Here is a 105,921-nt window from a genome sequence, read left to right on the forward strand (position 1 = left end):
CATCTTATGTGTTAGTGAATTTTTTTTTATTTTATGCAGAAAATGGCAGGAAATTCGTTTTCAAATTTAGATTTTTTTTTTTTTTGGGGGGCTACGGCCTTGGTTGATGACAAAGTAATTTTACATCCATTTCAAATGCACCACAGGAATATAACGAAGACGACAGGATTGGGCTCGCTATAAACGTGAGCCAAATTCAGGGCGTGCACAAACACGGGTTGGGCGAGGTTTTGGGCGGTGGTGGATTTTGTGGATGGGGGTGGGGTGGGTTACAGCCGTGGTGGGTGGCGAGAGTCGGGGGGCAGAAATGGGAAGTAGATCCCAGAAGAACTGATCGCCGACTCGGGTTACGACAGGATTCTGATTCTATTCTGGGTTTTTGACGAAGTGGCGTCAACTCCAGCCCCCCAAACGATTTGAATCTTTGAAGCGAAATGACACAATTGGTTGTTATCCGTGTAAACTATACTGATTTATATAAAAAGCAGTCATTATTTCCCCCCTTGTTATCATCTGCGGTATGAATTGTTACTTGTCACAGAATGTTTCGAATCTACTGTGCACTCGATCATAGGCGCCGTCCAGTTTGGCGTCAATCGTTTGTGTGATTTGGGGGGGGGGAGCAACAGCATCAGCGGCAGGCAAAATGTGGACAATGTCAGCAAGTGTGGAGTGACTTTTAGTTTGTTGATGAAACGCACGAGGCGAAATATGGCACTGGTAGACACAAATAAGTATAACCCGTAAAAACAAAGTTTTTCACTCTAAATCCTTTATATGCGTGGCGGCTAGAGTCCTCTCGTCCTCTGGCTTGAGATGGCTGCCACCTATGGGTCAGATGATTGTCTGCCAGTATTAAGCAATTGGTAATTAAATATTTAATTTGTTTTCCCTAAACAGTGTAAAATTTTGGAAAAAAATGTCACGAACATTAATTGTCTCGCACAACGAGTCTGTGTGCAAAATGTCAGCTCGACTGGATCACGGGAAGTGGGTTAAAAAACGACCGAAAGATTTGCACGGTCCTAAGCAAGCAAGCAAGCACGCAAGCAAGCAAGCGAACTTAATATAAACGATTTAAAAAAACACTTGCGCACACCGAAACAACGACACGTGGAGACACTTTGGAGTTGGCAAGGTGTGAGCGTTCCCTCCATCGGAAGAAAGTGGCGTGAGATATCTCTACGCATGGCTGAAGAAGACCAAGCAGGTCAACATTACTCACTCTTCTTGCTGCTCCCGTAACTACAATATGGAGTTGAAGGAAGAAGCACCATTGGTGTGAGGTGTCTTCTTGGTTCTTTCGGTAAAGTCACGTAGAAGGGAAGTAATAAAATAATACAAATAAAATAATTCTCACGACGTTTCGGCCACAACGCAAGCAGCCGTCCTCAGGTGAAGACCAGGTCTGTGACTTACCGAAAGAACCAAGAAGATGAATCCCTGCAGTCACGAAAGCTTTAAATCTAAAAATGGTGTGAGGTGGTTAGTACGAAAATAGTTCGTGCTGTGTGGTTCATGATTGGTGGTTAGGTTTGAACGAAATAGTTATCGGTGTGAATAGCTATTATTAATCGTTTTGCGTTTAAGAATGTGTCTGAATTGTTGCGTATTTATTGGTTAGTTTAAGACCTTTATTGTTATATGCAATACGTTTATATGTTGGTATCCTGAAGTTTTTTATTCACATTTGGTCAGTGACGGTTCGTGACATTTCCACTAGGCGGGGCTGTTGTGATTGACCTCTGTGAAAATTTGGTGTTGTAATTAAGAAAAACCTCGTCAAGTGACATAACCGTCGTATCTACCAACGGTAGGCATTTATAAACAATACAACAAAACATCAAAGCACTCAAATGCTGTCCCCATGACCCTCAAGTCCACACTACACAGCCCCTTTGACACTGCCAAAAGCCGTGAGCTGCTCTACAGTTGCACGGTGCGACCTCGCGTCGTGACATCGTCTCTCATTACAGCCATGGGTGCCCTATTCACAGCTCTCAATGGGTCTCAAGCGGCGTGGCGAAAATGCGAAGCTCATCGCAATGAATGAAGGGAAATCTCTCACTCGGACGCCTTCACAGCCGCCTCGATGCCTCCCCGAGGCACACATTAGACTGTGTTGCAGGGGTTTCTATTATGAACAATTTTAAATGTTATCTTCATTAGGCAAGTCACGTTGAAAGAATCATATGAAAAATAAACACAACAAAACAATTGATCGACAAGTATTTTTTTATTAGAAAAACGATTTCTCTTCTCCAGCTGCTTTGTGGGGCATTCAGTAGCACAATATTCAGAATCTACAGTTCATGTTTATTCTGTTTCTGTATATCGTTTGTTGTTTCATCACGTACTTCTTGGATTGTTCATGCTGTATCAATCTAGCAATAATACACTCTATAACAAAATATATGGTTTGTAAGAACAGTTTTTTTTTATTTTGGTGGGGTTATTAAAAACCAGATTCCATCACTTCCTAGCAGATGATGATTCTGAAATGAAATATTTACACGGCCATCGCTATCAGGGTAGGTGAAGACAGTGGCGGGGCTGCATCACGATGCCCGCAATCGCGCTTGGAGCAGAACAATCATAGATAGCGTTACAATTGCTACTCGTGTGCAAACAGACGATTGGAAAAAATATCTCAAATTAAATTGTCGTAAAATAATCGCCAGCTTAGAATCTAATTGTGATGTATGTTGAATGACATTTTTGAGGTGCCGGCATTCCATGAGTTTGGGTATGAAGATAGAAACGAGCGCGAACCATGGATTTTTTTCTTACGGAAAATGGAACACGTCGGAGAGTATGTGTGTTGAACTTCTTTCGCACCCTACGTGGCGAACCGTGCTAATCGGAGAAAACGTTCACCGAGGAGATGTAGTGATGCTATGTGATTTATTGTACACGGCATGATCGTAAGAGGTTTAGGCTTCTTGGGGAGACAGACCTTCATTCAGCAGTGGAATGACCGTGGCTGATAATGAAAACACAATTTATTTTATTACGCTTGTTTACACAAAGAGTCTCAAGACGTTTTCAGGAGGGCCCTGCTAAGTTTTAACAGGAGAGGCCGATGTTGCTATTTGTGATTCCAATTGAGCGATTTTTCAGCATATCCATGTTTGACCAATACCAGTTACTCTCCATTGTATGTTCTTTGTTGTTTCTTATGGCAGAAACCCGGAGAACCCATAGGAAATCCATGCAGAACAAGAGTAGAACATAAAAACTCCGCACATAAGTCGTTCGAGTCGGGAATTAAACCTATATCCTTCTTGCTGTGAGAACAAGTGTTACGACTGCGTTGCCCTTGACTCATTCACGCTCTAATGCCACTGCGACATTTTTATTTTGCAAATGCTGCCATCTGCTGTTTGAAAAAAAAAGAAATTCTGCATTTCCTGCAGAGTTACAGTATCTTATTTATTCATGTATATACTGTAGGTTCATCTGCTTATTAACTGAATTGTTCTTCTAGATTACACAATATGTGATGATTCACTAATTCAAAATTTTCTCATGTTAAATACACACCTCAATTATTATTGTAGGAATAGATGTTACTCTGTGTTGCAGGGTGCACAGTTGTGGAATGATGGATGGTAGCTACACATCGCTACGTGGATAGGTTGGCGTGGGCCACCATACCCTCTCAGGCCACACACACATCCATACAATTGATGTGATTCCCACTGGCAGAAAGTTATACTGTTTGTGGAGGGTTTCGGCAGTTACTAGGCACTGCTCTAGATCGAGCTCATCTCCAATTTGAACGATTCCTCAAGTATGGATTGAGCCTGTGTGCAATTAATTCCTCTTATAGTAGAATAGCCCCTGAAAAATGAAATACGGAATGGGTAAAAATAATGTGCAAGAAAACTGCCATAATTCCTCCAAAATTAGTAAGAATGAAAATAAGAAAACTGCCCATTGTCTTATATTCCTTCAAAAGGCACTGTGGCAAAGCCTGACTCAAAATCAGGTTGTGAATTCAAAATACTTATTGGACTTAACTCAAACAACCTTTCCAAATGAATCAAATACGTTTTAATACATTGTGGGAAATAGGTTGTTATTATGATATAACTGATTCTCACCATATCTATTTATAATTTCCATTTATGGCTCAGAATTGCCAATATAAATGAGCATGGGTGAGTTAGCACATGTAACTACTCTACTGCAATTGCCTATCGTTAACATGTATATGTGCTTTACCAATAATGTACAGAACACCTCTTATCTGCGGTAATGTGGGGGGCCCATACCTCGTGACGCCTCTTATCCGCGAAAGCATCGTGAATATAAGTCCCGTTTCAGTAGATGTTGGGGGTCGGTCTTTGAAGCGCAGTGGGTGTGTGTATCTGTATCTTCATGTGTACCTGTGTAGTTATATGTCTCCGTCTCTGTCTGTGTGTTTTTCTGTGCGTATGTGGGTATCTCCGTGTGTGTGTGTGGCTTTGTTTTGTCTGTCGCTCACGGCCAACACCAGTAACGATTATCTGGACTGCCCGGTCGCATTTGGGAGACAAATGCGACCGGGCGTGGTGCTGGCCACCCAACCCCTCGTGTGCCGTGCCGGCCTTGATAGGTGCTCGCTAACAGCACTTGCCCCAACAGTCTGTTCAGGCTATAATACGGGGGATCTTTGTATTTTGTCTGTCTCCGTGCATCTCCATGTCTGTGTGAATGGCTCTGTGTTTTCGTGTCTTGTTGTCTCTGTCTGTGAGTGTTGTCTTGTAGAGCGAATGATCACCAGAAGTACCGTTTGTGCTAAAGCGTTTTTTAAATTAACAAATAACCCGCGGACACTCGGATGTATCATTCGTGTGACTCCCGTTATCTGTGAAAAATCATGGGTAATGGGATGCCATTTCGCAAACACTTATGGAAAAAGTCACGACTAATCACGAATAATAGGAAGAAAATGGTCACGGTGGTGGTGGTGGCGCATTTTTCTTGTGGGCTCGTGAGTCAGACGTCTCAACATTCACTGCCGGACATCTGTGGTGAAAGATGTTGGCCACATTTTCGCCAAAGATCGCACAGCTTTCAACAGCTACTTGGCATCATATGGTCTTCCTGCCATCAATGATATCATCTGCCCAAGGCTTCTCTGTCTGTGGGCCACGTTGTATAACTTGAGGACAACACTTTTTAACAATGCCCTACTTTCATCCATCCAGGGCGAACAGTGAAACTCAACCGTCGCCATCTGCTGCGTGTATTTTACCTGCTCAGACATGGATAAGAAATATGGACAATGACAAAGAAAATAAAAAAGCTCAAAAGTATCCAAATTATGGACAGATGAATACTTATTGGGCAGGAATTATTGCGAGCTGGGATGGCGAATGTTCGACAATAGCAAGTGTGAGCCTAAACGGAGAACAACCCCCAAGAGGACATGCACCATTGAGATGGAGCAATGGAATCAGCTCATGTGCAGATGCTAAATTGTTTGTTACATTGCAAGGCAGTGCGATGTGGCGACTTTGGGAGGCTTTGATCCAGCAGTAGATATATCGTGACTGATGATGAAATGTACGTATGTTCTGCCTTCAATAGTATTTGTATTCAATATTCATCCGTTTTGTTTTTGCTCAAAGATGACAATGGTTTGGGGAGGCCTTCATCTGCCTATAGACTTACCGTGACAAATGGTAATTCAAACGACATTTGTCAAGATGACAACGGACTTTTGTCTTCATTATATTTGCGTGGGCCTACACCTGATTTGTTTACGAACAGCACTGAACCTGTGCAGGTCGGCTTGCAATAACTGTGGTCTCAAGGGAAATATGCGGTCACGAAAAACATCGTTGAGAACCCCAAAACATTCTAGATTTGAAGCTTTCGTGACTGCAAGGGTTCATATTCTTAGGTTTTTTCGGTAAAGTCACGTAGGTAAAACATCAAAATTAATAAAAAATAAAATAAAAACAAAAATCACGACGTTTCGGAGGCAACACAAGTCTCCGTCATCAGGTGGGACCGTCACAGCCGGATTAGCTGCATCAAGATGCAGCTAATCTGATGACGGAGACTTGTGTTGCCTCCGAAACGTCGTGATTTTTGTTTTATTTTATTTTTATTAATTTTGATGTTTTACCTACGTGACTTTACCGAAAAAACCTAAGAATATGAACCCCAAAACAGGTTTGACATTAGCTCTCCTTGATTTTTTTTTTACAACCTAAAATAAATGTTGCCGCATTGCACATACGTCGGATAACTAAGCCAGACGTGTGACACCTGCAGGCATTTCGGCAGGTGCAACGCAAACTGTTTCTAGACCTTATCGCCCGTTTTCTCACGACTTTGGTAACATTCTCACCGGCCACAGGTGTTTGCGTGGCCACGCACGCTTCTCCCTGCGTGGGCACCGCGGCCGCACGCCCTGTGACCCAGCCGACCCACCACCACCGCCACCACCGCCGAGGGGGTCATGGCAAGACTCGCCACGTCCTCGTCATCCTGATCAGCGCGACCACCCCCCTCCCGCGCCATGCCCGTGGTGCTCGTGCGCACCACCAACCGCACGCGTCGCTTCGACTCCACAGGTGGCGCTGCCACCACCACCACCGCCACCACCACCGCTACCAGCAGCGGCAGTGGTGGTGGTGGTGGCGGCCACCACCGCCGCCGCTGCCGCCGCTCCGGGCCGCACCGGCACGGGGCGGAGCCTGCGGGGGCCCGCCTCGTGGGGGCGGAGGCAGCCGAGCGGAGCGCTGGAGCCGACGCCGAGGAGGAGGCAGCAGCAGCAGCGGCATTAGCAGCAGGAGCAGGAGGTGGTGGTGGAGGAGAGCGGGTGGCGGCCAGCATGGAAGAGCCGCTGCTGCTCTACGACTTCAGCGAGTCGGGGCAGGACGTTCGCGTCCGCTATGAATGCGGCGGTGGTGGCGGTGGTGTCACTGCGGGAGGTTCTGGTCGCGCCGCGTCTCCTTCGCCCGCCGCCTCCAGGCACGGGAGCCAGCTGAACGTGGGCACCGATGCGGGGTTCGGACAGACGCCCTGCACCACCAGACAACAACAACAGCAACAGCAGCAGCAGCAGCGGCGTGACAGTAACCCATTCACGGAGATCGCCATGAGCAGCTGTCGCTTCAACGGCGGCGTCATGAAGCCGCTGAGCCACCTGAGCGCATCGCGACGGAGCCTCCACGACGCAGACTCGGACTGCGCTTCGGCGTCGGGGACCAGCGCGGGCTCCCTGGCTGCGGGAACCACCGCAGCAGGAGGAGCAGCAGCAGCAGGGTCGGTGTCTGCAAGAGGAACCGAGGCTGCTGCTGCTGCTGCTGCTACTGCTGCTGCTACCACGGTGGCTTCCCGTGCCGAGCTCAGCTGTTCGGTGGTGCAACCGTGCGCGGTGTCGTCGGCTGCTACCGGTGGTGGTGGAGGAGGAGGTTCGCAGGCAGGAGCAGCAGCAGGAGGAGGTTCACAGGCAGCAGGAGGAGGAGGGCACAAGTCCAGCAAGAAGAAGCATCAGAACGTCGGCTACAAGCTGGGACACCGGCGTGCGCTCTTCGAGAAGCGCAAGCGGCTGAGCGACTACGCGCTCATCTTCGGCATGTTCGGCATCGTGGTGATGGTGATCGAGACGGAGTTGTCGTGGGCCGTCTACACCAAGGTGCTGGGGTGGCGGTCTCGTCCTCATCTCATCTCCATCTCTCCTCTCTCTGTGTTCACTGAGCGGCTCTTGTCGTCGTCGTCATCCCACACCACCAGCACCAGGGGCGCATGGCGCGGTGTGCGCGCATGCTGCTGCTGCTGATGATGATGTGCGCGTATGGAGGTCGTTATGTTGTGCGTGTGTTGTGTTGTGTGTGGTACTTCTTGTGTTGTGTGTGGTGGTGCTTCTTGTGTTGTGTGTCTTGTGTTGTGTGTGTTGCGTGTTGTGTTGTGTGGTGGTGCGTCTTGTGCTGTGTGTGTTGTGTGTGTTACGTCTTGTGTTGTGTGTGTTGCGTCTTGTGCTGTGTGTTGTGTTGTGTGTGTGTTGTGTGTGTGTTGTGTGTGTTGTGTGTGTGTTGTGTGTTCGTGTTGTGTGTGTGTTGTGTGTGTTGTGTGTTCGTGTTGTGTATGTGTTGTGTGTGTTGTGTTGTATGTTGCGTGTTGTGTGTGTTGTGTGTGTGTTGTGTGTGTTGTGTGTTCGTGTTGTGTATGTGTTGTGTGTGTTGTGTTGTATGTTGCGTGTTGTGTGTGTTGTGTTGTATGTTGCGTGTTGTGTGTGGTGCGTCTTGTGTTGTGTGTGTGGTGCGTCTTGTGTTGTGTGTGTGTTGCGTCTCGTGTGTTGTGTTTTGTGTTGTGTGTATGTTGTGTGTGTTGCGTGTTCGTGTGTTGCGTGTTGTGTTGTGTGTGTTGTGTTGTGCGTGTTGTGCGTGTTGTGTGTGTTGTGTGTGTTTGTGTGTGTTGTGTGTGTTGTGTTGTGTGTGTATTGTGTGTGTTGTGTTGTGTGTGTTGTGTGTGTGTGTTGTGTGTTGTGTGTTGTGCGTGTTGTGTGTGTGTTGTGTGTGTTGTGTGTGTTGTGTGTGTGTGTTGTGTGTGTGTGTTGTGTGTGTGTTGTGTGGTGTGTGTGGTTTGTGTGTGTGTATTGTGTGTGTTGTGTTGTGTGTGTATTGTGTGTGTTGTGTGTGTATTGTGTGTGTTGTGTGTGTATTGTGTGTGTTGTGTGTGTATTGTGTGTGTGTGTTGTGTGTGTGTTGTGTGTGTGTTGTGTGTGTTGTGTGTGTGTTATGCGTGTTATGCGTGTTGTGTGTGTTGTGTGTGTTGTGTGTGTGTTGTGTGTGTGTTGTGTTGTATGTTGTGTGTGTGTATTGTGTGTTGTGTGTGTATTGTGTGTTGTGTTGCGTGTTGTGTGTGTTGTGCGTGTTGTGCGTGTTGTGTGTGTGTGTTGTGTGTGTTGTGCGTGTTGTGTATGTGTTGTGTGTGTATTGTGTGTTGTGTGTGTATTGTGTGTTGTGTGTGTTGTGCGTGTTCGCACAGGCGGCCTCCGAGCGCGTGGCGTGAACGTCCCACCCCCCGGGTGATGAATTGCCATGACGCCTCTCACCGTGGTGGTGTCTGCGTGTGTGCATTGCCTCACTCACACAGCCTCACCGTGGTGGTGTTTGTGTGTGTGCATTGCCTCACTCTCACGGCCTCACCGTGGTGGTGTCTGTGTGTGTGCAATGCCTCACTCACACAGCCTCACCGTGGTGGTGTCTGTGTGTGTGTGCATTGCCTCACTCACACAGCCTCACCGTGGTGGTGTCTGTGTGTGTGCATTGCCTCACTCACACGGCCTCACCGTGGTGGTGTCTGTGTGTGTGTGCATTGCCTCACTCACACGGCCTCACCGTGGTGGTGTCTTCTGTGTGTGTGCATTGCCTCACTCGCACTGCCTCACCGTGGTGGTGTCTGTGTGTGTGCATTGCCTCACTCACACTGCCTCACCGTGGTGGTGTCTGTGTGTGTGTGCATTGCCTCACTCGCACGGCCTCACCGTGGTGGTGTCTGTGTGTGTGTGCATTGCCTCACTCGCACGGCCTCACCGTGGTGGTGTCTTCTGTGTGTGTGCATTGCCTCACTCGCACGGCCTCACCGTGGTGGTGTCTGTGTGTGTGCATTGCCTCACTCACACAGCCTCACCGTGGTGGTGTCTGTGTGTGTGTGCATTGCCTCACTCACACTGCCTCACCGTGGTGGTGTCTGTGTGTGTGTGCATTGCCTCACTCGCACGGCCTCACCGTGGTGGTGTCTGTGTGTGTGTGCATTGCCTCACATTAGAGAATTGGTGCAGTGGCGTTTCGCTGATCCCTTGCGTCTGTTCATACAGATATCCACCCGTGCAGGAATGCGCATTCACGGCGAGCGCAATCGTCTGCGTGCGCTACGACACCTGGCCACCGATCACGGCCAACACCGATCATTTGTAACCGGTCCCGGACCTCCCCTAGGTCGACTCCGCCTCAAATGTGCACCCCGGTGCGGTGCGTAGTAAAACATCGCCACGAGGGAGACAAAGGCGGCCGGGCGTGGTGTTGGCCACCCATCCTACTCGTGTGCCATGTGCCGGCCTTTATAGGTGCTCGCCCAACAGCACTTGCCCCTACAGTCTGTGAAGGCTACACGGTGGGGGGGGGGGGGTCTTTGTCTTTGTCGCCTCGCTGTGTGTGCCGGGTTGCGCTAAGAGCAGTGATGAGATGTGTCCCCGTGGTCCACGTTGTGTGCGCTTGCAGGAGTCGCATTATTCTTTAGCTCTGAAATGCCTTATCACGTTATCGACCATCATTCTGCTCGGATTGGTCGTCGCGTACCACGCCAGGGAGATCCAGGTACTCGCGGTTCTCCTCGCTCATCACCTCGCCCACTCCACGATCTCAGTGTCCTGTGTTACGTGCGCTCAAAATAACACGCCTTCACAAAGGTCACATTTCACCATTTATCAATTATCAAAGATACACGATGTACAATCTACGCATTGAATATTGTGAATGCATGACCTCTGTACCCGAACAAATTGAACTGCAGTACATTGCATATAAAGCTGAATTAGCAGTACCAAATGGACGCAACTCCATCTGTCCGTCTGTCATAGCCCTTGATTGAGCAATATGCATCGTACATCATCCAGGCAGGGTTCATTCCCGTTGTAAGAACCTGGCAATACTCTGGATTGAATCTGGACCTTGTACGGCGAGGATCTTTTAATAAGATGCAAAAAGCCGCGACCGTCCGCTTCCGAAGTATTTGCACAGCGCGTTTCACGCAGCAGGCCACGTAAGTGCTCGTTGAATGTGAATGTGTCTGGTAAGCGGTGAGTTTGCCCTTGTCATTGGTGAGGATCGAGTCTTTGCGATGATGAGTGGTGTCATCATCTGGATAGTGAGGATCAGCCGGGTGGTGAGTGTAGCCAACAGGGGAAAGGTAGGGACGTCAGTTTGAGGTGCAGGGCCCGAATGTGTAATAGCCAACAGGGAGTGAGCAGGGTGGAGACGATTCATCCTGGCCATTGGATGCGCTGACTTGCAGTGCACATACCTGTCAACCTCTTATCAGTGCCTACCTTATTGCAGACCAATTCAGACCTTGTTGGTCATCCCGTGCCCCTTATGAATCTCTACGTTCATCCTACAAAGTCCCACAACAAGGGAGAAACACAAAACAAATAACATACATGTCAACCCCTTATCAGTGCCTACCTTATTACGGACCAATTCAGACCTTATTGGTCATCTTGTGCCCCTTATGAATCTCTACGTTCATCCTACAAAGTCCCATCACAAGGGAGAAACACAAAACAAATAGACAAAAAATGTTGCCCGTATTGAAACGGCTGTATGCCGTATGGACCTGAAAACTCAATTTCCCTGTACAACAATATGGGTAAACCGTGTGGGTGTATTTAGAACTTCATGTGTTTGTCAGGCCATCAGTGATTTACCACGTTTATTTGGGTAATTGACATCACATATGGCCCAGTGAGGCCGTAAAAAAAACAATCCTGAATAAATCCCGGAGCCTATGCAATTGATTCTGACCTTCAGACCAGTTGTGGAGTTGTGTTGCTGGATGAAGCACACGGTTATATTCTGTGTACTTAATGCCACCTATACCGTCTCAGTTAGTACTCGTAGGTTCGTGGTGTGTGTGGTGGGTTTTGAGTGTCAGTTGAGGTGGAGAGTGTCAGGTGACCGGTGATAATCGAGTGAGTGTCAATTGAAGGTCAGATGAGGGTCACGTGAGTGTTGACATCACTCCATCCGAAAGACGGGATAGCCAATAGTTAAGCTGTACGTATCTCTAAGCAGTTCATTTGTGTAATGAAAATATTAGCAATAATACGTTTGTCTACATTATAAAGTATACGTCGGAATACAGTACTGTTATTGCAAGCTCTGTATTATTTAGCACTTCCAAGTTTGTTGCAATTGCACAAAAATGGCAGTGCTATTTTAAGCACATTCCATACGTACAATTTCAAATATATGCAAATTTCCCTGTGCATTTGATTGTACAAAACTTAAAGGTTGGAATACTGTGCAGTCCTATATTCTGGAATACACACACACACGAGCAAAACAACAACTGCACAGAATTACATATCGTTTAGGTGCCTTAGATTTTTGCAATGTGATATCCAACAGCTGGTTTCGGGGAGTTCCATCAAGGACATCCATTTGCCGTGGGCCTCTGAAATGTAGAATACCGTACTGTATTTGAGACTCGGTGCTGAAATATAAATTCAGGTTAATGTTGCAGTTTAATTTCAAATTGGGCTTTTTTTTCTAAATCATTCAATGAAATGTTCATATCCATGCATTTTTATTAACATTCGAGTGTTATAGATTCACTTTGATTGTTTTAGAGTGGTAATTATTTCTCGCTTTTTCATGTTCCAAGAAATATACAATTGGACACTCCCAGTTGGAAACAGTACACCAAAATGAATCATTTTCAGAACGAACCGCAAAAATATGCATAATTAAAGGTTTATTTTTTTTATAATTAATTGTACCAAGTTCAAGTTTATTTTGTTAAACCAGATGAGAACTCAAGAAACCAGGATAGTCTCATTTGCAAAGATACCTGGAGCATTCGTCTGCCATTAAGGGGCTATGATTGCTATGATTCTAATCGAATAATGATCGAATTTGGCAAATTTAAACCCTCACACCAGCACACAATGGCCTAATCTTGCGTGTGTCGTCAAGGGAGCTTGAACGTCTGCCGTCAAACAGACAGAGCGTCGTATTATTACGGTTATGACACCTGCAGTAATAATCAGGGTGGCCACTGGATTCTGACCATGAACCTTGGAAACAACCAGTGCACCCTCTACTGCTAGGCCATTTCCACGGCCATGCCAAAAGTATATCACCATTCATCGTCCGTAATACCATCGCAGACTGATATACATTATAATGATGGTTTGAAAAGGCTGGAAAGTCAAAATTTCAGTACTCTAGCATGCTTATTACTCTATTTACAATTAACTTTAGATTGACAGTAGTAAATGAAAGTTAATTGAAAGATCTATAGGAAAGGCCCATGTATACTTATTTCAAAAACGTGCTTACTTGCGAACAGGGTAGAAATGTGTTTGTCATTTATACAGGGTGGGTTAAATGCTGTATTTGCCCTGCATGATAATATATTCTGTCTACTGGAAATAGTAACTTATTTATAATGTGAATATATTTTAAGAACAAAAATAAGCTGCACATGATGGGATACCATCTCATTACAGATGCACTTTGATTCTAAAATCTGAAAACCAACATTAAATTTAGGCCCCCCACAATTGTCAGAAGTGTTGTATGATTACATCGTCCTACGTATGTTTGTATCTCGAGGTGATCAGCAAGTAGTATGCATTGATGAAAAGCTTTCTTCTTTTTCAGCCACGTCGCTATCCTTACTTTTCATTACCTACTTAGCTTCCCTGAAGCACTCCAACCCGCTCTTGTTTGCCTATTTATTTAAAAGTTTTAATTTTGGTCACTTTCCACAGCTGTCCCAGGTGCACATGTTCAACTGTGTTTCCCAGTTTTGTCCCTCTGACCTCTATCTCCATTTGTTTTGCGAACTTGTTGCACGTGACCGCTGTTTTGCGGAGGCCCAACGTTGCATCCGCCTCCACTAATTTCTTCAAACATTTTCTGCAGATCGTTCTCAAAAGGACGTCCTCGTGACTGTGTCATGAGAAATCTGACACGGTTAATGTTTTCTCCATTAATGTGTCGGCATTTATTTCTCTAATTTAATTCACAAATTATCTTCTAATGCCACTGAATAGCTTTGGAGAAAGGGACTCCCCTTTTAGTTAGTATTTTTTGGTACTTTATGTAATCTCAGTGCAGCTATTCCATTTTGATAAACGGTTATGATTTGTTTTATGTCATACACAGTACTAAGCATCATACAATCATCAAATGTGTCTAGCTGCAATACCTTTATTCTTCCAAATAATTCATAGCCTGAATCAAGTTCCTCGGAAACATTTCTACATCACCTGCCTCGTTCTTCTCTCTCTGTAACAAAATAAAAAGCAGACATTACTCCACATATCTGACCCTCCATGTAAAAACAAGTGATATTGTTTTTAAATATACTTACATATTTTACACATTACATAAGTCACACGGCCTTCTGGGAGTGCATCATTTCAGCAGCATTGGTTCAAACACAAGCAAACTCTGGACTGATCTTGACACTCGGTATCTCCAGCAGTCAGGCTTGCTTCAAGTAATGCTGGTGAATTGGCAGACATGGCTGCTTTTAAGCACGCTTTTGTTTAAAAAATAATTGCGGTGTCCTGAAAAATAATTCGTTTGGGGTGTCTTGCGGATTGTCGGAGGAATTAGCTGCTAATAATCCATGGCCTTTCGGTGGATTATTGGAGTTTTTTTCCGTTCCCGGAAGAGGATCGGAAAATCCGCACAAAACTCGTGGATTTTCTGATCTTCGCCTTTGTGGATTATGGGAGTTGCTGTGAACCGCAGGAGCGCTGTGAATGCTGTGAATCGTGGATTACTGGAGTGCGGGTATTTGGAGTTGTACTGCACTTGCATCAGCTCAGCAACCTCATGCAGATGCATGTAATCGCTCTGGTAGTCTTGGGCAGCTTGAAGTCAACTCCCTCAGTGCTCGTGTTTTCTATGAGCTACAGTCTACCTTTTATTTAGTTATAAGAGTAGGTGGAGCAAGCACCTACTTAACCTACCCGTTAGGGTGGCATGTGCACTAACGGCCAATCAAGGCCAAGCACAAGAAGCACACGTGACATGAATCTGTAAATCAGGCTATTAAACTGATTAGCCCAGTTCTTGACTCATGTGCATGCCAGTTTTCCCACATTTGTTAAGCCTCGCCAGAAACAATTCCCAGCTGTGTCCAAGCTCAAGAGCTCATTCCACTTTACTGGTGACATGCGGGCAATGTTTCTTACTCTGTTACAATAACATACATTACATTAAACATGCAGCGTGTAACACAATATATAACTTAGAATAATTGTGGAATCTATGCTTTTTCTGAGAAACAGAACTCCAATGTTTTTTTTTTACCATAGGCGCTGCCTCTGCTAAAATCAATGGGGAAAACACAAGTACTGTATGCAACACCACCATTGGTAACAGAGCGGCGAGTGTTTCCATATCTCCGTGTTTCTCTCTGCGTATCTCCACGTATTTTTGCATATCTGCCTATGTCTCTCTCCGTGTCTCTGTCTCTCACCGTGTCTCTGTCTCTGCCACCATATCTGTGCCCTTTTATCTTTGTGTTTGTTTCCTCGTCTCCATGAGTCTTAGTGTTTAGTATCATGCCATATGTCTCCATCTCCGTCTTCTGTTCCTCCAGGTGTCTGTGCTTCATGAGAGCCGTCTCCTCCCCTTGTCCCTCGCTCACTGCCCGCCTCTTTCTCTGCCAACTACTGCTGGGCTAACGTCCCTCACATGAAAGAATGTAATCACTCAACCTCCAGTATTTCAATACATTATTATGGCTCAGGATACACATTTTGACCATGCAATAATTTATTATATCATTCTACGGTATTTTTTGCAATGTGCCTATGGCGAGGAAGTAGTTTTGCCGAAAGTTTTTGAGCCTTAATTCAGATAAGAGAAGTGACCTGGAGGTAAATAGTTTTACTGTTTGCATGTTTTACTGTTTGGATAAAAGGAGTGAAATGCGTGGATAAACTCATTGCTCATAAGCCCATAGTGCCTTCCATATCAAACTTCATAGCGCCTGTGGAGAAATGTACGCTCTACAAGGCCCTCTGAAGTCGGATGGAATGAGGCCAATCTTGCACACTAGGCATGAACCATAAGTTCCAAAGGCAATTCCACTCTGCCGTTCAGGCCCCGTGGGCCATCCTTTCTTGCCCGAGTGCCATGATGGCTCTCTGCAGCACCCACTCCACACCAATTCCATTGATTGCAAGATCATGCCAGGAATGGAATTGTGATTAAAATACATATTCCGTACATAAATTACCATACTAATGATATAAAACATTAAAAAAATAGACAATCCAGAAACAGTACATAATAACGACTTGACCTAATCGCTTCATAATGCACAAATAACAATACATACTTCATCTCGGTACCACAATGCAAAAGATAGAAATGACGTATAGATGCAATGTACATGCAACGGTGCGCTCACAAACACAGGAAGTCGCTACTCGCATGAAGCCTTGCATGCACATGCAAACACCGCGTTGCACGCCTTGTCTGAATCACTCAAGATGAGTTGGAAATGTGGCTGTTATACCTGCAACAAGCGGTAGCGCATTCGCTGATTGTTGCCGACATCCGCAATTTGAATCCGGTAGGCCGCCATGTTAACACTAAACTGCATGTCATCTGCTTCACAATGGACGTTAAAGATCCCCTGATATCGTTTGAAATAAGAAGGCTATTGCATGCCGGCACCATGGTCAAAATTTCTCAGATGTGATGGTAAGCACTTTTGACATCCTGGCATAAAAAGCACCTTAGTTATGATATAGTATTCCACCGTCAGACAGATTTGTGCCTTGTGTTGTATTAGCAGTTGTTCAGAGTTAAAGATGGCTTGGGCATGAAAAATAAAACCAAGGTTTCTTGATACATCCTTAACTAGATTGGTAACACAGTAGAACTCGAATAATCTACACTCAAATGATCCGCAAATCCTAACATTGGCAGCACCTCTACGGTTCATGGAACATCTGTTTGGGTGGATATTTTGATCTCTAATGGAAATGTCTTAATTCCTCCTGTAAGCTGTGGCATGGTACATGCCAGATTTTCTGCACACTTCTAAGCCGCCTGGCCTGCATTGACATTTGTCCCTAATTATATATCTGTATTTGTCTCTCTGCCTCTCAGTTTGTATCCCCGTCTGTATTAGTCTATCTGCATCCATGTTTGTTTCTCTGCAACTCTGTTGTTGATCACTCTTTTTACACGCTTTCTTTTAACTCACTCTGTCTGTTGTTGTCGTTGTTGTATCCTCAAATCTTGTAACTCAATTTTAACCCACTTCTCAATGTGGTATCGACTGCAAACGTGGTATACTTATGTCATACTGATGACAATACTATATTCTATCATTAAAAATATATATTTATCAACATTCTTTTTTACATGTTATGTTTCGGCTTGGGTCTTAACTGTCCACGCTCAACTGACGTTGACTGTAATTGGCCACGGTCCCTTACGTTATGGCAAGCTTCGGGGCCACTTCATGGAGTCGTGGAGTTCTGCCATTACTAGTACATTTCATTTCATAAAAGCGTGTTTTTAAAATTTTTTTTTAAATATTACTTATTGTCTCTGCATCTCCACTTGCCTTTCTGCATCTCTGTTGTCTCTGCATCCATTTGCCTCTCCATTTATTTCCGCAACTTTGTCCATCCTTAACTGTTTGTCTGTCTGCATCTCCGTTCGTTTCTGGCACTCAAGTTTTTTTTCTTTCCATCTCCGCATGTAGGCTGGTAACATTAAGGGCCGTAGTCTTAGTCAAGACTTGGCTCTGGCTAGGCTGCGCCATAGCCAAGCCGTGGCCTTCGATTTCCTTTCATAGAGGTGGGCAGTGAGCGTCTCGCGTAAGCTGCTTAACTCTGATGTGGCACCCTTCATGACATCAATACACTTTATGATGATGGATCTAACAATGATGATGGAACTCATAATCATGATGGGCTCATTTTTAAAACATAAAATGTATATGATGGGCAAAAAAGTTCCAGTTTATTTTGTTTAACCAAGTTAAAATTCAAGAGACCAGGACTATTGTACAACTGTAATATGTAAACAGACGAGCATATATATAAAATGCAATTGCGGGTGAAGTTATCTCCAATTGGCACGGTTGGTCACGTAGGGTGCGAAAGAAGTTCCAACCTACATAAAGAATTGACAGCTCGGCAACACATTGTGACTTAGATGGCAGAATTACCAAGGAATGTTTTGAAGCGATGGAATTCCAGGCGTTGGAGGACATCAGAACAGAACACACCGGTGTTTTGAGACACCTCTGATGGATATTATGCTCAGTACATTTCTTTTAGCCCGACACAGGATGAATCTCAAGTTATAGCGAGTTATGTTTAATGCACCCAATAATGTCAAGTAGATGCTTTGTTGCTAGTGGTGCACAAGCACAATTAAAAAAGACTCAACACATTCGTGAATAATGCTGTGGCCTTAAAATATAATCAAGAATAGGCAACGTATCAGGCAATTCCCCCTTTTCATAGCACACAAAAGCATATTCACTGGTATATGCAACACAAACGCATCTCATATGCAATTTTAAAAAGGGCCATTTTGCAAAAAGTCACCGATGAAATATTTAAATTTTAAGGCTGCGTGCAATTTTATGTCTTGTAGAATGACTTGATAAAACTCGTTGAGAAGTATAGAAGCACTACCTCTTCAAACTAAATTTTAAAAATACGTAAAATAAAATTTAGAAAAATTAAAACTTGGTTAAGAAATCAAGATTCGTACAAAAAACATGTTTAAAATAATAAAGCTGGTGCTCGTGGAGGATGTTTTTTCCCCAGGCCCTAATCTCTGGGATGGAGATGTTTATCTGAATTGGAAGCCATTCTGTTATTACCCACAATCAACAACTCTGATGTTGACTCTGAATCAGAACTGTGAAGCACACAGCGCTGATTCACGATTCACGGCACGGTCTGTGCCTCCTGCTGCTGCTGCTGCCTTACAAATCGCACTGTGGTACAGTAGCCAATGAGCTCAACTGCAGCTAAAAACAACTCATAATTAACATTACACCTCAAGTAGCAATATCATTGAATTATGTATTGTATTTAGCAGTGATTGAAATGCGGTTAACATAACAAATCTTGCACGCATAATAATGCCCGGTAATTTGTCATTCGGTAATACTATGATAAAATCCAGTTAAGGAATTTCCCTCTGCAAATTAACCATTCTACCCACCGTGTCACAGCCAGCCTCGTCGCAATCTAGATGTCACCAGATATGTGCAAGTGTCACTGGACATCTATGACTGTAGTAAGCATACGCCAGCTGTGGGTATTTTTTTAATTTAGGATGGTTTTACTAAAAATCAATATGGCTGGCAGAGGACAGCGAAACGATTAAAAGGGTAGTAACACATTTATCTGCAGTCCGCAGTCACGATATACAAAGACAAAGGAGGAGCTTACACAGCTGAGCAAGTGCAGGGAAGCGGGGGGGGGGTAGCACAGAAGGGAACAGGAGAAGAGAATGGAGGTGGACTTCGAGTGAGGAGTGAATATTAAAGAGGGGATCGGGCTGCAGGCAAGTTAGTACAATTTTCCGCACCTCATGAGTCACGGTCTTGTATGTCTGTGAAATATTGTGTGAGTTATGGATTGCGTTATCACTACTTTCGTTATTATACAGAAGGACGGTTGTTTGTTACACACCATCAACAATCCCTGCAATAGCCCCTTGGTGCCCCGCCGTGGAACTTTTCCTCCATGTAGTTTTCACCAGTGGGAAGTTGACGTGCTGTGGGTATTTTCACGGCAAATCGCTCGGGCTTGACATCTGACCACCTGCAATCTTGATGAAATCATGGCATAGTCATAGGTACAATAGAGACATGATACAATTCCGAATTGGAATCAGTGGGTCACACTGCTTCTAAGTTGTAGGACATTACAGATTTTGCCTTTTTGGGGGTTCCAAGAGGTCAAGTTCAACAAATATGTTTGGCGCTAAGAAATAAAACTAAGATATCATTAGAAATTTCTCATTCAGGCTTTTCAAACTCTATAAAATATAAGACTCGTTTAAAAAGTTGAGTTATTTGCAGCAAATTTGGTAGCCTTGACCCTGACCAAAGTCCCAACTCTGATTTTATATAATTGTGAGAACATGTCTAGCGAAAAATCAAGGCTAGGAACTTCATTGCCTCCAAAGATATTAACCATACCATTAATTCTTAATTTGTTGTTTAAACAATGTTTATGTATAACTATTGGCATGAATTTTTGTATAGAAATAATGCAGCTCAATATGGGCTACCTTGATAATCAAAACATGGTACTGACCATACTCTTTGGTTCTTTCGGTGAAGTCACGTAGCTGAAAAGAAAAGAAAATAATAAAAAGGAATAAAATAAAAATGAAAATAACTCAATTAAATCACGACGTTTCGGAAACAACACAAGCCACAGCAAGAAATAATTTGCTGATTATTTCTTGCTGTAGCTGTCCTACCTGATGACGGAGGCTTGTGTTGCTTCCGAAACTTCGTGATTTAATTCGTTATTTTAATTTTATTTTATTATTTTCACCTACGTGACTTTACCGAAAGAACCAAAGAGCGGATCATTTGAGTCAAGAAAACTTCAAATCTAGAATGGTACTGACCCTTGATCTGTCGCAGAAGTTATAGAGTATGATAACTAGATGGCTTCCCCAGTACCACTGGACACAACTCCCTTGGGTGGCAGAAGATTCAATGACCCATAACCCCCAAGCAATTTGACCCCAGTGCCCTTCATAATGTCTCTATGGAACCTACGACTGTCAATTTCATCAAGATTGGAGGTGGTAAAATTTCGTTCTGTTTGAGTGATCTGACGGGAAGTCACCTTTTACCATTGTCTTTATTGAAGCAGCCTAGGGAGAACATTCACAATTCTCTACAGGGCACTTGGTGAAGCCCAGACTGTTGAGGTCTGAAAGCCTAGTGAGCATGTATAGATTGAAGGATTTGATCAATTCCATTTTCGATTCAGAAGCTCAGCTGAATTTCGGATTCTCTTCAATTAATTTTCGCCAAAATTGTCACGAAAAGGTAAAATTCTGCAGTACGTGAACTGGATCATTTATATTCACATTTGTGAAAGTGTTGCAGTGACCGGCGCACTCCACTATGAACCCGGTGACCCGAGTTTAATTCTTTGCAATGGCTAACATTTAGCGGTGAGTGTCATCTGAAATGGCCATGTGCCTCTCCCTTCACTAACCTGCACTGACCGATAGGGTCAAGTATAGTAAAAAAAAACGGCAGAGTGGAACGATTTTCAGCTCTGGGTGTGTGAGGGTCTGAATGTGCAAGAAGGGTGGACACAAGACCAAGAGCCTTTTATATCATACATATTTAAAACAACAGGAATCAAGACCGCCATGAGATCAATTAACATAAGGCCTATTTATACGAGACACACTCCACTCAGAATCATAATTGTTATGCATCCTGGGGATATCCGATGAGCTATGAAGCTATTTTTCATAGACGCCCAGTAGGAGCAGATCATAAAGTTACAACAACATTTAAACAATAAACGATAGGAGTGAAAAGTGTAGGAAAATCAAGCAGGTCACTGAAAATAAATAAAGTATGTAAGTACAAATTGCATAAGTACATCAATTCATGGCAATTTTTCAATACAAATGCTATCTTGGGCAAGGCAGCAAAACAACAAAAACAGTCCCAGACCACACCGACGCAACAAACTATCCCTCAATAAAATTGCACAATAAAATGTAACGATCGATACACGGGTGAGGATCAAAGTTACAAATCACATTCGCACACGTGGCTGTATCCAGCACCAATCTTCTGCTTCGGTACATTTATGGAGGAAGATTTACAATGTGAAGAGATGAAACAAGGTTGTTTCAAAACGCTGGTGCTGCAATGGCAAAGGCATTGTCACATAATCTTGACTTAAAGCTTTCGTGACTGCAGGAATTCATACTCTTTGGGTCTTTCGGTAAAGTCACGTAGAAAAAAAAATCACGACGTTTCGATTGCAACACAAGCAATCGTCTTCAGGCGAAAAAATACAGCAGGCGGACTGCTGAGGCAGGAAAAAATATAGCCGCTATATTTCTACTGCCTCAGCAGTCCGCCTGCTGTATTTTTGTCACGTTCCAATTCTTGCTTTTGGAATGGTTAAAAGGCAATTAGATGGACATCTTCGGTATCTTGGATTTGACGATGGGATTCATAAATTAGCCAAGCATAGCACAGATTTGCAAAGAAGGATTTTATGGATGAACAGGGCCCACAAGTCATCTTGCATCAAGTTATGTAAGATTGTATATTAAGTTGAGGTCAGAATGTTGGGTCCTGGATGGTACATCCACTGCAAATCAAAGAGCAGAATCATAAAGCGGGTTTAGTCTGTTTAGTGTTTTATTCCTAGCTGATATGTAAACAGCTTCAGAGTAATCACACAGTGGAAGAATTATAGCTTCAACAATTTGCAGGTGCAATTAAATGGGAAAACAATGTTTGGTTCTGTACAAAACCCCTTATTTTATTTTATTTGGATGTCATCAATATGGGGTTGGAATGGAAGTGTTGAATCAAGCAGTAAACCCAAGTATTTTAAGCGCTGGTCAATGATGTTGTTTCTGATATCCATAATAGGTGAAGGGAATGAAACAATTTTTATTTGAGTCCACACAGAAGGACAGCGATACAACTTTCTTGGAGCTTAAATTATTGGAGCGCTGTTTCTGTAATGAGGACGCAGTTGCTTTGTTATCAGCCATATTAGCAGGATTAAGATGGGTCTTTGGGAGCCCCGAATACGAGCAGAGCCTGGCCCTCTCCATGTCAATCAGTGAAGAACTTTTAAAATCCTGTTGCATGGCCTGATGGCCCATTGATGCCATGCTCAGAAGTCATCACCTCATCCACCTCCTTTTCAGCCTCTCATTGGGTTTTGCTCCACATACCGCGGCAGCGACAATTAGTACACCCCAATGTCACTTACTGATAGTTTACCAGAACAAAAATCATTGCACATCTACCAATATTCCTCTACACAATTATAGCTTAGCCTACTGCTCTCTCCAATTACACCCTCATAATATCTGATGGGAATCACTTCCAGATATAATCAACATCTTAACGAATGAACTAAGTTATGATAGTCACCCAAAATGAACATCTTTTTCATTGTTCACGTAGAAGGGAAATAATAAAATAATTAAAATAATTCTTATTTCCCTTCTACGTGACTTTACCGAAAGAACCAAGAAGATGAATCCCTGCAGTCACGAAAGCTTTAAATCGAAATTTATCTTTTTCATTGGTTTCATGTCTTAAACTAGTCAACATTGTATTGCTTTATACATTACAAAGATCTAGCACATATCTATACTGCTACAGTAAATATACAGTATGAATAATTATCTGTAGTTGTGTTCATTTTAACATTGTTTAAAAACATTTCCCCCCACTTCTATGCATTCTTTATACGGTAATACTTTTATTATTACAAGATACTGTTTTACATTAAACTACTTTCGCCTGTCCTTCGGCCCAATTATAAAAAGGATTTTTTTCCTTGAGAAAAGACCTCGTGTCTCTCCTCCACATGGTAACTTGAGTTTCTCTGAACACATGAGTGAGAGCACGCATGGATTTCACAATTCGCCACTGGCTCCACAGCCTGGCTATTGCATTTGCGCTTATCGGTGGTTCCTCCTCGTGCCTCTGTGTCATGTTCTCTCTCCGAGAGTGAGCGAAGACCGTGCAGTTTGTTACACGTCGAAAATATTACTGTTACTAAAAATACCAATGTGCCATACAATGCACCAGTGGTGGCTCCTGCAAAATCTCTCAGGGGGGGCAAATGTCTGGATGATTGATAAGGATAAGGTCCACCCTTGCAAAGGATAAATTAACAGCTTAAGCATGTAAAGGCAACTTCACTTCTTTAATATTAATGAAAAATAAAGTGACTCTTACAATACATCTTGTTTGTTTCTATACTCACTATTAATACAATCCACTCAAGTTTATTTTGTTAAAGATTCCACTAGGTGGCGACAAATTATATTGTTGGATGAAACGTGCTTACGTATGATGACGTAAGCACGTTAGGGCGAGCCCTCCCGGAAGCCATAGAGAATGCATTGCAGCGCCCCCCGGTCGAAAAAAAACATCTTTGAATGTAAGTCTATGGGGCCACTCGAGGCGATTCTCAGCCGGAGTGAAATCACCCAAAAAGAGGCGGTACTCCACAGAACGTGACATGACGCTGATTGGACTATATCCAGAGGCACAGTGACGGCTAGCGTGACTGTGGTTGAATGACATTGGTGGTGCGTCGCCCAATCGCCCTAATGAAGAAACCGCCCCTGCAATGCACGAATATACGCCTCCTACAGGAGGCACAGTAGACCTATAATTCGACAAATTCACATTCTGCCTTGTTTCAGGCTCCAGATACCATCCGTGCACACTCCATTCTGTACATCGTGGCATGCCTCTCCACACACACATCCTTTAGGAAGACATCACAACGTTGCACAGTGCAGCAGTGTGGGCCTGGGTGAAATCTGGAGCCAAACCTGACCATGTAAGCTCTGGCTCTGGGTTCCACTTGTGCACACTCTGCGCTCTGTCTGGTGACACGCTTCACTTAATGCGTGCTTCTGTGTATTGCTTTTGTAAATTAACTAAATGCAGCAGCTGGCCATTTCCAGCACGTTTGAGTGGCACCTATGTGAATACGTTTCCACTGTTTATCCTGTAATTGAAATTTGTTACCATCTATAAAGCATATTTTTCTGAACAAAGAGCTGGTCTGAAAAATCTGCAAAATACTAAGCTATTATTTTTGATATTCTTAGGTTTTTTCGGTAAAGTCACGTAGGAAAAAACCTAAGAATATGAATCCTTGCAGTCACGAAAGCTTCACATCTAGAATTATTATTTTTGAATCGACAGTTGTGTTTAAAGCAATCGATATTTACCTGGGAGCTTGCAATAATGGGAATGTGTAAATAGTTTGATAGAAGTTGAATGGTATATTTAAAAACCTACAATTACTGTCATAGTATTGACTATATCTCTCTGCATCTATAGGCCCCGACAATGACAGTGCCCTTGTGTTCCTTCCTGCAGCTCTTTATTGTGGACAATGGTGCAGACGACTGGAGAATTGCGATGACCTACCAGAGGATCTTCAACATTGGCCTGGAGCTCCTCATATGTGCCATCCATCCTATCCCGGGAAACTACACGTTCATGTGGACAGCCCGCTTGGCTTTCACCTACGTCTCGTCGGTGAAGGAGGCTGACGTGGACATTGTGCTCTCCATCCCCATGTTCCTGCGCCTTTACCTGATCGCACGCGTCATGCTGCTGCACAGCAAGCTCTTCACCGATGCGTCATCGCGCAGCATCGGAGCGTTAAACAAGATCACCTTCAACACGCGTTTCGTGATGAAGACGCTCATGACAATCTGCCCGGGCACTGTGTTGCTCGTCTTCAGCATTTCCCTGTGGATCATTGCCGCTTGGACCGTGCGCGCATGTGAAAGGTAAGTGCACAGAACACTTAAGATGCCCCAGCGTCAGACAGTTAATGAGCTATGAAATATCCCGTTAACATGTTTAACCACTTCGTGCTGATGAACTAACATGCGCTTTGTTTCGGGGCTTGCCGGGGCGGCTAGAATTTGGGTAATCAAGCGAGTGTGTTATGTTTGTGTATTTCAACCAAAGATGAAAGTATGTGTGTGCATAAGTTCAGTCCATGTCTTGGTTGCACCTTTGTGAAGTGGGTGGGGGGGGGTTGTAAGGGGTTAGGGCAGCAGAGTACTCTGGTAAAGATGATCTGATATGAATGAAACTCTAATTTAAAGATGTGTTGCCATTAGAGAATTACCCTGTTGAAATCCAGCCAACTGATCAATCGGTTACCCAAAACTTGGAGACAAAAAAAGTGGACAAAAGACCCCCCCCCCCGGCTCCGCATCACGGAGTTGCTGGCTGCAGTGCACACCGCCCGCCCCAACGGAGTGCCTCTCCGAGCCCCGTGTCTCACCGCAGCCTCGTTAACGTGATCCAGTATGATCGAAAGTTAAGTATGAAGTTGTGTTGCGATTAGGGACTTCCTCTGTTGAAATCTGGCCAAATTGATTAAAGGGATTGCCTACGGCGTCTCCAAAAGAGCCGTATCTGAGCTCTGCTTCCCGCAGGCCTGGCATGAGCGCCTCTGTTATTGTTATTATCACTGATTAAGTACTTCAGGGGACAAAGGAATAATAGAGAGCATTACAGGAGCCATGCATATGCATGGTGTTTTTCCTCATTCATTAGGGCATTGGAACTTAAAACTGGCAAAGGATGCCTTATGCTACATTTGGGATTAAGGAAAATAATTTTTCATTAACTGATTATCCACATGCTATGCTATTTAAAGTATGCAGTGCCTGTATTTTGGAGTTTGCTTTATACTATTACGGTGGTTTTATCATTAATGCATTACTTATGTCAATATATCTGTCTGCGTGTAAACTTAGCGATAAGTAACCAGTGCAGAATTTCAAAATATTTCAGCCAAGGAAATTACATCACGTACATGTCAACCCCTTATCAGTGCCTACCTTATTACAGACCAATTCACACCTTATTGGTCACCCCGTGCCTTTATAAATCTCAACGTTTATTCTACAAAATGCCATCACAAGGGAGAAACACAAACACATTTTTGTTTGCCTGTATTGAAACGGCCTGAAAACTACATTTCCTTATACAATAATATGGGTAAACCGTATGGGTTGACAGGTATGACATTGCGTTCCAATTTCTGGCCCATGACGTAATTATACGTGACGCCATGTCATGTGCTGTGTAATTTCATGTAATTTAGATAGAAATTCATCAACTGCCATGATCAATCCACAGCTGAATGAAAGCTTCCCCAAACCGCTGCCATCCCCAATAGTTCTGCGAACACAGACATAATTTTTTTATTTTATCTTTAGACGTGACTTAACCGAAAGAACCAAATAATAATTCCTGCAGTCACGAAAGTTCTAAAATTAAGATAATTTCAACCGTGATGATGGTTACAAACTGAGTAATCAGTGGAAAGATGTGATTAAGCATGCAAAAAAGATTTAACTACACTTATTTGGACCATCTTATTTGACAGACAACTATTACAAGTTATTGATAGACAGCCAGGCTTGTTTTACCATGTTTAGTTGTTTCTTTATTCACACTATTGTTACGTAGGCCAGGCTTAGTCACAAACCGTACCTCTCCATAACAAAGGCTCAGCCTTTTGTTATGCAGTCTATTCTTAATCTTAAGCCTCACCTTAACATATTAATAAAAAGTGTGCCATACTTGGCCCTTCCCCTCTCCACCCATTACATATACGGAGTGGTAGCTCTTGTAATCTCTCATTTACTTGATACAGCTGTCGTGGCTGTGACGGTTCCGCCTGAAGACGGAAGCTTGTGTTGCCTCCGAAACGTCGTGATTTTTATTTTATTTTACTTTTATTAATTTTAATGTTTTACCTACGTGACTTTACCGAAAAAAACCTAAGAATATAGTTCTGCGATGTTCTAATCTACCTAGCACTTGCACACCGCATAATTCTCATCTTCTCGCTTGGCTCCCCACTCGGTCATTATGTGTGCTATATATGAGCCTAAAAAGAGATGAGGTTGATCTAGCGCTCAGGAATTAAGATATGTTCTTTCGGTAAAGTCACGAAGAAGGGAAATAATAGAATAATAATTAAAAAACTATAAAATTATCACGAAGTTTCGATTGCAACACAAGCAATCATCACCAGGTGTGAAAACCACAGCAAGAAATTTTGAATAAAAACGCCACTTTTTTCCAACTTTTTTCCAATTTTCTTGCTTGTGTTGCCATCGAAACGTCGTGAGAATTTTATTGTTTTATTTTTATTATTTTATCATTCACCTTCTACGTGACTTTACCGAAAGATCTAGGATTGAAGCTTTCGTGAATCTAGGATTGAAGCTTTCGTGACTGCAGAAATTATACTCATTGGTTTTTTTCGATACTGAAAGAACCAAGAATATGAATCCCTGCAGTCACGAAAGCTTTAAATAAAAAAAAATTAACGTGAGGTGTTCATTCTTGCTAGCTATACAGTATTCAGTTGGAATATTAGGTGACTTTGTCCTTTTTCTGATCTCAATCCCAACAGAAATCAAGATAAGGTCACATAAACTAAACACATGGCCACAAATCATAGCTCAATGAAGTGGCTTATCATGTGGAAATTTATAGCAGCCAAATACTCTAAACGCGTGCTTCTTAATGTGGAGGGAAAAACCGGAGGACTCGGAGAAAAATCCACGCGACTACAGAGAGAACGTGCAAATCCAAATTATAAGGTCGGAATCGAACCACGCCTCCTATATACAAGGCGTCGCTTACACATTCAGATACGTGGCCTTGTATTGAGTGCTAATTGACCATATTTGAGTGCTAGACTGACCCCTTTTATTTTTACATTCAAACATAATATACCTGCCATTGGAACACGCATTTGTTTACCTAATAAGTGATTTCTCAGTAACATTGGACAGCAAGGGCTAAAAAGACACTTAAATAAAACTTGCTTCCTCCCACTGCTTGCAAGGTTCAGGAATTTAAAACAGTTGTAATGCCCTTTGATCCCATCGACCATCTGGTTATCCTATTTCTTGAGAGCTTCTCTAATCCTACTGAAATTATAATTGTGCCCAAGGAAATGGATGAAATATGACTCCATTATTTAGATTTGGCAACCAACTCTCAGAGTATTCAATGGCAAAATCATGGGCCAGTGCTGACAACAGTGAAGGCATCAGGTTTTTTAGGATGCAGATCAAGTTATCCTGATGGATTATATATTATTTATGTATTAAAAGGCGGTACAATCACAAGGCAGTATTATGCAAATACAATTTTGACTTTAAGCAAGCTTATATGTCTGGAGAGAAAAGACATGTGGGTGTCGATATTGTGATTACATTCCAGACAATATAGAGCATATATAATTGGCCTGTTTGAGCATTTGAGTGATAGAAAAGTATATTTTAAAGAAAATTTATTACAAAAATTGTAGACCTATTTTTTTACTTTAATAATGAGCTTTCCAAACACGAAGTTGATAACTGCTTTTGAGAAAGTTTCCGCTTATTATTATTTTTTGCAGGTGGAATAAAGTAAGAATGTTATGGTAGCAGAAGTCTTTGTCCTTCAATAGCAATATGCATAATGAAGTGGATTGTGAGGTCAATAAACACGCGTGGCCTTGTATTGAGTGCTAATTGACCATATTTTAGTGCTAGACTGGCCCCTTCCATTTTTAAATCCTTTATATAAAGTTCGCTTGCTTGCTTGCTTGCGTGCTTGCTTGCTTGCTTAGGACCGTGCAAATCTTTCGCTCGTTTTTTAACCCACTTACCCGTGATCCAATCGAGCTGACATTTTCCACACAGACTCGTTGTCTGTGACAAATAATTTTCGTGAAAAAAAATTCCAAACTTTTACACTGTTTAGGGAAAACAAATTAAATATTTAATTACCAATTGCTTAATACTGGCAGACAATCATCTGACCCATAGGTAGCAGCCATCTCAAGCGAGAGGACGAGAAGACTCTAGCCGCCACGCATATAAAGGATTTATAGTGAAAAACTTTGTTTTTACGGGTTTACTTGTTACATTCAAACATAATATACCTGCAATTGGAACACGCATTTGTTTACCTAATAAGTGATTTCTCAGTAACATTGGACAGCAAGGGCTAAAAAGACACTTAAATAAAACTTGCTTCCTCACACCCTGCTTGCAAGGTTCAGGAATTTAAAACAGTTGTAATGCCCTTTGATCCCATCGACCATCTGGTTATTCTATTTCTTGAGAGCTTTTCTAATCCTACTGAAATTATAATTGTGCCCAAGAATGCATCACTAAATAGATTATACGCATGATGGTTTTATTGACATCAATCCAACAGTTCTACCCATAATGCAATGTGCATTTATTTTGTAATAATTTTTTAATTATTGAAGAGCTTGTCTGTTACTCAATAGCTACTATTAAGTCACTATTCATGTTCACATTTTCAAAACTGGTTATCAGAAAACTTTTTAAAACCTATTGTTCATTAGGCCCCATGGTGTAAAGTGCATTCTCCAACTCTCATGTTTTCTGAAGATTCATTTGGGGAAACAAAGGGTAGCTATATTAGGCATGAAAATATCAATCACAGTCATCGTAACATGGGGATGAACTGCCAATGGGAATGAGCTGCAGGAAATGTCAGAAGAACTTAATAGAGAAAGCTTCATGGTTGGGCTCAGGATAAATATGAGTATGTCAAGGTCACGTACAACAAGTTGGCTAAATAAATAAAGACATGTCGGAGGGGCAAAACTGGAAACACTGCAGAATGTGTTCCTAGGACAGCTAGTGAAGGTCGGTTTTAGGCGACTATTTAATACATTCTAGACTTGAAGCTTTCGTGACTGCAAGGAATCATATTCTTAGGTGTTTTCGGTAAAGTCACGTAGGTAAAACATCAAAATTAATAAAATAATATTTAATAATTTTTTTCTGGTTTTCAATAGGGTGAGTAGCTGATAGCAACACATCTTTATCCTAAAATTGTATTCATATTGGATCGTGTTTGTGAGATTTATGAGCCCCGCACTACAGACAGATGGACAGAGCTGATGAAATGAAGTGGACGGTGTTCAGGATATTGGTATACCCAATTCTGTGCTATATATTGGGACGCCTATACATATTAAACAGTGTTAGGTGTGGATCAAGCAATTTAAGGAACGTAATTGATTCATCACGTTGCTGAATTACTTCACTGGATCTTTTAACGGCCACTATGAAGCGGAGGGTGTATATTTTTGGATTAATACACCCTCACTAATACCAAGGGCTGCTGCTGGACACTAACCATGAACATCTACAACAAGCGGTGAACGTGCTATCGAGAGGCTGTGTCACCAACCGCCCATTGTGCACAGGGGTTGCACACGTGATGACGGAGTCAGAATGTGGCTTCACCCTAAAAGTGGATGATGCCTACTCCAGGTCTCTCTTGTGCCTGGGTTTCTGGATTCTAGATATTTTTTTTGTATGCACGGATCCCAGGCACAAGAATTTTACATTAATTCGAAGTGTCGGCACAATGTTCACATGGGTAATGCTGTAGGGGGGTGGCATCATAGGCAAGACGCAGAGGAAGACATATATCCTCAAAGAAGTCACTGCCTCAGCAGGACACAAATCCTTTATAATTCCCCTGCGAAATCTCTGTTTAAGCAGAATGTTCACTGGGGATAATCTCACCGGTTTCCTAGAAAAGTGGAAAACTCCAATTTTGTACAATGGACCAAAAAACTCGCTATGTCTGTCGTCAATAACACTGCGGCATTTAAATAATAAAATATAGAATAGGTGACGTTTTGGGCAGGGGCCTTTCTTCATTGCACAAGAAGAAGGATGCTTTGAAGAAGGGAAATTGCCCAAAACGTCACCTATTATGTGTCCTGTAAGGCAGTGTTATTGATGAATGTGTTGAGTGTTTTTGTTAAATGTGATTGTGCACCAATTTGTACCTTGGGTTGTACCATGTCAACAGCGAGGGGTTGACTCAAAATCTAAGAATATTCTCCAGCTCTTGAGACTTTTTATTGGAACCTCACAACTTGCTCTGGATCACATGAGATGATAGGGATTTGGAAATGGAAATGCAACCACTGACACATAGGAGTCGCGACAGAAAGTGAAGTTACGTAAGGATTTCCATAGTGCCACATGCAGAAGAATATTTTCTCGTGATTTTATCAGCCTCGCATATTAACACGTTTCTCATATATTGAAGGTTCAAAACATTACGGTGTCCTTAATAAGGTCGGTGCAAGGGGGAATTGCTTATCATCTTTAGGAGCTAATCATAGAAGAAATTCAAAGCTAGCTTCACTTTGCTCTTGAAATTCACTTAAGAGCTCATGATTTTATCATTGTGGCTCTTTGGTCTCACTAAGCGCTTCATAATAGCACTGCAATGTGATTGTAGTGGCCCTATGTGTAGTGCCGTAGATGGACCACGCTTATCGGCAGTGGTAGACGATGTCCATCTGCAAGGGTGCCCCGTACCGCCAAGGGGGGGGGGGGTGCGGGGGATCTACGATCCCACGCAACGCCACCCCTCGATGGGCAAAGGGGCATAAATGGGGACCTCCCCAGCCGATCAGGACCAGTCGCAGCTCAAGACCCAAGACCAGCCAGCTTAGGACCCTGGACCCCCTCGCCCCGCTTGTCCTTGTAAGGGCCGGGACGCTGTGCGGGCCAGTGGTGGGACTCTGGGACTCCCGGCTCTACGTCCTTGTAAGAGCGAGTTCCGAGGAAGCCAGAGTCTAGACCCGCACCTTGGCTGGGTCGGATCAGGTAGCCTCCCCTAGGGTAATTGTAGCCGGAGGACCCGGGAGCGTAGCCAGAGTAGGCTGTGTCCCTAGGCTGTGTCCCTAGGCTGTGTCCCTAGGCTGTAACAGAGTATCAGGACTGTTGGAGTGTTGTATCGGAATAAAGAAGTTACCTCTACAAGTGTCTCCGGAACCCATTACATATGTAAAACAGATGTCCATGTATATCTCTTACTGATTGGCCTTTTTGTCATCAGAGTCCAGTCATCAGATCAAAAGTTATTTTAGATCTGGTAAGCATCACTTGCCTCAATCTCAGAATCCATTACGCTGATGTGTAGTCTTTTATTGAAGCTTTTCTTCCAGACAAAAAAACTACTTTGAAATTCAGGAAAAGCCCAAACATCTGCATGAGAGCGACTGCCCCTGTCAGAATTCTTCTCATTTTCATAGCCACATGGTAGCATTGGGAGAAATGTTTACATTGGCTTGATTCAAGATGGAGTCCCTTTAGTAAACTCTCCAGCATCAGTGGGAGCCACTAGAGGGGAAAATAGAGGATTTATAAAGCTGTTTGAATTCTTTTAGTTTTTTGGAACTGCACAATATAGAGATTTGAGCTGAGGTAAAGGAATTAAATATCTTCAAAAGAAGAACATGATCCAGCAAGACATAGAATGCACATTATGAGAACCTGCCGAATGATATTTCATGGTTAAGAAGTTATGGACTAAATTGAAATGTGGATGAGAGACTTGTGAAATAGATGTGCAGTCTAAATGTCCTCAAATATCAGTTACAAACTTAAACGTCAGTTAAACTCACAAATGTCGCTTGCCCATAAAGTAGAGATTTATGAGATTGTTGGCCTATCAATATGTATAATGCATGCGTGTTGACCAATACTTTGGGGATAAAAAAAGGTGTTTGCAAGAAGCGTGGTAAAAATGTTGATTCAGATCAGTACCAATTAAACAAACAAAAAACACATTTACACCAAATTTGTGGAAATGGATGAAATATGACTCCATTATTTAGATTTGGCAACCAACTCTCAGAGTATTCAATGGCAAAATCATGGGCCAGTGCTGACAACAGTGAAGGCATCCGATTTTTTAGGATGCAGATCAAGTTATCCTGATCGATTATATATTATTTATGTATTAAAAGGCGGTACAATCACAAGGCAGTATTATGCAAATACAATTTTTACTTTAAGCAAGCTTATATGTCTGGAGAGAAAAGACATGTGGATGTCGATATTGTGATTACATTCCAGACAATATAGAGCATATATAATTGGCCTGTTTGAGCATTTGAGTGATTTTAAAGTATATTTTAAAGAAAATTTCTTACAAAAATTGTAGACCTATTTTTTTACTTTAATAATGAGCTTTCCAAACACGAAGTTGATAACTGCTTCTGAGAAAGTTTCCGCTTATTATTATTTTTGCTGGTGGAATAAAGTAAGAATGTTATGGTAGCAGAAGTCTTTGTCCTTCAATAGCAATATGCATAGTGAAGTGGATTGTGAGGTCAATAAACACGCGGGGCCCAGTTCATGGATGGGTTTTTAGCTCTTAATCCACCTCATTTTGGCAGTACTGCAGTATTTTTTGTGGTAAATTGTCCCTATTCAACCTTCTATATTGGTTGCTGATTCCGCACTGACAGGAGGAGCCTATTGTCATTGCTCCTCATCTTGCGATGGCAGAATGGCTCAAAGTGGGGGTGGGATTAGGGCCGAGCTGGGGCATGGCGAGAGTGATACAATCTTTCTTACCCATTGACAGGTTCATATGCCACTTGCCTCTGCTATGGTGACTGAAAATCGAACTCAGGCTGCTGACCACTGGTTCACTGCTCTGAAAGTATCTATCATGCACAAACAGCCTATAAGCTTCTGCAGAATGCTCTGCATGTATATGTGTGCGCATGTCAAATGTGGGTGTCGCTGTGGTGATGTTAACTACCTCACCTGGTATACAGGAGATCGTGAGTTCGATCCCGACCCTGACGCCTGCATATTTGGAGTTTGCATGCTCTCCCCGTGGTCGCATGGATTTTTCTCTGGGTCCTCCAGTTTTTCCCTCCTCATTTAGAAACATTCGTTCACAGAATGTGGCTGTTATAAATTTCCACGTGACAAGCCACTTCTTTGAGCTATCATTTGTGGCCATATCGCTTCTGAAAAGTAGCGATATCGCTCAGCCGGCCTTACCTGGTAAAATAAAAATACAGTTCGTTTAGTATAACAGCTACAGTATCGGGCATATGTGAGATTGGGAGGTGTGGCATTGACTAAGTAGTCCTCTTCGTTGTGTTGACCTCTTAACCTTGACTTTATAGATGCACACAGAAACACAGGTGTGCAGTTGCCCTTTACTGCTGCGGCTGCGGCTCTGAACCACCTTCACGAGTTGCAGTGGGAGTTGAGCAGTCTGTGAGCCTATCAGAGCACTTTATAGAATGACCTCCACCACATTGGAGACAACTCCAATGTGGTGGAGCCATTGAACCACGCACGTACCCATATCTTTGCATGTTTTATGTCAGGCAAATCGGGCCCTGGATCTCTCGTGCCCTTTATATGGGCAGGGATTATGTCGTTGCATTATAATTCTGTGGTAGAATGTGCTCTGTTCTCATTTGGGATTGCTTAGCTGCCATTTGTGGAGTGGATTTGTGTCGACCATTCATTTTTCCAGCAAAAATGGCACCAGGATGTGCTCGTAAATCAGTGTGGGTTTTTTTAAATAAAATAACCACTGGTAAAACTTTCTGCAAAACCAGAAACTCGAACCCTGCCGTTGTTTGAAGCAATAATCAGCACTGTGGCTATTTTTTCAAAATATCCTTGTGAAATGTCTGTTATATCACCTAATAAGCGTTACTGGTAATACGTTCAAATGTAAATGAACATTCAATTCGTTATTTTTATTATTGTTGTGTTGTGCCACAGCTGAACAACCAAATGTGCAATCTTGACATGTAAATCTTATTTAATAACAATCCCTCTAATGAGATGTGTATCTGTATGTGTTTGTGGTTTTAAGGCCAAGTATAACAGCAAGGCTTGTAACATTTAAAATCCTTGGTAACATTATAGTATTCATCGTTTTCCACTTCCTCTTAAACTCAAGCCGAAAGGCTTCTACTTCCGCGAACAGCTGGGTGATGAATATTTACGATATTTTCTTGCAGGTATCATGACCCCCAAGACATAACGAGCAATTTCCTGGCGGCCATGTGGCTCATCTCGATTACGTTCCTCACCATCGGCTATGGAGACATGGTGCCGCACACCTACTGCGGACGGGGCGTCTGTCTGCTCACGGGCATTATGGTAAACGCGCAAACGGAACGCACCCACGGAAGTGCCCATTGAAGTGAGGTAGCTCAATGGGATCAGAATCTTTCTTTAGACTGGAGCAATCTGATGCGCTACTAAGGTCTGTTTCACAGATGATCAGTATGGGGCGGGCCAGCACGTTACGACAAGAAACAATACAAATAGAGAAAAAGGTAAGAAAGTCATTAAGTAGAAATAAGTAATACATTTATGAAGCTTGGGCAGAGGAGCAAAAACAGCAACAAAACAGTCCAAGACCACGCCAAGATAACGCCGTACATTAGTAGTCCCTCAATAAAATGGCACATTCACATTGAACTATCTATACACAACCTCCGATTAACACGGTTAAGTTACGTACAGTGCGAAATAAGTTCAACGCGCATACATACATTCACAGGTGAGGATAAAAGTTACAAATCACATTTCAAAACGTGGATGTATCCAGCGCGAGTATTCTGCTTCAGGATATTTTTTGACGGAAGATATACAATGTTAAGGGAGGAAACAAGGTTCCAAAATGTTGGTTCTGCAACAGCAAAGGCTTTGTTACCTCATTAGACCTCCTTTGCCAGTACCAAAATACAATAATAGGGTTTTTCCCCTTTTGGCATCCTCTGGTCTAGCGCCAATTGAGACTAGGCTCAAAAGAAAGCCGTCTCTGGTGCGGACCAATCAGTTTCAAGGACAATGCATATATTATCAGAGTGTGTTTTTTGCTTGCATTTTGACCACAAGTATTGTGGTTAATGCAGACATGATTCCTTGTAAAAAGGTTTCAGTGTTGTTGATTTGTTACCTATTAAAACAAACACATTTGGTTTTTTGGCTTTGACAATGGGGATAATGAATTAGCTAAGTACGGTGCAGATTTTTTTTTATATTTCTATATAAGGATTGTATCGATGAACAGGGCCCAATGTAGATTTCTTCTTGCACCAAGTGATGTGAGATTGGATTCTAAGTCCATGGGAGCTCGGCACAATATTTGTGCAAAGAACAGGGTGGAGAGCTGCATTTATGTTTTACTCTCAATGGTTGTTCACCAATTATGTTCACACGAACCTAACACTGGTAGGGACCTCCTGGTTACACCAGCCCACAGGGGATTATTGTGTCCGTCCGTCGTGCAGGGAGGGGCTGGGTGGGGAGGGTGGAGCTGGGTGGGGAGGGAGGGGCTGGGTGGGGTGAGGCTGGGTTGGGAGGGTGGGGCTGGGTGGGGAGGGTGGAGCTGGGTGGGGAGGGTGGGGAGGGGCTGGGTGGGGAGGGAGGGGCTGGGTTGGAAGGGTGGGGCTGGGTGGGGGGTAGGGCTGGGTGGGGAGGGGAGGGGTTGGTCACCCCGTGGTGCCCTTATAAAACTCAACGTTTAACCTACTCACGCCGGCTTGTGCCCGCCCTCACAGTCGGGCATATTTGCGGAATACACCACGCCGCCGTTGACCCTGGCCATTGACCGAGCAACCCAACGTTCCTACCAGCTCCCTCCGCAGGAATGTGTTTGAGAGCTGAGCTTTTGTTAATGCCTCATGATGCATGTAATTGCCAACAAAACTTCGTATAAAAAATGTCCAAGATTTTGCTTGCTTTTTAGCATTTCACTTTTGCTGATGAACCAAATCAATTGGCCTATTTGCCCACATTTGATCGTCTTCGTCAGGTGGTGGAGGGTTTTCGTTTGAAATAAATGTCATCACAGGCAGACCCTGGAGAACACTGACCTACAGACAATGTACCCGCCCTCATCATTTGCTCAGCCAATGAGAGCGACTTACACTGAGCCAATCAGAGCCCACCTCGTGCAATTTGATTAATTATCACGAATAGTAGTCACAAATAAATAAATCGATTTGCTTTGCTCGGTGACAACTCACAAGACGAGGATATAGTCTCAGGCTCCACCTATAAGAAACTGGAGCTCTTGTACGTATGCATGTTGAACTTCTTTTGCACTGTATGTAGCCGACCATGCTCATTGGAGGTGTGGATGGTATGAAACTAAACGCAAAAAAAGATCCGGATTGGGAGCACAGTAGCTCCCCCACCACTGCCTTGTAGGAGTACAGTAGAAGTCACTCTGTGGTACTTTCGGTAAAGTCACGTAGAGTATAAAATAAACCACGACGTTTCGGGTGCAACACAAGCGTCCGTCATCAGGTGGGACAACCACAGCAAGAAACAATTGCTGAAGTGAGCGAGAGGGCTGCCGTGACAAGAGGCCATATAGGTAAGAGAAGGGGGAGCCCTCTCGCTCACTTCAGCAATTGTTTCTTGCTGTGGTTGTTCCACCTGATGACGGACGCTTGTGTTGCGACCGAAACGTCGTGATTTATTTTATTTTTCTACCTGTGACTTTACCGAAAGAAGCAAAGAGTATGGATCCCTGCAGTCACGAAAACTTCAAATCTAGATAGAATTCACTCGTTAGTACGGTACATAAAACAGGCATATACCTACAGCGGTAAATGGAGCACAATATAAACGGCATTATAGTCGCTAATTATAACATGGTTCTAATGGATTTGCGTTCCCGACCGCTTTGTTTTCTACCAATGAGCGATATATGAGGGCTTTGTTGGAGTATAGGTAATAGCCTTAATAATGATACTGTACACATGATAAATGTGTTAAAGCATTTTATAAATAAAAAAACAAATACATTTTAATGGTGACATACAAAGCACAATAAGTTATGTACTCACCAGTGCATTCGGTCAGAGCTTGTGTAAGATTAACTGCCTTCTGCCGTTAACACACATTCCGCGATAATGGGATTGCTCGATCCGTGGATTGCCAGTGAATCGATGCAGTGATTAACCCTCGATGCATCGGTACTCTTGACGTGGTTGTCGGATCAACTATGAAAGAGAGTCGATGCAATAGCTGTTGCCCAGTATCCCATCATCTATCTTTGGCATTTCCCTTAGTTGCTGACCTCTAGGTGCCCATTTTATTGCCCGATAAAGAAATGTGCTGTCCTCTCGTATGATAAATCTTCCAAACCTCATCACAACCTCCGCTTCCTGATTACAGGTGACATCCCGCACCAACGACCTAACTTGGTTCCTTGACAGACAGACGGTCGCAAGTGGAGCCGTCGTAATTCGAAGCCTTGTTTCCCATTGGCGCAATGTTATACATTGGGGTTCCGTTCCTGGAAACCCATTACATACCATTAAAATACCAAAATTGACCACGAAAATAAATGAAAATAACCCTAACGAACATTTATTGTAACTTAGCATACCTTTTGCAAACATTTATTAAGTAAATATAAAACGCTTACGTTTGAAAATTCGTAAGTACTTTTCTGCATGGGGCTGCACTGGCTGAGGCTTCTTAAAATACGAGTCCAATGATGTTTGAACTGAAGACGCCTCCTTCCTTTCATAGTAAAGCTCCCTGTAGCAAGCATAGGCATTCTTCATTGCTCCAAGGACCTTCGAACTGCGTTCGCTCTAGGCGCAGCTGCAGATTGACGGGCTATACTGTACATACGCATACGGTGGAAGAGCAAAGCAGCGCTATCAGGCGACTCGGTGTTGGCAGCAGCCGTTAGGCGGTCGTAGATACGAGTTTTGGTCGTTACTGTGGGGGTTTTACTGTAAGAAAGGTTGCAAGTCAGAGCTCACCTATATATTTACAATGTTTTCTTGCCACGGTCAATTTTGAACTTCAAGTCACCGTACACGGGCACAAGATCCTACCGTGCATGCACCAGCATTCAGATGTTAGAAGCGTATTTCCTCCCTACTTTAATTCCAGCTTTCTGACCTGTGTATCAACGCATGCGAGAGCCCCGCCTCAAACACCCATACCTCAATACTAGGGGTACACTAAATATAACTTTTGACTGTTCAGCCCAATTGCAAATGCATTATGTATGTATGTTTAACTCCTTTCACATCGTATGTAGCTAGCCGTGATAATCAGTTTACTGCAAATCCTAATTCGAAGAATAAAAAAAAATCCTTTTTCCAGTGAAATGGCAAGGCTCTCCATCTCACTGCCTTTGTATTTTTTTCATATCCCCATCTGTCTGTCTGTCTCTTTGTGTCTCTGTCAGGTGGTTACATTTTTGGTAAGGTGGTCCTGGTGCCACAGATACCAATAGGAAAAGGAATGGTTGGAGTGTATAATGCATTAATTGCATTGTAGTATCTTACAGTAGTGTGCGTATAATTAATCAGCAGTACAGGAGTGTGCATTACTTCGTTATTGCCATTTTACCATCAATAATATCCCCACCACCACAGTATTACCACTAACTAACATCATCACCATAACTACTATCCTCACCACTATCCTCACTATAACCACTATAATTATCACACATTTTACACTTGATAAAAAGTAACCAAATAAATGAGTGTGTGGTGTAAGAAATAATATAATCAACAACGGGAGGTCACAATACCTGCTCGTGCTTTGTAAGACACATACCTGGCTTATTTGTCAACCTTCTTGGTCAGGTGACGTGCCTCTGAAGTTGAAAACCAAGGATGGGCCCCGATTAGCAGCTTGAGTTTTCAGAGTTGGCCAGACCTACATACATTCGAGGCCACACCCAGGGGCCAGTTAAACTTAGAGGTCACCAGAATAGACTCCACGAGGCAGAGCTGGCCGAGGATTGCCTAGACGGGGGGGGACCTCTTGGGACAGACGGCAGAGTTTATGATGATGATGACGATGATGAAGGCCGCATCCCCAGAGCCGCAGTTAAAAAGGAACATGAGGCTTAAGCTGAAGATGAGGTTTTTCCAGTGATTAAAGAGGCAAAGAAGAGAAGCAGTGGATGATGTGGCGAGCCAGAGTGTGCTAATCATGCCTGCAGCTGGTGTTTTCCCCTCGTATATTGCTCGCTATTTGTGTTAAGCTTCGCAGCCCTCGGCTTATAATAAATAACCTTTAATACGCTTATGAACCCATACCCAGTCAGGTCCACAGAGAGCACGTGAGAAGGTTAGTTACAGTGTACAGCACTGCAGTCAATACATGTACACAGTACAGTCAAGAGACAACATCACATACGTGTCAAGAGAATGGTAAAGGATACTCAACGATGACCTAATAAATAATATAAAGATGCTAATCAGAGTTAACGAGATGATGTAATGGTTGTCCAGTTACGTCCACCAGCTCAGTTTTTACTTCAGAGCACAAATACGTATCGATATAGACTTGTGAAAATAAATGTTTGGCATGTTATTGAGTTAATACTAATGTTGAGAAAACATTAGATTTGTTGACATTTCATTGAAATGGAAATGGTACTACTTTGTGGAGTTTTCTTACACAGTTGCTGAGCACAGGCCAAAACGTTAAGCGGCCAGCAACAAACGGCACTGTCAAAGTTGCAATGGATAAGAGTTCACACGTTTCTTGAATTTCGGCGAGGTTATTAGATCGGCGGAAAGAGAAGATGGGAGGGAATCCCAAAGTCAAGCAGCGCGAGGGGAGAAGCAGACAGAGAAGTTTGGTGACCTCCAAATATGGTGGTTGAATACAGTACGGCTAAGACAAAAGTGTGCGTCTGATAGACCAGGTCCTGTAATACACACGGGCAGAGGAACGAACGAATGAAGTTCACACGAGCACTGACTATAGTAGTAGTGATAGAAGAGTGAGAAGGAGGGGACTGGCCGCTTGTGAGAAAGTGATTGGAGTAAATTAGCGAGTGCTGCTGGATCATTAATCACTCTGACTGCGTTTAATCCAATCAAGTGCAGTGGGGCAGGAACTGGGTGCTCCAGTGCCGAAATAACAACAGTATTCCAAATTTGGCCGAATTTGATCCTCGTTGGGCAGTTGGGAAATGTGTTCTCATACATTTGGCCTGCTTCATCATCACCGTGGCTTGTTGTTGAGGTATAGCATTTTGAGAGCGTGAGTGTTTCAGTTTCATTTATTTGGTATAGCTCTGTGAGCCATTCGGCTCTTGAATCGGGTGCAACCGCAACAAACAAAAAACTAAAACATGAACAAGAAAACATCTTAAAGTGACTACGCGCAAACATAAAAATCCAGGTAAAAACAGCAAAATCTTCCAGAAAAAAGCACCGTACACCAACGCTGTGCAAAAATCCTAGTGGGATGCAAGTCAAACAACAACAACCACAAGACAACTTAGATTAAAGCCATCAGTTTAACTCCATACTACAACAAACAAACATGGCCAAACCAAAAAACTTTTCGAAATCACCAAAATAAAGCCATAAAAGCAATGAGCTGGGCAACTCTGATAGCGAAGCAACTCTTGTCACAAGTCTTGGAGCTGTGTTTGATTCCAAGAGAGATGAGGTTATCCCACTTCTCAATGATTCCCACCAACTGTTCCTCTGTAATATAAATGGTTACCATTCTTGTAGAAGTATGGAGTTTTCTCATTTCCTTCTGTGTAACAGCACAGATTACAATTTCTATTTGGTTAATTAGATGATAAATATAAGAATTAAAACACGTGATAATTGCAGGTGTTTGCAGTGCGGGGAGTGGAGTTCTCTTAACAAACACACCTGAGCAGTAGCATGTCAGTCACATGCTCTAATATTGGGACATTTGTATAAACACATGCAGTATACAATTGTCAAAACCCTTTCCCAAAATGAACCATTACCTTGAGATTACGTGCAGTGATCAGTGTACAAATCAGCACTCGTCAAACAACAAACTGCTTTCACCATGACAGTTTGCAGCAACAGTGGAAGACGTTTTCTGTGGGTCATCTCCATATATATGTACAAGGCAAAGTTGTGATTATGTGTGGCTGTTCAAAATGTTTAGCGTACTTCCCGACATGCAACAAACTTGAAATTTGCCATGTAGGTACTTTCCAGACTGTACACCATGCAAAAATTATAAAAAATACACTTACATTTTTTTTGGGGGGGGGGGGTGCTCAATAATGCATATATTTTTTGCACGGCCAGTGAGCTGTGATGTCAAATCTGTCATGTGACCCGCGCATGTGGAAGCGTAACGCATTGTCGTGTAGTGCTTAGCGCACCGCGCTACGAACCCGGCGACCCGAGTTCGATTCCCGCTCACGGCCACCACCAGTGACGATTATTTGAACCGCTCCTGGGTCTCCCCTAGGTCGACTCAGCCTCAAATGAGTAACTGCTGTGGTGTGTGAACATCGCCACTGGGGAGAAAAAGGCGGCCGGGCGTGGTGAATCCAAGTCCCGGGCGAAGCCGGGTAGTAAAGCGAGTATTGGATAAAATAAAGTCATAAACGTAAATGGGGAAAATATTCATCATCAGATTTTCTGACGAGAGTCATAATAACGCGCACAGATTGGCCTTCCAGACTTAGGTGAACCAGTTTTCCCGCCCTCCCTCCTTCGTATTACTCGTAAATACGCAAAGGGGTTATCCTGCCTTGTGCATGCATGTGTTGTTCTCTCCAGTTTGTGTGCGTGTGCTGCTACATGTTCACTCTTTGCTTGCAGGGTGCAGGATGCACCGCTCTGGTGGTGGCTGTGGTTGCCCGCAAGCTGGAGCTGACCAAGGCTGAGAAACATGTTCACAATTTCATGATGGACACGCAACTTACAAAGAGGGTACATTTTTTTGTAATCGCAAGAGTCGTGAAATCAATTTCATTTTTGATGTATACCGCATGTATAAATATTGATGTTGACCATATTGGTTTTGCCTATGGTTAACTTTTCCCTCTCTCTGTTAAAGTGCAAATCGCATCAGACCAGTCCGTGATCGTTTCCTCTGCTGAATTTCTGTTCTTGTGTTGAACTTGATGTTGAATCATGGCCAATGTCAAACATCGAGCCCATTAGATAGCTGACTTCAGACAAACTCTTAACCAGAAGACTGCAGCTGATGTGGGTTGTGATGTTTTTAAATCCTTTATATTAAGTTCGCTTGCTTGCTTGCGTGCTTGCGTGCTTGCTTGCTTGCTTACGACCGTGCAAACCTTTCGGTCGTTTTTTAACCCACTTCCAGTGATCCAATCGAGCTGACATTTTGCACACAGACTCGTTGTGCGAGACAATTAATGTTCGTGAAAATTTTTTTCCTAAATTTTACACTGTTTAGGGAAAACAAATTAAATATTGAATTACCAATTGTTTAATACTGCAGACAATCATCTGACCCATAGGTGGCAGCCATCTCAAGCCAGAGGACGAGAGGACTCTAGCCGCCACGCATATAAAGGATTTAGAGTGAAAAACTTTGTTTTTACGGGTTATACTTATTTTAATGTGGAGACGGATATGGGAAGAAGACATTGACTGCTTATTAGTTTATAATTTATATTAACCACTACGATGGTCGTGATTAGTTTGAGCTATTTAGGCAGTCTAATGAATTTCACATACCATTGTGCCCAGCCTAACATCAGTGATAATTATGCAAACTGGCCCTGGGTCTCACCTAGGTTGACTCGGCCTTAAGTTATTTACCCGGTGCTGTGAGTAAACATCAGCACTGGGGGGATTTAGGTAGCCCGGTGCGGTGCTGGCCACCCACCCACTCGGTTTGATGCATGAGGACATTAAAGAAGGAAAAGTGGAAGGGAAACGAACATGAGGAAGGCCAAGGATCAGGATGTGTGGAGGAGCCAAATGAAGGGGGCCTTTGTGGAAATGAAGAGGAGGGCAGAGAACAGAGGAGGATGGAGATGGCAACACTAAAGCAAAATAAATATTTTCCACAATATAATTAATAGCATATGCTTGGTGCTTTCGGCAAAGTCACGTAGATAGAAAACAAAAATCTCAATTAAAAGCAAAAAAACCCACGACGTTTCGATCGCAACACAAGCGGTCTTCATCCTTGTTTCTCTCACCTAATGAAGACCTGGTAATCTGCCATGGTCTCTGTACAGACTGATTTTGTGCATGTGGTCAATCACCTCTCTTCTTGGATTTTCTGTTTGCACATAGTCACTTTAAGATGTTTTCTTGTTCATGTTTTTATTTTTTTGTTTGTTGCGGTTGCACCCGATTCAAGAGCCGAATGGCTCACAGGGCTATACCTAATAAATGAACTTGAACTTGAACTTCAGATCATGGATAGACATCATTGTTTCTTTTGACACAAAGTCCATAACCATCCTCCTTGAGCACCTTAAAACCGACACAGGTACCTCCAGAACACTTCTCTCATTATTCTGCTCTGTCCTATCATTCCACTCCTATTATATTTTCAAACTTTCAATATCTCCCACTCAAAAATAGCTTTGCTATGGTTTACCACAAGGTTGCATCTTCAGCATCTAGATTGTATCCATTGACCACCACTTGCCAATTTCATCTACGCCTGTAACGATGACCACCATTTCCATGACAAGGACTGCATTCTTATCTTACTTATCCAGTTCAACTCACCGTCCTGCTCTCGCAATCCAACCTTGATGCATTCCAATCTTGGATTGCTTGAAACTTTCTTCATTCTCAGTGTTTTGAAAACTGATGTTGCCATCATTGACAAGAAGTCTGCCAGTAAAGACTCCAAGATCAAGCTTTGCAAGAAGTTGCCAAAACCTTGGAGTTACTTTTGATACCAAGCTCTGAGAGTTCAATCTAGATTTTAAGTTTTCATAGTTCTCCCACATAAACTTGCAAGACTTCCATACACACAAGTTATCCCACATAATTTCGCTGCTGAGACCCTTAACCATGTCTTCATCACATATTCGTCAACTACTGCCACCCTTGCTTTCATGATCTCCCCAACTCCTTCCAACTTCAAATCACAGATGATCCAAAAATGCATCCAGAAATAAATAACGTCATCCCCAATCCTCGCATTCTTCCACTGGCTCCTACTTGGACTTTGCTGATTTTCACGTCTCATCTCAGCCTGCTCTGACTTGCTCAAGAAACCAAAGCCTATAAAAAAAAAAGCACTCAGTCAAACCCTGCACAGTGGAAGATTGTCACTTCCGGTTCTGAACACCCTCGCTCCAGAGGTCTGCTCTGAGAAATCATTTTAGTCTAAACGCTCTCCCGTCTACCTCTTAACATTGAGGCATTACTAACTGTATGTCACCAATAATGCCTCTCTCTGCTGTATAGTTTCCTACTCTTTATACATACAGCGCCTTGATATATTCACGTTTAGATGCTCTATATATCCTCACTTTTCTACTTGATGTGACATGACAAACGCAGATGCCGTTTGCTTTATAATCTTCTATTAACATTCCTGGAATCCAATGGGTAAATTTTTTCAGGAACTCAACGCATCATGTATTATTGCATTGATTGTTCCTATACTTATCTGTATAATTGCTGACACGTGCTTAATTCCTACTGACCTGGCATTCGAAAATCAATCTTTCATCGTAAGTGACTTTGGCTGGAGTTGAAGCATCGACTCTCATCATCACAAAGACCTCCTGATTTCAGACATCCCACCCATTTGAAAACATTGCCTTGATTCAAAGGTGACACTCTATCCCGCTTCTTCCCACGGAGAAAAACAGCAGCTTTGTGCCTCTTCTAATGTGTGTGCATTTGTGCGAGTGCTTTGCCACCTTTGATCGTGACACATCTGCCATCTAGTGGCAAAATCTAGAGAGAGGGATAGAAATCCCGCACGATTTCAGGGTCATGTGCCATTCACTTGGTTTTTTTTTTTTACAAAATACACAAATATAAGGCACATGTAATCATTTAAAGCCTCTTTATTTATTGAAACACAATCGTATTTGTAAACAGTTGATAGTTCATCCATTGGCCAAGTATTAACTTAATTGCCTAGCCTCATATTTTGTAAAAACTCTATTTATTTTGAGTGAAACCCATTGAGCTAAGAAGCCCTTTTTTTGAATGGCGACCCAGCGGAGTGAGGATACTGGAAAAAAAAGGAACGTAAACATTGGGCCTACAAGGGAGTGAAACAATGAAAGAGTGAGAGAATACGAGAGTCAATTATATATTACAGAGCCGGGTTTATTTCAAAAAACAAATCGAATTCCACAATCCCTGGTAATTATTATTATTACTTATTTTAACTCTCCATAACACGTCATTAAATACTAAAATTAACTTAGCAAATCCACTGTATTTTTACATGGGCTTACTTTGCTATTTCTTCCGTACCCTTTAATATTTTTTCTTTCGTCACGTTATACTCTTAATAGCATACAATCATTATTGCTCATAAGAGCTCAGGATACGAATTTACATAGTTTAAAGCAATATATTTTTCACTTTCGACATTGCACTGTTTAATACAATAAATGTGGGTAGTTATAAAGCGTATGAGGAAATTATTTAAATTATGAATAGCTGATTATGGAGTAATGAATAGCAGATGTGATGACCGGTGATAAGGGTGTCTAAGAAGGCCATTATCGTCTTTAAAAAACAAGAACAATCCTGATCGATATTTGTTTTTCTTAACTTAAACCATTTTTGGTTTTGCATGAGGCCAATTGTATGCCAACCTTCTTGTCATTGGCATGAAAGCTACTTTGTGGCCAAACTAAAAAACAAATATTGATCATTGCATTGGCTTCGATAATTACCTACGTTTTAAGATGAGAGCAATCGTGCATAAGCATGAATTCTGTAACTCTTTCTAACATGGAAGTACAATTTAATGCGCGATCATAATTCTTAATCTGCACAACGAGACGCTATCACACGGCTACGCACTGCATTATGTGAGATGACATCACATGTAATGAAGTCATTGCCTTGGCTAGTAAGGTGAATTATTTTAGTGCTGATTTTATCGCCATACTTTTGGGTAACCCTTTAATAAATGTGGTCGGTTTTCTGTAGGGAAAGTCCCTAATAGCAACACAAGCTTATACTAATATTTCATAAATATTGAATTATTTTTACTACAATTAATGTGGACCCCCCATTACAGAAAGGCAGAGCTAATTCTGGAGATTTTGTTTCCAACGGTATCATTCATTTTTCGAGTTAAAGCTTTCGTGACTGCAGGGATTCATATTCTTGGTTCTTTCGGTAAAGTCACGTAGAAGGGAATAATAAAAATAATAAAAATTCAACATTATAAAATTCTCACGACGTTTCGGCCACAACGCAAGCAGCCGTCCTCAGGTGAAGAACAGAGCCTGTCAGAAAGACAGCGCTTGGCAGCGTATTTTAAGCTGGGTGGGAGGAGCAGAGAGCCTTGACAAAGGAGGTTGATAGGTATCATTCATCGTGAGCATAGTGATAATGATGCTCTTTCTTCTGTTTTTTTTTACAGGTGAAAAATGCAGCAGCAAATGTGCTCAGGGAGACTTGGCTTATTTACAAGCACACCAAACTCGTCCGGAAGATTGACCACTCCCGGGTCCGCAAGCATCAGCGCAAATTCCTTCAGGCCATTTATCAGTAAGTAACTAACCAGAACTGCATATCATCAACGAGTAGCCGGTCCAGGGAGAAGTAATGGGATCTGTGTTAACCGTTAGTGTGCCACGACAAAGATCCCAGCTATCCACAAAGTCCACAGTCGTTATTTGTAAGCCTCTTCTGTCTCTGATGAATCCAACACCTAACGAGCTTCATTTTTCATTATGATGCGTTGCCAGAATTCGCTTTGGTTATTTTCATAGTAAAGCACCAATGAATTGACAGGAATTACCCGGGTCACTTTTAAAATGAGACTCTCCTGGTGTCGTTGAGTTCTCACCTGGTTATGAACTAAATAAGCTTGACTTGGATGTATACAGCATTAACAATTAGAGATTGTACCACGGCACTAATAATTATTAGAGATAAAGAACTTAGGACCTTGTTTGACCTAATTTAAACCTTAATGCGCTAAAAGCATGTAGTGTGATGAAACAAAGCACCAATACATTGGATAGTTTTTTTTTCAATAAACTAATGAAAGAGGTAGTAACTCAGAGATATTATTTTTAAAAATTGGATGTTCTTTTTTTATTTCCAAATGTGCCTCTTTCTTTTCCAGTAGCCCATGTTTGTAGAATGTCACGCGGGATTTTCCGCTTCAGAGACTGATGTTCCCAGCACCGTCCGATGGCGTTCCTTGAGTACCCGTCTCAAAAGTCATCAGGAAAAAAATAGCTTGCATGAAATCGTTTTTGCTACATTTTAATAAAGACCATTATATACCAAAGTACATTTTTTTTAACTAAATTAATTGACTGAACTAGTTTCATTTTTCTTTCGGTAAAGTCACGTAGAAGGGAAAAACAATAAAATAATAATAATAATACATTTCTCACGACGTTTCATCATCAGTTGTGAAAACCACATGATCATGATTGCTTGTGTTGCAATCGAAACGTCGTGAGAATTTAATTGTTTTATTTTTATTATTTTATTCTATTGTTTTTCCCTTCTACGTGACTTTACCGAAATAACCAAGAATATGAATCCCTGCAGTCACAAAAGCTTTAAATCGAAATTTAGTTTCATTTTGTAATTAAAAAAATAAACTACAGTAGACTTTCTTGTTAAAAAACACACACACACACACCACTAAATTAGGTTTCTGCAAGTCTTGGATTCAAGGCCGGGACTCATGAGGCCAAGACAGTTCCTATGATCACTGTTACATTGCTTCTATGGCTTTATTTTGGTGATTTCGAAAACTTTTTTGGTTCGGCCATGTTTGTTTGCTGTAGTACGAGTTAGACTGATGGCCTTAATCCAAGTTGTCTTGTGGTTGTTGTTGTTGTTTGACTTGCATCCCACTGTGGATTTTTACACACAGCGTTGGTGTACGGTGCTTTTTCTGGAATATTTTGCTTTTTTCCTGGATTTTCAGTTTGCACATAGTCACTTTAAGATGTTTTCTTGTTCATGTTTTTGTCTTTTGTTTGTTGCGGTTGCACCCGATTCAAGAGCCAAATGGCTCAAAGGGCTATACCAAATACATGAAACTGAGATCGAGGCCAAAAGCCACAAAGGAGAAGCCGAGGTCAGAGCCTGGAGCCTTTAGGGTGAAATCAGTCAGGGCTGGATCCTCTAGGCTGAGGTCAGTGTCCAGGTTCGGTGTCTCTAAGCCAAGGTCAATAGCAATACCTTGTAAGGCAAGGCCACAGACAAATGGGCAGTTTTACGAATGAGGATAAATATAAATAAGAAATATAATACATCTTCTTGGTTCTTTCGGTAAAGTCACGTAGAAGGGAAGTAATAAAATAATAAAAATAAAACATAATAATAAATTGTTTTATTATGTTTTATTTTTATTATTTTATTACTTCCCTTCTACGTGACTTTACCGAAAGAACCAAGAAGATGAATCCCTGCAGTCACGAAAGCTTTAAATCGAAATATAATACAGTGAAATATGATCAGATCTGAGGGAACTCTGTGTTTTCATACTTTTAAATTTAAATATGTTGTTCTAAAATGACAAGATGAGGTCGAAAGACAGTGACAGAAAATATCATGTGTTACCTGTCGCAGTGTTTGTCACCTGTGTTTTAATGTCATCTGTTTTTTAATGTTATTGCTGGATGAGGGCCTCCGTACACTGCGGATTGTGGGGGTTATTTCAACCATACATCGCCCCGCTGGTCAGTGCGGGTTGGTTAAGGTTGGGAGCATATGCTATGACAGCTGTACTGACAGCAGTGGATTTGACTGCACTACTACCCACAACATAACACTGCGGTGCAGCAGCCTATGCCAAACTGTCATGAATTTTATTATTACCCCTCCAATATGAAATGCAGATCAAGAACAGGATGTATGGTACGATAGTTCCGCTGCTGCCAGCGTCTCCTTAGTGTTGTGTGCCTTACAGTCCTTGCGGGACAACTCAAGGCACATGCTTTTGACAAGGTGGGGCTGAAACCCGAAGCTCCAGTGTCAAGTTCCACTCTTAGGAATCCTGTCCAAAGTCACAGAAAACAATGACGTGGTTTAACTTGCAGGGCAGCAGTAGCAGGATCACAGCGGCAATGGCGAGGTCGCATTCGTAGAACTTGGTCGCAGATGAAGTTACAATGTCCCAATTGCTTTAGGTATCGAGACACTGACCAGGTGATGCTTTCTAAAAAATTTCAGGGATTACCAGGTTCTGATGTGATGATGCTCAGCAGGCCTCTCCAGGTGCTAACGAGGTAGCGTCCAGGGCACGTGACGATGTAGCGACTGCTGTGCTTGATGAGGTGATGCACGATGCCTTGCTGAATCACCTCCAAAGTATATTTTCTATTGCGAATGCTGACCGCAGGCCCCAAAGTCTTCACGCGTTGACGTTGGCAGCAGCAATCTCTAAGTTGTTCGCAGGCAAACTCCTGACAGTCACAGTTGCTCCAGGCAGACCTCGGGGTGATCTGCAGCTCGCTCTCCAGGTGGACGCTGGGAAAATGTTTCCAAAGTTGGGGTCAGCACGCTGGAGCCCCGTTCAAGCCACCCGTGTCTCTCCATCTAGACGGCATGTCTTCAAGATAGATGCTCCCTCGTGACCTCTTCCTGAAGTTCTCTTTCTTCCGGATGATGCCATTCTCATTTCTTTGGTTGGAAGAGTCTCTTCTAGAAATGTGTATGCTATGAAGAAGGCGAAACTTCATATATTAGAGATATTCGTTTCCTCACGAATGTGAGTTTTTCTTCTAAAAAGGGCTTACCAGTGCATTAACTTTAACCTGCCCAGGTATTCTGAGATGTATTTTAGAAACTCTAGAATAATTGCAAAACTCGCAAAGATCCTGGAACAAAAACTGGAAAGGAGACATTAAACCACGGAGTGAAAAATTATCGGAATCAGATTGCTTCACAGAAAAAATATCAGAAATATTGATCATCAAACAAATGCAAAGCAGAGATAACTTGTTTTCTGTCATGGTAAATGCATATTTTTCTGCTGTCATAAACAACCTTGGTTTAAGTGCACCTCCTCACCTGTTACCATTTAAAGGGGGTTGTTAAAGGCTGTTCAATAAGACAAGTGATGAAAATACGACTAAAAGTGATAATCTTCTTGGTTCTTTCGGTAAAGTCACGTAGAAGGGAAATAATAAAATAATAAAAATCAAACATAATAAAATACAATTCTCACGACGTTTCGGCCACAATGCAAGCAGCCGTCCTCAGGTGAAGAACAGGTCTGTCGGAAAGACAGCGTCTGAAAAGTGATAACATGTATGATATGATTACTATCTAGATTTGATGTTTTCGTGACTGCAGGGATCCATACTCTTTGGTTCTTTCGGTAAAGTCACGTAGGTATAAAATAAAATCAATCACGACGTTTTGGCGCAACACAAGCGTCCGTCATCACGTGGGACAACCACAGCAAGACAGGCTATGTCTGTAAGAGAGGGGGGGGAGCAAGGGAAGAGAGATAGAGAGGGGGGTATGGGGTAGGGGAAGTGGAGCGCTGCCTTGCTCGTCTTCTAATACCTACGTGACTTTACCGATATGATTACTGCCAGAGAGATGGAGCAATTCGTTTAAGTAATTTACATGAGATGGACAAATCAAAGCAGGGCTGTGGAGAATCGACAGAGTGGGAAGGCTTTCATGTAGCAGTGAATAAATAATGGCCGATGATGGTAATTTGACTTTTAACCCGCGTGTAATATATCACATTGCGTCTTGCTACTTTATTTTCATAACATTGAATATGAATGTTCACATGAGCAGTGGCACAGTGGTCAGTGCTCTGCACAATGAACTAGGAAACTTGAGTTCAACTTATGGCCACAGCTAACATCATTAGTGAGTAATATCTGAAATGATCCTGGCCCCTGGATGTCAACCCCTACTAACCAGGATGGTAAAGTATGGTCAAGAAATTCCCATGACCGACATGGGTGTCTTTCGTCCGGCTATGGATTGACAAAGAGTTGTAAAGTATCTGTTAATGTTATATCATTGTAAAAACATTGTTACATGGTTTAGGACATTATTTCTACTTTTAAGTTATAATAATATCAGTTCTAATATTGCTTCTAATGCCTTCTTTCCTGATGGTATGAGATGAGTAGTGATTATGTTCAGACTATAGAAAGTAAAGGTGGATGTGTATTTTTCTTTAGGCTGCGGAGTGTAAAGATGGAGCAGAGGAAACTCACAGATCAAGCGAACACACTTGTGGACTTGGCGAAGGTATTCCGCACGAGGCAGTCTATTACTAACCAACTTAATAGTATGTTATATCAGGAATTTTCAAGTCAACAGAGCCATGCCATTGTGACTGAAAGTTTGGAGAAAAGGAGAGGATATGGCAAAGTGGGTGCCATATTGTCAGTAAGGAGCAGACGGTGAGAAGGAATGTCCGCGACCTGGTGGAGTTCTGGAATGCGAGGGGTTTTCCTCCTGCACAATATTCACCAGATTTAAGTCCATGGGACTTCCAAAAGATGTTCTCTACAATAGCGAGAGAGATTAACCTTTTCCCGATCCGATGACGTCCGTGTACCCACGTGTATGTCATCAAAACGAAACCAGATGAAAAAAAATGTAATAACTTTGATCAGTTCTGAGGCTCTCACAAGGCCAGGGCGTGTGGCACAGTTTTGGCGCCAGCTGTCATAGAGTGCGGTCGTGTCGCTACAGTTCTCTGCGGTGAGTGCAATGTCTTTAAAAACAACGGCGCTATGCCTCTCTAAGTTAAATTCACGCTGAGCCACTTGCAGACGTCTCGGAATGGGAAAAGGTTAATGCCGCATTCTCGGTGTTAAAGACATTTTAGGAGGTTTATTCTTAGGTTTTTTCGGTAAAGTCACGTAGGTAAAACATCAAAATTAATAAAATCTAGAATTTTAGGAGGTGTCTGTCCGATGTCCATCTATGAACGTTCATAAATTATATTTTGTCTCAATTTAGTGACTTTTCAAATCTTTAAATGTCATCTGAAAATGAGGAAGAAAATGTTTAATTACTAATGATAATAGATAAAATAGTGTTAACATAAATATAATAGCGCTATGCATCCAGAGCACCACGGTGGCGAGATGCTAAATACGTTGCCAGGTATACCGGAGGTCGTGGGTTTGATCCCGACCTTGATGCCTGTTGTATTCTCCCAAAGTCGCGTGGGTCTTTCCCTCCACATTTAGAAACATGCCTTTAGAGTAATAATTGGCTACAATAAATGTGCACATAAGCACGATCATTTGTGGCCAGGTCATTTCTGAAAAAGAGCTAAAGAGCTCTGGGCCTTACCTACTAAAATAAAAAATAGTTTATAGTTTAGCATTTGGGTCGCCCTGTATATAGCAGATGCCATGGCACCACTAAAAACTAATCATATTTTTCTTTACTCTATTTTTCTTCCAAATTTGTTGTCACGGTTCAACTAGAAGGGAATTAATTACGTAACAAGTGACGTCATCACATGTATGGAACGATACAGGCGGATTTTTCTACTAATATAGCTGTCCGCCTGATGATGCTAGTTGTAATTACTACTAGAATTGCATAGGCATGTGACTAGCAGCCACAGCCATTCTGATAGGTATACTAGATGTGGTGTGCCGGATGTGCAAATAGTTTATCTTAAATCTGGACAGACCTGGCTGAAATTTAGCCCTGGTGATGAATTTCCACCAAATTAGAAGTTCATTTCCTGCAGCTGCCTGGTATTTATATGAATGATTAAAGACACTACGGACTTTGTTATAAAATAGATGTTAACATTTACAAATATGCAAGTGGAATTTTTTAATTCAGACCTTACGGCATCATTCACAAGAGTAATTAATTGTTTTATTTTGACGTAACTTATATTCAAGGTTTTGCAAACAACTCCAATCAATTTGCAAAACGTAAACATAACTTTGGTTGTATGTTCTCTCTTAGAGAAAATATAAATCTCCCTGGAATGTGACTGAAATTAAAACACATTGAATCACACCAAATAGACATTGGCATGCATCTGTAGCCCATCTTTTAATCAGGCAAACTACATTTGCATTTCAAAAGAAGTCCCTTAGTGTTTCCTGGCTTAATTGAGTGCTCATTTCAAAGGCAGCGTTCATTTATTTTGGTGCCCCAAATTCCTGTGCATCCTGCCAGTAACCACAACAACATTTAGTTATCTTCCTGTATGTGCACCGTACCAGACAGGGAAGTCATATTCCTGTGGCCTCACACCCCTCTCAAGTACCTGTAAGAAGGGGGAAGGCTTCAGACAGGGGATAACTCTGTCATGTACACGTCTGTGCAGAGAACACTTTTGTTCAATGTTTTTAAATCTCTTTTTTAAATGAAAAATAATTTCGGTCTGCTAGTGTGGTTACTCCTCTGTACTTTGCTCAGCAATCCAGAAAACACCAGATATATTTAACAAGAGAGTACTTCAACAGTGACATGACTCTACAGTACTAGCAACACGGATAGGTGTCTGCTCTGATTCCAAAGAACACAGGATGAGATGTTACTATCCTTTGTGCAAGCACTTCCAAGAGTTCATGAACAGTGAGCCTGGTGAAATTTGGGGAGCGCATCGTCAGTAGTGAACCTTTGGTTCCTAGGGTGTTTCGGCTTTCATACTATACACCCTCCCCAAAGGCGGCCAGCGACAGGGTGATCAATCCTACGCTTGCGTCCCATTCCCAATTAGTCATAGGAGTTGCCTTGTTGTTGATAGACTACAAAGTTTACATTGGCATTGCTGGAAGCAATGAAGTATGGGTGCTTGGAAGGTCGTGATGAATTGACCCAAGCTGCTAGACTTATCGCCGATGCCGGATTGGATAAGTTAACGAAGGTGGGCTCCGCTCCTGCCACCAATGAGGTGGCCACCAATGAGGTGGCAGGAAGAGTTCTCTAGCAATGGAAAGCTGACCTACTTTCTTCCCTCAGCCCCCCAACACAGCCAGATTACCATTTTGATGTGGCATTTTTGTTTGCAAAGGACCTCCCGGATCAATTTAACTTCTCTCCCATTCTGATGACATATGTGTATGTCATCTGAACGGAACCACAAGATAAACTAAAATAACTTTGTCGGTACCGAGGCTCCCACAAGGCCACGTTGGGAGGGCGTGTGGCACAATTTGGCGCCAGCTATCATAGAGTGCGGTCGTGTCGCTACAGTTCTCTGCGTTGAGTACAGTTTCTTTAAAAACAACGGCGCTATGCCTCTCTAAATGAAATTTATGCTGAACCGCTTGTGCATCCCGAGATTCAGTGGTGAACGGGACACCCACCTTGCAACTTGCAGGGCTAAGAAGACTGAAGGACAAGCCATGAAACAGTGGCGGTTATTGGCGATGATATAATGTAAGGCTTAGCTCACATTTCAGCTTCCAGCAAGGCTGGCTTTAGAGCAAAACTGCATCAAGTTTGCTTGGCAGTTTCGACAGTGGAAACCACTCGAAGAACTCACAGCCACCACAGAGCCGCGGGATAGAGTTTTGGGTGTCCTGCCTTCCACGCCCCAATATTCGATTGATTGGGCATGTGTCTTAGTCTGGAGAGGTGTGAACTCGGTTATTCACCGATTAAAATCCGAAGGGCCCAGGCATCGGTGACCTAACCGAGTTATCCAAGAGGACTGCGCGTCTCTCCATAGGGGCAATTGTTGTTGACGCCCCACCAAATTGGTTATTTTGTTGACCCTTGGGATGATTGGCTAAGTTAATGGACGACTGGGTTTCAAACAACTTTCCAAGCTTGGTTTTTTTTCTTAAATCATCCCCACCTAACAGAGTTATCTGCATGAAGTTTAGAGAGATGATATTATTTATAGTGATGTCTTGACAATCGTATGAAGCAGAATTAATTTGAAATATTATTGTGTTAAGTATTAACATTGGTGCTTAATTACTTTGACCGTATGAACGCTGTGCCTTAATAATACAGCATTGACTCCATTCCAGACGCAGAATGTGATGTACGATCTCGTATCGGATCTCAACGAGAGGAACGAGGAGTTCGAGAAGCGTCTGGCTACCATGGAGAGCAAGCTCGAAGTCATGGCAGACTGCATCACCTCGCTGCCCGCGCGTATTGCACAGACGATGATCCAACACATGGCTACGGGCCAAGATGCGCCCCTGGCTTTGCAGCAGTGCGAAATCGCCCCGGGACAGCTCGGTTTGGACGGAACATCGCAGTACGTCAGGGAACCCCACTTCAGCCTGGAAAGGCAGATGCACTTGCCCAGCCCATCGCAGCACAGTTTTGACTGCGGTCTATTGCACGTGAGCAGCTCGATGTCTCTCCACAGCACATCCGGCGGCCCGCTCACCAGCAGTACATCGCTACATCATAGCACAGAGGCAGGTGGCCTCATACAAAACGGAGTTGGACGGCCCCAGCGGTCGCTGAGCCCCACCCTGAGCAGCACTTCTCGGAACCAATCCACTTCTCCAGCCCGACACCGCCGATCAGCCACGAGTGGACTTCATGCGCACCAAAGCATGTGACGTGGCAGGGATGCGAACGGCTTCCCATTCAGTTGCCTTAGCAAAGTATTTTATAGAGCGCCGTCTTAATTTGTTTTCTTTATTGCTTCCTCAATCTGGCTTTGCTCGTAATTGGATTGATGTAGGAGCGCGTATGTGTTTGCTGGGCTTTCTCAAACAGTGTAGAGTGGGTGCTGGCTGGGATTTAACTCAGGTGTATGCCTCCCGCAGCTCTAATTGAAACAAAAACAAACCCTTATCACGGCAAATATCTAGCGGCTAAAACATTATTTAGTATTTTGCACATTATGATAAAATACAGTGAAAGCACAAATTTGTTCATTGCTTCCGTTTGCCCTAATCCAAAGATGTCTATCAATATTGTATTGCGCTACTATTTATTTTACTGCAGTAATGTTTGTCTTCGTGTGGGGTTCTCCAACCAATGCTATATCCTAAGCACCCCCTCCAAAAAAGGATCACAGTCCGTGACACAGGGTTGGCAAATAATCAACCTTTTTATTTTTCGATTTAAAGCTTTCGTGACTGCAGGGATTCATATTCTTGGTTCATATTTTATTATTTCCCTTCTACGTGACTTTACCGAAAGAACCAAGAATATGAATCAACCTTTTGGCATAGGAAGGAATGGGTTTAGTAGTGGGAGGGTATCCTCTTGCTATACAAGCTGGAAAAGTATGCGTCGTGTACCCATGACTCTAACGATCTTTGCCAACTCTATGCCAATGAATGTGCAGCCTTGAAAGTTGAGCGTGGAGCTGGAGAAAGAAATACGTGTTCATCGTGCATTCACTGGCATTGTTCATATTTGTTTACATTGCGACTGACGATTTCTTACTTTAGGATGATGATTATTTAACATTTTCAAGCATTCCACATCTGATGTTAATGGGGTTTTGCTTTCTTAGAAAAAACCATAAAACAATAAGTGTTGTTTTAATTGTGTTAAGAGAGTGCCTCACATTTTAATTCGCCTTTTCTCATGCCCTTCCTATGCAAGTCCAACAGCTCCAACTCGAGTGTATACTAATCAAATTGGAAAGAGATGTTTTTGAGAACCCACAATATGTAGTCATACCTGAGAAAAATGGGTGATCGAAAGTGTCCCAGTGCTGTGAAAACAAATACATTGGTTAGCTTCCAGTGAAATCAATGGTTTACAGTATATTTACATTGGCTATTAAATGTAATATTTACGATGTATTGTTTGCTAATGTAATTTTGTTAATTATATAAATCATGCATATATCTATATATAATGTAAGATGGAATTAAACATTTATATAATTTTATATTGCCTCTTTTTTTTAAAATAAGCACCTAATAGATGATGTTACTTGCATTAATCAATTAAAATTATATCAATTCATTGCATTGCGTGTCATTCTGTTATGCATTATTTGTTACGTATGTGCAGTAAAATGTATTTATTTTCTTTAAAGGCATCTTAAATATGTTTGCAGTTGCCTTCGTGGTATGTAAAGAGCCTTATATCTAAAATTGATACTGAATATCACATGATGACAATGCACTCTGGGTTTGTAAGTGATGGTTGTTGCAGCCCTGAAGGTGATTAAGGAAAATGAAGCAGTTATATCGTCCAAAGGCATCGTTGGCTCCAGCAGAAAAATGAAAGAGAAACACCTTGAGGAGCGAATGAGGTTGTTGATCACGCAAAGGAGGGTTGGGAGGAGGGGGGGTCTTTTTGGAATGGCCTCGACTGAAATTGCATTGACCCAGGTTATGAGCACGGAAAGTGAAGTCTATAGAAGCGAGAGGAGTGTTTTATTCAAAATACATGTACATGACACGTATAGTCTTTCTGTGGGAGATGGAACAGAAAGGGATGAGATGTAGGCTTTAATGAGGCCTTGTCTGGGAGCCACGTGTGTGTAAGTAGGGAGGTTTGAATGCAGACGTGGTGACTGCCAGTGGAGGTGGCAGAAATGTAGGAACACGGGAAACAGGAGAACAAGAAAAATGCATCACATTTTACAAAAAGACAAAATTATTCAAGCCCATCGCTATGAAAATAATTCCACTATACAAAAAGACTAAATTATTCAAGCCCATCGCTATCAAAAGAATTCCACATCTAGTGAACCTCAACCGCCCTTCTGTTACATGGTGATGGTGACTCGGCTTAAACTGTTGTGATTTATTTAATTTTGTTTTATTTAGTTAGTTTTATTAACTACTAGCTTTACTACCCGGCTTCGCCCGGGACTTGGATTCACCACGCCTGGCCGCTTTCGTCTCCCCAGTGGCGATGTTCACACACCACACCAGTTACTCGTTTGAGGCTGAGTCGACCTAGGGGAGGCCCAGGACCGGTTCAAATAATCGTCACCGGTGGTGGCCGTGAGCGGAAATCGAACTCGGGTCGCATGCGCGGGTCACATGGCAGAGATGTGACGTCACAGCTCACTTGCCGTGCAAAACTAGATGCATTATTGAGCCCCCCCCCCCCCCAAAAATAAACAAAAGTCTATTTTTATATTTTTTGCATGGTGTATAGTCTGGAAAGTACCCACATGGCAAATTTAAAGTTTGTTGCATGTCGGGAAGTACGCTAAACATTTTGAACAGACACACAATCACAAATTGCCCTTCTATATATATAGAGAGGATAAATATATCGTACCATTTAAGTGTGAATGTAATTAAAGTGTGATTAATAATTTACTTAATTAAATGTAACGTCTATATGTTGTAGTTAGGGCTAAATAAGCAAATTATTAGGAGCCGCCACTGCACGCGAGGAAGAGGTGGGGAAATTAATTGTTATTGAAGAGGTAACTTTTGAATCGAATGCAGAGGATAAAAGCAGAGTCTTACAACTGTACTAAAATAAGGGAATGGACAATGCAGGAAAGGGAAACCATATTCTTAGGTTTTTTCGGTAAAGTCACGTAGGTAAAAAATTAAAATTAATAAAAGTAAAATAAAAATCACGACGTTTCGGAGGCAACATGTCGTGATTTTTATTTTATTTTACTTTTATTAATTTAAATTTTTTACCTACGTGACTTTACTGAAAAAACCTAAGAATATGAATCCTTGCAGTCACGAAAGCTTCAAATCTAGGGAAACCATATTTTAGGGATAGCAAGGAACGGCCTGCTATACTTTAGAGCTTTACTGCGGGATTCACCATTAAGATATTAGCTGTAACAAGACCATTTAGGATGCTAAAAACCAATCCTTCCTGATTTAGCCAAGAGCCACCGGAGAAAAGTGAGGACCAGTATTGTGGGATGTGATTCACGAACACTTAATGCTACATGCGCGTCTCGCTTTACAAGCATTCTTTCTATGAGCAATTTGAATTCAGACCCATTTGTTCGCACAGAGCCGGCCCAGCCACTAAGCGACCCTTGCAATTGCAAAGGGCCCCGTGGCCAGCAGAGGGCCCCCTAGAGTCACTGCTAGCTAGTGGGTGAAAAAAAATCATACATCAAAGGGGCCTCCAACCAAATTTTGCTTAGGGCCCCCAAAGGTCTAGGGCCAGTTCTGTCCGCACAACGAGCAGAACGTTTGCTTATCGGGTCCAGACCAATCGATGAATATGCGTCCTCGTGGTGGCAGGGGGCGCACGGTGGCCTGCAGATGTTCAGCAGCTGTGCTGAGTGCGCACGAGTTTGGCCGTGTGGAGTGAAAGGTGCCACGTGGTGACACTAATGGAGTGCGTGTGGGGAGCGGTGGTGGAAGGGCTCGTTCGCAGCACTGCGAACCCAGCCACCCGAGATCGATTCCCGCTCATGGCCAATACCAGTGATGATTCTCTGAACCATTCCTGGGCCTCCCCCGAGGTAAACTCAGCCTCAAATGAGTACCTGGTACGGGGTGTAAACCTCGCCAACTCGTGCGTGCTGGCCTTCATAGGTGCCTGCGAACAGCACTTGCCCCAACAGTCTGTTCTGGTTATATGGGGGGGATCTTGAACTGGAGTTCTTCATGTGTGTTGTTACATTTTATGTATTACTTTATTTTTAAATTATTATTATTATTGGCAGTTTTCGCATTCAAAAGTTGTTCAAGAGTTGAATTTTTTGGGGGGGCTGACACGTAGGTGAGCTTTGAACATGGGGAGGAGTCATTTGGAAAACGATCGTTGAACCAGTTTTCACTTTTCACTTGCCGAGAAATTTTCGCCGAACGTATCTCGCTCGTTAAGCGAGACACGCCTGTACTTACCGAGTGTGACTTTGTGTAGGAAAGTCTGTATGCGAATGTGGCAGTGTCTGTGTGCATTGTATGTGTCTGTGTGTATTTATAAGAGCGCATTATTGTAGAGGGGAGAGTAATTGAATCCGATTGTGTACACGTGACACTACGAGGCAGTTGTAGGCAGTCCCATTACAACAATGGACGGCAGTGATGCTCACAACAATCAACAGAGTGCTGGGTGGCTAAACTTCAGCAAGTTGATGCATCTCCCAGCATTTGACACTTCATCATCACGATCCATGGGCAGAGAGTACGTATGTGTCGACTGCACATTTCGTCATTTGACACGTCACGTGGCCTCAAAGTGCACCTATCCTGGCACAATCGCAGTTGTACCTTCTATGACATGCTGCCCCAGGTGCTGGATAAATTGACCCGTAGGGATAGAGCCATCTTGGTGGGTGATTTTAATGCCTTGAGTGGGTCATAACGCAGGCACCTGGGCCAAAGTTATTGGAAGGCATGGGTCAGATCAGCAGGGGCTGATAAACTTCTGTGCAGCCCATCAGCCTGTCATCGCTAATACACTATTCTAGCATCGGCGTATTATGGATGCATGCTGGGTCCAAGGAAGAGCATCTGCGGGACGATATCGTGACAGAACAGCGAAAAACGGGCTCATGCTCTTGACACCAGGACCAAACGTGGAGCTAATCTGCTCACTGACCATCCGCTTGTCATATGTATACTAGCTTTACTTTAGGGCTGGTCACCCCGTGGTGCCCTTATCAATGTTTAACCTACTCACGCCGGCTTGTGCCCGCCCTCACAGTCGGCCATATTTGCGGAATACACCACGCCGCCGTTGTCCATGGCCATTGACGAGCAACTCAACGTTCCTACCAGCTCCCTCCGCAGGAATGTGTTATTTAAAGGCAGTGTTTTTCACAATTGTGTTTTGTTATTTGTGCTTGAGCCCTACTGCCAATGCAGCAGAGCTACCAAACAATTGTGTTTACACGCAGCATTTCCATTCTGCGAGTAGACGTCACCACTATGACCTAAGGTCAGAAGTGGCCAATGAGGGATCAACACATTTCACAGCTACCCAATTAGTAAGTTCATGCGTGGGTGGCGTGTTGAACGCGTGGGTGTCGCATTGAATGCGTCGGCATCGTGTTGGATGCCTGAGCGTCGTGTTAAATTCGTGGGCATCCTGTATGTGAATATTAAACTTCTTTCGCACTGTACGTAAACAACCGTGTCAATCAGAGGTGCGGGGGAAGGACAACAAAAACACAAAAAGCAGTTCTAAAGAAATATTTTCAACCTAGATTTAAAAGTGCATAGCTGCAGTAGCTTCCTAGTATCGGAAGAGCGTTCCAAACAGCCACAGAAACTCATCCGAGTGTGATGCAGTAGCCATCTTTGTTCGATGGCGAGCCAAAAGCCGCTGCGAGGATGACCGGAGTTCACGTGATGCTTTATGCTCCTTGCCGAGATCAGCAAGGTATTGTGGGTTCATTTGTGGCACGGACTGTGCGTGTAATGAGTGCATGGGTGTCATGTTGAACATGGGTGGGGGGTGGCGGCGCTAATTAGTTAATGTGTGGCGAGCGGTACATTTGATATTTGATTTTTAAATATAATTTGGATTTCTCAAACTAATAAAATTAAAGGGTGGAAAATTTGGGGGCTGAAAAGTAACTCAGCTTTGAACATGGGAGTCAATGTAAAAACGATGACCGTTTAACAAATGTTTGATTAACGAGAAATTGTCACCGCTCGTTTGTCACTCATTAAGCATTATATAACTTTTATAACACGAATATTAAAATTGAAATTATTTTGATAATTACCATAAATAAAACAGAGGCAATTTACAAAGAAATGTTTACTTCATAGTAAATGGCAAAAAGGGTACCTCTGCTTTATATATATATTAACTTTATTAGGTAATGCAGGAAAATACATTTTTGTTAATACGTTCAAATGGGCCCAAATTAAGAAACAGAAAAAATAAAAATGGCCATGTCACTGAAACCCAAAAAGAAAAATATCAGTTCCCACAAAATGCAATTCTGAGTAATCTCATCATTTAATAGATATATTGGTGCATATGCTTAGACTCAGGTGACATAAGAATGTGTCTTGTATAACAGTACACTTCATGTTTGTAAGTTATGCAGAAGTTTAATGTATGACTTTGGCTCTTGCCACAAGTCTAAGCAGCATGTGCTGGATGTGGTGATCCATTTCAGTCCTCTCTTTTTATCTTCAGCAACCACCAAGTAATGGTGCGTGCATTTCTCTCAATCTGGACCGCCTCGCTGTGGAACGGGTAGAAAATGGTTATTGAGAAAAACAAGCAAAATTATACTGAACATTGAAAATAACACTTAAAATAATGCTGAAATATCACGTTGCACTGTTTACAACTGGGAACAATGAAACGGCAAAATAATAACCTCAAAATGCTTTGCTGTTGATAGGTTTAATGTGTTACACAAACCTGAATGTATTCCATTTCAATCGTGTCGAGGGGCTTGCGCCGGAAACGTGGAGGCAGCGGTTCGAGTGTTTCCATTGGCAGACTCTTCACCGCCATGGGTCTGGCTGCGCCTACCAGATCGATGGCAGTCTTTCCCAATTCCTGAGCTGTAAAAACAAACCAAGCTTATACATAATGCATTTACATTCAAGTGCACGCATAGAAATAGACAAGAAACACCACTGAATGAGCAGTAATAAAGAAAGTTAATTCTAGATTTGAAGTTTTCGTGACTACAAGGATTCATACTCTTTGGTCTTTTCGGTAAAGTCACGTAGGTAAAAAAATAAATGAAAAAACAACTAAATTAAATCACGAAGTTTCGGAGGCAACACAAGATTCCGTCTTTAGGTTAATTTGCTGTGACGGTTCCACGTCGTGATTTAATTCAGTTGTTTTTTCATATATTTTTTACCTACGTGACTTTACCGAATAAGGAAAGTCTTAGCTGCATCATGTTTATCTCTAAAATAGTCATTGGTAGTGGAGTAAAATGACCAAGAGTTTTGATCATCATGGGGAAAACATTTTGTTGCCATAAACAAAATGTACATCGTCACTATCACGATTGGCAATGTCATTTTTAATGTTTCCTCAAGAGGGGTGGCCGAGCTTCAAAGTTTGAAAATAAGATTGCCAAGTCTTTAAATTTGGAACGCGCGTAAAAGGAGAATTTAATCCAATAAACGGTACAGAAAAGCAAGGTAACAGTATTCTTAGGTTTTTTCGGTATTCATTGGCTACCACATTCTGATGAGCCCCCCCCTCTCCTCCCCCCTCAACTCGCTTTTAAGGGATTACATCTTGAATCATTGCCTCACTTGATGCAGCTAATCTGGCTGTGACGGTCCCACCTGATGACGGATACTTGTGTTGCCTCCGAAACGTCGTGATCTTTATTTTATTTTTATTAATTTTGATGTTTTACCTACGTGACTTTACCGGAAAAAACCTAAGAATATGAATCCTTGCAGTCACGAAAGCTTCAAATCTAGAATCAAGGTAACAGTGTTGAAGGAGAGTAATTAAGTAACACACTCCTAGGACAAGTTAAATGGGTAAACATTGAAATATCGGAAGTAATACAGGAGATGTCCAAATACCAAATAGATAAACTCCTTGGTTCTTTCGGTAAAGTCACATTGGTGACTGTCCTCCTGATGACGGAGGCTTGTGTTGCTTCCGAAACGTCGTGATTTAATTTAGTTATTTTCATTTTTAGTTTATTATTTATTATTTTTATTATTTTTATTTCACATACGTGACTTTACCGAAAGAACCAAAGAGTATGGATCCTTGCAGTCACGAAAACTTCAAATCTAGACCCAAATAGACACCCTATTATTACACAGCATCAAGTCTGCATTAACTACACATGCTTGTGGTGAAACATGCGAATAAAGGTGCTTTGATAATGTATGCATTCAGCATTGTGAATCTGGCAAAAAAAAACTGTCCCATAGATAAGAAACAACTAGGAAAACTACTAAATATGTAATGTAAATCGTATCCTGATATGCAAGGAACTCCATAGCGGAGATTACCAAGGACGTGTAGGATGCACTCATTGCTACACACACACGTAATATAATTGTACACACACATAAATATAAAAAAATATATATATTGTATACATTCGCATCTAACGTCTTGCACTTCAACACAGACAAAGAGAGGTCAAAACGAATTGCAGATAACCTCTTAACGCCATAACTTTCATCTCCTGCCTCATCTATTTTACAACATATCATTATATCAAGCATATAATTCCGTTGACATTAAATGTGTAACAAAACAAGTCTTAAATAACAAAAGCACAACAATTTAAGTTCTAACTAAATACCTATTGCCCAATAAATGAGTGCTATGAATAATGTTGTCCAAAATAATTCATGCCATTGGACATTTATTTTATTTAACTATTTTACGTGAAACTGACAGTATGTACAGATAGTCCCCGAGTTACGACGGTCCGACTTACGATATTTCGATCTTACGATGGCGATACGACAAAATTGTAAAATATTATACATTTCGCGCGGCAGGCAAACGCAGCAGCGCACGAGGTACGATACTGTACGTTGGGCCGCTGCCGGGATTGTTTCCTGAAAAAACTTTCTATTAAATTGTAGGTCATATAGGTAGGCTAAGAATTTACCTTGTTTTTTTTACTTTACATTTTACTGTGCAATACAGTATTGTAATTAATAAATACACACAGTATATAGTTTATACATTACGGTACTGTAAATTGCTCTGTTTTGCTAAATTATCACCATTCTTTAAGACTCCTGGGTAGGCTAGGCCATCTTCTACTTACGATATTTTCGACTTACGATGGGGTCATCGTAACACATCTCCATCATAAGTAGAGGACTACCTGTACATTATAATTATTATAGGTTGAGCAGCTACATCAGTACCAAAATATGAGAATAGGTTTTCCCCTAGTCGAGGCTCCAAAGAAAGCTGTCTCTGGTGTGGACCAATCAGTTTCAAAGACAGTGCATTTCTTATCAGAGTATGTTCTTTGTTTGCATTCTGACCACAAGTATTGTGGTTAATGCAGACATGATTCCTTGTAAAAGGTTTCAGTTTGGTGTTTTAACAACTTCACTCCTGCTTTGTTGCCAGAAAAAAAGGGAAAAACCTAATTTCATTATTCCGGTTGTAAATTTGTATTAATATTTTTATAACAAAATTATGTCGACTGACTGCAGATGAAGACCTTTGTACAGCAAATCACAAAAAACAAAACAATAAAATAGTAAAATACAATTACAATCTCATGAGAAACTGATATTGTGATTAGTGTCATACCATAAAAAAATGTATATTGTATCGGCACCATGAAAAATATTCTGCAAACACTTGTTTACTTTGTTTTAGGTGGAACCACAATTGACTAATCTTGCTCATTGTTAAATGGGGGAAAAAAGGTGTTTTTAAATACTGACTTCATACAAAAATGGACAATGATAAAGGTCACCTTTACTACAGTAGCAGTAGTGATGTCTTCACAATTTCCAATTAGGTATAGGTTTAAGGGAAACCAATTCCTAGATTTTGTGCAGACATCGTAAAAGTGAAAAAGACAAATAACCCGTAAATGCTTATTTTAATATAGGGTTTTATTCCAAAATTGGCGTGTAAGATGGCAGCCTTCATGCGGCCCATTTTGTTAAGTGAGAAATCACAACCAATGCTATCAACGCGGCGACCGAACATCGATCATCAATCTGCCGGTCACCAGAGCAACAACACATTTCAATAATATTTAAGCCACAGAAATCTGGCTATCCATTGGCAGTTTCCTAAGCTTCATGCAAATAAACGAAGATGTATGTTATGACTGAAACATATCTTTCTTTTTACCTTGTAATTAGAAAAAAGAGCAGATAAAAATTGCAAACTTACCATTAGAAACTGTGGCAGGATTTCTGCTACGAAACTTGATCAGCGGAATACGCGGTGTGACCAACTGTGAAAAAGTGAAAACATCACATATATTTAAAACACTGTAGCCCCATAATATTCTGCAGAAAATCTGGAAAACTGGAGCTTATCCCTCGGCCCAGGCTCATGCTCTTTACCAGTCTCTCATCACAAAATTTCTTGCAGATCACGAATCTGCAAAAAATAATTACTTACTATCGCTCATCTGAATCAGAATATTTATACTGGTAGGAACCTCCTGGTTACACCAGCCCACAGGGGATTATTGTGTCCGTCCGTCGTGCAGGGAGGGGCTGGGTGGGGAGGGTGAGGCTGGGTGGGGGGTGGGAGGGGTGGGGCTGGGTGGGGAGGGGCTGGTCACCCCGTGGTGCCCTTATAAAACTCAACGTTTAACCTACTCACGCCGGCTTGTGCCCGCCCTCACAGTCGGCCATATTTGCGGAATACACCACGCCGCCGTTGACCCTGGCCATTGACCGAGCAACCCAACGTTCCTACCAGCTCCCTCCACAGGAATGTGTTTTATGCTGGAAGAATCTGATGAGCTATAAAGCTCTTTTTCACAGAGTCCGGTAGGGCTGGGTATGAACGTTAAAACAAACAACACAAAAACACGATCGGAGTGCAAAGTAAAGAAAGGCTAACAAATTGCCCAAAAACAATCAAATACAACCAAACCATCCCCATCCTACCAGGCAAAGCCCACCGAGGTATTAACTTATTTTTCATAAGCAATCTGGCCACAAATGATAGCTCAACAAGGTGGCTTATCATATGGAAATTTATAGAAGCAACATAATCAAAATAATCTCAAAGCATGTTTCTAAATGTGGAGGAAAAAAACCAGAGGACCTGGAGAAAAAAATCGACGCAACCGCAGTGAGAACATGCAAACTGCAAATATACGGGCATCATGGTCGGGCCCAAACCCCCGACCTCCTGCATACCAGGCAAGGAAGATAACGTCACACCACAATGGTGCCCCTGAAAGAAAGAAATAACGTTCTCAAGTTCAAATTGGCCCTCCCTTGCCATTTCATCACCCGATAGTACCCACTGTTACCGTCACTCATTCATCGACCCTTGCCCACCCTTGCCATCTAAATCACTCTATTTTTACCGCTATTAAACTATGTAAATCGCGTTGAGCCAAGGCGTTCAATAAATATAAAATATAACAATAATTTGCACCAGCAAACGCTATTTCTGGTCACACAAAGGTTATTTCTTCTACTCATGCTCTCCTCTGTCTCACTCCATCTCTGATACTGCATCTTCAAAGCTTCTCTCTTCACTCCGAAACCTATCTTGTGCTTACTCTTTGGTTCTTTCGGTGAAGTCACGTAGGTATAAAATAAAATAAATTAATTCACTATATTACTATCTTGTGCTGATTTTGCTTATCTCAATACATCCCCAGGCCACGTGTCTCTCTCCTTCCCTCACTCAATACAGCTCCCTGTGGTATCTCTGTCGACTTCTCTCAATCCATACTTACACTGCCAGCGGCTCAAACCAATGTTCCGCCTTTTGGGGGACATCTTCAGGAAACTGGGGGTACCCTTCTACAACAGCAGCTTCGTATATGGGGTGGTGCCTTACCTGGCTAACAAGCGCCATGACCTCGCCAACTTCGCCTGTGCTCAGGCGAAGATGGCGGTGTACAGAATGAGAAAGAATATGCTGGAAGGTGACACTGACGGCTGCTCTGTGCTTCCAGTGTTCAGAGGCCTGCTTAAGGCACGGCTCCGGCTGTAGCACGCCACATACCACACACATGTCGGTGATGTGCACATCTTCTTCGAACGCTGGGGAGCTGGAAAAGCCCCTCTCTGTACCAGCGTGGACGGCGCCCTCGTGTTCACCTTCTGAAGCGCTCGCTCGTCACCGTGGCGTGCGCGATGACCACCACCACCACGTGACTTTTCTTTTGTGTTGTGCGCGGTGCTTTTAGTGCCACAGCGAGTAGCGTTAATTTTCATGTGTTTGCTGGTGACTTTGTGTATTTGATATCGAAATCGCCTCCAGTGCTTTTGCTGCTGGCGGCAATAAAAGTTGTTTAAAAGTCTCTCAATCCATACATCTCTGTTCCGTGTCTCTGCTTGTTGCTAAACACAAATCTGTGCCGTCTCCTATTTTCCCACACCACCCATTTGCTGCACTATGCTCACCTACAGCATCTCCAATCACTTGCCTCACAACATGCTCGTGTGATTGATCACTCTTCCTCAAGACAGCATCCCCTCCCATCCCCAAGTCTCAACAACAATAGCCAATTTTTCGATTTAAAGCTTTCGTGACTGCAGGGATTCATCTTCTTGGTTCTTTCGGTAAAGTCACGTAGAAGGGAAAGACAGCGTCTTTCAGTCTTTCAGACGCTGTCTTCCCGACAGACCTGTTCTTCACCTGAGGACGGCTGCTTGCGTTGTGGCCGAAACGTCGTGAGAATTATTTTATTATGTTTTATTTTTATTATTTTATTACCGAAACAACCAAGAAGAGGAACAATAGCCAATCCGATGCAGCCACAAGTCATGTGGCTGACCCCTCAACCTCCTTCACCATCCATGAATACTCGAGCACAGATAACCCGGTCGGTCGACAACGTCAACGAGTTGAAGCAAGCCACATAAACAAAGTACCATCGTTGGAATATTGTAGCATGCAGATAGCAAGCCTCACCCTAAGTCTCCTGCTGTAACCTATGGATATATATTCATCACATTGGTAGCCTGAGATTCTGCTAACGGTGATCAGGCATGTTCCCCTAAGCGTCTACTTCTCAGAAGCAAGATAGAACCTTGAAAACGCGTTGCTTAAAACACCGACAACACTACCCACTGTAATTAAGCAAACCAACTAGGCACTCGGTCTATATTAAAAGTTGGAAGGAAACGCACCACACTTTGCAGAAATCCGTGGTCTTAAAAAGTGTACAGGCCAGCCCCTAGACCAGCGGTGGGGAACCTTTTTCTACCAAGGGCCATTTGGATATTTATAACATCATTTGCGGGCCATACAAAATTATCAACTTAAAAATTAGTCCATTGTTATATTTGGTCAAACTTTTAATTGACTCGCCCCTAATGCGATGGCTGGAACTGCTTCTCTTTGGCGAGGCGTGTGATGTTCGCTGGTGTTGATAATGTTGCTGCTATTCGCAACTGCTTTTCCAGGTTCGCTCCGAGATTTATTGAATTTCGAATCCTGCCTGCGGTTATCTTGGCAGGGCCACACAAAATAATTTCGTGGGCCTCATATGGCCCAGCTGGCCGGACGTTCCCTCACCCCTGCCCTACATCAATAAACTACGCCGACGTTCCATGAAGTTACAGAACCTCACAGAGTGTCTCCTGATGCCCTGGCATCTAACACGGGCCGCCAGGCAGTGGTGAATCTCAGCGATTGTGCAATCTTCACGCACAACCCACCGCAGTCAGTCTCTCTCCCCGAGTGTGATGAAACCTGCACATGTACCACCACGCCATGCATTGCCGATATGCGTAACTACCGCGGAGGGAGAGAAGAAAAAAAGTTACAAAAACGTTCATCACAAACCGGAGCTCATGGATTTACACAATGACAGGACAAATTGTTCGCGATGTAACAACAAAAAGCTGCTGCCGCTCGCTGCACCGCGCCTTGCCCACGCTGATCTCGACACAGCCGATATCACCGACGCGAACTTCCAAGGCCCCCCGACAATCTTTGGGCGATGGTTGTTGTTTGTTGTTGTTGTTGTCGCGAGTGAAGTTCGTCTCGGCAGAAGCGGAGCGCCACGGCAATGGGCAGAAGTGTGGGTGGGTGGGGGGGGCACAACAAGCCCCAACACGACCGAGGGGTCACGCAGGGCACCCGCATGACCCAGGAACCCACCCCTCACCACCCCTCACCACCCTCGTCACCCTCATCGCCTCTCGCGATTGACCGAAAAGTAAAACCGCTACAAGTCTGGAGAGCAAATTGCAGGCATGTATCATTCCCCTCGTTGCGGTTAGCAGACATTGTGACACTGGAGTTTGGCACGTGAACAAATTGCCGTAAGAAATGGAATAAGAGACGCACATCCTCGTCACGTATCACAGACCCCTCATCACCCCTCACCACCCCTCAACACCCTAGTCACCCTCACCACCCTAGTCACCCTCACCACCTTCACCCCCCTCACCACCCTAGTCATCCCTCACCAGCCTCGTCACCCCTCACCACCCCTCACCACCTTCGCCACCCCTCACCACCCTAGCCACCCCTCACCACCCTAGTCACCCTCACCACCTTCACCACCCCTCACCACCCTAGCCACCCCTCACCACCCTAGTCACCCCTCACCACCCCTTACCACCATCACCACCCTCACCACCTTAGCCACCCCTCACCACCCTAGTCACCCCTCACCACCCCTCACCACCCCTCACCACCCTCACCACCCTAGTCACCCCTCACCACCCCTCACCCCCCCTCACCACCCCTCACCACCCTAGTCACCCCTCACCACCCTCACCACCCTCACCACCACCCTCACCACCCCTCACCACCCTAGTCACCCCTCACCACCCCTCACCACCATCACCACCCTCACCACATTAGCCACCCCTCACCACCCTAGTCACCCCTCACCACCCTCACCACCCCTCACCACCCTCACCACCCTAGTCACCCCTCACCACCCCCCTCACCACCCTCACCACCCTAGTCACCCCTCACCACCCTCACCACCACCCTCACCACCCCTCACCACCCTAGTCACCCTTCACCAAACTAGTCACCCCTCACCACCACTCACCACCCTCACCACCCTCACCACCCCTCACCACCCTAGTCATCCCTCACCACCCCTCACCACCCTAGTCACCCTCACCACCACTCACCACCCTCACCACCCTAGTCATCCCTCACCACCCTAGTCACCCTCACCACCACTCACCACCACTCACCACCCTCACCACCCTAGTCACCCCTCACCACCCCCCTCACCACCCCAGTCACCCCTCACCACCCTCACCACCCTCACCACCACTCACCACCACTCACCACCACTCACCACCCTAGTCACCCTAGTCACCCTCACCACCCTCACCACCACCACTCACCTGCACAACGCGAGCGGACGCAGCCATTGCTCAGCCGCCGCAAGCTCCGCCACTTCCTGCTCGCGGCAAGCTGCGCGGTGATTGGACGGCTGCGAGTGACGTCACGGCCGGGACGCACTGAAGGTCAAACAGCCAAAGTCAGTTGAGTCAGTGTGAGCCCGTGCCACCACTGAGTCAGCAAAGTCAGCTGAGTCAGTGTGAGCCCGTGCCACCACTGAACCAGCAAAGTCAGTTGAGTCAGTGTGAGCCCGTGCCACCACTGAGTCAGCAAAGTCAGCTGAGTCAGTGTGAGTCCGTGCCACCACTGAACCAGCAAAGTCAGCTGAGTTAGTTGAGTCATTGTGAGCCCGTGCCACCACTGAACCACCAAAGTCAGCTGAGTCAGTGTGAGCCCGTGTCACCACTGAGCCCACAAAGTCAGTTGAGTCAGTGTGAGCCCGTGCCACCACTGAACCAGCAAAGTCAGCTGAGTCAGTGTGAGCCCGTGCCACCACTGAACCAGCAAAGTCAGCTGAGTCAGTGTGAGCCCGTGTCACCACTGAGTCAGCAAAGTCAGCTGAGTCAGTGTGAGCCCGTGTCACCACTGAGTCAGCAAAGTCAGTTGAGTCAGTGTGAGCCCGTGTCACCACTGAGTCAGCAAAGTCAGCTGAGTCAGTGTGAGCCCGTATCACCACTGAGTCAGCAAAGTCAGCTGAGTCAGTGTGAGCCCGTGTCACCACTCAGCCAGCAAAGTCAGTTGAGTCAGTGTGAGCCCGTGCCACCACTGAACCAGCAAAGTCAGCTGAGTCAGTGTGAGCCCGTGCCACCACTGAACCAGCAAAGTCAGTTGAGTCAGTGTGAGCCCGTGCCACCACTGAGTCAGCAAAATCAGCTGAGTCATTGTGAGCACGTGCCACCACTGAGTCAGCAAAGTCAGCTGAGTCAGTGTGAGTCCGTGCCACCACTGAACCAGCAAAGTCAGCTGAGTTAGTTGAGTCATTGTGAGCCCGTGCCACCACTGAACCACCAAAGTCAGTTGAGTCAGTGTAAGCCCGTGTCACCACTGAGCCCACAAAGTCAGTTGAGTCAGTGTGAGCCCGTGCCACCACTGAACCAGCAAAGTCAGCTGAGTCAGTGTGAGCCCGTGCCACCACTGAACCAGCAAAGTCAGCTGAGTCAGTGTGAGCCCGTGTCACCACTCAGCCAGCAAAGTCAGTTGAGTCAGTGTGAGCCCGTGCCACCACTGAACCAGCAAAGTCAGCTGAGTCAGTGTGAGCCCGTGCCACCACTGAACCAGCAAAGTCAGCTGAGTCAGTGTGAGCCCGTGCCACCACTGGACCAGCAAAGTCAGCTGAGTCAGTGTGAGCCCGTGCCACCACTGAACCAGCAAAGTCAGCTGAGTCAGTGTAAGCCCGTGCCACCACTGAACCAGCAAAGTCAGCTGAGTCAGTGTGAGCCCGTGCCACCACTGAACCAGCAAAGTCAGCGGAGTCATTGTGAGCCCGTGCCACCACTGAACCAGCAAAGTCAGTTGAGTCACTGTGAGCCCGTGTCACCACTGAGTCAGCAAAGTCAGCTGAGTCAGTGTGAGCCCGTGCCACCACTGAACCAGCAAAGTCAGCTGAGTCAGTGTGAGCCCGTGTCACCACTGAACCAGCAAAGTCAGTTGAGTCAGTGTGAGCCCGTGCCACCACTGAACCAGCAAAGTCAGCTGAGTCAGTGTGAGCCCGTGCCACCACTGAACCAGCAAAGTCAGCTGAGTCAGTGTGAGCCCGTGCCACCACTGAACCAGCAAAGTCAGCTGAGTCAGTGTGAGCCCGTGCCACCACTGAACCAGCAAAGTCAGGTGAGTCAGTGTGAGCCCGTGCCATCACTGAACCAGCAAAGTCAGGTGAGTCATTGTGAGCCCGTGTCACCACTGAGCCCGCAGTCAGCTGAGTCAGCGTGAGCCCGTGCCACCACTGAGCCCGCAGTCAGCTGAGTCAGTGTGAGCCCGTGCCACCACTGTGCCAGCAAAGTCAGCTGAGTCAGTGTGAGCCCGTGCCACCACTGAACCAGCAAAGTCAGTTGAGTCGGTGTGAGCCCGTGCCACCACTGAGTCAGCAAAGTCAGCTGAGTCATTGTGAGCCTGTGCCACCACTGACCCAGCAAAGTCAGCTGAGTCGGTGTGAGCCCGTGCCACCACTGACCCAGCAAAGTCAGCTGAGTCAGTGTGAGCCCGTGCCACCACTGAGTCAGCAAAGTCAGCTGAGTCAGTGTGAGCCCGTGCCACCACTGAGTCAGCAAAGCCAGCTGAGTCAGTGTGAGCCCGTGCCTTGAAGTGTCCTGCCCGTCAGCACCGTATTAGACCGCGTCTTCACGCGGCGTGCCTTACCAGCTAAACTGGAAGCTCCAAAGAAGTGGAACCGATTGTTTTTTTTGCGTGCGGTTCAGTGCACCGAAAACCGCTTTAACCGAGTATAGCTCACAATAGATTTCAAGGGGTTCGGTTCCGGTTAACTTTGCGAAAACCAATTTAAACCAATTCAATTCGCGTATTTGATCTGAAAAGGCTAAAAAAAATACCTCCCCGTGTAGCTTATACATTGCAGGCCATGTTGAAGGTTGCACGCGAGGTCTTTGTCTTGCTAATTCACCTATTTTTTTAAAGTAAATTATGGAGAGGAACAGGGCCTCCACGTAAACGAAATCGCGGTCTCCCCCCCCCCCCACCGCAACTGGAGCCGCGCAGCCACCGTCCATCGCGTCACGTGAGCGAGTCACGTGATCCCCTCGCCGAGGCGGCAGATACACAGGGAGACAGACAGAGACACAGGGAGACAGACAGAGACACAGGGAGACAGACAGAGACACAGGGAGACAGAGACACAGGGAGACAGACAGAGAGACAGACAGAGACACAGGGAGACAGACAGAGACACAGGGAGACAGAAAGACACAGGGAGACAGACAGAGAGACAGACAGAGACACAGGGAGACAGACAGAGACACAGGGAGACAGAAAGACACAGGGAGACAGAGAGACAGACAGAGACACAGGGAGACAGACAGAGACGCAGGGAGACAGAAAGACACGGGGAGAGGGAGACAGAGACAGACAGAGACACAGGGAGACAGACAGAGAGACACAGGGAGACAGACAGACACAGAGACAGAGAGACAGACAGAGACACAGGGAGACAGACAGAGACACAGGGAGACAGAAAGACACAGGGAGACAGACAGAGAGACAGACAGAGACACAGGGAGACAGACAGAGACACAGGGAGACAGAAAGACACAGGGAGACAGACAGAGAGACAGACAGAGACACAGGGAGACAGACAGAGAGACACAGGGAGACAGACAGACACAGGGAGACAGAGATACACAGGGAGACAGAGAGACACAGAGACACAGAGAGACACAGGGAGACAGACAGAGACACAGGGAGACCGAGACACAGGGAGACCCAGAGTGAGACACAGACAGAGAGACACAGGGACACAGAGAGACACAGGCAGAGAGACACAGCGAGACCGAGAGACGACACAGGGAGACAGCCCCTGGCGTCAGCCCGTGCTCTTCCTGCTCGGCCACAATGGTGAGCTGCGTGTGCCGCTCGCCCGCTCCCGACTGCTCCGGGTTCCTCCGCCGCCACCACGGGGGGTGGTGGTGGCATGGAGCTGGGTCCGCTTCCCCAGCAATAAGTAATATTAACAAGTATAACCCGTAAAAACAAAGTTTTTCACTATAAATCCTTTATATGCGTGGCGACTAGAGTCCTCTCGTCCTCTGGCTTGAGATGGCTGCCACCTATGGGTCAGATGATTGCATTGCACCATTAAGCAATTGGTAATTAAATGTAATATTTTTGTCCTAAAAAGTGTCAAATTTTGGAAAAAAAATTTCACGAACATTAATTGTCTCGCACAACGAGTCTGTGTGCAAAATGTCAGCTCGATTGGATCACGGGAAGTGGGTTAAAAAACGACCGAAAGATTAGCACGGTCGTAAGCAAGCAAGCAAGTGAACTTAATATAAAGGATTTAAAAACAACTTTTTTTTAAAAACACGCTTTAAACACATTCCTGCGGAGGGAGCTGGTAGGAACGTTGGGTTGCTCGATCAATGGCCAGGGTCAACGGCGGCGTGGTGTATTCCGCAAATATGGCCAACTGTGAGGGCGGGCACAAGTCGGCGTGAGTAGGTTAAATGTTGAGTTTTATAAGGGCACCACGGGGTGACCAGCCCCTCCTCACCCAGCCCCACCCAGCCCCACCCCTCCCCTCCCACAAAGCCCCACCCCTCCCAGCCCCACCCCTCCCCACCCAGCCTCACCCCTCCCATTTTTCATTTTTGGATGCACGACGAACGGACGGACACAATAATCCGCTGTGGGCTGGTGTAACCAGGAGGTTCCTACCAGTATGAAATGTACCGTACTAGTAATGGAAGAACTCCACCTTTGCAGGAAGTGCCCCCGAAGCTTGCCATAACGTAAGGGGCCGTGGTGATTTCCGTCAACGTGAGTTGAGCGTGGACAATTAGACCCAAGCCGAAACATAGCATGTAAAAAAGATGGTTTAAATATATTGTTTTAAATGATATAATATAGTATTGTCATCAGTAAGACGTAAATATACGAAGTTTGCAGTCAATACCACATTGGGAAGTGGGTTAAAATTGAGTTACAATATTTGAGGATATAACAACAGACAGAGTGAGTTAATGGAAAGCGTGTAAAAAGATTGTTTAAAAATATTTTTTTTATTTTTTATGATAGAATTTATTATTGTCATCAGTATGACATAAGTATACCAAGTTTGCAGTCGATACCACATTGGGAAGTTGGTTAAAATTGAGTTACAAGATTTGAGGATACGACAACAGACACAGAGTGAGTTAATAGAAAGTGTGTTATAATAAAATAGAGAGATAATATGAGGTGTTTAAAGTCCAAAGATGTTAGTGCTTGTGAATTGTGTTTATTCTGTTGAATTTTGGCCAATTTTGCGTAAGTGAATATATGCACATTTACCAAGTTACCATGTATTCAACTATAATTCATTGCGTGTAGTTGTATAACTTAATCATTCAATTGCTTCAGATTTTGTCTAAGCAACTCGGTCCATCACAATGTTGTTGTTTGATGTGTTTGCGCACAGAGGTTTCGGTTTTCTGGAGATCGAGATTGCCCGGACTGGGTTCTTGCAGAGATTAGCACGCTCACGAAGTTGGTAAGTTTTTCACGGCACGATGGGATTTGTATAAGTTAACCTGCTTAGATACTTGATACACAAACCTGCAATTGCAGCCGAATAGGTAGTTTTTAAATAATATAATTGATGACAGCTAAACTAAGTATACTAATAGGGTTTTTCCACTTTTTTTCTGGCAACAAAACTGACACCTTTTGCAAGGAACCATGCTTACATTAACCACAATACTTGCAGTCAAATGCAAACAAAAAACAATACTCTGATAATTTATGCATTGTCCTTGAAACTTATTGGTCCACACCAGAGACAGCTTTCTTTAGAGCCTAGTCTCATATGGTGTTCGACCAGATGACGCCAAAAGGCGCACAGTTCAAGTAAACTAAGTATGTTTACTACGGCAAAGTTCCTTAGGTAAAAAAAAAAAATTACATTAAATTTTAATACAAATCAATTAAATTATACCCACGATTGGATTTGTATGGATCCCTGCAGTCACGAAAACTTCACATCTAGAATGTTTACTACGTGTATATGCTTATGAATCTGATGCTGAATTTAGAAAGAGATGCATGTATTATGTGAACGTTTGTGTGAACCTGGACTTTCTCCGCTGTGCTTTAAAGACTCCTATTACCCGCAGAGTTCTTGCAGATCAGTGGGAGCCGGTTGGCAAATTTAGCCTCACTAAATGTGGTTGTGAGGATTGTTCTACAATTCTAGAGGTCTTCTTGGTTCTTTCGGTAAAGTCACGTAGAAGGGAAATAATAAAATAATAAAAATAAAACATTTAATAATTCTCACGACGTTTCGGCCACAACGCAAGCAGCCGAAACGTCGTGAGAATTATTTTAGTATGTTTTATTATTATTTTATTATTTCCCTTCTACGTGACTTTACCGAAAGAACCAAGAAGATGAATCCCTGCAGTCACGAAAGCTTTAATTCTGGAGGTGAAACAATGATCGGTTTGTTAAACGCTCTTACACGTGGCTGTTTCATCTGTTTGTCTGCGCTTAACCGAAAATTCTATTATGAATCATTCAATTTGGCTGTGAAAATCTGTCTTAAAACATTTATATTGATTGCACGTGTGTTTTTCATTTTAAACAAATACCCAGCCAAATGCAAGTTTTGGCAGAATGTATTTCCGCGCACGCACCACAAATAGTAGTTATTGGTTGTGATGCAAAGATGGACCTTTTTGACAATGCTTGCCTCTGCTCTGTCTTTGGCTATGCTGCTTCTCGTAAGTGTCTGTATGTTTCACCATGATTGAAATAGTGCAAGTATCATGCTAAGCTTGTAAGCATCGACAATCCCCTTAATCAGAGCACAAAGTAATTTACAACCCATGGAGTGCGATATTAAGTTTATGGAAGGTAGGAAAACCCTCTACTTACGAGTAGAAAGACTACGATCACCATATAGCCTTTATCAGACTGTTAATCTGCAATTTGGGATGTGGATTGTAGTGTGAAAGGGCAATGAAGGATGGCAAATACATGGCAGCCTTTCACTTAATAGTGACTTCATTTGGCTGTACAATATGTAAACAAAAAAATAACAAAAAAACTTTTGCATTTCCAGCATTGAAAAATCCAATAATGTACGGTGCCCTACTAACCAATTGGAAAACACAAAGTATAAATTACGTGCACATAGTATTCAAATACATATTTATCTTCTTCATTTGCATGACAATTGTGCCATATTATGACATGAGACACATTTTTATTTTGACCTCATAATTGCCAGTGCATCATCTCGTGGTTGGAATCACACCTGGTAGATGAAATATAACTGATGCTGAAGTCACCTCGGTTGGCTTCTTTACCATACTAGGTGGTGTGCATGTACACAGTTTTGAAAGAGCATTCATCAAATATGCATACAAATCTAACGGTTGTTTTTTTTCAACGATGAATATGCCGAATGAAATGGAAAACCGCTTACTATTATTTAATTTGCATTCATGCAAGACTGGACTGAAATTACCAATGTGCAATTCATTATTCTGAAGCATCTCGTGTAATTATGGGCTGCTCGATGAATTCAAACATAGGCTGTCAACCACCCAGGTTTCGTAAAATATTTACATAAACAAAGACGTGCAAATGAAAATCACAATGCTGAACGCCAATAACGAGAATTATAATTGATATTGTTGTTTAGTGTTATCGTTAATTGTTTTACATCGCTATTAATGCGAAAGCATCAACTAATGCTTCAAATTCTAAACATCAGTAAAAGTGTGACAATGAGACTGCACCTATCGGCTCTGTATAAAGTGGCTCACTGACGCCTCTGCTTTCTACATATCTTTGTGCAAAGACACATCAAGGCAATATTTTGCTTGACCCATGAATTTGCTTGTTGTAAATAATAATGAAGACTTGTTCTAAAGTTGTGTATGGCTACTACCTCTCTTACAGACATCTGTGAAGATGAAGCTTCTCTGTGTTCAGATGATTAAAGACCTACTTGGAGAGCCAATTGATGTAAGCCATCAACATCTGACAACAATACCAATTTAAAGTGACACAAACTTCCAGTACGTGACCTTTATTTGTGTGATGCAGTGGAATGATTGTACAGGTAGTCCCCGAGTTACGATGGTCCGACTTACGATATTTCGATCTTACGATGGCGATAGCGATACGACAAAATTGTCAAATATTTAACATTTCGCGCGGCAGGCAAACGCAGCAGTGTACGAGGTATGATACTGAAATTTTATCATCGCCATCCTCCTCTTCCGACAACTAAGTTAATGTAGCCATCAACCTAACATCGTTCAAGTGTGCAGACGACGGACAGAATCTTGGTGAGTACAGTACAATATGATACGTTACGATACGTTCAATGCATGTATGATACGTAGCTTTAGCGATTTCATTTTAGGGTTACCACGATAAGATACGTTCAATGCATGTTAATAGTTTTTATAGCAGATAGGATTGTTTCCTGAAAAAACTTTCTATTAAATTGCAGTTCAGATAGGTAGGCTAAGAAGTTACCTTGTTTTTTACTTTAAATTTTACTGTGCAATACAGTATTGTAATTAATTAATACATACAGTATGTAGTTTATACTACGGTACTGTAAATTTGCTCTGCTTTGCTAAATTATCACCATTCTTTAAGACTCCTGGGTAGGCTAGGCCATCTTCGACTTACGATATTTCTGACTTACGATGATGGGGTCGTCGTAACGCATCTCCATCGTAAGTAGAGGACTACCTGTATACGTAATTTGTTGATGAAGTGTCCCCTTTCAATAAGAATTGGTCACGTTTGGCGGGATAAGCTATTGGAGCATAGCTGGCAAATTTACATGCAAATTAAAGGGACCTTTCCCTTCTCCCTAATACGTGGTGCGAAAAGACTACGTCTGAGCAACACCGTCAAAGAAGGAGGCAAAGGTGGTTCATCTGTGTCACTTGACGGGGCATATTCTGAGGTTTGCCGCACGGGTTGATACCCAGCGGAAGTCAGTAGCTTAAGGCCAGTATCGTGTGACAAATCTTGGTGGAATCTTTTTTATTGTAATGCTACCACATTACACAAAATGGATTTATTAATCAATGGTTTTAATTGGGCTGTTTTGTTTTGAATATCATTGATTGGACTACACACAGATGATGTGGTTTGAGCACCATTGTTTATATTGCAAATAGAGATCTTCGTTAAAGACTTTTTGGAATATTGCAATTTACCCCTTTTTTATTTTATTCTGTACATAGGATCTGAGTCAACCAAGCTGCATAGGACAAGATAAGCATTTGATTGTTGTATTATGAGATTGTGGAAAGTAAAAATACATTTCAAAATCCACTGGCCTTTGTAGATGATGACAACGCAGTTATCCCAGCTCTCACAAACCACGACCTAAATAAATACATATTTAGATATAATACACACCATTTACAAAAATGGAACAATCACACTAATAATTACATGAGGAACACACCAACATACATTTTAACAGGGGAGTCAGACAATGTGACACGCATTTGCCACAGTTTATCCCAAATCTAGATAGGCCGGAAGCTTTGCACATGTTGAAAACATGACATTGTTCCTTCCTGCTGTTTGTGAGCACATCTTTGTGTTCTTTAACTATAATTGTTTTCATCCTGCACATATCATCCTGTTGTGATGGTTTTTTCCATCATTTACAGAAAGTGTTGGATCTAAAGATATCTGTCAGAGTGATAAAACTGGAAAACAGCAGAATACAGTAAAAACGTGGATTGCGAGTAACTCGGTCTGCCAGTGTTTTGCAAGACGAGCAAAAATTTGGAATAAATATTAATTTGATAAACGAGCGAGGTCTTGCAATACGAGTAGCACGTGTATACGCTTTGTCTGCCGAGCGTCACGTGATCACAACTGATCTACGAGTGCTTTGGATTACAAACACGTTTCCAGAACGAGTTATGCTCGCAATCCAATGGTTTACTGTACATGTCTAGGACAGCTATTGATGGTATACCAACATCACCATGATGAAATAAGAGCCAGATCAGAACAGATTGCAGTGCTTTAGGGAAGCTGAACTTGACTATAAAGAGAATGTCCCTCAGGAATAAATGTAAAAATAGTGCATAATACCTATTATGACATGGTTCAGAAACCACAGTCGCTCATGAGATATATAGAACTAAAACTGAAAAATGCACAACCAATCGTGGAGGGATACGTGCTTGGAATTAAACTGAGACAAAAAGAGAAACACGGATTACAAAGTATACGCAGGTTAATGCCGTCGTAAAAAACTCTTAAGAAAGTAAGGTGGGCTTGGGCAGGATGGAGTGTGAGTGCATGTCCACTGGAGATGGAGCAATAAACTCAGATCATGTGCGCAAGTATTGGCTGGATTATGACATCTCGCAATTGTGATAAGTGGTGGCAGCCAAGGGAGGCCTTCATTCAGCAGTGGATTGACCAAGACTGATGATGATGGTGAGAGCCCTGCAAAGTCTCATGTCCTTCTGAGTTAATCATGTGACACCGCGGTTAAGCCATTCCGCCTGTTCGCCGTCTCACCCGATATTCTTCAGGATATGCTCTAATATGAGGCTTAGGTGTTAATGTTTGCTCCCTCGCATGCGAATGACAGATGCTTCTGGCACAAGGGCGATATTTACATATTTAGATCCCTCCACTTGCATATGTGTTGCTAAAATCATCCCCTTTCACATTGGTCGTGGTGCATTCACTTCCTTACTTGCATGTCAATTGCAACCTGCCATTGTCCTGGTGCTTCAAGCAGTCGAACATCTTGTTCCAGCAGTGAATATGATTTACAGGCGTCCACCATTGCATGCAAGAGCAGGCCATGGCCCTTGCAGAGGTCAATACAGGTTTACCTCCGGTTACCTTCTGTCTGGCTACTTTGCTCGTTTCTCCTGCACAGCTGTTACAATCGGTTTCATTGGTTGCCACCATGGTCTGTATTGTCGCATCAACAATTATTCAATAATAGCCTGTGCGTCAGAAAGTACAGCCATTGTAACTGTGTGACAGCTCGCTGTCAAAAACCTTCCGTTGACCCCACCATTCCTGGCAATAATTATCACCGTACTTTACTAACATTCTGGAATGCCATGTTCTTCACTAGCTTGCTCCACATTACTTCGAATTCCCTCTATCTGCAATTCTAATCCAGTTTTTTCCCTCTTCATTCCACCGAAACGGCCCTTCTCAATGTCCAGAACCATCCTGCAAATTCTTCCATGCCGGTCTTCAATTCTCATTCTTCTCGACCTTTCTGCCACCTCTCACACTGTTGATCACCCCACTCTTATTTCCACTCTCTCTGACCTCTCCTGGCTCAAGTCCTACCTTCTCGCACATTGTCCATCTTCTTCAATCACTCCATATCCCCACCCTCCCCTCTTAGTGTCAGTGTTCCGCAGGGTTCACTTCTGGGTCCCTTACTGTTCTCTCTATATATTTGGCGTCCTCATCATTTGCTTGCTGATGATACCCAAATCTTCGTCTCCTTCCCTTCATATACCCCTCACTTTTCATCTCGTATCTCCTCGTGTCCGGCTGCCATCAAATCTTGGATGGTGCTTCACTCTCTGTCAATCTTTCCAAAACATGAATAATTTTCTTAATGGCATCTCGTTTTCTTCCCGTCTTAATCATCTATTTCCCTCTCTCTCTCCTGTGTCTTCTGCCCTCAACCTTGGTGTCACATTTGACTCTTCCCTCACTTTTTCCACCCACATCACCGCGACTACTCGCATTTGCCGCTTTTATAAATTTTGTCTTGCCATGGTGGTGAGATATTAACTCCCGCGCCTGGTATGCAGGAAGCCGCGGGTTTTATCCCGACCCTGACGCCTGTATATTTGGAGTTTGCATGTTCTCGTAGTCTTGTGGATTTTTCTCCGGATCCTCCAGGTTTTCTCTCAACATTTATAGACGTGTGTTTAGAGTATTTGGCTGCTGTAACTTTTCACGTAATAAGCCACTTAATTGAGCTATCAAATGTGACCAGATCGCTTCTGAAAAGGAGCTAATTGCTCAGCAGGCCTTGCCTGATAAATTTAATTATTTTTAACATGAGGCTAATCCCCACCCTCTCATGTCAATTTCTGCTGCCAAACTCCTGATTCATTCCCTGCCTCTGCCCTCACCTCTAACGCATTCAAAATGTTTCTGCACGAGTTATTTTTAGCCTCTCCTTTAATTCTTACTTTGCTTCTTCAACTCCACTGGCTTATACCGCTGCCTTTTCAATTACCTGACGCGAGTCTTTAAATCTCTTCAATGCCTTTGTCCCACATTATCTTGCCTCTCTCATAGCCTTCCATATCCCCTTCTAGTCCTCTTCGTTCCCCATCTTCTCCGTGTCTCTCTGTCCCTTCCTTATTACTGTGCCCAATCTCGTTGTTGGTCCTCTCTCCTTGCCCATCCCTCCACTGGAATAAAACTTTCCTCCCCTTTCATGATGCCTAAGTACCCGCTATCATTGTAACTCATTCTTCAAACCTTGTGTGCTCCTTCCATCTAAATCATTCTCTTCTGTCTCCGTTTTGTACGTTATGTCAGTAGCCTTGATTGAAAGGGCTATGTAAATAATATTAGATTGTATAATGTCTATTTACATCAGATCCATACTCAAACCAGGCACCCGTCTCCTCCCATGGCAAAGGTCACTGTTAGAATGGTGGACAATCCTTTTCTTCAACAGAGGTTTGTGGTTCAAACCGAATAGAAAACTATAACCATTATCTGGAAAATAACCATTATACAGGTAGTCCTCTACTTTAGATGGAGATCCGTTACGACGACCCCATCATAAGTCGAAAATATCGTAAGTCGAAGATGGCCTAGCCTACCCAGGAGTCTTAAAGAATGGTGATAATTTAGCAAAACAGAGAAATTTACAGTACCGTACTGTATAAACTATATACTGTATGTATTTATTAATTACAATACTGTATTGCACAGTACAATGTAAAGTAAAAAACAAGGTAAATTCTTAACCTACCTATATGAACTGAAATTTAATATAAAGTTTTTTCAGGAAACAATCCTATCTGCTATAAAAACTTAACATGCATTGATCGTATCGTGGTAACCCTAAAATGAAATCGCTAAAGCTACGTATCATACATGCATTGAACGTATCGTAACATATCATATTGTACTGTACTCACCAAGATTCGTACGCTGCTGCGTTTGCCTGCCGCGCAAACTTTAAACTATTTTACAATTTTGTCGTATCGCCATTGTAAGATCGAAATATCGTAAGTCGGACCGTCGTAACTCGGGGATTATGTTACGCTTTGTGAACTGTAACTGAAAACGAAGCCAAATCTAAATGCCCGCTCAGGAACAGGCCAACCAGGTCAGGTTAGCGCCGTTGAGCCATGTATCGCGACTGACGCCGCATTCACATTCCTCTATTGCCGGCTACCCTTTTCCAGCTCTCAGTATCTCTGTGGGTGTCTCTGTATATCCATTTGTCTCTCTGTATCTTCGTTTGTCTTTCAGAATCTCCGTTTGTCTCCCAGTATCTCTGTCTTTTACTATCGCCGTTTTTTTTCTCTCAGTATCCCCGTTTCTCTGCATCTCCGTTTGTTTCTATGCATCTTCATTTGTCTCTCTGTATCTCCGTCTCTCTATCTCAGTCACACGCACAGACGTGTTTGAAGCACTTCAAACATGCCTCTCTTTTTTATTAGAAAGCATGGCGATTTCTTTGAAGATTGTGGTGCTTGTATAAACACAGTTGTAGCATGCTTCAAAGAAGCTGGCCACCTCTTTCAAAGATGCAGTAGACCCTGCCAGGCAGGGCCTACAATGTCCAGGGTGGTGTCATCGCTGCAAGGAATGTCGCGTGCAGGACACTCGAACATTTTCTAAAACAGGGTAGCTGCTCGCTCCTCCTCATCAGGGTCGCAAATGGGTTTTGATTCCTTACCTGTACCCGGCCGCACCAGGGTTGCAAACGGGTACCCGTACCCGATACCCGGCCGGGTACGGATAGTCGGGTATCGGGTAGGGTACGGGTATCGGGTACCCGATTGCGACCTCTGGGATGAAGCCATGTTGCAGGCGCAGGTGGGTTGATTCTCGGAACTTGAATTGTGAGAAGAGACAAGACGTTGGGAAATGAGTGACAAACGGTGACTCACCAGTGACTCACGGCCTACCCGTACCCGTACCCGGCCGCAACAGGGTCGCAAACGGGTACCCGGCCGGGTACGGGTACCCGGGTATCGGGTAGGGTACGGGAATCGGGTACCCGATTGCGACCTCTGCTCCTCATCCACGTCAACCTATGGTGGTGGAAAAAAGCTGCCCAGAGCGGCTTCACGCAGCGCTTAAGGGCATCGTCGTTCTTCACCAGTCTCCAGGCCTAGGCAACCTCTAAAAGCACATTAATGTAGAGACCCTTCCAAAACCTTACGAGTGTGTGGAGGTCACCATCCTCAATGCCGTGTAGCATCGCAAAGAAGGTCCTCGTTGTGGGATTTCATCAGCGCCATCACCCCCCGGTCCATTGGCTGCAGGAGTGACGTCACTAGCTTGGGTCTACAGTGTCCGTCCGGAAGGGATGTGCTGATGTAATGTTCTGACTCTGAAGGAAGACCATTGCCTGAAATATTAGTCTCCCATGTTACAATGAAGTGTTGATGATGAGCAAGGTGAGGTTTATTATTGTATTTGTGCTTGTGTAATGTAGGACTCCGGAGACGATAACTGTAGAGGCACCTTCTTTATTTATTTACTCGTACTTGATTTCGACTCACATAACACAACACTGACCGTCTAGCACAGGGGTCGGCAACCTACGGCTCCGGAGCCGCATGCGGCTCTTTACGGGCTGCTTCTTGACGATATGTACGTATGTACAGTATGTACTCAGATGCATTGCGGCTCTTGAAATACTGAATTTTGTACCGAATTGGAAAGAAATGGCTCTTCTTGTTATTTTGGTTGCCGACCCCTGGTCTAGCATGACGGCGCTAACTGCCTGGATGGCTGGCTGACTATCCAGCAGCGGCGACGTCTAGCGATGACAAGGACGACAGCGACGATGGCGACAACGACTTCCACGACGAGACGACCCCGGTTCCCACGGACAGCCCCGAGCCCCGACTCTCACCCCCTTTTATCCTTCCAGCGTGGCCCGGCTCTGCCTTGGCCACACCTCCTTTCTAGAACTCTGGCTGGTACTCGGAGCTCCCAGATGGATCCCCTCAATGACCCTTGCCCCAGTTCCTCCCCTCCGCCGACGTTCCCGTGTATACTCTCTGCTCCTTATATGCAGACTGTTGGTACACCCGAAGTTGCCATTTGTGGCCGCCAGTCGGCACTGCTACACTACACTTGTATACCACTGCCAGTACAGGCCCTTCATTCTTTATTTTAAGGTGAATGGAATTTAAATAATAATTTCGTAGCTCTTTGTTAATCCATGTTGCTTTCGTGATGGTGATCGCGTTACCATATTTTTCCATGCTGGTTCAGACGTAACTTGTCACTGACATTCGGCATTTCTGGGAATTAAACTCGGGTCGTTGGGTTGATAGCTCAGTGAGCTAACCGGCGTGCCCCCCACTCCCACTTCGAACACATCCTTTTATAATAATTTAAATTTACCCAAATATAAGAGGATGACTGGAGCAGAATATGTGGGTTCAATGAGAAGCCTCATACCGCAGCAGAAATGTTGTTTGGCATGAATATATGCACACCTAATTACCTATTCGGTGATGATAAAGAGTTGCAACGCATCATATGTTGTAAATCTCGAATACGGAAACCATATGAAATGAATGGACAATCGCGATTGATTGTTAAGCTCTCTGCAGCGGGATGGTAGAATATAAAGTGACTTGTAGTAACAGTCCCAATTATTAATTGACTTGTTTAGAATGAATCCTACGGCAGAGTGGAAAACGTGAGCTCGGATGTTCAGAACAGTTATGTGAGCAGATATTCAGATCGCATCGCCAGAATCAAGTACAGGCATGAAGGTCGATTCGATCAGCTCATGAGCAGCGGTTAAGAGGCTTGGTTTATAAGTAAAGAAGAACATGAAAAATAATGTCTTTGTGAGCGTTGGAACATGCATTCAGAAATCCAAAGACTCATCGTGTCGGATGCCAAGGTACTAGTAAGAGTAAACATGTTGATACAAGAGCCGCATTAGGTGTTTAGATAAATTGTACCAAGTTTGGGAGTTGACGGGGACTTTGGACTAATATCCCATTTGGTTTACTCATGTTGAAGATGAGTTTTAGAGGGATATAAAGCCTTGTTACATATCCTGAAATCCATCTGAAATGTTTCTACTTCTTGTAGAGGTAGACGTTTATACAATCATAGCATAGCAGTGGATGTTTCACTGGTTCAGATCAATGTATCATTCCTGTAGTATTACCATATGGTGGATCTTCTGTCATTTTGCAGTACCAGAAAATCACGAAGCTTACAGAAGATGCAAAATTTGGTAAGTTGAAGTCATCGCTTCCAATCATCGCCATCCATAGTCTACCCACTGTTTGTTGAATGCTTCTCTATCGCCCTGCGATGCCACAATCAGTTCATGTACACCTATTTGTGTACATGTACTGATATTATTGCCCCTCCTTAGTGGTCACCGTCTCAGATGTGTTCTGTTTCTGCCATTGCGTCACCAGTCCTGTCTTGCCTTAACAGACCGTTGGGGCAAGTGCTGTTATCGAGCAGCACCTATGAAGGCCGGCACGGCACACAAAACGGAGAGTGGGCATCACTGCGCCCGGCTAGTTTCGAGTCCATGTACTCATTTGAGGCTAAGTCGACTAAGGAGAGGCCCATGACCCATTCAGATAATCGTCACTGGTGTTGGTCGCGAGTGGGAAGCGAACGCAGGTGGCCGGGTTGATTGCGCAGTGCCCTAACCACTACACCAGAGGTCGCAAACGGGTTTTTATTCCTTACCCGTACCCGGCCGCACCAGGGTCGCAAACGGGTACCCGTACCCGGCCGTACCCGTACCCTACCCGTACCCGGCCGGGTACGGGTAGGGTACGGGTATCGGGTACCTGATTGCGACCTCTGGGATGAAGCCATGTTGCAGGCGCGGGTGGGTTGATTCTAGGAACTTGAATTGTGAGAAGAGACAAGACGTTGGGAAATGAGTGACAAACAGTTACTCACCAGTGACTCACGGTCTACCCATACCCGGCCGCACCAGGGTCGCAAACGGGTACCCGTACCCGGCCGGGTACGGGTAGCCGGGTATCGGGTAGGGTACCGGTATCGGGTACCCGGTTGCGACCTCTGCACTACACTACTGCCCCCACACACACGGGGGTACCCGTGCACACACACAAACACAAAGATCCCCCGTGTAGTCTTAGTTAAGACCTAATGAAGGCCGGCACGGCACACGAGGTGTTGGTGGGTGGCCAGCACCACGCCCGACCACCTTTGTCTCCCGAGTGGCGTTGTTTACACACTGCACTAGGTACTCATTTGAGGCTTCGTCGATCTAAGGGAGGCCCAGGACCCAATCAGATTATCGTCACTGGTATTGGCTGTGAGCGGGTATCGAACTTGGGTCGCTGGTTTCGTAGCGCAGCGCTCTCACCGCTACACTACCGCCCTCCACAGACTCACGTTTGTGCGTGTGCACACACACACAGACCTTCACTCCCCATGCGAGGCTTGAATCGGCTGAATAAAATGGTTCCACGGTTGAGTTTGCAAGTGCGAGTTTGCGTGTTAAGTCAATGTTGAAAAAAAGTTATATTTAATGGAAGTTGGTTCATAAGTCGAGGACTGCCTGGTACCAACTTACAAAGATTACTTAATAAGGCGTAACTCCCGGCTTTCTTGAACGCTTCCTTGGGCTGCTTCTACTCGGATCGTGACACTGACGATGCCCATGACGTGGTGACGCCATCAGATTGAGATTTTAGTTGGTTGACCTGCGAAATATTGTTTTTATAACTCAGAATTATTATCATTGAAAAAAATATACGTTTAGAAACATGTAATTTTACAAAAATATGTTTAAAATGGGAGCGCGTAACTGTGAAACGCATATGTCCATAAAAGATGAATCCCGTAACTGCATATTCATGCGATGGGGGGTTTGTTACGCAAGGGATGCCGATACACCCTCCGAATCCAATTCTGGCAATCTATATTTAACTGGTGGGTTGCGTCAACATGTGCTGTATTTTATTAAGCATGCCAAATCTTGGTTTTACTTGTTTATTTACAAACCTAGCAATTTGGTGATTCAAGCAATGAAAAGTAATTTAATAATTTTTTCGATTTAAAGCTTTCGTGACTGCAGGGATTAATATTATTGGTTCTTTCGGTAAAGTCACGGAGAAGGGAAATAATAAAATAATAAAAACACACAATAAAAATTAAATAAATATTGTTTTTATTTCTATTACTTTATTATTTCCCTTCTACGCGACTTTACCGAAATAACCAAGAATATAGTTTAATAATTATAACGGTAACAGGTTCTTTGTCATCCGTGGTGTATATAGCTCTGTTTCTTCACCTGATGACGGACACTTGTGTTGCGCCCGAAACGTCGTGATTTGATTTAATATATTTTATTTTCTACCTACGTGACTTTACCGAAAGAACCAAAGAGTATGGTTCCCTGCAGTCACGAACACTTCTAATCTCGGTTAATATTGTAGTTTAACTTTGTTGTGTCCATGTCTTTGTGCAGAAAGTGGGGATGTGAAGGCAAGTCTGGCTGTACTCGAGTTTGTGCTGTGCAGTGCGGCTAAGTACAACGTGGATGGAAATTCTCTCTCCAGTGAACTACAGCAGTTAGGTCTGCCAAAAGGTAATCTCTTTTTAAATCCTTTATATTAAGTTCGCTTGCTTGCTTGCTTGCGTGCTTGTGTGCTTGCTTGCTTGCTTCCGACCGTGCAAATCTTTCGGTCGTTTTTTAACCCACTTCCCGTGATCCAATCGAGCTGACATTTTCCACACAGACTCGTTGTGACAGACAATTAATGTTCGTGAAAATTTTTTTCCAAAATTTTACACTGTTTAGGGAAAACAAATTAAATATTTAATTACCAATTGCTTAATACTGACAGACAATCATCTGACCCATAGGTGGCAGCCATCTCAAGCCAGAGGACGAGAGGACTCTAGCCGCCACGCATATAAAGGATTTATAGTGAAAAACTTTGTTTTTACGGGTTATACTTGTTTATGGTTCTGTGTGTAATTTGTTCAATGTAATGGGAAGTGACTGTCGTCGCTTTATTTTATAGCTAATTTGCACTCGGAAGTTTTTGCTGATAACCCAATATCCTTCAACATGGTTTAAACTTCCTCCTGTATGCCCATATATAACCGTGTCTGAAGAAGTTGCCTTCTATTCAGAAATGTTGACAAACTCAAGATGGACATGATAGCCACTTCCGTGCCCTCGTCGAGGAGGCCACACTCCTATCTTACAGTTACATGCTAATTTCTCACATTAACATCACTAGCCCCGGCCACTTCTTTATAACCCTTGAGCTACACCCATTCAAACCTTTTAAAACAGTCTGCCTCAGCAGCAGGCCACGCTTTCCCACCTGATGATGGACGGTTATGTTGCGCCCGAAACGTCGTGATTTATTTTATTTTCTACCTACGTGCAGAGCCGGCCCAGACACTAAGCGACCCTTGCAATGGCAAAGGGCCCCGTGGCCAGCAGAGGGCCCCCTAGAGTCACTGCTAGCTAGTGGGTGAAAAAAATCATACATCAAAGGGGCCTCCAACCAAATTTTGCTTAGGGCCCCCAAAGGTCTAGGGCGGTTCTGTCTACGTGACTTTACCGAAAGAACCAAAGAGTATGGATCCCTGCAGTCACGAAAGCTTCAAATCAAGAAAGGACACGATGGATTTGGATGATGCTCCTCCTGTTTCATGTCATATATCCCTATCTCTTTTGTTTAATATTCTCCTAATTTCAACTGCAGGAATTCATATTCTTCGGGTGTTTCGGTAAAGTCGCGTAGATAGGTTCAAATTGATAAAAATAAAATAATCCAAAAACTACGACGTTTCGATCGCAACACAAGCGGTCGTCATTAGGCGGAGAGCAAAGGGGGGTAAGCCTCTAAATGCAATTGTTTATAAAGGTGTCAAAGTGGGCGTAGCCCAAGTGTCAGAACGGATTGGGCGGGGCACGAGTCTAGGTCAGCAGTGGATAGAGCAACCTATAGAGACGGAGTCTAGGCCATGATAGAGCAAAAGTTGTAGAGACGTAGTCTGGGCCAGCAGTGGGTAGAGCGAGACTCCTCGCCTCAGCTCTCCCCAGCGGTTGCAGGCAGAATGAGTGAAGGTTGTGCGAGGGGTTAAAAAGTGGTGAGCATCGGAGAGTGTTAACAATGGAGAGATGGTGCACTAGATGAAGTCTAGACCAGCAGTGGAACACGTTCCTTCGGAGTGGGCAGGTAGGAACTTGGTTGGACAGCGCATTCGTGCGATCCGTGTCAGGCGGCGCGTCACGTGGTGCTGAACCTGCCCGAAGCGCTCTATGAAATACAAATCGAGGGAGTGGCTATGCACGACAGACAGACAGACAAATAATCCCTGGTGGGCAGTGTGGAACTGTTGTTCCCACCTGTATAAAGTATCCTATAGAGATGATGGACTAGTGGTAGTCTCGGGCCAGCAGTGGATAGAAGAAAACTTCACGTGTTTTATATCCAATTGAATTGGTAAATTGTACCTTTTTGCATTGATTTCAGAACACGCGTCCGCTCTGTGTAAGGTCTATGAAGATAAGCAAGCGGAACTCCAGGATCAGCTGAAGAGTCAGAGCCTGCGCCGTGAGTGTATTGTCATTGTTTAGACGTTAAAGGAGCGATGGTACAAATTGCTGTGTGTGTTCTCTTGATGTTAGGGAAATTGTTGGCTAATTTAAATAGTAAATGTGTAATATCGTCAGGACAACGCTCATTTTGTGGTGTTGGGAGCATTGCAGGTAATATAAAATGTAAATTCACTTCCGAATGTCTTCACTTAAAATTCAATACTTTTTAGTTCGTCAGCTTTTGGGCCATGTAGACCACTGTTATCTAGCAGAATTTGTTTAAACCTGTGCTGTTGAGCTGACACTGGTCTCTTGATTCTAGATTTGAAGTTTTCGTGACTGCAAGGATCCATAATCTTTGGTTATTTTGGTAAAGTCACGTAGGAAAATAAAATAAAATAGAAAATAACTAAATCACTAGTTATTTTTATTTTTCACCTACGTGACTTTACCAAAAGATCCAAAGATTACTGCTTTATTTAAATGCATTTTATCAGGAGAGATTTTCATTGAAACCTCAACCATTCATTCCCATTTTGGGGGATACCTTTTCAAATACTAGTACAGTGATTATTTTAGTTCAGTTTTGATGCTTTATATTTTAAAACCAAGCATGCCTATATTTACATGCACCTTGACCATTAATTTACTCAATTAACTTATCTGACATACTTTATTGTGTGATTTACATTTTTACAAAAGTAGTGTACTAATTTTGTATATTCAATAGTTCACATGATTGGGTAATTATGTTTGCTGCTCATATATTTTATCCTCTATTTCTATAAAATGTACTTAACTTTACTGTTGAATGCTGAAACAATTAAAAAGTTGTAATTGCGTATAATCGACATACAAATAGATGAGGTTTCGCTGTATATCACAGTGTAGTGGTAGCATAGCAGAGTTAAATGCGATACTCACTGAAGTAAATGTGTTTAAGTGTCTCTGTGCTTACGAATGTAAACCCTTTCCCCTGTGCTTCGGTAGTGAGTCGTCTGGCAGGCGTCTCATGGCGTGTGGACTACACACTCTGCTCCAGCGAGCTAGCGGAGGTTAATGAACCATCTGTGCAGCTTCGGCTTAATATCCAGGATGGGGCCACTGGAATCATCAATCCGATCGCCTTCACACTGTCTGACAGCAAACTGCGAGTCCTTCTCACAGGTCTGTATTCTGTCCGTATGCGTGTATGCATATTTGGGGGGCAGTGCTGTGATTTTTAAAACTCTGCATTGCAATCTCAGAACCTGGGATACAATTCCACATTATGTACATCCTTTGCAGTTGGCTTGGCAGGTAATGTATCATCTCCATATATATAAAAGGCAAAGTTGTGAATATGTGTGTCTGTTGAAAATGTTTAGCGTACTTCCCGACATGCAACAAACTGGAAATTTGCCATGTGGGTACTTTCCAGACTGTACACCATGCAAACATTATAAAAATACACTTTTGAATTTTTTTTGGGGGGGGTGGGGGAGCTCAATAATGCATATAATTTTTTGCACGGCAACTGAGCTGTGACGTCAAATCTGTCACGTGACCCGCGCATGTGGAAGCGTAACGCATTGTAGTGTAGCGGTTAGCGCGCTGCGCTACGAACCCGGCGACCCGAGTTCGATTCCCGCTCACGGCCACCACCGCTGACGATTATTTGAACCAGTCCTGGGCCTCCCCTAGGTCCACTCAGCCTCAAACAATTAACTGGTGTGGTGTGTGAACATCGCCACTGGGGAGACAAAGGCGGCCGGGCGTGGTGAATTATGTCCCGGGCGAAGCCGGGTTACAAAGCTAGTCGCTAATAAAATACTGCTGAGGACCCAAACACGTGGTGGGATGCCTGTTGCATTCAATTGGCTGAAATGTCAGTACAGTTAATTGGCTGAACAAGTTTTACGTTTCTTTTCACCAGGATATTCTAACTTGCAAGAGTGATCTGGGTCATCTAAATTGCAAAAGCAAAACAAATGCAATTGGAAGAAAAACAACTGAATTTTCAGCAGTCGATCATATCGCACTGGTTAGCAAGGCAACAATGCTTAGACAAATGGATGGACCAAACACATGAAGACCTTATAGTTTTTATAATAATTGTTTTAAATTGTCTGGCTGCACCTTTTCACCGAGAGGGCAAATACACCATGCGGTGGCCTGCCGCTGGTGCCTCATGGCGGATTGCCGCTGACACATCAGAGTCGATTCCATAAGGCAGATTGCTGGTTGATAAAAACAAGTTCCACTTTTAATAACTCGAATCTTTAGTTGTGCTTCACAGCCCAAATGTGGCATGTGGAAGCAGTGATTGGGGGTAATGGAATGGTTACTCATGGTAATATACACGGTATACAGTGGTACCTCGGTATACGTCGTTAATTCATTCCAGAAGGTAGGACTTTTACCGAAAGTGACGTATACCAAACGAATTTTTCCCATAAGAAATCAAGGGAAAGGAAATAATCCGTTCCAGAGTTTAAGAAATTATATTTTATATATCATATTATCCATTAATGGGGTTGTATAAAATAATTTAGACACTAATTACTAAAATGCATACATAAATGAAAATAAATGAATAAATAAACTAAAATAAATTGGAATAAAAATAAAATTTTACGTCACTTTACCTTGCTGAGAAGAGTTGATAGCCTACGAGGATGTTGGTGAGGAAGGGGAGGAATCGTGAACGGGGTCTACGCGGGTACGCGGTGACTCATCCCGACCCACACAAGTTCTAGCAAGCGCGTCGTATCCCAAGCAAGACGTCGTATCCCAAGACAGTTTTTTCTCGTCAAAACATATTCCAAAGCGATCGTATACCGAGGTATGACTGTATATTGTTTTTGGGGTATGTAGTAATTGTATTCCAATACTCAAAGACTAATTAAAATGTTATGTATTTCATATGTTGATTCTTGTGCGAATATAGAGCTGAAGACGGCACAGCAGCAGATGTCAGAGTTGAGCTGAGCATCGAATTGATCGGACCTCTGTTGGAAGTGTGGAGCACAACAGCAGATCTACGCTGTGGACGATGCTCATTCTATCCCTCTGCTTTTGTTATTACACCTTTGTTAAATCTCTTGTCACCGCATAATATGGCTCGTTGAAAGTATTTACAGGTAATGGTTCACTTCACAATTTATTTTCTTATTCACACATTTGCTTGTATTGTGCTGTCCACGTGTAATTTAAATACAATAAACAGTTCATTCCGTTGTGTACTTTTGCTCCGCATAATTTCAACTTCTGTCCCTATGTTTGGAATTGGGCAACATCGTTAATATAGAAGTCATCTGAAAGTGGTGGCTAAATGAACTCTGGTCTAGGGTTGTGGGACATTGAGGGTAGTATCATTGTGATAAGTAATATTTTTAAAAAAACTTTTAAAAAACACGCTTTTATGAAATGTACTAGTAATGGCAGAACTCCACGACTTCAGGAAGTGGCCCCGAAGCTTGCCATAACGTACGGACCGTGGCCAATTACAGCCAACGTTAGTTGAGCGTGTACAATTAGACCTAAGCCGAAACATAACATATAAAAATGAATGTTTAAAAATATATATTTTTCATGATAGAATATAGTATTGTCATCAGTATGACAAGTATACCAAGTTTGCAGTGGATACCACATTGGGAAGTGGGTTAAAATTGAGTTACAAGATTTGAGGATACGACAACAACAGACAGTGAATTAAATAAAAAGCGTGTAATAATTAAAAGGTGGCATGAGATAATCACCTGCCAGGCCACCTTTGTATCCCCAGTGGTGATGTTTTATCCACACCATTGCACCAGATAATCACGTGTAAGGCTGAGTCGTCCTTGGGGAGGCCGAGGACCAGTTCAGATATTCACCTTGAGCCACTGCTCCTCACACATTGCCACATTACTACCCCAAACGCACCTCTTACAAACTAACAGAGGTCAGATCACTTTCTCAAACACATCCTCTTTGACAAAGATTCCCTGTATAGCCTTAGCAGGCGATTGCAGTATGTGCTGTTAGAAAAGGACATGAAAGCAAGCATGGTTACATGAGGGGTTGGTGTGGCTATAACCAAGCCCAGCCGCCTTTGTCTCCCCACTGCTGATGCGTACGTTCTTTGACACACGCACACTGAGCGGAGAGACGGTGTGTTCTTATTCGGAGCCATTCCACATTCACCTTGGGGTGTAACAGGGATGTCATCTGGCTCCTACATTATGTAACAGTGCAGTTGTGGTGTTTAAAATTTGTTGACAATGTACCTCTCAAGGAAATGGCGTTCGGACTTCCTTTACAACTGGTGGCAGTGGTGGGATACTTGTTGAAGAGATGCACAGAAGGGGTCCATGAATAAGGGAGGGTCCAGCAGGAGCAAGAGCAAGGGGAGCCATCCCTAGTGGTCTAGTGGAAGGGCATCACGGATAGAGGAGGACCAACAGCTGCAAGAACACATCGACTGGGTTGATCCACTCCGCTGTTGACAGTCTCAACGGCGGAGATGTTGCTCAGCTTGAGGGGAGGCTTAGCCAGGTGGCAGAGGCTCTGGCGGAGCAAGAACAACAACAACGTGTGATGAGTTTCTGCAGCAATTGAAGGCCCAGGCAGTTCAACCACTGCCATCATATTCCGGGAGCGAGGCTGAGCCACCGGGGGCTACAGCCCACCGAGTGGAGCGAGGCGAGGTCACCTCCACGGCCGCTGAGCTCAGCGGAGACCGCCACAACTGGAGCAGGGATGACCCGCCCCACAGCAGCCAATTCGCCTTTGAGCAGAAGCAGAGGAGACCAGATTAAAGGTAGCCATGTCGCCTTAGGCTGGCTGAGAAGTTCACAGCCGTGGGTCCGGTGGTAGTCTTCTGGGAGTGGACGATGGAGAAAGCCATGTGAGCTCTTCCCAAGCGTTGGGAACCTTAGCTATTGCCAAGGAGAATCAGGCCACCCTCCTAAGCGGTGTATCTGGTTTTGGCGGAGGTTAACGATCCACCGTCCGGCGCAGTACAGAGGCTCAAAGATCGAGGCGTGCTGTTAATGGGAGGAAGAAGCGCTTTCCCGAAACTGGATGCGGAGGCATGCTGGTGACTCAGCGACTCACCACTTAAGCTTGTCTGGGTGAGATTGTGCTACTAGTGGTGGAAGGGGGTGCGCAAACTTTTCTGCGGGTCGCGTGAAGCATCCCTCGCGTATGAAGAGTTTCAGGGCCCAGCATGGATCATGGCACGGGTGATCGAACAGACGAAAGAGTCAACTGAACCACAGACATCCACGGGGACATGGCTGATGGTGACAGAGACACCGAAGGCAACACTCAACCATGTCGTTTTGGCCATCCAGGGGCTAATGAAGGCACGTCTGGGGGGTGCAACATTTTGGGGTCCCGCCGAGATGTGCCTTCCTCACACGACTGTGTTCTGCCACTGCTGTGGACAGGAGGGCCACATCACGCAAGGGTGCTGCAAAGGATGGAGCATGCCTCATCTGGGGTTCCGAAATTCAGCTTCCAGCAACAGGCAGGCGAATGAGCAGACCCCAGTCACCAAAGTGGCGAGACCCTTTGTCTCACTGCATCCTCACCTCTTCCTCACCACCTCCTGTCTATGCATCCCAAGGCAAATCACACATTTTCTTCTACATGTTTGCTACTGCTTACCGAGTCACTGCCTGATTAGTGACCCAACTCGACGACACTGTGGTGCAAATTCGCTAGGCAGGTGGTAGATGTCGCATCGGGCATCGGTGCTGATGGGGGCGACCGCGGATATCAAGGCAAGGGTTTTAGTCAACATGGGGCGCCTCGGCTAATATCATTTCCCATACTCTGCACAATATTTTGCAGAAACAATACCGCTGCTTTCTCTGAATGTTCGTTACGTGGCGGAAATAGTGTTCACCGGCCTTCAGTGAGATTTTTTTAAATCTGGATGTCATTATTTTCGGCCAAACTTTCGAGGAGCATTGGGGTTGCTTGCACTTCATCATCTTGCGGTTGCAGAAGGCAAATTTTTTACTGAAGTCCGCAAAGTGCCGTTGATCGCAGTCTGCGGTGCGTTATCTGGGGCACGTGGTCCCTGAATTAGGTGTCACCACGGATCACAAAAACGCAGTGAGTACGGACGTTGCCTGCCCCTATGAATGTGTCCGAGGTCTGCAGATTTTTGGGATTTATTTCTTCCTAATGTAACGACCGTAATTCTGGAGCAACTTCATCTGAAGCCAATGTTCTGCCAAACAGACTTCCAGGAGGTAGGCGAAGGCCTCCTATTGGTCGGGGGGGTCAAGGTTTGAAGGAATTGGAGGAGAGGTTCAAACTCAAATAAGGTGGGAAGTGGAAGTTGAACGTTGAGGCGACAGTTGAGAACCATTGAGGTGAGGAGGAAGACATTTATTTGGGTCTTTCGGTAAAGTCACGTAGATAGGTTCAAAACTAATAAAATCAACAACAAAACTGCGACGTTTTGAAAGTTTTTTTTTCACCTGATGACGGTCGTTTGTGTTGCGATCGAAACGTCGTAGTTTGTATTTCATTCTTTTTTTTTTACCTATCTACGTGACTTTACCTAAAGACCCAAATAAATATGAATTCCTGCAGTCACGAAAGCTTTAAGTCAAGATGTGAAGAGGAGGACGTGGATTTGCCTGAGAAAGGACAATAGAATGTTCGAGAGAAATGGCTCTAAAGGGTTAAAAGGGGAGAGCAACAAGGGGAGGACACGGGACGTTCGGGAGAGGGTTACGAGCGTCAAACCACAAGCAAGAAGCCGGGCCTTGTCTTGGTGCTGTTTCAAAATAAAGACGCTCCGAGTACAGCGCGTGTCGGTGACGTTACACGACTGCCAGTTCATCACAGATGTTGCGTCCATTGTAAAGTCATTGCACATTGTCGTGGAGGATTAAAATCAAGAGAAGCTCCTTTCGTTCTAGATTTGAAGCTTTCGTGACTGCAAGGATTCATACTCTTTGATTTTTTCGGTAAAATCACGTAGGTAAAAAAAAATGAAAAAAAAATAAAAACAACTAAATTAAATCACGACGTTTCGGAGGCAACACAAGCTTTCGTCTTCAGATGGAAACCGTCACAGCAAAATTGCTGTATCAAATCACTTGGCTTGTGTTGACTTGTGTTGCCTCCGAAACGTCGTGATTTAATTTAGTTGTTTTTATTTTTTTTACCTACGTGACTTTACCGAAAAAAACAAAGAGTATAGCTCCTTTCGTGTCGCTGCGTTCACATCTTAACTGGCATATCCTGAATTCATATTTACGTTTACGGACGCTAACGACGATGGAATAGGTCGCGTGCTATCACGGGTTCAGCAAGGACGAGACGTGGTCGTCGCCTGTGGCAGGCAGGCGGTGGCTTTCCTCGGCAGAAGTGTTCTTAAATTGAAAACTAATTTCTTTAGAACTGCTCTTTGTGTGATTTAGTTTGTCCTCCCCCCTCACCTCCGATTAACACGGTTGGCTACGTACGGTGCGAAAGAAGTTTAACATACATTCCGTGTGATCTGCAGAGAGCTATTTGCCATAAATCAGTTTGTGGGGGCGATATACTCGCAAATAAAAGCAAATGTGCCACGCACCATTGCGAGTGTGACCTACATTTAAGGACAGGAACACAACTGTGGAGATGGCAGCTGCTCTGGCTTCTCATGCCACTCGGAGTTCATTCACATGTCATGCGGGAGGGGGGGGTCGTGCCGTACAGCAGAACACCGATTTGAGCATCGTGCCTAAGTAGCGAGCCCAGTGTTATGTGTGTTGAACTCAAGGCCGTAATTATAATATATATTGAGGGGGGGGACACATCCCCCCCCAATATTCAAATATGCTCAAAATGTCCCCCCCAATCTATATATATAAAATCGTTCATGTCTGTCTGTCTGTGTGTGTGTGTGTGGACTTTGGCCCATACGCACTTTCATTGGACGGCGGTTGCCCCTGGCAACGGCTAGCCACGCCTTCGCCGCTTTCATTGGACCTGGCAACGGCTAGCCACGCCTTCGCCAAGGGCTGCAGTTTCATTGGACGGCGGTTGCCCCTGCCAACGGCTAGCCACGCCTTCGCCACTTTCATAAGCTCCGTATTTAATTAAATAATAGCCATTACACAGTATTGTTGGAGCGCTAGGGGGGGGGGAAGGAACGCCACCCGTACCCTGCCTCTTCCAAGCCGACAATTTTAGGCGAGGCCGCAGGCTTTGCACGCTACTAGGCCTCGACACCCACCACGCCACTCTGAGGTAAATTCATCAAAGTTTTCCCTACTCTTCACTACACCCCCACCACAATGTGTGCTATTAATATTACTTTTAAACCCAACGCGCCAACAATCGATTACTTTAATGTTCACTGTACAAATACTCATTAAGCTGGCTGAGCGTACTGCCAGTCTATCATGTACACTGTAGCCTGCTTATTAAGCTCGGTGAGCGTACTGCCACTCTATCATGTACACTCTAGCCTGCTTATGAAGCTGAGTGCGTGTACTGGCAGTCTATAATGTGGACTCTTGCCTGGTTATTATAATCGATTCTTTATATGTTCTTTGTACAAACAGTCATTAAGCTGCTTGAGCGACCCCAGTTCGATTCCAACTCACGCCCACCACCGCTGACGATTATTTGAAACGGACCTGGCCCTCCCCTAGGTCCACTCAGCCTCAAAAGCGTAACTGCTGTCGTGTGTGAACATCGTCACTGGGGAGACAAAGGCGGCGGGGCATCGTGGATCCAAGTCCCGGGCGAAGCCGGGTCATGTGTATGTGTGTTTGTGTTTATGTGTATGTCTGTGTGTCTCTATGTATGTGTGTATGTATGTGTATGTATGTGTTTGTGTGTATGTGTGTGTGTATGTATGTGGGTTTTTTTTATGTCTTTATGTGTATGTCTGCGTGTCTCTATGTATGTGTGTATGTACGTGTGTGCATGTGTTTGTGTGTATGTATGTGTGTGTCTATGTATGTGTGTGTCTATGTATGTGTGTGTATGTGTGTGTATGTATGTGTGTTATGTGTCTGTCTGTGTCTGCATGTATGTGTGTGTGTATTGTGTATGTGTTTGTGTGCATGTATGTGTGTGTTTGTGTGTATGTGTATGTCTGTGTGTATGTGTTTGTGTGTATGTGTGTGTATGTATGTGTGTGTATGTGTTTGTATGTGTTTGTGTGTTTACGCTCGCATTACACAAATGTGTTGCTGGTCTAAGGCGTTCCTCGCACAGCATTGCCGCTTTATTATTTCAGTCGTTTACTGCCTTACGCACCCTGAAAGTCGTGTGTGTCTGCAGCAAGCGCGTGTATGTGTACCTATGGACGCGCGCGCGTGTGTTGTGTAGGGGGAACGGTAGTGTAGTGCTTAGCGTGCTGTCTGTGTCTGTGTGTGTGTGTGTCTGTCTGTGTCTGTCTGTGTGTGTCTGCGTGTGTCTGTGTGTGTGTCTGTGTGTGTGCGTGTGTGGTGTGTGGGGAGCGGTAGTGTAGTGCTTAGCGTGCTGTCTGTGTGTCTGTGTGTGTGTGTCTGTCTGTGTCTGTCTGTGTGTGTCTGCGTGTGTCTGTGTGTGTGTCTGTGCGTGTGTGGTGTGTGAGGAGCGGTGGGTGTAGTGCTTAACGCTACGCTGCGCTACCAACCCGGCGAACCCAGTTCCATTCCCGCTCACGGCCACCACCGGTGACGATTATTTGAACCTCCCCTAGGTCCACTCAGCCTCAAACGAGTAACTGGTGTGGCGTATTAACATCGGCACTTGGGAGACAAAGGCGGCTGGGCGTGGTAGATCCAAGTCCCGGGCGAAGCCGGGTCATGTGTATGTGTTTATGTGTATGTCTGTGTGTCTGTATGCATGTGTGTATGTATGTGTGTGTATGTGTTTGTGTGTATGTCTGTGTGTGTATGTATGTCGGTTTTGCCGCCGTGTTGGATCCAAGTCCCGGGCGAAGCCGGGTCATGTGTATGTGTTTATGTGTATGTCTGTGTGTCTGTATGCATGTGTGTATGTATGTGTGTGTATGTGTTTGTGTGTATGTCTGTGTGTGTATGTATGTCGGTTTTGCCGCCGTGGTGGATCCAAGTCCCGGGCGAAGCCGGGTCATGTGTATGTGTGTATGTGTTTATGTGTATGTCTGTGTGTCTGTATGCATGTGTGTATGTATGTGTGTGCATGTGTTTGTGTGTATGTATGTGTGTGTGTATGTATGTGGGTTTTTTGTATGTCTTTATGTGTATGTCTGCGTGCCTGTATGTATGTGTGTATGTACGTCTGTGGATGTGTTTGTGTGTATGTATGTGTGTGTCTATGTATGTGTGTGTATGTGTTTCTGTGTTTGTATGTGTGTGTATGTATGTGTGTTATGTGTCTGTCTGTGTGTCTGCATGTATGTGTGTGTGTATTGTGTATGTGTTTGTGTGTGTTTGTGTGTTTACGCTCGCATTACACAAATGTATAATGCGGGTCTAAGGCGTTCCTTACACAGCATTGCCGCTTTATTATTTCAGTCGTTTACTGCCGTATGCACCCTGAAAGTCGTGTGTGTCTGCAGCAAGCGCGTGTATGTGTACCTATGGACGCGCGCGCGTGTGTTGTGTAGGGGGAACGGTAGTGTAGTGCTTAGCGTGCTGCCTGTGTCTGTGTGTGTGTGTCTGTGTGTGTGTGTCTGTGTGTGTGTCTGTGTGTGTGTCTGTGTGTGGTGTGTGTGTGGGGAGCGGTAGTGTAGTGGTTAGCGTGCTGTCTGTGTGTGTGTTTCTGTCTGTGTGTGTCTGCGTGTGTCTGTGTGTGTGTCTGTGTGTGTGTCTGTGCGTGTGTGGTGTGTGAGGAGCGGTGGGTGTAGTGCTTAACGCTACGCTGCGCTACCAACCCGGCAAACCCAGTTCGATTCCCGCTCACGGCCACCACCGGTGACGATTATTTGAACCTCCCCTAGGTCGACTCTGCCTCAAACGAGTAACTTAACTACTGTAGCGTATTAACATCGCCACTGGGGAGACAAAGGCGGCCGGCCGTGGTAGATACAAGTCCCGGGCGAAGCCGGGTAGTACAGCTAGTATGCTATAAAATAGATGTATTTTTATATGATTGTGGTTATGGTTGTACTTTATCAATCCCTAATCTCTGCCATTACATACAATGAAACAAAAAAAAACAGAGCAATGTAATACAATACACTGTTAATATTATTGTAAAAAATAAATAAAAAGTCAATCCCATGTGTTAGTGATTTTTTTAATATTTTAGGCAGGAGATTAGTTTTCAAATTTAGATTTTCTTCTGGGGGGTGACCCCAGACCCCCTGGAAGATTTGGTCCCCCCCAATGTTGACTCCATGGCTACGGCCTTGGTTGAACTTATTTCGCGTGTTCTCAACAAAGGGAAAATCACTGTCAGCTGAACCCATTTCGCTGTGGCGTTTCACTGTTCCGCCTGGCTGCTGCCGATTTTCATAAACTGACTTTCATTATTTTGTGTCTCGCTGAAATAATTAATAAAGTGTCACGCAGTATTTAAAATTATTTTAAGTCTATAAAATTACGATTTACAAATCGCTATGTCATTTGCTGACAGTTGACGTAGTAAAAATAAATAATACCTTAATATACCTTTAGTTCAGCACGTGATTTATCAATGCAACGTGGCTCCAAAAGCCAGGCGAATGTAAGCCTCGTGCATATTTGACAAACCCACGTCACTTGCATCTCACCCCTCTCCTCCTGCTGTGTGTGTGTACTCCCCTCTTCTCTCGCGTTCGGATTTCTGCTCGACTCTCCCAGAGGAGGAGGGGAAGGCTTTGGTGGGGGGGGGGGGGTGCTGAAATTGGAGAGAGGTGATGGATGGGAATGGACGTAGGGGGGGTTGATTGGGAGGCGAGAGGTGGGGGAATAGTTGGAAGGGGGAAAACGAGGGCATGAGACAGGGGGCAAGAAGAGAGGCTTTGATGGGGGGGGGGGGGGTAGAGAGCAGGAGGAAGTCTTGTGTGTAGAGAAGTTTCCCGTTGGGTATAGAGGAGGATGAATGGTGATGGAAAAGTAATATTAAAATATATATATATTTTTAACACGCTTTAATGAAATGTACCGTACTAGTAATGGCAAAAGTCCACGACTCCAGGAAGTGGCCCCGAAGCTTGCCATAACTTAAGGGGCCGTGGCCAATTATAGCCAACGTTAGTTGACCGTGGACAATTAGACCCAAGCCGAAAAATTACATATAAAATAGAATGTTAAAAAATATGTGTTTTGTATGATAGAATATAGTATTGTCATCAGTAAGACATAGGTATACAAAGGTTGCAGTCGATACCACATTGAGAAGTGGGTTAAAATTGAGTTACAAGTTTGAGGATACAACAACAAACAGAGTGAGTTAATAGAAAGCGTGTAAAAAGATAGTTTAAAATTTTGATTTTATTTTTATGATACAATATAGTATTGTCATCATTAAGACACAAGTATACCAAGTTTGCAGTCGATACCACATTGAGAAGTGGGTTAAAATTGAGTTACAAGATTTGAGGATACGACAACAACAACAGACAGAGTGAGTTAATAAAAGCGTGTAAAGTGAGGAAGTTGAGTAACATTCGGGGTAAGTTGTAAAGGAGGCAGGGAAGATAGTTTCAGTGGGAGGTGTTTACGATTAAACAAGGAGGGTGGGCAAAGAGAGCTGATGGGGGAGGGCAGATGAGCAGGGAGGCTCGTTAAGATAGGAGGGATGTTGAGTCACGGAATATTTGGGCGGAGGATGGAAGATTGGGGGGGGGGGGGGTGGCACGGGGCGAGAGGAAAGGGATACGTGCACACACACGGGCACACAACAACACCCTATGTCCATTGACAAGTGCAAGTAGAGATACGCACGCAGAGAGAACACGTCCAAATGTGATCGTATTCTGTACAGCCCCGTGTAATTCACTGCTGGATGAATGACTCCCCAAAGTAGATCAGCAGATAATTATTGATTCTGTTGCGGATGTGCTGCAGAAGAAAATAGAAATGTAGAGGGAGTTGACGTGGTGGGGTGGCTTGATGAGGATCTGATGCAGCTAGAACAACAAACGAGTTGAGGAAGAGGCCAATGAAGCGATGACACCGCCACGAAAATATTCATTTGCATTCACCGCTACAAGGAGCTGTACCAGCAGAATAAAGAAAATGTTGTCCAGCTAGAAGGTCCAGAGTCGAGCCAAGAAAGGGAGCCAGCTTCTTCTTGTGAATATCCCTGTGGCTTTAGCTTCATCTTCTTGGTTCTTTCGGTAAAGTCACGTAGAAGGGAGATAATAAAATAATAAAAATAAAACATAATAAAATAATTCTCACGAACAGGTCTGTCGGAAAGACAGTCTTTCCGACAGTCTTTCCGA

At 43.7% G+C, this 105,921-nt stretch overlaps 3 protein-coding genes across 4 annotated transcripts; 2 read left to right on the forward strand and 1 right to left on the reverse strand.

Moving 5' to 3' along the window:
* The first annotated feature begins 6,772 nt into the window (after nt 1–6,772).
* On the forward strand, nt 6,773–58,149 carry LOC133359075 (small conductance calcium-activated potassium channel protein 2-like). 2 transcript variants are annotated; one of them, XM_061577460.1, is made up of 9 exons: nt 6,773–7,639; nt 10,227–10,322; nt 24,886–25,304; nt 35,396–35,537; nt 42,992–43,102; nt 47,736–47,863; nt 52,498–52,567; nt 56,287–56,522; nt 56,637–58,149. In XM_061577460.1, the coding sequence occupies exons 1-9, from the start codon at nt 6,833–6,835 to the stop codon at nt 56,833–56,835; spliced, it is 2,208 nt and encodes a 735-aa protein (XP_061433444.1). In that variant the 5' UTR covers nt 6,773–6,832; the 3' UTR covers nt 56,836–58,149. The 2 variants fall into 2 exon arrangements, with proteins under 2 accessions (XP_061433444.1, XP_061433443.1); XM_061577459.1 differs by having other exon boundaries at nt 56,287–58,149.
* A 4,935-nt stretch (nt 58,150–63,084) lies between these two features.
* Nucleotides 63,085–72,208, reverse strand: KGD4 (alpha-ketoglutarate dehydrogenase subunit 4). Its single transcript, XM_061577507.1, has 4 exons — nt 72,103–72,208; nt 66,974–67,037; nt 63,518–63,663; nt 63,085–63,335 (listed from the first exon to the last, which is right to left on the reverse strand). Exons 1-4 carry the CDS (start codon nt 72,127–72,129, stop codon nt 63,318–63,320), a joined length of 255 nt encoding a protein of 84 aa, XP_061433491.1. The 5' UTR covers nt 72,130–72,208; the 3' UTR covers nt 63,085–63,317.
* A 2,981-nt stretch (nt 72,209–75,189) lies between these two features.
* Nucleotides 75,190–95,820, forward strand: COMMD4 (COMM domain containing 4). The gene is made up of 8 exons (XM_061577506.1): nt 75,190–75,664; nt 77,229–77,300; nt 79,715–79,780; nt 88,223–88,262; nt 90,498–90,617; nt 92,527–92,607; nt 93,582–93,758; nt 95,521–95,820. The coding sequence occupies exons 1-8, from the start codon at nt 75,662–75,664 to the stop codon at nt 95,559–95,561; spliced, it is 600 nt and encodes a 199-aa protein (XP_061433490.1). The 5' UTR covers nt 75,190–75,661; the 3' UTR covers nt 95,562–95,820.
* The last annotated feature ends 10,101 nt before the right edge of the window (nt 95,821–105,921 follow it).

Source organism: Lethenteron reissneri, chromosome 64, assembly GCF_015708825.2.
Source record: "Lethenteron reissneri isolate LAM-NWPU_2019-01 chromosome 64, ASM1570882v1, whole genome shotgun sequence".
In the NCBI taxonomy this organism is placed as follows: domain Eukaryota; kingdom Metazoa; phylum Chordata; class Hyperoartia; order Petromyzontiformes; family Petromyzontidae; genus Lethenteron; species Lethenteron reissneri.

Excerpts from the sequence above, each read along its gene's own strand:
- LOC133359075 (XM_061577459.1), top strand. The coding sequence starts at position 6,833 with ATGGAAGAGCCGCTGCTGCTCTACGACTTCAGCGAGTCGGGGCAGGAC. Across the intron at positions 43,103-47,735 it reads ACACGCAACTTACAAAGAGG|GTGAAAAATGCAGCAGCAAA; the intron begins GTACATTTTTTT and ends TTTTTTTTACAG. Across the intron at positions 47,864-52,497 it reads TTCCTTCAGGCCATTTATCA|GCTGCGGAGTGTAAAGATGG; the intron begins GTAAGTAACTAA and ends ATTTTTCTTTAG.
- KGD4 (XM_061577507.1), bottom strand. The coding sequence starts at position 72,129 with ATGGCTGCGTCCGCTCGCGTTGTGCAG. Across the intron at positions 67,038-72,102 it reads CGTCCGCTCGCGTTGTGCAG|TTGGTCACACCGCGTATTCC; the intron begins GTGAGTGGTGGT and ends ACTTTTTCACAG. Across the intron at positions 63,664-66,973 it reads TCCTGCCACAGTTTCTAATG|CTCAGGAATTGGGAAAGACT; the intron begins GTAAGTTTGCAA and ends TTGTTTTTACAG.
- COMMD4 (XM_061577506.1), top strand. Across the intron at positions 79,781-88,222 it reads TACTTGGAGAGCCAATTGAT|TACCAGAAAATCACGAAGCT; the intron begins GTAAGCCATCAA and ends GTCATTTTGCAG. Across the intron at positions 88,263-90,497 it reads TACAGAAGATGCAAAATTTG|AAAGTGGGGATGTGAAGGCA; the intron begins GTAAGTTGAAGT and ends GTCTTTGTGCAG.